The 121,896-nt window shown below is 43.1% G+C and overlaps 1 protein-coding gene across 7 annotated transcripts; it reads right to left on the bottom strand.

Annotated features, from left to right (window-relative positions):
* Window positions 1–958: 958 nt before the first annotated feature.
* On the bottom strand, window positions 959–89,974 carry SLC25A26 (solute carrier family 25 member 26). 7 transcript variants are annotated; one of them, XM_030043742.2, is made up of 10 exons: window positions 89,776–89,974; window positions 88,147–88,224; window positions 87,886–88,042; window positions 86,110–86,219; window positions 69,572–69,676; window positions 68,103–68,150; window positions 27,595–27,639; window positions 15,920–15,989; window positions 7,918–7,982; window positions 959–1,455 (listed from the first exon to the last, which is right to left on the bottom strand). In XM_030043742.2, the coding sequence occupies exons 2-10, from the start codon at window positions 88,147–88,149 to the stop codon at window positions 1,195–1,197; spliced, it is 864 nt and encodes a 287-aa protein (XP_029899602.1). In that variant the 5' UTR covers window positions 88,150–88,224; window positions 89,776–89,974; the 3' UTR covers window positions 959–1,194. The 7 variants fall into 7 exon arrangements, with proteins under 7 accessions (XP_029899602.1, XP_040974647.1, XP_029899606.1 ...); XM_030043743.2 differs by lacking the exon at window positions 88,147–88,224 and adding an exon at window positions 6,354–6,427 and having other exon boundaries at window positions 1,178–1,455; window positions 89,776–89,972; XM_041118713.1 differs by lacking the exon at window positions 88,147–88,224 and having other exon boundaries at window positions 89,776–89,973.
* Between the last annotated feature and the right edge of the window lie 31,922 nt (window positions 89,975–121,896).

The raw sequence follows: 121,896 nt of genomic DNA, 5'->3' as shown, positions 1-121,896 counted from the left end.
GGAGCGCGCGCAGGCGGTGCCGCCGGCTTGAAGCCGCCGGTCTCGCCGCCGCGACGGCTGCGCGGTCGAGCCTGACGGCGGGCGCTCGCGGTGCGTCGAGGCAGCCGGCACCCACCGCCTCACCCCCTGCGCGAGGAGCCCCTCGGCCTCCGAGCACCGCGGCGGCGAACGCCGCGCCAACCGGCACCGCCTGACCCGGCCCCGCTCGCCCCACCGCGGCCCAAGGAGGGTCTTTTCGGCGCGTGCTGAAGGCGCTCGCTGCACCAGCTTGGCTTTGTCTGCCCGGGCATCCCCACGCGAATACCCTCCGCATCTAAACGTTTTCAAGCACCGCTTCGGCAAGTTGCTGGTGTAAACTCCCCAGCCCAGACTCCGGTAATAATTTTGAATCATTTCAATAAGGCCTTTTCACCGAGCTCGCCCCTGCACCGTTTTGACCGCTATAGCTTCTAACGTGAAAGCAACAGCGGAGGTTTGCTCTGCCTGCCAGCAGCCCCCCGAGAGCCCTCGGGATCCATCCGTACACCGGCGGGAGAACTTGCACATCTCCCTGCCCTGCCCTCCCGGCCTCCCTCCCGGGCTTCAGCATTTCCAGCCTCCTGCTCCTTCAGCTGCTGAGGGAGGAAGACCAAAAGGCAGCAGAGCTGCATGTCTTTGCACAAGCGCAGCTGTAAAATAATACAAGCCCGTGCTTTTACTGGAGAAATGTGAGTCTAATTAATAAAGCTGCACTGGCTACCACACAGGAATGCTTGCTGAGCACCTGTAGGTATAAACAGGAATATAAACTTCCACAAATACAGCTCAAATCAGAAACAAATGGATTATTGTCTTTTACAAAGAGCTCTCCCAACCTGGAATACTTTCAGTGCTGTTGGAGGGCAGCAGGCTGTAACTCTATCGGCTCCTTGCCCGACCAGTAAAACCCTCCCCGCGTTATGAGGCAGGTGCCACTGAATTATGAAAACTTGCTTTATTTCAGCTCAGCCCACGATCTGGAGGTTTGCAAAACACTTCCCCTGCAGGAGTTCTAATAACGCCTTTCTCAGCAACCGTAATTAGCTGTTTACCCCCCCCCCCCCCCCCCCCCCCCCCCCCCCCAAACATTACTTTTTTGGCACAACTCTCACAATGACCTCACTCACTTTCCATGCAGGAAAATTTCATGTTTGGGAAATTGGATTATTGGAGGATTTACTTTTCTTTAGCAGCGAAGGCAGCTCTCAGCCTGCTGAACAGCTGCTGCGGCACGGCGAAGGGGCGACCGGAGGAAGGCTGCGTTCGCGGGCGGACTCCTCCTCCAACTCGGCGGCTTCTCCGGCTCTTCGGCGGCCACCGGCAGGACCGGCCGGGCTGGGTCAGAGCAGCAGCTGGCGAGTCTTCTCGTATGTCCCCAGGAAGATGAAGCCTCCCAGGCTGATGGCTGCCATCCGTGGGACAACACCTGCAAACAAGCTGAAGGCGAAGGAAAGGCGGTTTCAGAGGATGAGTGGTGAGCAGATGCCGCATGGCTGGCTGCAGGGGCTTTGGAAAACAAAGCCAAGAAAAATTCTCTCTTGCTGTTTTCTTAAATCCCACCTCACTGCTCACTGCCTGGACTTCCCTACCAGAGTACTCCCAAGCCTCGTGATTTTAACCCCTCTCCACACTCCTCGTGTGCAGAAGCAAAGGTGCAGGAAGCTATGGGCCACGTTGTGGAAAGAGGAGCTCAGACTCATCCCCACGAAGGGCTGCAGGCAGATGGGAAGCGTCCCATCCTCTGCCACCCCCATCCAGCCTCGGCAGAGGGACCCCCTCTCTCTGCCAGGAGCTCTCCCACCCCAGAGACAGCCCTGCTCACCGCAGCGGCTCATTCCCAGTAGCACAACAGGGGCCAGCAGGGAGGGAGCAGGAACGGCTGCGCGTTCAGCCGCCACAATTTTTAGGTGCCCGATCCTAACAGTTCTTGGAAGTTAACAGGAAACTCGTGCAAAGCCAGTTGCTCCACACGTCTAAGCTCATAGTTGGTTTAACAACTCCAGGATAGGCCAGCGTATCCTCCCGGAGGATTACAGGCTTCCTTCGTTGCAAGCAAGGATTAAACATTGGGCTCGAAACTGTTTGGCATCCCCCCACTGATCTATCACCCGCTCGGCGGGATCCCTTCGCAGCACAATCTGAGCTCCGTGGGGATGCTGTTGTCCTCGGCTTTTTCCAAACGCTGCATGGTCCCTGCTAGGAGCGTGTCCACAGCGGGACAAGGTGTAATTCCCGGTGAGACCTGGCTGCGCAGAAGATGCGTGCAACCCCAGGGCTGCTCAGGAGCTCTCTGCTCCCTGCCTGTGCCCGGCTACTCACGCTGCGCTGGGGAAACCTCTGGCTGCAATAACTCTGGTTTTCGTTGTAATGAGCTTTGCTAAGGAGCCTGGAGCACACAGGCAGATGGAAACATTTTATGGCTTTACTAGACAGCAATTGGGTCTATTACCATAATGACAGCTTTAAAACAGAGTAATTTGTACAAGGCATGTATGGACAGAGTGCTGATAGGGTAAATCCTATGGTGCAGCATCTCTCTCGAAACACGCACCATCCTTCTCCTGCCGAATTAGGCAGCCCTCATTACAGAAGCAGTGGCAGACATTCATTTATAGAACAGCCCACTCGAGACACAGCTATTACACAAACAGGGGCAGATAACTGAGTTACCCAGAAGCTGCATCCCTGGCAACCTCTATCACTAACCATCACTTCCAAGAATCCTGGCCCTGCTCCCCCCAGTTTCCCTTTCCCACCTGCCATCCGTGGCCTCTCCAATCCACGCTTCCTCCATGGACTCCTTTCTACGGGAGGAGCAGAGCTGAGCAGCTCCAGGGCTGCCCCAAATCCAGAGAGCTGAGCTCTGCTGCAGGCCTGATCCAAACTGCTCCCCCCACACCTGCCCTCATCAGCAGATGAGATAAATTGGTTTTTTTTCCACTGGTCCCATCAGAAACCCCTCTGGTGGGCACAGGTGTGCTGCCTATTAGTATCTGCTATCTGTTCGCACAGATTTCACTGGCACCCTGCCACTCCTCTCTCCTTGCCTGGGTTTTCCCTTTTGCTTAAGCAACTTTCCCAGTTACTGGTCGGATCCAGCACCGAGGGCTGGAGGGCTTCACCCTCACCTTCTCATCACCGACAGCTGCAATCGATGCACAGCATGTCAGTGACTGGCAAAAACCAAACGCAGGCTTTCTGGTACAGATACATCGTGCTCTCCCCAGCCGTGCGAGGAATGGCTCAGCAGGAGTCACAAATCCGGGAATCACGTTTAAATCCCAGGGCAAGGCCTGGCACCTGCAGGTGTTAAACCCGCACCGCGTGCCCTCCCCAGCCGTGGGCATGCCCTCTGGGGTGCAGGTCTTCGCTTCAGGGTTCCCAGCCCAGCAATACACCTAGTCCCGTGGTCCCAGCTGCAGAGGTGAAGTTTTTGGGCGGCTACTTGGCAACCCAAAGCAAATTCTTTCTCAACAGAGACTAACCGTCAAGAGACTGACGTTACCCTTTGGAAAAGGCACTTCAGGACCTGGACACAGCACAGAGGGGCCAGCGCTGAAAAAAGGCACCGTGTGCTCGGCCATAAAACCTCCGTATTACACTCTGGACCAAAGAGGTGGCCGCGCCGAGAAAAAACAACGCATTTTATCTGACTACAGCTTTGCACTGAGCTCACTCCTGCGGGCAGCTTGTGTTTCACAAAGCAGCAAGCCCTGGGCGCGGGGGCTGATTTTGCCACTCGCTCCAGAGAGTGGTGTGGTTAGTGCCTGCCATGCCATGTCCACCCCGATCGGGAAGATCATCCGAGGAACGGGATACCTGCTGCAAACCACCAGCCCTGTCCCCAGCTACGTATGAGCTGGGACAAGGTATCTCACCAGATTTATCAGTCAAATAACCCTTGTCTTTCTCACCAATGAGCTATGAAGCTTCATCCGGGCTTTCAACCACCACCACCTCCTTGCGTGAAAAGCAGTCAGACAAGATGTAAACCTGCTTTCATGCGAATGGCTCATCTACCCTGCTGGCAAGAGCAAAGAGGCGCACGGATCCGCTCACCCCATCCCTACCCTACCTCCCGCTGCAGGCCTGGCTCTCCCCGGACAGAAAAGGATGTGAAATTTCTTGGCGTGAAGCAAAGGGATTTACTAGGTGCAGACCAGGAAGCTCAGCCCTGCGCTCTGGTTTTAATAAGGTGGCAATAAGCAATGCGTCTTTCTGCCCTCAGAATTCCTCCTCTTCAAGTATGAGATTTATTAGAGGAGCCATAAATCATTTCATGTTGCAACTGGCCAAAAAAGCCTGACATTTTTATTGTTTTTGATTAATAGATTTATAATTGGCAGCAGGCATGGCAGCCTCTGCGTTTATTTTTCCCAAGACTTTCTTCCTTTTCCTTGCAGCTGACGCAGCTTGGCCTCCTTTACATGTTACTTTTTCTCCAGATTGCTTATTGTTTTGATTTCAACTGAATTGTGTTCCTTTTGGTCCTAGTCCATGGGTACTATCTTTAGGCAGAGTTTAATTCTGGGTTGTTTAGAAAAGGGCACTGCTGAAACACCCTGAAAAGAACACAAACATACATTTTTATTTTCTGCTGTTGGCTGGGGAAAGGGGGAGGTTTCCCCAGCCAAATCCATGCCTCTTCACACCCTTCAAAACTCAACTGCCATCAGCAGCAGACGTGGCCTCACTTCTCCCAGTCCCTTTCAAAACATGCCCTAGAGTCCACCACGCCATGCAGGACCCAAAATCATCAGCCACCGCCACATCACCTCGTCACCTCAAAGAGCAAACCTGAGACAACCCATCTCTGAGCACTGCCGGGGGGCACAGCTGGACGTCTTCCTGGAATCGGTGTTCAGGAACTTCCTGCAATTTGTTTTGAATTATTTCCCACATGTGTAGAAAGAGGATTGAACTTTTATTAGTTGAGCGAGCAGAGATCAGATGTTAAGAGAAAACCGTCTCCCGCAAAGCTACGATGTGCATGCTGCTTCGAGCAACAGTTTACAAATGTTAAAACAGCACCCTGAAAGTATCAGCCACATCAAGCGGATTAAAAACCTATGAGAAATTACAGTGAAAAGCCCAAAGTAAAGCTTTCAAAAAAGACCCCCCCCTTTCTCTTCCAGGCCAAGGGCAGGTGGTACACGAGCCCTACCGAAGGAAGCACAACCCAAACCTTACGGACTGGAGGAGTTAAGACACATATTCACTATGCGTGGCCAATAACTGGTATGAGTGAGTCATGCACTCAAACAGAGCAAGGTAGCATAAATAAAGCAGGTGTCTGTAAAAATCAGTAAGAATTTATAAGCTCGTGACACCTCAAAATGTTCTACAAACACTAGCAGAGGATTTTTTTGTCCACAACACCGCTCCAAGGCCAGAAGAGCAATACTCTGTCTCGGGACTGGGAAAAGTGAGGCAGTAAAGAGAATGGATCGACATCACCCCAGACTTCCGCAGCTGGTCAAAAGAAAAGCCCAGAATATTTCTATGCTCCAGCCACAGCAGGAAAGCCACCGGAGGGCTGCTCTGCAGCTGCTCAGACTTATTCTTTGCACTCAAGCCTGTCTCAGAAAACTTGCATTTTTGCAATGACTGCCTCACCGGAGAAATTCAAGCGGGCATGTGCTCAAGCCCAGACCTGACAGGGGGCTCAAAGCACAAGTCAGGGAACACACGGCTCCCTTCCTTGTGCTTCAGCTTGTCCCTGCTGCCAGCACCACACTGGCATCACCTGCTCCCATCACGCTTCACAGTAAGAACAGTGAATATAAAGGAATGGAGGAGACCTTGCTGGTGTTTTCAAATTGGTAGGAAATTACAAGGAGGAAAAGACATTCCATAAGGGACGCGTGGCTTCTATGTTGGCCTTCCCTGACATCTCAGGAGGGGTGATTCACACACCTCAAGATGAAACTGTGGTACTCACTGCCACAAGATGTGTATGCCTGAAATTTAAATGGATACAAAACACAAAAGCACACATTCATGCAGAAAAGTCCATCACAGGTTATTAAACACAAAGCCACCCTCGCCTCCGAAGCCTGGAACTAAGCTTAGAGATTCTACCACGGATATACTCCGAATAATGCCCCGTTTCTGTGCTCTTCCCTGGACATTGCTCCCAGCTAGTGCTAAGGCGAGGACACTAGATGCCCCTGGAGGGACTTGTTCTTAGCTACCTGACAGCTGCTCCCTGGCCATGTGTAGAGCAATTAAAAGCCTTTTCTGTATGACAGTATTTAAATATAAGCAGACCAGCCTGTCCTCTCCCGCCCCGACACACACAGAGATACAACATCTGAGACGTAGCATGTCCTTACCCCGACAGGCCTTGTGTCCTCCAGATGCCACCAAGGGCGGCCAGAACGTTTCCACTAGCGTTGCTGGAACCAGCCTGCAGCACAGAAAGAGAAAAACTGGAAACCATTGGCAGCGATGTTCAGTTATTTCCTGAGCTCCCTGTCCCTAGTTAGTGCTACATTACAGGAATTACAGACATCCTAATGACCTCCTTAATCCAAACACAGGCAAAAGCTCCTTGTCTCCAGGAATGAGGCAAAGGGCAGAAAGGGAAACCGAGGCACAGAAGAACACAACGATCACTCCAAGGTCACAGAGCTGGTTAGTTTAGAACTGGGTATCCAGTCCCTTCTGCACTACACTCAGTTCTGCATCCAGCAGCTGACACTGGAGTGAGACGTTAATAAAAACACATTCTGAATGCACCAACAAGTGACTTCGCTGCTCACTGCAAGAGGACAGCAGCCTTGAGATTTACTTAAAAAAAAAAACCAACATGAGTAGTGTACTGCATGTGAAAATTGCCTTGAGTGCAAAACAGAGGACAAACAGCAGGACTACAGACAATTACATTACGTGGGTGATCTAGTTAGTGTGAGATGACTAATATAAAGATGCTGTTTGAACGGTCTCAGAACACCTCAAAGCACCATCATTCCCTCACCAGTGCTGACCTCGTTGCTCAGGACAGCAGCAGATATAAATGAAACCCAGTTCTTACCATTTTATCACCCACACTATCCAAAGGCAAAGAGCTGCAGCAGGTACAACACCCAACAATGAGATACACACAACATAGCTAAATGGCGAGCACAGATGTGTGTGACTCGGCTGGGAAGGGGCATGTCATCAACAAGAAACACCCCCGTACTGAGGGACATGAGCAATACGGTAAAAACCACCCACAGAAACTCCAGGATGCCTGACCTTCACCAACACAACAGCTCTTTCCAGGGCAGGGAAAGGCTTTAGGAATATCCACCTGCTGAGGTCTTTTTAGCTATGTGGCTGCTTAGCTCTGCGTCAATGAGATGATGATGGGAACACTAGACTTACTGGCAATGTAACTACTTACTAAACTTACCAATCTGACAAGCAATCTTTCTTCTGCCCTGGCTGGCAGATGTAAGCCATCACAATCTCTATGGCTTAAAATTTTAGGACAGAAAATCCAGTGCCAAGCCCTCCTCAGAAAAGGCACACACACACACACACACACACACACTCAAGCTCATCAAAACAACAGAGGAATAAATCCCTCATGAGCAGTTTAACTTTGGGTGTCTGACTCTGCAAGGATATTCTCCTAAAGACACTGCATGAGACTCTGGAAGTCTAGCACAAGCACAAGCCCTTCTCAGACAGCTCCTTTGGGAAAGGACCAGAAGAGCAATGCAAGGAAAGGAACGCAACAATTTCATTAGTTCTGCATGCAGTACCTCTTCACATCTAATCCTGCCTTCGAGGACAGGAGCAGAAATCATTATTAATAGGTGCTCGATTTCATTCTGTAATGACCATACAGAAACTCTGGAACTACCCAAGCCATTCACCTGCGTGTCTGCTGGCCTCCTTCGCTCTTACCTTTGCCAACATAATTCTCGTCTTCGCTACATCGAGAGGTGTGGTGACTGCAGCTGCAAATCCACCTGAGCAAATTAAAATACCAAACACAAGTGAGACATTGTTGGGTGAGTATAAATGCCACACTGCCTATAATTCCCATGGCTGTGATCAACACTGCTCCATTATTAATGCCTACAGCATGTTTCCTCACGTCAGAGTCCAGGTACGTCTGTCCAAGGTCTGTACACAGAGTGTTTTATTCCTGTGTGTTGACTTAAGGAAACAGCTCTATACTAGTTAACTGTAAATCCAAACATCCCCATTGAGATCACTGTCCTTTTGTTTTGGATTCTGTGCATATATGAACATATGAAGGTCGTAAGGATAACGGATTCCACTTCCAACATCTACAGACAAGTCTGAAAGGAAGAACCTGCTTGCTCATTTGCAGAGATGGGAAAATAAGCCAGTCACACTGTGTTCTGCCTTGAGAATTAAAGTCTGACCATTCAGATGCTAGAAAGACAGAAAGAGAGGAAAGATGCCCTGCATCTGAAACACACATGCTTCAGGGGCAAAGCTATCCACAAGGTACAGACAGACTGCATCTGGACTTCAACTGCTAGACCTGAGACTGTTTGAAGGAAAAAAAGACAAACCAGTGTTTGGGACGGAGCTCATCTCCAACGAATGAAATCAGCTCCATTTTGGATAATAACAATGTGAAGCTGCCCAAGGGTCTTTGGAAATTGTCAGAAGTCTGCTGCTGCAAGTGCCATCTTCCCCTCACAGGCATTTTTATTTTCTCTAATCACTCTCAAACTTCACCCTTGGAGCTCATTACTTTCACTTGGAGCAGCCAGCTCAGCTGGGGCTTTCCTCCTGAAAGCCAGAAATCTTCAGCTTATCCATCTGCATGTCTCACCCAAACATGCGTGTATGTCTGTCTCCATATTCCAACCCCCTGGCTGCAGCCTGGCCTCTTGTGCTATCTAGGGACCAGCTTTGCTGCTTTTTCTCCCAGGATCTTATTCTCTTTGCCTTATTTCCCCCATCCTAAAATTAACTCCAATCTCTCTCTCCCTCCTCTGTTCACAATATTTCAAGCAAGTAATTCATGCTGAGGAAGAGCCAAAGTGAAGGAAACTTTTAAATAGGAGCAGCTCAGCAGTAAGTGAAGGAAGAAAGGGGGGAAGAAAAGAGAGAAGGACTTTTTCTGAAATCTCTCCTTCTTCTTCCTCCTGTTTTTTTCCCTGGAGCTTGCATAAATCCTGTATCTGCTACAGCAGGGAACAAAGTGACTCCAAAGACTGAAGCCTACACAGTACCCAGGGAATAAGCTAAAAATAATCTATTTTCTGTTCCAAGTTTTATGGAATGTAGAAAAATTGATCTCTCTTCTTGGGATGGGAGAGGGGAAAAGCATTTCTTCTAAAATCTGTAAAGTAATGAAAAAATCCGTCTTCCCCGCTGGCTTGTGTTTTTACCTGCACCTCTCTTTCTCAAACACCTTAGCTTTAACATGTTAAAACCCTGCTTTATGCTGGAAAGGAGGTTGGGCCAGCTGGCACCCTACATTGACTTCTTACAGTTAATTAAGGAATGTCCCATGACAGTTCAGGAGATGCAGTAAGGCACATGTGCAGTCCCCTGGATCTCAAACAAGAATAGCAGGCAAGCCGAGTTAGCAAACAGCCCAAAACACCTGGTTTAGGAGCAGCTTCTGCTCATGTAAGGTTGGCCCATCCAGTTCACTCTGCTGGAAGCTTTCTAGCAGTGATACCTCACTAAAAAGCAGAAAAATGGGTTGTATTCAAGAAGCCAAAGCAGAAACTATGAGCAAGTTAAACTAAATTCCAGCCCATTCTTGGACCTTCTTTAAGGTCAAAAATCTTTTAATTGTGAGCCAGTTTTTGAGTAAGTGACCCAAAGGCTTTGAGAGATTGGTCTGGATAGAAACTTTGGTACTCATGTCAGCGATGTATTTTTAGAACAGTAAAAATAATCTCCATGGAAAATAGTGGCTTTACAAGTCTGGATGTAGAAGCCCTTCCTTTGCCCACAGACAAAGATAAAATTAAATAGTGAATCACATGGCTGTCAGGCCTGTATCAAGCAAAAAATCTCAACGCATCACTCAGCTATAGAGCTGCTGGTAACACTTTAGTCAGACTAACTTATTTTCCTTATCAGATCCCGGTAATTTTTTTACACATTTGTTCCTAACGGTTTCGTATTGGCAGAAGCTTCAACCTTGGCTGATAGAGTGATTAGGACAAACACAATTTATCCTGATAGATGTTCCCAAATTCTTATCTGAAAGGTTTAATCGAAGCTGATTGGTTTTCATTTTTTTCCCCAGCTAACATCTGGATCTTTCAGACTCTTGTTATTAACATTTCAATGTTTCTTTTTCCATCACTGGGAAGTATTTGGTACAGATTTACCAATCAATTTAGAATGACAACAGCAACAATAAAATGATTCATAAGCACAACAAGCAGCAGGATAGTGGCTAAAATAAATGCAAGTTTGTATATGCTTGACAAAAACACAAGATGAAAGTTAGCATTTGTTGGGAACTACATTTTATTGAAGGCAGTGAGTCTGACAAAATGAATTTCCTCCAGCCTTAACCCTAAACATCCAAGGCAATTTTAGAGTGACCTCTTCAATATTAGGACACAGGCACACAAGAATAGACTACAGCGCTAGCAAGGTACTGCTCAGTTCTACCTACTACTCTAGCTGGGTAAAGGAACTTAACACATGACTGTTTCCAGATTAATACAACTGATAGAAACTAATACAGCCAGAGTCTACTCATTCAAAGTAGGAGGCTGTGCACCACATTGTTTAATACACAGTAAGGCCCAACAGATCTTTAAATCACTCCTTTAGTCTATTCCTGCTGTCACTGAATTCTCCAAGAGCTGCCACATAAGGCTGGAGTCTGCTCAAGTAGTCAGCAAGCAGGAAAAGCAGGTATCAAAGTATCAGGTGGGCAAGAAAGGCCCAGATACATCCAGACTTACACTCTTAACCATTACAGCTTCTCTGCAGAGGTGACAGTGAAAAAGGCACCTTTGCAGGCAGTCTGCACCCAAACAGACTCACCAACTCACCCCTGGAAAAGACTCCTTTCTCCCTTGCCCTAGAAGGATCTGGCGATGACTTGGGCTCAGCAAGTAGGCATCAAGATGGATTTTCACATGGGAGAAGGCTCTTGGCTTGTTAATACTTCTAGCAGAGTGACAAACTCCTCTATTGGGAAAATAAAACTTCACGCAGTAGCAGAAAATTCATCACCTGTCTCCCAAGAAGTTACAATGGACACTGTATATTCATAAGTCAGCTAAGCAGCTAAACTTTACCAAGCTCAGGGTGTTAAACAGAAAATCCCTCTGCTACCCACACTTTCCCAGTGACCTGTTCTTGATGGAAGCGCTAGTGACAGACACCTGCAGAGAATGATTTACCTTTTTTTGGCAATAAGAATAAAAAGTCTTGAAGACTTAAGATATTCCCCTAGGTTCCTGCTGGCATTTCCTACCCTTTTTAGCTGTCATATGCAAATAAAAACTGAGAAGCACCAGAACAGAGTGAAATACTTCACCTGAGAACAATACATAACCCTACGTCCTTGCAGTAAGGTAGCTGCCTGCAGAATTTTCTGCTGCTGCTGCTATGCGAAAACGTTTCATGGGTCCTTTGACACAGTCCTCAGATAAGATCCTATGAAGCTCATTTCAAGAGATAGGAACTTGTGCTTGACTAATGTCCTTGTTTGAATTAGCCCACCTTAGGAAAAGGGAAAAATCCAGGTTGAGCTGTATTATTGCCTGTCTTCATTACTATTTTCTGTACTGACATCTTAAGGTTACCCAGGACTGGTTCAGGATGGAATCCCAAATCCGGGTTGAAAAACTGAGTTGCACAGGTCCAACACTAAACCTCACGGCATCCTCTTACACTGACTGATTCCCAAGTTCACAAATGGGTCTTTTTCAGAACTCTTCCATCAGTCGGTTCTTATTGAACTTTTATTTTATTGATACTATGTTAAATTTGTTAAGAGAAATTTTATTCTTGTCCTTTATCACTGTGGGAACAACACCTGTCAATGGTAGAGCAAAGTGACCCAAGAACCTGTTCAGATTTCAGCAGAAATACCAAGAGGCAAAGCACTGCTCCTCCAGCAATTTAACCAATTCAGAGTTAGAAGCCTGGTCCAAGCAGACACTGCAGGGAAATCTTGAGAACTACTCAAAAATTTATTCAGAGCTATAGAGTTAAGGAGGCTTTTAGACACAGTGTGTAATCTTGTCAAAGCCAATTAGATCAAAACAAAAGTGATGGGAAGTCTTCCCTGTTAATGTGCAAAAAGCTCTTGTTAGCGCTTTATTATTCACTGGACTTGCACCTCCATTCTTGGTGACTTTGTCACCACAGAGCATTAATTATTAATATTAAGCCACACTTTTTTTACAGTAGGGAGAAAGAAGGCGTCTTTAACACAGGCAATTTTCAATCCCCTTAAATGGACATGCAGGTTCTTTGACAAGCTGAAGATCACCCCGCTGCTCCAGGGCAGTACTTTGCTTTCCCAACAGCTAATACCCGATGGCAGGATTTCCTTGCCACCAGCCCACTTCCATGGAGTACACACAAAGCTTTTCTGGGACAGTGGTCTGGGGTGCAGTGGTCCAGCCAGCCAGCCTGCCTAAGCCCAGAGAAGACTCAAGTATGGAGTACAACCACAATCATGCCTGGCCTGCCCGCAGCATGGGGACATGCATCGCTCCTCTGCCTCCAGCCTGCCAAAGCCCGTGCCCAAATCTGCGCTGGTGTCCAAACAGCTCAGACATGAGGCAAGGTTTGGTTCAAATGCATCCTCAGGCTTAAAATATCATGTAGGTCTACCCTTGGGTTCCTCCCCACCGACTGCTCAGGTATCACCTTCTCTCACTCCCCAATTGCTCCAAACATCTCCTCTAGTTAAGACACCACAGATGATGATAAGGCCGGACAAGGCCTCCAGGGATTAAATTATTAACAGATGAGACAGAGAGGATTCCAAATCTCTGATATTTATGCTCATGCCTACTACATTTCTATAAAAAGCCCACAGATCGCACACATACATCTTACATGTGCGCTCAACAAGGAAGAGTCGGGCCCCTTACAGCACTTTGGCTGAAATCGCTGCCATTTCACAGGCACTGGGGATGGAATTCAATATATTGTTGCTCTCTGTTCTGTCTTCGCCAAATAATCAATTACGATTTAGCTAGGAACTAACCAATGCACACAGACACATACACACATATATGTGTGTGTGCCATAAAGGGAAGCCAAACAGGACTTTACTTTCAGTTTGTTTAAGCTTATTACCCTGCCCCTCAGGACCTCTAACATGTCTTTAGAAAGTATTGAATTCAAGCAAAGAACACAGGAGAAAAGCATGTCTGTGTGATTTCGCCATCCCACTACTACCATGGTGGCATTTGACAGCATCTCTGTGTTTAAAGGTTGTTTTTGGATAATCTTCTCCTTTTAATGTTTATAACATGATGATTTTAAATCACTTGGATGCACACATCCATCTCATTTTATTCACAGGGTACTGGTGAGGTTTTGGTTTTTTTGTTTTGGGGTGGAAAGAAAGGGATAAAGAGTTTGGTCTGTTTTTTCTTCCTTCGTTTGAAGCTATATGTAGGTAGTTAATAATTTTTAACTGTGGAATCCATTCTTCAGAAAGCAGGAAATTATTTTTCCACTGCCTCCATTCAGCAAGAAGGCTAAATATTTTCAGTGAAATAGAATGGATGCAGTACAGATTAGATCAATACAGGGCCTGCCCGTTGCATGTCTGCAGAGGGAGGCAATGGAGACAGAGGGGAAGGTTCTGATCCAAAGAGAATTAAACCTCATGAGTTTTGAAGCAGGTCCTCAAAGGACACATGAGAAGGGAAGTTTAAAATACTGCTGGTGAAAAGGAAAGAATACAGAAACAAAGAACAGAGAAGGAAAACGAGGCTGGAGGAAGCGAAGCTGGAAGGGTAACACAGAGAATATATATCATCACCAATTGCAGCGCTATCTGGAAAATAGCACTCCAGCTCTGCAAAGACTCGCGCTTGGGGAATGGAGCCTATGAAGACAGCGAGGCTGAACTGTCTCATCTACCACCACCTCAAACCTGGAAGTCTCTGTGCTGCTCCCCAGAGGACACAGTGTCTGCTCCAGCACAAAGCGTTAGGTGTCCCCAGCCTCCGCCAAAGGGCAGGGAAGCGTTCCTGCACAACCGTGCCTCTGGAAGCTCCTTCTGCCATATTTCTGCTGGAAAGTGAGTGGACACTACTGAACATCCATCAAATAGCAGCAAGTCCAAGCACAACTGGTCAGAATCAAGACATACAGAGAAGGAAGTGGAGGCATTGGGCTACGTTTCCAATTGAGGCACCAAATTGGACTTCAGGAAATTACTCGGCAAGGCCTTGGGTAAATCAGATAACCTTTCCAGCTCTCTGAACGTGCCTGAACACAGTTTTTGTATCAATCTGACTGTAAAGAAATCAACAGAGCTAAATTAATGATCCCCTATCACACCTGCAGACGTACAGATTGCATTTTAAAGCATTTTTAGTCTGATAGCTTGTTTTGTTTCAGAACAAAAATGAACGATCTGCTTCAATCGCTCTGATTTCGTTCGCGCCGATTTGATGAAGTCAGTGTAAAATCCAACAGTAGACTGAATTTTAAGCAGAATAAAATTCCCTTCCCGTCACATAAACATAGAAAATACAGCTAGACAAAACCACAAGAGATCATCTAAAATATCCCCCCTGCCCCAAACTGGAATCAATTCTACTTAAACCATTCCCTCACAGCTCACGTGCCTGATCTACTAAACTGTGTGCAGCTACAGCCATGCTCCCTTCTCTCAGTCATGCAGTTACACCGCCCGTCAAAAAGAAGCCTCAGTCTCTGCTGGAATTCTGCTGCTATTAATACCTCAATTCCCCTAACACAGCTTATTTTGAAAAAATTACATACGATGTAATGGGTCTGATTTTGTAAGTCATCAAAGAACAAGCTTTGCTTTTGATAATCTCTATTTCAAGAAATGCTATAATTTCTCTTTAAACAGGATTTATTTTTTCCACATATTCTGTTACTGGTTTGGAATCTCTAAATGTATTTTAGCTCCTTGGGGAAAAGCTCTGGCTATCCATCTCTTAACTACTAATCTGTTTTTTCTATTAAGACAGTTGAGTCTCTCCCTCCCTCAAACTTGTCAGCTATACTGATGAGTCATTAATTGATTTTTTTCTCCCCTTTTTTTTTTTTTTTTGAAACAACTACAGTAGGCTAAAATCAAGCAAGAAGCCTACTGAAGAATTCAATTAACTTCTGGCTTGTTTGGTAATAAATACTGCAGTATTGTATTCTGCCACTCTTTATTCTTGTTGTAGTGTCTGGAGATTGCCCAGATGTTTCGTCCTGTTTTTTTTCTTTGCTGCGGAAGGCTTTTGCCTCCAGGCTGTGCAGTGCTAGCCTCTGCTCTCCTGACTCCAGTTAATCTACATGGCTGTCAGAGCTGTCACATGAATGGTGAATCATGGCCTCTCGCTGCAATCACTTCAGCCCCTGGGGAAGTGCTCAGAGCAGACAGCTGCACAAACCCCCACCCAAGCAAAAGTTTCTCCTGGATGAGGATTTTACAAATCAACTTTGAAATAATCGCAAAGCCTGACTGACAGGCCCCTGGTTTTTAAATAACAGAAATTTGTCAAAAACAAATTGGTTGTCTTTCAAACAGACACCCTGTTTGAGTCTTTTTTTTTTTTTCTTCTCTTCCTTTGCTGACTTCCCTATTTCCAAACAACAACTGGATCCGTTTTCTTCTAAACAAACTTGAATTACAAAGGAATGTTGTTCTGCTATACTTAATAGATTTGCACATTTTTCCCTTTCTTCTTTAGTCTTTCCCAGTATAACATATAATCCTTTGCACCTGCAAAAGCTCCACAGACTGCTGACTGCCAAGAATCCACCACGTGACCCTGCTTCCATGACCAGAGATCCTGTGTTTAAAGAGAAAGGAAAATAAAAAGTTATTAAATGTTTGAATCTATCTGATCCCCATGTGAGTTAACTCCGAGGATGGGAACTTAAGCGAAAAGCTATTTTTGTGGCATTTTTCAGTGATGTAATAAGTGATTTTTCCCAAGGAACTTGTGTACTTGAACGAGCAGATGGAGTGAGAAAGATGTCTGGAACTGAGGAGGGCTTGAAGCAAATTGCTTTCAGGGATTTCATATGTATGTATTTAAGCCTGTGGCCATGCAACTTTGCAAATATTTTGTGAATTTATTTTCTTTTTGGCAGATAAAACAGTGCAAAGCAAAACACTGAGCGGGGGGGCGGCATGCAAGAACCAATATCAGTTCAGCCCAGATGTAGCAAACACTCCCATTTAAAATGAACAGTCCCCAGCACAGCAAGATAGAAGTCCTGTTTGCTCCCCTAAATTTCTTTAAACCAACCCTTCCCCTCGCACTCCCCAAAAAACCCCATCGTTAAGAAATTACTCTTATCACTCCCATTATATCCCAAAGCAGGTGTGTCTCTGTTTTTCACTTGGCGTCATTAGGGACCACACACCCTTCTCCTCCCCACTGCTCCCACACACCATGCTCCAATCCATTAACTCACAGCACCATTTAAACATGCACATTTCAAAACACCAACAAGAATTATGCCTTCTAAAAAACACCTATCAAGAATCACGTCAAACAGTTTGATGAATCTGATCGGTATCAACAACAAAGGCCACTGTGTGCTGGGATGGTTTTTATTACGCCAGCTACGGTCACTTTGTTCTCTCCTCCTTCACTCCGCTCCATCACCCCTTTCCCAGCTCCTGAAATGCCTAACACTGGAAATTCTCCGGAGGAGAAGTTTCTGGTTTATGATGTGAGGATCAGTGCTGAGCAAAAAGGGATGGGATCCATGGCCCTTCTGAGGCCTACCGCAGAGAAATCAGTAATTTTATTTTATAGCTGTGACACTATCTCATTCTTTTCAAAGCCCTATTACTTCTATACTATAAAATTTTCCTAAAAGCAACTCGATAGCTGTGCTAGGCTGAGATACCGCTCTCGGGCTCCTGGTCTGCAATACAGCCACTTTCCACTGGGGCATGAGAACTCGTTTCCCTCATTTGCTGACTCTTCATTTAACATGCTGTCCTTGTGACTCGCTTCTTCCAACTTGGCTGGTGGTTATATTTCAGTTGAATGTTTTAAAAATCAAACTGTTCAAGCAACAATGGCCAGCCACAATGTTGTTTGGTATCCTGCCATAGCTAAATAGCAGCAGCTCTGCTGTACGAAAGCACTAAAGGGATTTCAGTCTCTTTAATGCTAGCCATTCTTTTCCTGGTGTTTTCAGTATGGGCCTCTATTCTGCTGTCACCCACAGCAGAAACTGATTTTCATCTCATAAATAAATAAATAGGGATTCATAATTCTTCAAACCCATAATATGCTTTTCTGGAATAACTTACACTCTTTGGACACACGGTTTTCTTGCAACTCAGTCCTGCTGGATGAAGGACACATGCCTCCTAAGACAAAAGGTGCTACGTTCCAAAGCATCTAGGTATTGTCAAAGCATAAATCCCATCTTCAAAACCCATTTTCAAAACACTTCAGGTGCTTAAGAAACCTCAAATTGCAAGTCAGCATTTAGAAAGCTAACTGCTGGCGCCACTTGATAAAAACAGAATTACTGTATGTTTTCATTAAACGTTCTCCAAATGTCTATACATCTACAACTAAACCTGAGAACTCAGAACAGTTACTTCTGTCATGCAAAAAGCAGTATGGAAGATCTGCTGGAGGACTAAGAGGAAAACTAGCACATTAATAGAGACATTCATGGCTTTGCCAGAAGCCCAGCCTATTCTCAGTCACGATGGGGTTTTATGTTAATGGCGTTGTCCAAAGAAGTACGAAAAGGTCATTCTTATTTCTTGGCATGTAGCTCTGAAATCTAGTTTCTGATAAAGCCTGGCTTCCCAGTACAGTTCTGCACAAACAGCCTTTGCCAAGCAAGGCAAACGGTGATGAATTCCCATCCGTTACGCCTGCAAATTGACAACAGGTATTTGCAACAGTCATGCAATACGGAAAATTGTTTAGAAGGGTGGAGCCAGAAACACTTCAATTAAATTAGGGAAAAGGAGAATTGAGGCTGAAGAACAGGAAGAGAATTCCCCAACAGTGAGGTCTACTTAACAGCAGAGCCAGCCTCCCCGGGGAGGAGAGGAAAGCCCTCTCCTTTGAGTCATTCAAAAATAGACTGGAGAAGGCACTCAAGACCGTACTGTGGGGAATAATCCTGCGTTGGCAAGGGCAGGATGAGATGACTTCATGCATTTCTTTCCATCTCTGACTTTGGTGATTCACCCAGAGCTCCAAACCTGAATATACAGAAGAGAGAGAGACGCAGAGCGCGAGGACATCATCCTGGAGGAAGCCGAGAGGAACAAGTGTCACAGGGCCAAGAGGACTGGCAGGACTCTGGTCCAAATTCTTTCTAACCACACTCACGCTGCGGGCCAAGCTGATGTGCTGAAGGTCACACATGTTTTCTCTCATAGCCCATGGACCCACTAATTGACAGGGCTTTGTGGGAAGCTGGGCTTGTAAGTTCTTCAAAAACACTCGCCTTTGCGCTGCACCAAGCGTGGTTTTAATACTACTAACACAAGGCAAAGCACAGAAGCTATTAGTGGCTTGTAGATCACTGTAAAACCAGGGTCTTGTTCCTGGAAAGAAACACAGGATTCATTTACATCTCCCAAAACACCGACTTTGGACGCAATTGCTGGTTATTTGCAGTGATACAGTGCCTAGATCATGCTCCGCCATCCTGGATGCTGCACAAATTCAGAAGAGCCTTCTGCCTGGGGGGATAACGGGCGAGAGCTCAGGTCACGCACAAGACGGGTGTCAGAGGCAGGCTCAGAGCCCACGGGTCACGGCTCCCTGCTCGGGGCCTCCAAACAGGGCAGAAGTGCCTGCGTAATGCCTGCAGAAGCCCTGCAACTACGCTGCTTTTTCTACACGTGCTCTTGCAATATGAAACAAACTGGGAATTACAAGCAACGCAACTGCAACAATTGGATCAGCCCGGTTTCCCCACCACCATCACCAAATGGCCCCTACCTGCTTACACTGCGCTCCTCCTGCAGAAGGCTGCAGGAGATAACGAGACTTTTCCAGGGCAATGCCCATTCCCACTAGTATTCACAGCCTAGGAAAGCAAAATGACAAGGAGCACATCACATGAAAGTGGGCCGCCATGCCAAGCCTGTGTCATGTGTATTCTATTAAGCTGAAGGCTGAATAGAAGACTTTGTTTTCCACTTCAAAGGACCCCATCCCAATCTCTCGCTCTTCCCTTATGAATAACAAATTGGAAATAAATCTTCTGGCTGAAGCGCATGGAAACTCGTACAGTTGGGGCCCTCTGCAGCTTCCCAGCTCAATCACATGCTAATTTTTTTTGTAAACACTTTCATGTGATATATATGTAAATTTCACTGTGCATTGCCGCACCATGTAAAGCAATACAGCGGGTGTGTCCTCAAGGGATGGGACACAGTGGGAAGCCTGAATGCAGATTTCCAATTATTCACAGGGATAATGTTCACAGAGAAGGGTCAAGTTTTATACGTGGGCAGGGCCTTACTTTTCTTCCTAACGATCCCATTTCATACAGTCCCATAGGCCAGTGTCCTCTACTTCTCACCACAAATGTTATTTAACTCTTTTGATACTGAGAATACAAGGACACCCCATTTTGCTGGGCAGAAGGCACATTGGGAAAGTCACTCTTAGGATATACCAAAGGTCTTTCAATCTAAAAAAACAAACGAACAAAAAGAAAAGATTACCACCGCCTTTAAATACAGGGGGGAAGTACATGGTGCCCTCAAATGTGGGCTGCTCACGTGTTGTGGACACCTGGCCTCCAGATGGCCAATAACCTTTGACTAGTTCACACAACTCCTTAGCTGTGCATGCCTGTCACCCTTGCCGTACGTTTGTGGTAAAAGTTTGCAGCAGAAATCATCTGTCAGCTTTGTGCTCCCAATGCAGTTGGGTCTTGGTCTATATTCAGGACACCTAAGCTATGGTGATCCTGGGAAAGTGCAACACTCACATCTCTCTCAAACCTGATGACCAGACCAACACCCCAAATGCTGCAGGAAGCATTGCAGAGAATGAGACATCTATCTCTCCCTTGGCCTTGTTATTCTTCAGGCACTAAGAAGCAAGCAGACCTCATGGCATACACTAAACTTGAGGCCTGCAGCTGAGTAAATATTACAATTCACTCCAATGATAAGCATCTGTAGTATTTCTACATACCCCTCTGTTCAAGGCAGTGTTCAACTTCATGATAACAGAGGGGAGAAAAATCTCTCCAAATTAATCATATGGATTTGTGTGCATGTACAGTCCTGCAGACTGAGGGAAGAAAAGCAATTTTCACGTTTGCCTTTCCTACTAGGTATTTTACTTGCAAGGTGGCATTTTGCACGGCTGGTCCTTACAGATGCATGGCACATTAGCTACAGAAGAAGCAAAAAAATTCATGAGCTGATTGCAGTTTCTATACATAAAGTCAAACACAGAGCATAGAGCCAAATGTCCTCCCCAGTGAATTTTTATGTGCATATGTGCAGCATATGCGCAAGTACATGTGTATATTATCTTGCAGGAAACATGCAAGCCCAAACATGGGAAAAATTCAATGATCTAAGTTCACTGTTGACATAAACGTTGAGACTCCATTTGCACTAATGGAGTTGTGCTCACTTATGCCAGTACTGAATTTGGCCCTAGAATTAAACCTACCCAAATCCTAGATAAATCGAGAGAAAGAGAACAAAAGTTGGCCTACATGCAACAGCATATTTTTCATGTTAAAAGCATTTCATTCCCTTTTTCTCCCCATATAATACTGCATTGATGTCTGTGACCCATTTGGATGTAAATCAAAATGGATGTGCTAAAAGCCTGGTTAAAGAAAATGTCTTCGAAACAGTGTTCCCATGGCAGGACAGAACATAATATGCCAGCTACACTCAGTTTCCATGGCACGAAGGGCTATGGATGTGTCTGGGGAGGAAAATGCACTGCTGAAAAATCGCTTCGAAGTTAGGACGGCTTTCCTTGCATATCTGCACTGCTACTACCTGCTAATAAATCTGTGCTTCATGCGGGCTTGTGTGAATAAATTACGTGGAAAAATTACATGAGTCTTTCAAGGTTCTTCAGTAAGAAGCAAGCGTCCGAATCAAATGGTGAGCCCTTCACACTGAGTACTTCTATGTTCTACCAAACATCCCCAGATGTCACTGGCAAGCTCAGCAACCTCTAGAGAACCGGTTGCGGTCTAGGCATTACCAAAAGCATCACAATCTGGCTCTGTAGCTACAGACTGCGTGAGTCTGTTTTACTTCTGCCGTTTTAAATGCTGCATTGATGATCCAAGACCAACTGACTTTCTCAAACATGTCTGCAGTGCTGTAAGTAAGGATTGCATTTGTTTCTTTCTCTTTGGTGCAGATGGCGTATAGCATTCCTTCGACTGTGCTTCAAGACTGTGTGAATGACACTTATTGTGACACTAATAAAGCGAGGGCTGTTTGCTGAACAGCTGTTGGGTACATTGTTCTTTTGTGAGAAAAATGCAGCCGTTATGCTAATGGCATGCACACGCCGCATTGGCCGCAAGTTACATCACGCCTCGAAACGCCGCCATGGAAATCTGTTTTCCTGATACAGCACCTAAGCAAATGGCAGACGCGTTAGCATTATTTAACGATTAGGACTTAATCCCTAAATCAGCCCGATCATTACTCAAAGAGGGAGTGAGGTATGGTAGAACACTTACTACTCTGCCTGCAAGGAAATGGGTTTAAAGCTGGGCCTGGGTTTCATTTACTCTTGACTTATATATGCAGCTGAGCACAGCAGAAAAGAAATACTGGACTGCTTCTCCAGGAAAAAAGGAAAGCTGTCACCTACCTACAGAGCAGGGAAAGAGCCATTTTAGGCCCAGTTTGGCTACATTTCTCTATTTTCTACTTACCCTGTTAAACAGCAACAGATTTGATTGTAAATTTTAGGAGGGAAATGGCATGTGGTTTATTGTTTCAATGGTGGAGTTATAAACACGTATTACTGCCGAGAACCCCAGCTGCCTGGGCAGAAGAATTCAGTAAACTTTTCATCTTATTAGCTTCAAAAATCAGGTGCAATGAGCTCCAACCAAGATTAGAGTCCTCACTCTCCACGGAAACCCACCAAGCAGTTTTTGCACAGTATGCTTCAAGGTATGTCTCAAAGGTATATCTGCACTGACAACTACAAGCGAGGCTGAGCCCACCCTCGAACCAGACTTGTTCACACCCTATACTGCTTATACCAGCCCCCAAAAGTTGAGCTCTCTGGAGGGGGAAACTAAGAGAAGCAAGCAAACGAGTACACGTGCCAATGCCTTCATGTAGATCTACAGTTCAGTCCACCAGCAGATTTCCCAAGCTCTGTTCCTCTCAACACAGGTGCCTTGTGCCTGCAGTGACAGCTGAACCTGGACAGAAAACAAGGGACCTAAGGAAGTGTAAGCCCAATCCAAAGCCTGCTCTCCATCGTGTGTGCAGAAACCAGTTTAGAAACAACATGGGGAACTTCTGTTCTGACCCAACCAACCTTGTGAAACTGCTCAGCCTCACAGGGGAACGGCTGGACTCTCCCCATTCTCTTTACTACAACGTCCTGCTTATTTCACAGGGTGAATATGTGCCTGTGTGTACGCTTTTCTCAAACCATTCTCTTTTCCTGAAGCCACCAAAGCATTCCTCTGCTTCTTCAGCATCTTACAGCACTATCACATGCCACCACAGTCATTACAAAATCCCACAAGAGAGATCTGCCCGTGTATCTCAGCTCCCTGTCTCTAGATATTGCCTCTGAAGGTCCAACCAAATATCTCTCTTTATAAAACACCTGTTAATTTGTGAGACTTACAGATTTGAGAAAATTACCTTATTACTAAAGCCAGTGACAAAAAACCACATGGGCTCACTACGGCTGCAGAAAGTCTAAGAGTTTTAGGTTTTGCCCAGCACTGAGACAAAGAGGGAATCCTGGCACTGAGTGCCAGAAGAGACAGAACATCACCTTGAGCATGGTCCGTCCAAGATTTTTATCCTTCCTTGCAGGTCCTGGGCCAGCGGAGCAGCCCGGTCTGTGCCAGCCCTCCCAGAGAGGCTGCGCGTGCAAGAGCAGGACTCGCTGGCACACACCGTCTGCAGGGTGAAGTCAGCCTGACCCTGACGTTATATAGTCTTAGCAACATCCAAGTGTCTCATCTCAGAATTGGACATGTCTAGTGAAAAAGACAAAAGGTTCCCAGGATAGTAGGTTTGTTCTCCTTAAAAAAACCAACCAAACAAAACCCCGTTGTTTTTCAAGCCTACTCATTTGAGACCTCTGTCCTCCTGTCCCGCCTGTTCCTTCCCTCCTCACTGGCTACCAGAGCCTTTTTTCCAGACATACAATACATTTGGTCTATAAAGAGAGCATTCTCCATGTACAGCTGCGTTGGAGTAATTCTCAGAGGCTCTGAAGCGCAGCCAACATGCAGAAATATAAAACCCAAGAGGACTGAGTCTCGTTTCACCTGAGACGGGTCTCCAAGGGAGCACTGTTCTCTGAGGGAGCTGACCATTTCCACTCAGCCATAAGAAGCAGGCATCTTTGACAAGATGTTTCTGGACTCAAACCTAAACAGAGGCTTTTGATTTGGGGGGGGGGGGGGGGGGGGGGGGGGGGAGGTGGTGATAAACAATTTTGTTGGGAAAAAAAAAAAAAAAAACCCAATGCCCTGTATTTCTGCAATATCCCCACAGCAGAAATAAAAGTTGTCTTTTTTCTCAGTTAGGTCTAAAAGATCAAAACTATGGATTAAAACACAACCTGAAACAAATGATAAATCACTTATATGCTGTTAGTAGGTACTCAGATACGATGATTACAAGTGCTGAATAAAATGCCTGAACAGAACAGAATAGAAGATAATACAGAAGGAATGAGCTCCACAGTGCTACAGACATCTGAGTGGAGACTACACTGGCAGCATGGTGAAAGCAAGAGAGCTGCGCTAGACCGCCGGTAACCCACAACAATTTCATGCCAAATACACAGCCCTGTAATTTGAAATTCCCACAATGAAGAACACACATATAGTATTTCCAAAGCAAGTTACAGAGGCACCCTGGAAATTCCAGGGCCGCATACAAGGGGACTGTATCTTACAACGTTATTCCAAAACTTGAACTAATACGGACAGCAGTGTACTTGGCTGGTTTTTCAGAAGCACACCACATTTATGTTCTGCTGCCTTTCTTCATGGCCAGCTGGCTTTGAGATGGGATCAGAAGCATTAGCCCCACCTAAAAGAACCTAAATCTGATCAAACTGCCACAGTGGTAATCAGCCATGGTGCTCCTCCGAGGCTTGGTGTAGCAGAGAGTGAATGAGATTTGAAATGCCCCTTCTTTTCCTGAGCTCTGAGAAGAATTCAAAATTGTTTTAGCTGTAAGGCTTGGGCTAAAGAGACAGAGAAGCGCTACACTAACTCACCCTAGTAGAGAATTACAATGTCTGTCTTGAAATCTGATACACCATAGCACAGTTTCTTTCTCCCCTTTGGTTTATATTGATAATCTGTGCCTAAAACAAAATATGGATAAATGAAGAATTGGGAAGAGAAAGGACATTAAGCATGCATTATAGCAGTGGATGCTACCTACATCCAAAAAATAGGAGTTGTTTTGTATTTTTATTAAAATCACCATAATTTCTTTACTGTTGTTTCTTGCGTCATTGTGAACTAAGAAAGGAGTCTATTAACTGTTTCTAAATTATGTGTTCACCTGAGTAACTGGCAGTAAGGCCTGTATTTGAAGCAGTATCTGTTTCTTGCTAATTACTGCAATACCCCCTTTGCCAACACCCATAGCATATGTAACCCGTTAGCTTAGTAATCTATACAATGCTCTCTCTTCTTCTTCTTAGTTTAGTGCATGATATGCAAGTTTACTTTCACATAGGGACAGCTGGTCTACATTCACAGACCAAAGAAAACTGTGCATGGGAACTATGTGGCTAAAGCCTGCTGGAAGCATAAAGAATAACCAGAGCAGCTTGGAGCAAAGCAGATAGAGAAAACGGGATACAGAAACACCTGATTTGCTACCTATGACAAGTCTTTATTAGGCTCCTTTAAGCTTAACACCCTGCTGCTGGCTGCAGCCAGCACATACGTGAAGGAAAAGGAAGCTCTCTTCTTCCATGTGCCTCGCTAACTGTCCTTTGCAGTGGAAAGATATTTTTCCTCATTTTTATGGTGATTATCTTGTTTGGGGAATGATAAGACTGAGTCTATCTTCCATCAGCTTATGTAACTTTGTACTAAGGGTTGTAAAAATGACACAGCCACAGCACTTGTTCTGTTCTCCTCTGTGAGATGATCCACGTACATCATACACATCTGTTCCCGCATTTACTTTCTCAAATAATCCCATTAATACAGCGCAGAACAGTCCCTCAGACATTATCTCAGTAACTCTTCTATGTTCAGGCTTCGTGACATTTTTCTCTTGTCCTCTGCACTCCTACTGTTTAATTGCTGCCTCTTCACACACCTGTGAGAAGGCCTAGCCTGAATCATACTCCTATTGATGCTACTGGCCACATCCAGGCTGTTGATGGGACCATAATGGTTTTTGTCCTTTGTTGTACTGTCAGGGCAATTTTTTTTTTAAGAACTTCATTCAGATAAACAAAACTTATTCTGCTTTCACTGTCTGGCTTTGATGTGACAAACCTTGAGCTTGAGCTCTCTCCATGTGCTGAGCCAAAGGACTGGAGCATGCAAGGCTGATTTTTGCAGTTTTCCGCTCTTGGTTCCACAGTCAGAAGAATATATTGCAACAGGTTCATGCAACAAACTGACCCGGTTTTGTTTCTCTTCAGATCTGCACTGACCTCTTTAGGATGAGACATCATGTTTAATCTAAGTGACTCATTCCTGTAGCTAGCTAAATTCAAACTCTCTTCTTTAAAGCCTGCAATCTAAACAATACATTTTATTGTCACAGCTACATGGACATTAGTTAAAACAACTTTACATTCTGAAAATAGTTACATGATGTTGCTGTTTTATGTGGTTTTGGCAAGGACACTGCACTTTTTCTCTTTAAGCACTGCCACCTCTTGCTCCCAAACACGGCTGCTGCACTAATGATTAGCAGGTCAGGCCAGTATGGCTGCAGACGAGTTTACAGAAAGCCATTCCTAGACACTGGCAGGGAAACAGATTCCTAATAAGGCAGCCAAAGCTACCCTGTGCAATGGGATGATACCCAGACACCACATCAGGCCCAGTTCATGAAGCACCTACAGAATCCTCTACGAAACACAGCTCAGTTCTGTGAAAGCTCTTGATGTATTTCATGCTCCTCCTGCCTATGGACTCCCCTTTATATTTGACTCCCTGAAGCCTCTAGATGCAGACATTCACACTGTGGGCTCGTCCCCCCAGAACAATCCAACCTACTGACACACTGTGAGAGGACAAGCTATTGTCCCAACCCAGCATACAAGGACCAAGGAGAATCTAAGTCCTCCTCCCTAAATAGAAGCAGCAAGGGGCAAGGAAGATCATCACCGGCTCCCACCCTTCCAGTTCCTCTGCCCAGTTTGGGTCTCGGTGCCAAGCTTGCTCAGAAGTCCGGCACCCTTAACAAGAAGGAAGTTACCTTCTCTCCAGCTCCTCTCTTATAAATATTATGTTTTGCTGCAGTGCTTTTAACGATCTGCAGCAATTTTCTGTGCTTCCCACCCACGATCTCAAAGCACCTGAAAAACTCTTTCCTTCATCTTTTGTGGCGAGTTAAAGGAAGAACAGAGGGATGGAGAAACTACATGTCTTCAAATCCAACCCTGTGCTCAAAAATCTAGACCCCGACTCTGTCCGTGATAAAAAAAGCAACCAGCCAGTGAGAGAACAGCACATCATTCTGAAAGACTGCACTATTCAAACATCATCCATTGACACCTTCTTTAAATGACCTTTAAATAAAGTATACACAGCCAATCAAAATAGCTTGTCACTGATGCACTGAGAGTCTCTCCCTGTCTACAAAACCAGGCTCAATCACTTTTCTCTGTACCGCTCACAATTTCCTGTTACCTTGAAGAGTGAAACGCTTGAAAAATTAAAAAAAAAAAAAAAAAAAAAAAAAAAATTGCACAACACAAGACAGTTCCCACTCTTTAATCAGTAAAAAAAGCTAGAGCAGAAGATAAGATTTCTGGCATGTTGGGGAGTGAAATTTAGACTGCATGCCACGTATCAGTGTTAGATATTCCCTGTTATTTTTCAGATATTCAGGCAAATGTTCTTCACATGCACAGGTAGGTTGGTACATACTTACTGATTCTTGGACATGCCCATAATTGTGATAATCAAGTTAGATAAGTTACCATGGAAAGCCTTTGCAAAATGCATAACATATTTCTATCATTAAAGAGGACTTACCTTTAAGGACTCCCAGAGGGGAAATTGTACCAGAGAGAAAGGAATCTGGAGAGGTGGGAAAAGAGAAAAAAAACCAACATAATGTTACAAAAGCAAATTAGGTTGGCATGTTCCTCAACTGGCTAAATTAGGAACAGTTATTGTTCACTCAGTGAACTGCAGCTTATTACATTTACAAATCTTTACGGACACTTTATGTACGCTGCCATTAAATGACTGGTTTCACTAAAGCAGTTTTACTTTGTTTATCACATTCCCTGCTGAGAGGTTAATGTATTGTTACCAGGGTGGCCTAGAAGAGCAGTAAGCAGTATGATCTAGTGCAGGGACATTCTTGGTTTGACGCTCAGCCAAGAAAGCCATAAGGATGGTTCAAGAAACACGTTCCCAAGGCCAGGAACACAGCTTGGCAAAACAACATCTTCAGCAATACACACTCACAAACGCTGAGCTGAAAACAGTTGTGCTCCAAAACCAGTTGGGCATCAGCTGCAAAAACTTTCCTGAACATCTCCCAGTGTTCCCACATTAACAAGCTCCCTTGAGAATTAAAAGCAGGTTGTGAAGAGCTACCACAGCCCAACTAAAACCCAAAGGAGAAGCTTGGTAGTTCTCTTCTCATCACCTATAACGAGAGGTTCTACTGTCCAGCAACAGCCTGTATCTCTGCCTAGGCTCGTTCCTGCTGCCATGTGTCCCCAGCAGTGCCTGTGCATTTTCAGCTCCTTTACACATTTTACCCTGATAAATGCATCGTGACCAACTCTCTTAACACACCGGGGGAAAAAAGCAAACTTGCATCTCCATCAGCTCTGTAGGCTGATGCAGGGCTAACGTGCAATAAGTCAGTTTTCACTGTGAACAGAGTGATTCTTTGCAACAAGAGACATCACTTTCCAAGATTACGTCTTCCCTTCTTCCTCCTCCAATCTCTCCACTAAGTTCTTCTGACTCTTCCTCCTCCTTCACCACTCTAACAAGCCCTGTCCAATATCCACCCCTGGTACCGACCCTGCCTTTGCTACCTCCAGCCCAAGTATCTATCTCAAGACATCTTGAAGAAAGGTGTCCCTATGAACATACTAGCCTGTGCTAGAAATGTCCTACAGCTGTATCTGCAGGTCTGCTTTGCCCCTTCCTAAATGTGTCTGCAGTTATCTCCTCCACTTTGACTGCCAGTCAGCCCCAGTTTCAAATCTTCTTCCAAGTATCTATTTTCTTCTCCTACTTTTATCTTTCTTCCCCAAACACAATGCATGTCAGGTTAGTTTTCCCCCTTATTTACGCTGCTTTTGCAGTTCGTGCATCATTTTATTAGTCTCAGACAGCACTTAGGCACCTTTTGCCATGAAAAGTAGTAGACACTTAAAATCGTTCACACTTAACTAATACATAAATCTTTGCTCTTTGTAAGGTGAGTAATGTCAGGTTAAACCCATTCACTACAGAGATATGAACAGCTTATTAAACCCAAATTCAAGCTACACAAAGGAATCCAAAATGGTACATCCATTCAACATCACAAGAGTTAAAGAGTATTGTCTGCTTCACCGTGTTGCAACTAATGATTAATAAATGAGTCTATTAAGTTAATCTGCCAGGCAAAACTAAGCTTGACAGACACCTGCCACAGAAAATTTGTTATCTATTCAGGCAGGAAATGGCAGTGAGAAGAAATCAATGTCACTGCTGTACATTGAGCTGACAAACTGAAATCTCAGAGGAAGTTTGTCATCTTGAACAATGAGCAATATCCCTGGTGGCACCTCAAAGCCCCACAATAAAGGTCAGACATGGCTCTTATTTATCAGGGCCTTGAAACTCTAGTGTAGCAATTAAATTTTGTTTTTAATACTGGCTGAAAAAGTCCAGCTATTTGACAGTAATATGTGGTAATATATTTATGAGAAGATATATATAACTCCACATGCTGCTGCATCATTGTTGAATTGGAGTTAAATGGCATGATTTCTTTGCAATGTAAAATGAAAAGCAACATAATCTTCTATTATCTAGGCCAAAAAATAGAAAGAAAAAAAAGAAACAATACCCACTACATTTGCTTCAAATTCGTTAGAAGACAGAAAAGGAAACACTCTGTATCCAGCTGTACACCAAACAAAACAAGCTTTCAAATACAGTCTCCAAGTTTTGCTTTTCTATACTCGTGAATGAGTGGTAAAATTATGCAGCTGTTAATAAGACAACAAGGGAAGCTTTTGACATAAACCCCTTTTTATCTCCTAGCTAGAAGCATTACAATCAAAGAGGAAATTTGTTCACAACTGCCGTTTGATTTTCGGCATTAGTGGTGTTTGCTTTCTGTGTTCTGCTCAGCGGGGACCAGAACTGGACGGGGATTATCGGTTTCACTTTTCCCCATGCACCCCACAAGATGCTGCGGAGAGCAGGCTTCCAAAGTGCCTGGGAAGGCTTTGGACGTATGTCAGGGGGATCTGCACAGCCGCTGGGCTCCCTCCTCTCTAAGACACCTGCAGGATAAGGGCCTAAACATTCATAAGTCATACTTGAATAGAATTTGAAAACTTGTAAAAACCAAACAAACTAGGAAGCACCACCAACAAAAACAAGCAGAGCAGCACCTTTGCCTGCACCAAGAAGATCCTAACAAGGTATGTCCTCCGTTTCTTACAGTTGTCCATCGGAGCCTGTTTGACAGCATCCCGATTTAAAAAACAAAACCCACACAAGCAATTTCATGGGTACTGGAACGAAAGGGAGTCTGGCTTCCTGTGGATTTGGTTTTTGTCATGAGATTCTTTGAAGCCAAATAATTTCCAAGCCGGGTTCAGCGATCTTCCCACGGCAGGGACCTCCGTCACATTTCCTCTCGACATCTCTTCTGCAGCGCCTGTTGAAAGTTCAGTTCCTATTGCAAGCCTTCCCTCAAACCCCTTAATCGCCTCTATTCTCCCCTCACACACTTATTTTCAAGAAACTTGTAGGAACTTCTATTTATCTTTGCAGGCTTTGCCTTTCTACCACATTTCCGTGGCCAACATGTCCAGGGGCTGCACAGGCTCCTGTGCATTCATGTGTGCATACACCCTGTTTGCATAAGCCTTGTTTCCCTAAGAGACCAGACTAAACAGCCCACGCCCCAAAGTAGGATTAATATATGCAAAAAGCAATCGCTCTGCAAGGGTAACTCATCCAACAGTGAAAAAGTCTTTAGATGGCTTATTGCCCTTTATTCCACTACCATGACAGACGTGACAAAATCTCACAGTCTGGGGATACTTCTTAATTTGAACTTTTACAGCATTTCATTCCTTTTAATATTTTGCTTTTTAAAATAAAAGGTATTCAGCAATGAACAGAATCACACCCTGCCAGGCAGCGATATTTAAGCCTGAAATAGGCTAAGGCAACAATAAAAATGTGGTCCACACATGCGGGTAACTTTCTGCCAGCAAATATGGAACCCTGGCGAGCTCCACCAACCTCTCATTCGACGTTAATATAAAATAGACAGAGAGTACCAGTTCTCATGTCTGGCCTAATGTTATGTAACTGTGCTGTTTGTTCAACAGAGTAAACTCTTACACACACACACAAAAAGTTTAAATCCCCCAGACAGCTGTAAATCATTATTCTAAAATGTTTTCTAGGTTAGTGAAATTATCATTTACTCTGGTCCCTGTAGTCCTTAGCACTTGATGCCTAACAATGTAATGAAAGTTGCAGATTCTTATTTCTACAGATATACTTAATTCCCCTGATACAGAAGGATCTTAAAAGATTATTTTTTAATAAGTTACTTCTAGAAATAGTTGCACTTCACAGCCAGAGCAACAGATACACACATCTCTCTCCTAAAAAAATACCAACCTGCAAAGTACTCAAGATTGATGACAAAGCAAAAGTCTTCCCACCAAATACTGTTTAATTAAATAAAAGAAATTTAAGGAGGAGCTTAATAATACTCTTTGTAACTACAACACAACATTTTAAAGTAACTCAAAGTTCACCCATTCAATATCTGATGCTAAATAGCAAGCTGACATTGTACTGAAGGAAGCACAGCTGCCAGGGAGCAAGGAGAGCATGCTGAAGGAGTGGCAAAGAAGGGGTGGGGGAAAAACCAAAAGGAAAAAAAAAAAAAAAAAAAACCAACAGAAAACCGAAAACTCATCAGCCCCTTCAGAACTGGGATTCCCTTCCAAATATGAGAATTCTTTCACACAAAGAGGAAACAGATGTCCATGGCTGGAATTTGCATGTGGCTTTATTCTCTTCTAGGATACAATAAAACTACTCTTCTTCTCATCCTCTGAGCTAGAAATTAAACAGTGGCATGTCATGCAGAGTCCAGCTGTGCTTTCTACCTCCAACCTTTATTAGCAATATATTTAAAAAGAAGAAGAAAAGAGAGAGACACAAAGAAAGGGAGAAACTAGAAAAGCATAAGAAATGAAAAACTTTGTGGTATGTGTTCTCAAAACAATATAAAACCTACAGATGTTCTTACTAATCTGTGGCACATGTTTGTTTATTCAGGTTTTCCCTGTCTCCAGTTCAGCGGGCTTTGCTCTCCAGAAGAGCTATCTGTTTTTACAAATGTTAGAGTAAATACTGAAGGAGAGATTGGCAGAAAACAGCCAGAGGAGGAACAGGCTCACCTTGTAAGAGCTTTCTCAATGTCCCTGAAACTGTACCTCCATCCCAGAAACTGCTCTCGCCCATACATCCACTGTTCCCTACATTAACAGCAACAGGAGAAAAGGCAACGGTTATGAAGAGGATTTTGACAGTACGATATCACAAGAAGCAAGAACATCACGTCAGGGAGGACGTACTCAGTCATGACAGAGTAGTTCTCAAACTTGCACCTAACCTGTCACTTACATGCACTTTGACAAGGCTCACAGAGACACTATCTCCATTGAAGCCTGTATTTATAAGGAGTATTCCACCAGTGGCTGAGCTGCAGGTGCCAAACTGTGCTTTCTCCATTGTAATTACAAAGAAAAGTCTAACAACCCACTTCTGAGTATCAAAAACCATACTGTTTTCCAAGGACACATAAACCACAAATTTCAGGAGAACAATCTTCCCTTTACCTACTTCCCTTTTACATTTTTTTTTTTATCAGCTTCTTTATAAAAGATGGTTCTTTTCAAATACGTTCAAGTTACAGTAGGATAAAACAACCGTGTCAACCCACTGGAGTTAACACCAAAACGTTTCCGATAATAACCACAGTAAATCTAGTTCAGTGTCTTGTCCTCCTAAAATTCTTCACACGCTTTCCCAATACATCTGGATTATGATAAACTGATGTTCCAGCTATAAATATACTTCCCCCATGCTGGGATTTGAAAAGACAGCATGAAACGAGGTAAGCCTCTCCCCTGGTCATGTCAGAGGTCACAGCAATAGACAGCAATATGAAGACCCGTAGCTTTCCACAGTACTGACTGAAGGAGAAGGTGTAGAGGAGCTCAGCACAGCCATCATCTATGGTATACTCCAAAGCTGACGAAGTAGACTTATTTTCTCGCAAAGCTCCAATTAATAGTGCCTCCCAGATCCTCCTTGATAAATTGCAGACTCCATAAGGAACCTAACGAAGGTAATTTGTAATCTTAACGTGAATGAAAGACTGTCAAAGCCATCAGCTGTGTTCCTGCATCTCCGAGAGATGAAAGATGTGAGCATGGTGAAAGAATGGACAAGTTTACATGTTAAATGAATGATGGAGGGCTTTGTCAGTAAACACTGATGCAATTAGAAACAAAACTCTTCAGGCAAGTGTGACAACACTGGTATAGCAATGTCCAGAGAAGATCTCTTGGCTCCACTCCTTAAAGGACACAGTGAAAGACCAAGTTCACATACAGCACCTTCCTGTAAGACTGCATGAAGCCAAAGAGAAGTGGAACCTCATGGGAAGCTGGGCCATCACAGGTAAAACTATCAAGCTGCATTTGCAACAAACAACTTTTCACAGCTCTTCGGTGTTGAACACGTGGCTCTGCAGCACTGCCAGAGGCAAAGGAACGGCATTTAGGGTGGTAGAAACACCGGTCTCAGGAGTGCCAAGAGTATCATTAAAACAAAGGTTTCAGATCATGCACCAGCAGCCACCTGAGGTAATCAGCAATTCCCTCATTTTCAAGCAAATACCATTAACCCTGTATGAGCTAGGAGACAACTGCAAGCTACAAATGGGAAGAAATAAAAAATTCATGAATTATACTCATTACTCTGATTCAAGCATCCACTAACCCTCAAATAAATATTTGCACTTTGCTTCCCGTTTCCTCAGCTCGAAACCCAAAGTGTTTCCCATTGTCACCTGTCATATGTGAATGTTGGGAAGTAAATTCCTTTCCAAGACAAAACATTATGTGCCCCACAGGGTTGCTTAATTCGGTTACAAGCCATTCTCACAGATCTTCTTTGCACCTGTGTGGCAGAACTTCACATACAGCAGGATTTTCTTTTAAACAGCACTGCACGCTCATTATAAAAGGAGCATATAGAGGACATTACAGAGAGACAGATAAATACAAGGAAAATTCTACCCAGTTTTCCTTCCACTAGAAAAAGGTTTTATGATTAAAGAAAAAAAAAAAAAAAAAAAAGAAAAAAGATTTTCTGGAGGGCAATGTTGACCAGCGAAGGGGAAAGACACAGTCAGAGATCCAGCATGACTGCGTGTTCCCAAAACATGGGGAAAAGAGAAGCACTGAGGCAGATGCACAAACTCAATGCAGGCTGGATTGATTTAAGAGGGCCTGATGATCACAGAGCACTAACTTTGCACACACGTGAGACAGACCATCATCGAGCTATTGAAGGCTCTTTCCTCAAAGAAATAATATTAACAGCCTTCAAAATTCCCCCCTTTTGCACCAGCCCCTTACTTTGCAGGAAGGACAGAATAACTATTTGAAACTGTATAATGTTAGCCACAGAAGTTGATCTTACTGTACTTCAAACAGCAGCTGGACTGACTGGCCCCTAATTAGAGAAATAATATCCATGTTGTCCCATTCTCCAACAAACAAGCACTAAAGGAGATGCCCGTTTTGCTATTTCTTCTTGAAACCAACATACCAAAAAAATCCTCATCAAGAAAACGAATATGCTGACCGATTTGTACATGCTGTTTTTAAGGTGCAGATAAAAATCTTGTAGGATAAAAGATGAGTTTAGCAGCTCTAGAAGAATGAAGGTATTGTTTAACAGGAAGCAGATGTATGTCAGATGGCAAACTCATTAAAGTGTCCCATCGTTAAAGGAAACGGGATAACAACGAGCCATCTGAAAAAACCTGAACTGATCAGGAAATACACAAGCCGCAGCTAATCTCCTATTTATTGGTAGGTAATGCCTTTAAGTCATGCACATGCATTGAGTTTAGGACCATGAAGGACTAATCTTTGTTCTCATGAAAAAAACATAGGAGCAGAACCCTAGAGCATGAGGCACAGCATTTCTGGAAAAAGTCTTCTGAGGAAAAACCCTAACATTTGGAGAAACTATTACATTAATACGTGGGTGCACACACACACGCATGGTTATGTGCTGCTGTCCGGGAAGCACGTCAGTTTGCTAACTTTGAAGGCATTTTAATGTACATTTACACACATGTGATCTTTTAAATGTAAGTATAATTACAAAAAATGCCTTATGAAAGGCACCTATCAAGGGAGAGCCTCTGAATACAAACTTTTAAATTCAAAGAAAAAAAAAATTACAGGCAGACACTGGACTGACAGATTTGCAGTATCACAGAGTTGAACAGTTCCTCAGATGAGAATTTTGCAGGAGATACAAGGACCTAAGCACAAGGAATTAAACAAGCAGCGTGTTTGATTAACAAGGCAGGTGGATCCATGCAGAGGAGTGAGAGTATTGCTTCATACAGCAAATATTTAATCAAAGAAACCTGACAACAGTGCAGCTGTAATTGTACTGACATCAGCATAGGAACTCTTGTCCTCAGAGTAACAGCCACAAAAAAATTTAACAAACTGGGAAGAAACATGTGTTCCTCCCTTCCTGGATATATGTCAACCTATAGCAGTTTTGTTACAAATGTCTTGGTACTACATTATGATTACAAATAGAACACAGCAGCTCTCACCATAAAAATTAAACACATCTCTCACCAGGAGATTTCTGAACATCACTAAAAAAATTTCCTTGGGGAAATCCAACTCTGCCTTTGCATATGGGCCTGACCCAAAGTTCACTGAAATTTCTGGAAATTTTGCACGTGTGGCTTCAATAGCTTCTGGATCAGGACCCATGGTCAAGATGGAGAAAAGAGGAGAGAGTGGATGCAAGGGTTCTAGCATACGCCACAAGGATGAACTAATTCGGACCCTACCGTGTTCTTCCCAGGATGCACAGACTCAGACTCATGGTCAGAGCAGGATCTAGGATGTACTCTTTTTAACTTCTTAAGCAGGAACTGCTGCAAATTCCCTGCTTTTACAGAAGCGTATCTTCTGTACCCTACTAGTAGCTGTATTTGAGCCCAAACCATGTACATTTAAGTACAACTTAAAAGTCCCAATAAAGTTAATGCAAGCTAAGCAAATTCTTTTGAATGTTTTACCAAATACGAACTTTGGTGTTTTGCTGCATCAATAGCCCTGATTATTTGGTAAGACTATTCCTGCATATTTGCCTTTTGTGGGGGGAAAAAACCCAACCAACCAACCAAACAGAACAAGACAAGTAACCAAATGTTGCTATAAACAAAACACCCCACAGATACTATGAGAAAATTACTCCATCAAGGCTAGTTCAAAACCAACATTAACAGAACAACTACTATAAACCACCAAGTTGAAACTTCTTTCTTTGAAGTGCATGACCCATGCAGCAGTGTTTATATATCTTACACCATTATCTCCATCATGTGGCAGAGAGAAAAAATGCAGATTAATGTCAAATTTAGGAAATGCTATTCATGTAAAGGTATTTTACTTACCTTACACACAGGCATACGCACTTATGTGTATACCCATTCAAACTTTTGTATCTCACAAAATGGGGCATTGCTAAGCTTCCTTCTGTGACTGCTTTTTTCAACTATTTAGAAAGAGCCATATCCACACTGCACACCACAGGTAAAATTAGAAATAGCCTTGTCCTGCAAGGTGCTTGCAGTCTCAGGGGCAGTGCCCCAATGGGTGCCAATGAAACAATGCTCAGGGGAAACCCGGGGAATCTTCAGCAGGCCAGGGTGAGCAGTCCATCATACAGCAGCCTAAATGGCAAGTCAGTACAGGTGGAGTTAAAGGACTGATCTTCACAGACTCCTTGAAAGAGTTCGCCACATGTGATCTCTGTTGGTGTTAGCTGAATAGGAGTTGGTTCTGCAAAGCACCAAAACACATGTCTAATTTCCCACCTCTTTAAGAGAAGCAGTTAAATACATCCTTAAGTCCTGTACTGAATAGTCCGACTGTCCCGTGTGCCTGAAATAAGACTGGACTATTTTCTCTCCCTCACCTACCTTTTTTATTTTTTAATAAACAGTTACATTGCTTTAGCCCCACCAGAAGACATGGTCTTGCAGAAGTCGCTTAGTGAAATGACTTGCCTATGTTACATAGAGGGACCTACCAGCTTATGACAATGATCTCTCCTAGCTTTTATGTATTAAAGCATTACCTTTCGTGAACTGCAGCTACAGTTCCACAAACTTTAATCTGATTCTACATTACAAAAGACCTAATCTAAAACTCATTAAAGTGAATTGAAAAATCACAACAAGCATTTGATCGAACCCAAACGAACAGCTAGACAATGCACGTACAGATACAGGCAGGATGGCTCCGTTATTTTTTTTTTTTTTCATCCTCTATAATTTTTTTTTGACGTTTTAACCAATTCTGCAGACTCTGTAACTATTTAAACAGGAAGCCCCCTGGACCCAGCAGACCTCCCTGCCTATGCAGCTGGAGAGCTACTCTGGTCCTAATGGAGCATTTCTTCCACCCCCACCCAAAGGTAGCAGCTGTACAATGTTGGGTCGGACGCTGCAGGGCCACCTGGGACTTGCTGCCCTCCCAGGTGTGGACAGACTCGCTACAGCAATCGAGCCCATGGGAAAGCTGTCTCGCTCCCTGCATCCCCCAACTTCCTGCCCGTCAGCAAGCTGGGAAAAAACTTTAGATGAGGCTGGCTGCATACGCAAATCCAGCGTGCAGAGAGCAGGGAGGGTTTGCTTTCAAGAACCTCTTGCAGGCTTCCTCAAAGGAGTCTAACCCTGCTTGCACAACAGCACCACCATTATAAGACCTGTGGAAATAAAAGCTATGACTCCCAATGATTTGTTTTAATTCATTTATGGAGAAAATGCTTTCACCATAAGCCTTTGAATTCATTTGCCTGTCTTTATACAGCCGCCTCATTTCCGTCTGCCTTGAGGATCTATCATAACCACAATGTTAAACCATAAAGCTAAACCAAAACAACTTCTCACACTCCGTTACCCAGCCTGGACACGAGGAAAGTGTGCCAAATTACAAGAGCAGGGGAACAGGATCCAGAAGAACAAAGGTGCTTTGGTGGGCAAGAACTAAACAACTGGAACATCCTAGACACGCACAAACCCTTATTTTCTTCATTTGCTCATCCTGCACAGCTGTTCACACATCCCAGCTATAGGTTTGGGCTGTCTCAGAGCCTATTGGGAACTGAACTACAGAGCACGACAGCAGCTACCTCTTGTTCTATGAAATCCTGGTTATAGCTGTGATCAGCAAAGTAGACACTATTAGGTTTCTACTTTACCAGTATAAATCATCCCCTCCATGCTTGGCAAAGCACTTAAGCACATGCTTAACTTTCACTATTGCTGAATAGGAACAAGGTTTTGCTTTAAAAACATTAAAGACCAGACCCAAACAAGTTCTTAGACTCCATACTCTCCTTTACGCTCCCAACTTCCCATTAATCTAAAAGCTCTTCCAGAGTTGGAGCTGGGCCAAAGTGTTTTGTTGAACTGACGCCTAAACAATGTTTTCTGCGAATTTGGGGCTGCAACCAACGTGGTGAATGAAGAGAAAAGCCAAAGAAAATAGTCTAAACTTTTCTGTGGGTTACTTTAGATATACATTAAAGAACTCAAAGTGACCTCAAACACCCAACAGAAGATAAGGCAAGGTAACAACACAACTGCAGCTCCACCAAGAGGTTTTAGCATCACAACTAGCAGCAGAAAAATCCAAGCAGTCAATGTAACCGCCAAGGCCCCACGATGGGATCAGATCCCACCATTTCCAGCACGCTCGTCTCTCACGCAGCAGGTCTGAGCACAGCATCTGTTGCACTGATGGTCCCTTTAAGAAACGTACTTCTGTGGAAAACATTGACACCAAAAGGAGAAAGCCAAACTGCACGCCCACTGCAGCGTGGCCTCTAGAGGGAAAGGGATGGGAAATGCTGCTCTCACAGCTTTAATTCATTTAAAGGCCATTTCACATCCAGAAGGTTCCACTGAGATGATTTCTTTTCCTCATTGGTTTTGCAGCCATGTCAAATGCCCATCACAGCCAAGTGGCAGATTTGCCAATTCTCTGCTGTCATAGGTAGATTAATAAAACTCACAGTGCAATGGCTTAAGTTGTGTTGCCTGGTATGGGCTTTTGTCTGTGATATACAGCAGTAGATGGGATTTACATATATATGATTTGAACCATACTCTTCCCAATTGTTTTCCAGCTGGGAAACAGAAAATCAGCAATGCAATAATTTTCATGCTAACAGGCATTACTTGAGGGGAAAGAAAATCAAACACAAAAATGTTGGTTGGGGAAATAGCCAGACGTTCCCTAACTGTGAGGAATTTCCAGAAATTTTACCTTTTCAGTGGGCAGTATTTTAGTATCTGCTTGAGAAACCTGCCCTTAGATAGGTCTCCAGAACTGCTTCTGTTCCTGCAGCATTTGGATGCCTTATTCTGGGTGCCACTCGCAGACCCCGTAATGCATGCATGATGCTCCTTTCCCCTGAGACTGACTGAGATGTATCTGTCTAAATTAGTTCAACAAAATTGCTAGGCAGCGCTTGAAGAAAAAAATACTGATCCTGGTCAAAGACATCGTGTCCCTGAGGTTGCACTGCACATAGCTGGACTCAAAGAACTGGGCAACAGGCAGTACAGTAAAGAAAAATTAGCAAGCAAGTTAAGGACCAAAGAGAAAAGGGAAGAAAGCAATGCTGTTGCCTAATACAAAGAATGAGCTGATCTCAAAGCAAATGCCTTTTCCAGTGTAATGTTCATAACCTTTTGGGCTGAAAAGGAACAGACTGGTGTTAGCAGCATATAATATATCCAGGTGACTTAAAACAGGGTTTTTTCTAACGAGATTAGCAAACTATACATTACAATTCCCATAATGTTTCAACCTCAAGGCATTTTAATTACATTTTTAATTTATCTTCCCTGGGATTTTCTAATTTGTGCCAGAATGCTTTCTTCACTTAAAACACAATTTTTATCTCAGCGCAAGTACTAATAGACCACTTCAGACAAAACAACCAAAATCTGCTGAACTCATACAAGAGCAAAAATCAACTGTGGCTTTCAATCAAAAGATATAATACCATTAACACCTTTCTTTAAATAGTACCACCAAATGCTGGTAGTGGTCTTTGGGATCATGAAAAGAGTTAAGAAACCTGCAGAACAGTGTGCTGATTCTGCATTCACACATACAATTTTAAAAGCTCAGCTGACATGATGCCAGTAAATGACCTGACTTCGTTTGGAAGTCCTGCAGTGAATATTATCAGCATCTTAGGCCTAGGACTAATCTGGGGTGGAAAGGAGGTTCCCAAATTCGTGCTGAAATGCTGATAGACATGGTGAAAACAGCCTGTTACGCTGGAGGGCCGTTTCCAGTAGACTAAGAAAGAGAATCTGAGACAGAGTGAGCTCTACCTCTACTGTCTGCTCGCGCTTCCCCTTCCAGCTGCAGCCATGGGGATAGAGGGGCTGGTTACCACTTTCATCCTGCTCCCAAGTGCTTATCACAGCCCCTGCCACACATCACTGTCCACGTCCCTCCTAAGCGCTAGTCTGGCTCCTCACGTAACTGCTCCGTCCCCACTTCGCACCAAATAAGCCAGGTTAAAGATGGCAACTAGCAACAGGGGACTGTAACCTCGTCGCAGCCAGAAGAGGATCTCTGAGCACGGCCTAAGGAACAGACAATATTGGCTGACTTCACTCTCAGGCTTAAATTAAGGATGAGGTATTTCCACCACCACCACCACCATGGTGTGCCCAGCAGCGGTCATCCCAGAAAAGAGCCTGCCACGATGCCCTGTGCCCACAGACCAGCTGGTAAGTACCCATTTGGAAAGCTTAGCTGAACACTAGGAAGATCCTACCCTGAGCAACAGCCTTTACAAGATGTGCTGATTAAAAAAAAACCAAAAAAGTAAAGAACTCGTGCCTTTGCTTTGCAACACGTAGCAACTCAGTAAGATAAATGACAAAAGCCTTTACTGTGGCGGAATAGTTAAATACAATCACAATAAAATTCCACCTGTCAGCTCCAAAAGCACCCCACATGTAGAATTTACACAAGCTGAACTGGAGCTGGTTCAGGGCATGTCATAACAGTTAGTCATTTCTGCACTCTGCACTGTTAAAATTGGCCTCAAGATGAATTGAGTGCCTGTAAAGGGCAACCATATTTCAAGCAAACCAGGACATGCTCAAGGTAGTTGGACTGCCCCTTCAGCTGCATTCCAGAGCGTTTAATTTTTGCCACTCAGTTTGCATGAAAAATATTTCCAGTACACTTCCAAAAAATTCTGCAATCCAGTAAAAATACTTTGTGGTAAAACTCTGGAGAAGAAGGGAGGAGAAAGGTATTAGTTTATATTGAAAGGATTTTGCATAGCATTATTCCAACCTACACTCCTAAGTGAAAAGTAAGAATCACAAGTTATTTTTTGCTCACATGAGTTGTTTGCAATCTGTCAGTTCCCATAACTATAATATAGCATTTTCAATCCAATAGCATCACATGGGGTTTTTTGAATGGCAGCCTATTTTGGTTTTGTTTGTGATGCTTTCCATCAAAAGCCACTTCTGGTGTAGGAGACGACATTACTAAAATGTAAATATAAAGGGCACTGTAAATGATTTCACTCTTACTCCAGTTTTTCTCAAGGGGCTTTAACGCAAGAAATCTTTTCACTGTGTGCAAAAGACTTCTGAATCAAGCCTGTGGTGCTGAGCACCCTCATCCCTTTTTCAAGTCAACTTAACTTGAGGCAAAACAAGTATGGAGGAAATAATCAGGCGCGGCCCTTTCCAGAAGCTGTGCATTAGAGAAGTCAGTCTGACACAAATGAACAGAAATCCTCCTGGGCTTTCTCAGAAATTAAGGCACCAATAATGTAAGATTAATATGTAATAATGAGACAATTTTCTTCCATGTCACACAAACTACGTATACTGTATCGGGACACCATGCGCGCTTTGAAGTCAGCAAATAACAGTGTCAGCAGCAAATACATTTCAGATGTAGCAACTAGAACAGTTGTTAGTGGCAATTTCACAGTGAAGGCTGCAGTGAAGCCTGTGTCCCCTTTATCCGCACAGCTGAAATAAGTCTTCAGATGCTCTGGTGCACAGGTCAGACACTTTGGTAACACATTTTTAGCAAGGTATTTGCTCGATTTTGAAGGTAAATATTTTTGTAAATTATTCACTTTTAAAATGTTGCTATTCTCACATTTCTCTGGATTAAAAAAAAAAAAATTCCCTCTCACAACCTTCAAAAATACATCTCGGGCATCTTTAAACCTGTATCATCAAAAAAGAAAAAAAAAAAAAAAGAGAATCAGGTATCTTGGATTTCCTCTTATTCCAAGTAACTTATACTATAAGCAGTCCAGCCAACGAGTTAAAACTTCCTCCCCTTTCTATTTGCTGATGCTACCAACACCCAGTTCACAAAATCCACCATTTGGAGAGGTAATGAGAAATCCAAATGGCCAACTGGGCTGCAGAAGGTCTGTGGTGTCCTCTGGGCAGGCCAGAGGCTCTTCTGGGGATAACGCATGGAATGATGGGGCAGCACAAAGTGATCACACATTGGAGAAAGAAAATGTGGAAAAGGCAGCTATAATTTTGTTGCAGGTCACTTTTGTACCAAACACTTCACAAACAACTGAAGATTTGCCCCAGGACCTGCAAATATGGGAAGGCAGGCAAATGTCATTGCTTAATTCACTTAAAAGAAATGCAGCACAGACGCTGCAAGCTTAAGTGCCACTTTGGTGACAGTCTATTCTTGATAAATAAATCATTTATACACCTGACAGAGCTCGTTTCTTCCTTTCATGATAATTATAGTTTTAGAAGCCTCATTTAAGGGGTGCAAATTAATTTCCAAATTCCACCTACTGTCAAAGAGTGTATTTTATTAGGTGATTAATTACCTGCAGGAGCACTTCAGGAGACACCTTGAAGGCAAACAAGGATTGCTGTGACAGCTCCTTTAAGATATGGCTCCGCTCCTAAAGCCCGATGAGCCCAGAGATAAAATAACTGCATACAGGTGTTATCTTCTATAGCACCTTGGGATGTTCGTGCTTCAGAGAAGAGCATTTCCCCTCTAGAACATGCAAATATTTGCCTCGATGCTATAGCCCTTGCTTTGTGAGAAGTCCCATAAACTGCCTGGGGTTGGGTCCACTTCCACAGCAAGGCAGAAAGCAAGAACAACCGTGGGGAACTACTCTTCCCTCAACCTCGGTGTACTTCTGAAATCTTCTGCACTCCCAAAACACAAACTACTTGGCCTTCTCCAGAGTATATGCCTGGATAACATACAACTGGTTTCAAATTTCTGGGCCAAAAATACTTTTTGTAAGTTTTATGTAAGTCAGTTACAGAGGTGGCAGGATTTATAGCAAATTTTACTGCAGTTTCCTTGCTGTCCTTTCAGACCTCTACACTGACCAGAACTTCCAGCAGACCTATGCTCTTCACAGTGCAGCAAAAAGATCTATACATGTGCCATGTCACTCCTCTTTGCAGTCAAGTTTGGTGCCCAAAGATCACAGTAAGAAACCAGCGCAGCCCAGCACTGCTTATATACACACCTATGTACCAAGTTCAGGTACCTTTACACACCCCAGTGACTTTGACACATCATTTAGATACTGAAAAAAATCTCCATAGAAAAACAACTTTTCCAGTAACACAAGTGGAGAAATGCAGAGTTTAACAAATTTTATAGGCTTTATCCACCTGCTTTACTTAAGTCTCTTATTCTACACAATACCCAAAGCACTGCTGTCACAAGAATAGCTCTGCTCCCTTGCATTTCTTGTTTGCCTTCTCTTACAACTACACCTGCCTTTCCTGGGAATTGCATTATTATGGAGAAAATGAGATCCAAAGGCTGTTGACCAAGGGCAGGGCCTGTTCCCAACATGTTTGTCTAACCTATTTTAATGGCCTCTCCTGATGGATGGACTGCACAGATGATCAGCTCAGGTGCTGCTTTGTTGGATAGTTCCCCAGAGCAATTTAAGTCATTACTTCTTCACCTTCTCATCACAGGCATAGGAACAGATTTTTCTTTTCTCCTTTGCAGAAAATTTTCAAGTAGTTATCTTCATGATTTTTCCTCCCTGTGGCTTTTCCAATGCTCTTCCTCCCTTTCATGCACAAGGACATCAGTCTCAAAGACTGCCAAAGGCAATTCTCACTGTGTATTTCATCAGCAAGCTTAAGCCAGATTGTTAGCAAAAGCTGGTTACCTCTAAGCCAACATTAACCCTTCAAGTTGGGAGCAAAAGAAAATACAGAGTCAGAATAGTCTGAGAGAGATTCTCTCATCTGATAGCAATAAATTTCTTTTTCTGATTTCGGGCTAGTGGGATGTCACAATCTCCCTTCAGTATGCGTCAAAGAAAGAACATCAGAGCTGAACATATCTGAGGTGGGAGAAAAGAACAGAAAATAGATTTTGAAAATCTGATAACTGACTGCTCTCTAACAAAACAGTAATGAAAGACACAAAGTCTTTTCAGAAGCATTTTGCAAAGCTGAGGATACATGGCAAAGGGAAGGATTGCTCTGGACTCTGAAAAGACCACCTGAAGCCAGAATCTATCTACAGCAGTTGTAGTTTTCAAGATGTGGATGCCCAGTGTGACTTTCTATTAAAGAAGTATAAGCCCTTGACATCACTCTCAGCTAAAACAAGATCAGAAAGCTACTTGCTGCACTTTCTCTCTCTCCCCACCCCCCTTCCCCCCAAAAAACCCCAACAACCAACAGCAGCAGCAGCAAAACAAAAAAACCCAAAACCAACAACACCACACAAATTTCCCAGAAAAATAATCAGTTCCCAGTGAAGATCAAACTGGAGCTTACTGCTCCAAATCTGCCCTTGATTAAGTATGGAGCCTTCCACCACTCAACAGTTGTTACGAGGTTATAGAGAGAAGTCTCATCTAAAATGTCATATAACCCAAAAGTAATTAACCAACTCTGACAAACACTGTACTACAAACCTACTTCAATTTTAACCCATATCGTATGCTGGAAACTTCCAGTTGAACATTCTGTATTTTCTCATTTGCCCACATACGCTTGTTATTAAAACCACATGCGGGCACTGAATCATTTCATGGTTCGTTTGGAGACAAACATGCAGAAAATTGTGGGAAACAAGTATAACCCTAAGAGGCTGGGCAAGCCTGTGTAGTCTGAGGCATGCTGTGGTGCAGAAGCTTGAGCTACAGGACTATGTTATTCTGGGGCTCAAAAGTGAACAGGAGAGAAGTCACCATATATGTACACTGAATTTCTGAGTAGATCATTAGCAAAGTCAGCCAGTGTGACAGTTTTAACCCTCAGCACCTCGCAAAATACCACGTGTGTGCTCAACTGTTAGTTTACAACAAAACCCCTTAAGTGAGGCAGTAGGATAGTCTTTCATTTCTGAAACTGGTCTGGCAATGAGGAGAATTCCCCAACTGCATAGGAAGTTAGGAGCATAACCTCAGGCAAAGCACTTAATCTTTCTGGATCTGACATCTGGAAAAAACGGTAGCCCTTCATCTTGTCCATTGGACTAGAAGGTCATCAGCTCAAAGATGACCTTTTGCTGAGAGGACAGTCAGTAAAACAGTAAGGCTTTGCTTTTGATCAGGTTTGTATGGATTATTCATATTACAGCAGTGGCTGAAGGACCCAGACATAATGTGCCACCTCAGATATGCAATGATAACACACATGAAGTCCACCTGAGAACACAACCTCCTTCCATTAATGATTACTGTCACGTTCAGAAGCATAAATTCCCTGAAGGGAAAAATTTCTGGATAAGTATTTTCCATAATACATCTTGCCTATGGATCTTATTCCCCAGCAACACAAGGAACATTCATATTATGTCCGCAGATCTCCAATTTTGCTTTGAAGCCTAAAGCAGCATGTACATGATCCAGGTTTCTTGTTGAGCCCTCTCTCCAGATTGTAAAAGGTCAGATCCTGTCATTGTAACATAAACATTTTTAGTAGCTGCAAGGTCTCAAACTTTCCTCTTACAGGGGTATATGTAGACACATACAAGAGATTTTTCCATGGAACCTGAATGCTTTGAGATAAAATTAAACCATTAAATGATGAGGTCTTCCGGGAAGTTCTAGGGGAGACCTCTCAAAGTGAACTCCGATCAAACGACTGTCTACTAGAAAGCTTCACAAAGAGGTCATTTGTGAAGAAAGACAAGGAAGATGATAAATGATAAATCTAAAGCTCTACAAACCATCTGGCCAGATATGGGGGACACATTTCTCTCAAGAACACTAGCTTACCTGTAGCTTTACAAGGACAATAACGACACTCAAAAGCACTAATGAAAATCTCAGACCTCAGCCTTCCACTAATGTTTCCACCTTGCTCCTATTAATGTAATGCTATAAAGTCAGACTTATAACTGGTATTAACAAGGCAGTAAACATCCCCTTTCAGAAAAGAGAGCTGTAATTTCAGACAGCTGCATATGTAAAACTCTGTCTCATACCAAATAGCTGATTCCTGAATAGGGAAAACAAAGAAAGCCCAGCCAGGTTCCTGTGACTGATACTTCTGATGAATGGTTGGAAAGGCGGAGGAGAGTGGGGAGGGAAGGTCACAAGATTAAAAAGCATGTAACAAACACAGAACAATATCCATCAAGAAGATGATTATTGCAATAATTTCAGAACTAGGGAAAGAGACAGCTTTAGTACCAAAAATCCTAAGTATATACTAAACTTGTTTTTTGACCAAGCTTTTAGGGTAATAAGAAACTGTATTTGCTGTTCTGTACTGCTCCAGGAAACTATGCATTCCCACCCCACTTGCAACACTGGTGAGCTGCAGACATAAGACAATCCTTTTCTCCTGTGTGTTTCTGAACAGAAACAAAGCTTTTTCCATGAGGAAAATCCATATCTTTGAAGGAAAGAACTTTATAGTGCAATCTAAATATTCATCAAAGCTCTACTTGTAACAGCAGGAACTTAGCGCAGGGAGGCAGGTGGGGTGAATAAGAATTTATGGGATGTCTGTAGACATATTAAATATCGTAAGTTCTTCAAAGCACAGGTAACACTGAAATGGAGTTTACAGACACAGTTGATTTACAATATGCACGGTCTCAATCTATACTCAATACCTTCTCATATTAAAACACATTCAGAAGATACCATCTGCTCTTTATAGGCACTGATAATCAAAAGGTTTTCTGTTAGTGTAAGCACATGCATTAAAGGATATACTGGGGTAAAGCTCATGCTAAAAAGGGAGCAATGCTCAACTCTGCATTTTTTCATCCAGAGGTACACCTGTATCCTTGATCAGAAAGTTTATTCAAGCTGTGGCATCTGCACTGTGCCCATATTCATGATACTTCAGTTTCCAAAACCTGCAAAATACTTTTGGTCAATAGGATTTTCTAATGTTGTTATTTCTTTACTGTCAAAGGACCATTTGATCATTTTTCTGTTAGGCAACAAACTTCTTTTATCTCCTGATTATTCTCATGGAAAAACACAAGAAGGAGAGAGACAAGGTACTAGTAATTTCCTGTTAATTCAACATGCTTCATCAAGTAAAGAAACCAGGATATCTTCCATCTAGATGCCTGGAAGCAGCCTGACCCTGCAAACATCTCATTCAAGCAGTTCACACTTAGGTTAACAGCAGCATGGAGAGCAGAACAGCTCTTAATACACAGAAATGCCAACAGTTCTATTTTATCATTATTTTTCTTTACTGTACTAAAATACTTCAAAACACGCTTGTACAAAAATCTTTTCCATTCCAGTAATGTGGAATGTTAAGATGTGATTGAACAGAAAAGCTTTAGGGCCACAAAATGCTACCCAATTTTACTGTCTCTGATCCAAACTGTAGCCTGGGTATCCATTTTCAAATAGAACTAAAACACATTGGGAGCTTTGTGCTCTCTGAACTGTTATTAAGCTGCACAATAAGTTTAATTATGGCAACACTTTTGACAGAATTAAATAGTAGTGCTTGTAGTCAGCAATAAGATCACCAATGGTAGAAATAACATTGATAGATTTACATAAAACCTCACTACGAGTGCTAAAGCTTAAAAGCAGCAAAGTACCACACATCTCAAAAGAAGAAGATTTCTAAGCCCATTCAAGTACCTTTAACAGTTATCTGGTATGGATACAATTAATTGAAAATAAACCAACAATGGCAAAATTCCACCTCTACAAACATACAGCATTTTTAAGTCTGATTCATGATGGGTAAGGGCCATTACAACCCAATGCACATACAACACCATGCAATTGTAATATCTTGGCTTTAAAATCCCTGATCCTCCTTTATAGGCGTGCTTTTTTTTTTTTGCTATTTCAGGAATTTCACTATAATAAACTATGGAATTCTGCTCATAGAAAGAAAATTCCATAACTAAATCTTCAATTAAACAGTCTCATATCCACCAGGAAAAGGAAAGTGGTACCTCAGACCTGCGTCATGGTTTGGTTACTCGCAGACTATCCATAACAACTACTGAAAGGACATCTGCGCTGATGAAGTTTGAGGATATTTTGTACCAAGAAGTATTCCTCATTTTTAATACCTGAGTGGTTTCAGGAGTGCCCTGAACTAAACCCTTCAACTTGGAAATCTCCACAGGTATTTGGACTGTAGCCCATGTATTTTTCAATGGGTACCCGAGACATGATAAATGACAATATTTGGTTAGTACAGTAAAACTTGGTGCCTTTGCCAATTATTAATACTACAACATGGTCCTGATCCAAATTTCACTGGCATTGTTGGGTTTTGCCTTCCGCCAGCTCCAACTACACAATGTCTGGATAGTAAAATTTTAGTTAATCATTTGAATATTAATACTTAATCAGTACTAAGGTTTCCATCTCCACTATGTGTTTATAATCTGGCTCAAAAAATTTAATTATTTCACTGCTGTACCAGTAAGTAATGGCCATTCAATAGGATATTTACTGACATCTTGTCTCTGACTGTAGAGAGGTACATTTTCAGACTGATTTGCTGTTGAAGCAGTGCATGGAATTGCCCTCTTTTTCCCTCTCCTTAGCTTTTGAACGCATCATCTGATTTTAGGCAAATAAGACAGAGGTAGGGACAAAGCTCCTAAAACTTCTGTGAATATCAAACAAACATCTCAAACACATCTGTAAGCATCTCAGTTGAGCCGAGAGATTCAATTTGGCAATGGCACTTTGCAGGAAAGGTTGCAGAAGGAGCTCAATAGTTATCTGTGTGGTTGCCGGCCAGGCAATCAGTGGGTAGGCACTGGCAGGCAACCAGCACACGGATACCTGGGGAAGCACCCCGGCATCTGTTATCACCTCCTCAACCAACAGCTCAGGGCTGTAGGAGGGAGTTTTGGGGCCATGAAAGCAGAGCTTGAGTCAGCACAATAGGGAAAGCAGAGGTGCTGTGGATTACAGGTCCATAGGAAAATGTGTTTCTGCTGTTTATAGAACTACTTCAGTAAAGAAAAGGTACTATGGCCTTGAGAACAGGACGCTGGTCATGTATTGCACCATGTGCAGAGATGACAAGGTGAATGTACAGGGAAGGCAGTATGCATGCAGCTAAACAGCCTTTCAGAATTTCCTACAGAAAACAGAAACATCCAAAACACAGCAGGGGGGAAAACCACAGATGAAACAACAAAGAAAACAAAAAGCCACTGCAGACCTGTGTAAATAAACGGAGAAGCTGCTTAAACCCCAAGGATTTCTGGTTTGTGGTGCTGGATTAAAGAGAAAAGGAAGAGCCTAAGAGATTCTGCCTGTATTCTGCTCTCAAAGGAAACATAATGCACAAAAGAAAGATTGGCAGCAGAAAGAAGATCCAGTGTTTGGGGATCAGTATACAACTATTAAAGCTGAAGTGTTCTTTAACAGGGTTCTCCAACACACGGCCTCTGCGGGGAAGCTCTGGAGACCATTTACAGAGCCCTTTCCCAAGCTCAGGGCACCACTTAGTCTTTCTTGGCCACAAAATGTTATCTCTGGCTGTTGAGGATGTGTTCAGAGTCCTTAGTCCTCCCAAGGAGATGGGGAAATCTGTGAGGCCAACAGGCCAGCAGACATCTGAGGAACAGCTGCTGAGAACTTTAGAAGTTCCAGGGACCTTAAAGTTGATTAAAAATAGAAATAATTTAATCAAGGTCACATTTCTCCTCAGAAAGAAGGAATTCTCTTTAAATACACAGTATTTTGTTACAGTAAAAGTACTCCCTGGGCTGGCAATTCACAGGCCTTGGGAAAATAAATACTTTAACTTGTTCTAGGCCATCCCATTTCAAGATCATAATTTCCAAGGGGACTGAGAGATCAAACATTAACCTTAGCGAGTGGTCCCATGTTTCAGTGTCTACCCCATAACCCAGGCAGGATCTTCCAGCTACCTACTTAGCACAAAATTCATACTGGATCCTTGAGTTGGCTTCTTCCTACCAACATTACCCAGCTCTGCTCCCTTTTTTAATTAAAAATGGGGTGAAATTCCAGAGAAAGGAAATTTAGCAATGGGAATAGTTCCCTTGCACACACAAGAGACATTTCCAACTCATATACTTAATAGTTAAAGAGCTAAACCAGATTTAAGCACTTAAGCAGCCTTATTTGTTTCTGGAAGTACTAAGCTCCTTCCCCACTGTTTGTGGGAGCTCTGCATATTTGGTAGGTTTTGGGAGAGCATGAAGGTAAAATGAAATCACAGGTGAGAAGACACATTCTTTTCAGGTCCCTTAGCAATACACAGGACTCCTGTGGCCTGAATTAGTTAATTCCTAAACTGCTGGGACTGTCAAGAGAAACCATGCTTTTGCATTCCCTTCTTTATATTCCCTTCTGTTGAAGTAAATTAACAAAAGAGGTTAGTTTGTCAAACCACGGATATTCATATGCTTAGCTGACAGTCATCACGCTTGGTGGTCTGGAAATTTTTAAAAGGACACAGAACTAAACATGAGCCGGAGAAAACGAGGAAAGGTACTTTTAGTCACTCTGAGCACAGAACACAAATGGACAGATTGAATTTTCCTAACATTAGCTGCAATAAATACATCCCAGGGCATGAGGGGTGATGGAGCAGTGGAACAAGGAGGTATTCTTGACTGATTTTGAAGGTTTTGTTTGTGCCCAATGGCTTAAGAAATTTGTTCATCCTTCCTTGAAGACTACATTTGTAATGCTGTACCATTGCCGGGGTGAGTCAGAGGTTAAATTACTGGCCGGATAAATTCCAACAGCACAATTTATGTTCACCTGACCCGTGGATCTGTGCAACATATTGACTCAGATATTAGAGTAAAACAAAGGACTAAAGATCTTTTGCATCTTGCCTTTCACCACTCTGAACAAGCCACGGCCCTGTAGGATCTCATGCAGAATTCTCTCCCCATGGTTTGCCAGCACCAAACATTTATTTTTAAGTATTGCTTCCTCACCCAAATTGTTGTTGTTTTCCCTCATTTATTTTCTCTCACAGGCATCTGGAATATCTAGGTAGGGTGAGTTTACTCTCAGTCACCATGCATGGAGGCCACAGCGGTTCACCAGCCTATTAAATCACACAATCACACTGCGTTCTTCAAGCGCCCTCCTAAAATTCTGAATCAAGCATCAACAATCATGAAATAGGCTCTAAAAAGTACAGGAATGAAAACAAACACATCAGGACTTTTTTTGTTAGCTGGTGTTTAAAACTTCACCATAGCATCTAGTTCACTTCTCTGACATTTTTTCCACGGTCGTTAGATGTATACACACTCCTGGTTTTTAAAAACAGCTCATATTTTACATATTCACATCAGTTTGAGAGATGTGGATCATAAAAGGCACAGTGAGAAGACACAGTAACATCCAAGTTTATCCAGAGAACATTTATCCACCAGGCACATTCACACTGTCTCTCAACAGAGCGTATGACATGTATCATAACATCAGGGAAGGGAATGCTTCAGTGATTTGTAGAGGCACTGGTGAGCTTTATTCTTCTTCCAGTCAATGACAGTTAAGGCCAGAAGTGCCTGACCTGCCACAGAAATTCCTGGGCTTAGTTTCTAATTGCATTCTTTCAGAAACTACATGTTCTGAAAATAACGGTTAGCACCGTTAAATATTTAGAATAAGCACCTCTCAACCACCTAAAATTCAAAATTAACAGATTAAACACACATCTAGACTTACAGTCAAAGTGAAAAAACAATAGAGAGCATTGGTGACAGAGCTGTGAATCCAAAACGAAATTCCGACTCATTACTTTAAGATGAAGTGTTAGCACTCATAGAAAACATACATATATTTCAGAGCACCAAAAAGGGTAAATAAATTGGGGAAAAAAAGAATAACTAAAGAATCCATAAAATATAATCTTGTGGGATGTGGTTTTGATACAAATACTAGAGACAACCGAAAGAGGAATAACATTCTTCAGAATCTAATTCTACCAAATCCCAGAAGCTTCAGATATTATTTTACAAAACAAATCTTGCTGATATTCAATCCCAAAGCCCTCACAGAGGCATCCCTTTTACCTTCTCTGAGCAGCCCTCATTATCCTTTTGCTCTTCATCATACCCTCTTAGCCAATTCCAAGCCGAGTGAGCACATCTCTTCCCAACTGGTCAAGCCAGAATCTTCATCTTGAGCAACCAACTGAGCAAAATAAAATTTAAGCAGCTCAGTGATACAAACTACTCAAGCTAAAGAGTAAAATTCCACTGAATCATTTCTCTTAGAAAATGCAGAGTATATCAAAACTTCTGAAAGAATTAAAAACACAAAGACAGACGGTCCCTGCAGTGGCATTCTCTCTTCGTTTTTAAAAGCCAGTAGAAAAACCAAGTCCTGTAGAACTGGCAAGAAAAAAAACATGACACTGAAAGCATCCACAAACATTTCTCACATTGAAAATTACACGCGCTACCCATTTTCTTTCTGCAGGGTGTTCCCTTTGCAAAACACAAGGCCTTACAGCCAGCCAGAACACGTGACAAGAACCCTCAAGCGTCCATGAGCAAGTGCATTGCTCCCAGAGGGAAATCAATGGAGATAAGAAAGCAGAAAATCAGTTGAAAATTCTTCCTCCCATTGTCAGGTTTTGACCAAGTCCGGAATTAAACACAAGACCTTACACAACACTGAGAGCACCAATTCCTTTCACGCACCTCAATGTTTTCACTGTTGCCACTTGCTCAGGTTTTCCCTGTCCTCTGCTGTTGTTTTCTTTTTAGTGACAGCTCCAGCTGAATCTTGGTATCAACTCTTTCTCTCATATCACACTAAATCTACATACCTCAGGGTTCTTTGGATGTGTACAGCTTCCCCCCCCGCAACACGGAAGTGAAATCCTCTGCCAAGCACAGCAGGTGCGGGATGAAGTTGTTCCAAAGTTGCCAAGAATTCTCGTGGTGAAAATTTCTCTTTCTGAAACATCTTCTCTGCCCATAGTTTTGTTAGCTGTTCTTCTGGTTATTACTTTTCAGACAACAAACAGCAATGTTCAAAAGACTTTGCAACAAAGGTGAGGGACCACCATGCAGTCACCCTGGAGAAGCCTCTGCCACACGGGTCTAGGAGACACATGGTCTTGGGTCGTGCCCCAACTTGCCACCCCACAATTCTGAGAGGGAAGTCAGCAGGAAAACACTGATGGGAGCATGATTTGGCCTACAAAAACTAAAAGTTTATCTGTACAAGATGATGTTTTGCAGGGCAGGATACAGAAATAAATAAGGGTGTTTTGCAGGAGGGTCTTGAAGGGAAAGATAAACAGGGAATAAGTAGGAAGGATCATTTGTTTTCCCAGGTAACAAATAAAAGATGCCCCCCCCCCCCAAATATCAGTCATTGGTATAAGAAATCTCTGAGCCAGCTGCATCCATTTAAAAGGTTAATGTAAAAGTTCAGGATTTGTAGTACCTACTGCTACAGTCATTTTTGTTGGGAGCACTGGTAGGAACAAGGACTCACTGAAAGGAGGTTGAATGCTTGCCTTTTAACAGCTGCCAGCTGTGAGCCTGAAACACTGCAGGGCACCTTTCCTACCTCCTGACTTCCCTGAGGATTTCACATCTGGCCCCAAGGAGAGACAAGATACTGGACCAGACAGAACATGGGTCTGATCCCGTCAGGCAAAGTCTAACAAACCTGCTTGGGTTTTCTCACAGAAAATAAATGGTCCAAGTGTGAGGCATCTAGCATCTTATCAAGGTACTATAAACACAAAAGGGACAGGGTTGCTTAGAAAAGCAGCTTGTCTTTCAGCTAAGTTTCAAGCTTATGGGGTTTCTTTGTGAGGTGGAAGGTTGCAGTGAATTTTCACCAAGTTGTATATTAGGGGTTGTACAGGACAAGAACTTTATTTCAGTAGACCCTAAAGCACTATGAAAACAACTCTTAAGTGTTTGTGTAGAACTCGGGTAACTATACTAACTATGCAGCAGAAAAAAAAACCCATTGCACTACCGCTGAATGCTGAACTTTTCTAAGCAAAACACTGGGAGTTAAATTAGAAGCAACGGAGTTGCCCAGCTGGAAAGCTTATGGTAAAAAACTGAGAAGCCATAATTCCCCACATTCCTTTGCTACCAAGAAATCATACAGCCCTTTTATAACTAACTGATAAGCCCAGAGGTAGTGCATTTAATGAACTATTGAAAGGCAATGATGCTTATTGAACTAGGTCAGCACCTGTGTATATCTTTAAAGAGTAACAAATAGAGCCTGTCTGGTTATCTCCAGCTACTGTCTGCTAGATGGCACATCATAGCTCAAACCACCACAAAGTTCAGAACTAGGAAAAAGGCTGCTATGTGCTAGCTACAGCAGGGAAAGGAGTTGCTGAAGTAAGTTACTACACAGTGCAGGGAAAATAAACCTTTGGTTCACTTGTTTCATAGGGCTGAAAGAGTAAGGGAAGACACCCATTGCCATCAGGTTGTAGAGGATCTGCGATACAGGAGACGGTCGCTTTTGACTTCAGAAAGCATCTGTTGATGTAGTCTGGGGTGCACATTAAGACAGAGAAATATTTGCTGCTTCTCTTAAAACATGAAGAAGGAAGAGAGCTATCTTTGGTAGCTTTCTCTATGAAATCCCAAAACATGAATAGCTTTATTAATCTGATTCAAAACTGTAACTAGAAGTGAGGTCTACATGTAAAAGCAAAAGTCATGAATGTGTTTGATGTATTTTAAGTAAGGCACTGAACTGCAGTTGTTATTTACAGATCAAAGAAGCTCCAGCAGTGTCCTGAAACAATCTAAGTGAGAAATGCCAAAATCTGATTTCATCCATGTCCATATGTTGCTTTGAACTCGTAATTCACAGAATTGGTCACTATATTGAACTAATTATGAAGCTTAACGCTTGCCAATTTTGATGGCTGTGCTCCCTTATAAAAAAGTCAGGTCTGAAGGGAAGCAGAATGATATATTGGAAGACATGCAGCCTTTATTGAAATCTGGGGAGGAAAAGCAATGAATATACAAAAAATACTCCTTCCCTCAAAAAGACAAACATAATTTAGTTTTCTAAATGGCTGCTGTGACACAGATTAGCAAAATAAATAGTTTGCATTAACTAACACATATAAAAATAAAGCGGTTATTTCCTCCTCCCTCATAGGAAAAGTCTCTTGTAACAGTTGAGTGGAAAAATATCTATGCTATCTAAAAATCTAATGAGGACATGTATTGCACATGGAAGTAAAACCAAAACAATTTCACAGCACAGCCTAATATATTTAAATTAAAATACTAATAACAGTGAAAAGAAACACAGATAAAGTATTTCTGCAGGCAGGAATATATAAGCAAAGTGTGCTCTGGTATCAGTAAAGACTTGGAAAATTACTTTTTTGCCAATTAGTTACAGTGGTTGGAAATGACCACAAACATTGGTTTGCCAAAGTAGTGATTTCAGGAATCACACTGCTTAGACTATAATTAAAAAGCAATCTATGGGAAATAGGTTATTACCAGTATTTAGCAGCTAATTTGTTAGTTAATGCCTTAACAAAGCTCTCCTTTGACTGCAGTGGAGGGGGGAATAACTTCAAGAGGATTATTTGCTATTAAGACTTGTACTCAATTATTGAGAATGCTGATGTGCTCCTGCAATTACAATTGCATAGCAGCCACCAGGAAAGCTAGATGGATTCAGCCTGTGCTGCAGCGAGCAATTCCCACATGCAGGGCAGAAGTCTGGCTTCTGAATTTTAATGACAATTTGCCGAGTACCCTCACAAATTTGAGTGTTTCCTAATTAATAAAGAGGTGCAAGCTGAATGTTCCTTGATGCAGGTCACACATTTTATTGTCACTCACATCAATGTGGAGATTTTTTTTCCCCTATATGCTTTAATTCCATTTCTGACGGAGCAGTCGCATAACTGCTGGAGCCTCTAGATAACATTTTTCATCAAGATAATATGATACTCATTCGGTTTTCCTTCTGACAAAAGTGACAACACAGAAGATATTTTCTATCAAGTTCTGTGAATACCATATTTAAGCCACATTACTGGAGATACACATAACAGTAACCTACAAATACATTCCATGTACTGACAAGTTATAATTGACTCAAAGCTACCATCACTTGCTACTACCTCCTATCGTAGTTACTATCTGGCTGATCAGGGCAAGGAATTAAACACCTCACTAACCCTAGACTTAACTTCAGTCACAGGAAACATAACCAACAAACTTCTAGGCAACAAGACAGAGGGGGAAAAAATCCAAACTCACCCATATTTATGAATTGCTTTTCCTGCCAATACTACCTCTTCAGACTCTTACTGTATTTCATTGCAAAGACTTTCCTATAGCAAAAGCTGTGAATAAAAGTATCTTCAACAATATAATTGAACCTGAGGCATACTTTCTATGTAAAGGTTGGTTTGGGGAGCTGCAGCCCAGCCAACACAGAACCTCAAGGAAGCTTTCAGCTGCAGAGCAAAGCAAGGAGGCCCATTAATCATATTTATCGAGATTGTCTACCCTGGCTTTCATGCAGTTAGGGGAAATGTGCTATTCTACTTCAGCAACAAGAAGCAAGGCTAAAACAAACTGACCTAACTGCATGGGTCACTTCCAGAAACAGAAAGTATACTAGCAGCACAGCTGTACAGACCAGAAGGCAAAATGCTAAGAGGGTTGGAGAAAAAGGGGAAAAAAACATCCACCCAAAACTTGTGAGGTATGTAGCCAGTGGCAAAGTTATACTGGGCCAAATTTTGCTTTAATTGGCATTCAGTACATTAAAGTCAGCAAGACAAGATTCAGTTAAGTGCCTGTATTTCATGAGACTCCTAAAATGTTTTATTGCACTTCAGGATTTCATATCAGCAAAAGCAAGAATGGAGCAGATAACCTCCCACTGAGGTACGAGCATATTATTTATTCTGATATGCATGGATACTTCTTTAGTTGCTCTTCTCTTTTACATTAAGAGACTGTACAATGTTAAATGCAAACACAGAATACAGTGTACTAGCTGTTCGTCCATGGGAAAGCAGGGGTAGGTAGTATCCTGGGCTACACTTCCCTCTTTTTTTGGGAGTCTGTCTAAAAGAGCATCAAGATGCCTCAGTTGACTCATGACAGAACTTCACCCATGTCACATATTGTGCACCACTAGCAGCCTTTAACTGGGCAAGATTCAAGCCTGGGACAGCCAGATCTGGCAGACTGACCTGAGCGTTGCTGTATCTGCAGCATGATGCCAAAACGTTCAGGCCAAGCTCTACTTTATTGTAGCTAGACCCACTGGCTTTGAAAAGCAAGAACACAATTTTCACATATTCAACCAGCATAAAAAGAAAATTTGCAGAGCTTACACTTTATTGACTTCTATAAAATTAACAGAAAAATAAAAAAGTGAGATAAGAGCCTGGTTTAATAACACTATTTCCATCTGCAGTATACACACCAGGCCTGCTTTGCCTACATTTCTATAAAAATAATGAAAATCACATTACCACCCGTCCCTCCTGTACCATCCCCCACATGCATTTCCAACTACAAAGTGACATGGGATTCTCAAAATAAGGTGCACACCACATGGGGATTATCCCAAAGATTATAAAGCTTATCATATTTTTCTTAAAAAGAGATAAGCTACAGAAATGCAGAATCTTGGCACAAATTGATGCCAAAATAAAATTTAAAATAGCTTACTATATAACCTATGAAGTCTCAGTATGGACACTGTAACATGTCATGATCATACAACTTCCTTTTTCTTCTTTATGAGCACATAAGCATCATTCCACTAGGCAAGAATACACAGGGAACGCTACAGACCTATACACCTTATACAATCAGTTCATATCAAATGAAAACCTAGTCAAAGTTAAAGAAATAGGAATCCATAAAATCATTCCCAAACTAAATCTCACTCCATTTACTCACACAAATTAGTCCCAGGAAATTCAATGGGACTAGTCCACGGAGTCAAATAAAATTAATAACATTTCAAATTTTATGTTTCCTTTACAACTGGGTTGAGAGGCAGGATTAAAGCAAAGATCCACGGGTCATCCTGAGATTAGATCCCTTGCGATAGGCATTTCCTTGGGCTGGTATTGCAGCAAGCACAGGCATTGTGTGCCCTCTAGTGTATGACAGCTTGTAGCACTGAAGTCAATATGACCATAGCAAGGAAGAAACAGAAGAAAGGTCACTGTGCTCCAATTTTACTTTTTTTTAAAAAAAAAAAAAAAAAAAAAAAAAGAGAGAGAGAAGTGAGAGTTCCCATGCCCCAAATTAACTTACTTTCCCTTAACTGGCCGAAATGGTTACTATAAGGATTAATTGCTAGTGCAATCCCAAGATTCCCCTTTAAACAAGTTAAGAAAGTTGTTTCATCTATTCCATCTGCTAAAACTAGCCAAGTCCGGCCCTTAAAATATTCTGAAGCTAGGTATGACTTTCAGTATTTTCTTTTTTTGGGGTCATTTCTCCTACACTCAAAACACTGGAATCAATTCCTATTTCCTGCAAGATAATAGTAAGATAGTCTTTCAAAAAAATTGAAGTATGATCTGTATTAAGTACTTGAAAGAACTGTTCTTGTAGCAGGCTCTCTCACAAGTGCCTCTCTAGCCATGCTTCCAAACTTTATCATAACTGTGATAAATTACATAAGCTCTCTGCCACAGATCTGGTTTCTTCTTCACACCTTCACCATAACTTTTGGGTTACAAATTCAACTTTTCAGTTTCATATTTCTCAGCAGATGCCTAATATTTATATATAAACATTAAATGTAATGTAAACAAGTAACAGACAAAGTATTATTATATACATAAAAAAATATATATAATGTGTCAAAATCTAGTGACTTGTCAGGGTTCGGTGGATTTATTTATGGTCAAAGGAAGGTATGGTTTCAGCAGCAGCAGTCTAGATTAAACACACTTTCCTCTCTCATACATGCTTTAGCTACATCCCTCCAAATCTGCTGCTGTACCTACAGATGAAACGTCAGTCACCACCATCTCCAAAAATCTGCACAAATGGTAATTCAAGCACTAAGGCTCCCACCAAAACCAGCACCACTGACAGGCACGTTATTACGGATACATGCAGACCTGTATTTTCATTTTGAGAGTACGGATGACAGATTCTTACAATCAATGCTGGGATGATTTAAGAGGAGATCTTCCCCAGCTGCCTGCCTCACCCCACTGCCAGAGGTTCCTCACCCTGTACCAGAACCAGAAGCAGCTAGTATACGTCAGGCCCTCCTTTGAACTCCAGCTTCAAAGCCCACTGTTTCCTTCTACTTTAAGCTACGGGGGTGCTAACCCCACAACAGAAAGGAGGGGACTCTCCCAAGCAAATCACTAGAGCTTGTGTATCAATGCCTTCAGACCTCCCTCTTGCTGAACTATTTCAACAAGCTACAGAACGTGAAAACATCGTCTTTCTGAAAGTATCATCTTTCTGATAAAAGAAGCAGCAAGATGACAGCCACCACTCAATTAGCAGCTGGAGACTCACAAGTGCTAAAGGCTCTCGGTCACTGCCAAGCTCAAGGGCAAGCAGAAAGCAGACACCCCGGGCTCGTAGTCCCACGCCAGCCCTGCTCCCCAGAACTCCCACTATGCCCTCAGGTCCTGAAGTGCATCTTCTCTTGACCAGAGCAGACACTCGGGTCTTTGTGTTAAAGCAGAACTGCTGGCTGAGATAACATCATACAAGGAATTTGGGAAAAAGCTTTTGATCTTGGATTGCTGATTCTTTTAACTGTGTTTCTGGTTTTTAGCAGATGTGGGGAAACTAGGTAACAGCAGTCCAAGTATGAAAACCAGATAATTGCTATTAATACTGACAGCAGCGTGATTCTGCCGGTGGAAGTCTTCCACTGTAAAAATCATGGTTTGGTCTACTTCAGGCAAGAATTTCATCCTTGAAAGACAGTCCTGTACTTTTAGAAAATTGCTAAATTGCTTGTTGTTCCAGACCGATCACACACATTTATAGGACTAGTTGCTTCAGAGAGTCAAGACCCTTGACAAGGTATTGTTAAAAACAATACCATCTTTTTTACATGTACATGCATCCATATGTCTCTTTGTACAGGTTTTATATAAACAGATACACCACACACACATATCTTTTCGGGGTTAGGGAATTACCCACTTCAGCAGAGACATACAGAAATTGCTTCACCCACGAACGAAATGCAGTCTTCACCAGATACAGCCTGGCAACCCTTCAGCCATCGGCAGGATTACTCTACAACTTAGTAAAACAGGAAATCTTGTCTCCCACTGAGAACTACAAAAAGAATTTAGACAGACAAAATACAGTTGCCCATAGTGGAATGTAGCTGTGGAATTAAAACTAAAAGCCACCACTCAGCCAAAAATTCCACAAATTTTTGTTTGACTCTTTCTTTTTTGCTTTTAAACAGTCACAAGTGTTAAAGCCAGCCAAATTTTACAGAAGTAGGCACAACTGTCTAATCCCATTAGACATGTAGTGGCTTCCCCTGACTTCAGTGTCATGCTATCAGGCTACAATGACTGAAGATTCAAAGTTACTCCATTAACTCTAATATCCTTAGTTTGCCCTGGAAAGCTTTAAAGATGTTACTCCCCCAATGACACTATCAGATAGCTTTTTTTTTTTTTTTTTTTAAATACTCCTTGTAATCACTTTTATTTGTTACTTACCACTTCTGCTATTCTAAGCCTTTTCTCCTCCTTTTACAATGAGGACTATCTCTTGGTGCCTGTCCTCCTCCTTGTTACAGTCCTACCTTCTCATCAGGGAAAGGGATACTTTTTGTGTGTTCTCCTTCAGGAGGGATTTGCAACCACTTCCTGATACTTTGTCACAGATAATTTTATTTAAGTGGGGAAACAGAATGGGGAAATTCATGTTCTCTACTGGAGATAGCATGTGGAGTGTGCTCTTCAAACCATTGTGAAACATGTAAAAAAAAATCAAAAGCAACCAATGTAAAGAATAAAGTTCTTGGGTTATTTAAAATTAAAAAAAAAAAAAAAAACCAAAACCAAAAAAACAAAAACACAAAGAAACAAAAATATCACAGCATGAAGAAAACCAGAACAAAGTTAGGCATTTTCTTCTTCCCAGCTTGTTCTTGCCCACAGTGTTGCTACTGACCCACAAAACACATTCCTACACCATGAATGCTGCAGAAAATCACTTGCAAAAATGCTGTAGTAAGCTGCTTGGGAAATGTATGGAAATAGTATCTCAATTTCAAGCATGCGGTAGAATACGCTTCCTGCAAGACTCTGCTTGCATACACATTCATTTGGAAAGAATCTGCATTATCAAATCACACAGGCCATTTTTAGTGCACATAGTTTTCAAGGTGTTTTTTCTGTTCAAAGACCCTAGATGCAAGGCTGTAGTTTTCAAAACACAGAAACACTCTGCATATATGAAATTCTTTTCATCTGAAGCTATCCACTGATGTCAGACAAATGCAATAATTGTATGCTCCATTGGTAAACTGCAAATTGATGGGAGCAAGGATGGCTGCATTCTGCTTCTAAGCAGTATATATGGATATTGCACCTAGCCTGAGAAAGAGAGCGCATTCAACTGGAAAATCTGAGATCATTGCACATGTCTGACCAAAAGACACCCCCAACTTCAAGAAGGAATTTGCTTTAGGTCTCTGTCCACCCTGGCCAGTTTATTTGCCATTCAGGCATGTCACAAAACCTGTTTCCCACAACTAGTAAATTAGAAAAACCAGGGTTATTTTGTGGTCTGTAAAAGTAATTTATAAGTGCTTTCCGAGATCTCCATTTTCATTTCCAAGTACTATTCCAGTGTTTGCAGGGAGAAGGTAATGATCATAACCTGCAACAGCAAAGGACAGTTACTCCTTTTGTCCATTTATCAGTGTCCCAGGTCACCAGCTAAGATGTGCCTGAGCCCTTATCCCAGAGCATGGACTTGTCTCCTGTTCTTACCCCACAAGAATTACCTTTAACCCTTATACACCTTTCAAAATGAAAATCCCTTGAATATAGGTATCTAGAAGGATACAAGTGTACAAGTGATACAAGAGCTGATACAACTCCAGTGATAGGCTTTCCAAGACAGAATAGTGTTAAGGGGAGTGGGAGAAGCAGGGACTTATTTTTCAACTTTCCTCCCATTAATCATGTCACACAACTTCTGCACAATTTTCCACATGGCAGGACTAGCTATTTAATCCATTTTACAGTTCCTATCCCTTTCATGAGACTGTTGTTGTTCTAAATGGAAACACCTCAGCCGAAGAAATGCTGGTTGCTCGGTAGAAGCCTAAACCCCAGTGTTAGAGATGCTGCCTGGCAAATTCCTGGTTAAACCTAACCTATCTAGAAGAATCGCAAAATAAAATAAAGCCAGCTCAGTTTTGTTACCAGAAGGTAACAAAAGACAGATACTGCACACATTTCATCAAGGAGGATGTTTATTTTTCCAAATATTAAGATAGCGTCCTGTTTGTCTATTCTATCGACATCTGCTCTGTAATACGTGATGATAGAAGATCAAAGTTTTAATTGTGCAAGTAAAAGAATGTATTAATAACATTCTTTCTGTCCTGCAGCAACAGAGATAAACTTAAAAAAAACCTCGAACAGCTAAGAGAACAGGATATTTATATAAAGATGTCCTAACAAAAGAAAAGCATGCAAAACTACCTCTAGCAGATAAACAAACTAGGCTCCCTGTTTGCAGACTGTTCCCGATCAAGCTCAGCCCTCAGAGATGCCCTCCCTCCCTCAGTCAACAGGGACAACATCTCTCAGCTGGGTTTCACATTTTTATACAAACCCTTCTCAGCATACTTTGTTCACTGACCCTTTAAATTCAGGAAAATGCAGCAGGCATGCCTTTAGATTCCCTCTCCTAGGCAGTAAGTCATTTAAGAAGGGATTTTTTTGTTGGTCTTTTTTTCTGCTAACTCCTTCGTCTGCATAGGCTGCACTGAGTATCCTCCATACCCCTTTTGATATACACGTTGTAACAGGATACTATAGTTCTGCAGCATACATACAACAAACAATACCTCCTCCTGAAGAGACATTATTACTTCTTGGGTTTCTGAGATTGGGAAGAGCCTGAATTTGTTGCCTGTTTGTCACACTGCTGCCACTCATTAATGCAACAGCATACTTTGAACTAGCTGTTTTTCTCCTCCCCAAAATGAATATAGCATGGAGTGCTCTCTCCCTCCCAAGACAGCAGTAGCTGCCTTTATCCACTTAGGGCTCCAACTTCCATACACTGAAGAGAAAAAAAACAAAGAAAACCCCAAACCAACCCACAACTGTACTAACTTAAACTTGAACTCCCAAAAGTGACGACTAGGCTACCTCACTGAGAGTAAGATCAATAGCATGCTGTACAAGAGTGGGTTCAGATTTATCAGTAGTTTTCTTTCAATTTCAGAGCTCTGAGACAAGTTCTTTTGTCAAGTAAAGCATCATTACCACCTCTACCTGAATGGAGGCCACCACAGGCAGAGAGCCCAAATTGTCTCAGAAAAGTCTATGAGGCAACACAGAAGACAAGCTTATTCAGGGCTACCTGCACAGCAAACACTGATGTTTGAAAGCGATTCTTGGTCTCCTTTAGAGACATCTGTGAATTACAAAGAGCCAGTCATCCTCCATCCTCTTTGTCTTTAAGGAAGCATTTAATATTAATTTTAGCTCCTTTTGAATCTACTTCTGGCTGCAATATTTTTAAAAGTGACAAATTAGATTAAAAAACACAGAACACCCACTCAGGACTCACTCAGTTCTTCCAAATTATGGTAACTCACGACAGAAGGGACACTACAGTTAACTGTGGCACTGCTTGTGCGAAGCTGCAACCTGCACACAGACACGCAGAGGGTGAAGTAAGTCATTGTACAGCGAGTTATTGTACACAGGGAAACTGGACAAGGCACTTCCTTTTCTTTTGTGTTGTCTTAAAGGATGTTATTATGAATGAGAAGACATCTGCTAGAGTCCTGTAACATTAATGGTAATGGAAAAGCTCCAACGGGAACTCAGGGGTTTCTCTCTTTTTCCCATGAACTGAACATTATGGAATTTTAACAGATGTTCTACTTGGTCATAGTTAATAAAATGAATTATGCAGGAATTAAAAATCTGTCTCCATTTGCTTATATAAGATCTCAGCAGCAGAACTACATTCCTATTAAGAAATTCTAGAGGATTTACAGTGGATTTCTAGTCTGCTCCTGTCTTGTTATAAGATAGCTGGAGATTTTACAAATGAACTTGTCTCTGCTGTAGAAAACATGAATAAATTTACCTGTTTATTGACTGTTCTTAGTAGCATGATCCAGTTTCCACACCGATGCACACCGGTACACTACCACCATAGGAAAGGACAATTCTCACTTAGATTTGCTTTGGAAGTGACATCATGGGAATTCCACATCATTTCACAGCCTCCAATTTCTGCCATTTATTCAAAATCGCATTCAGCAACCTAATAACCATATTCCCACTTTATGCTTTATGACAAAAGCTTTCCTCTTGGAGCATGGATGTCTCTTTTGGGCTACTACTGCCAACAGAATGATGCACTGTACCTCGCTTCCCTTTCGATTTTAGGATTAGTTCAGTGTAACTACATCAAAGGAAGATTTAAAGACCAAAATGTAATGGAGATGTGAGAGAAGAGGCACCAAAAAGGAGGTAGGTAGAAGTCATAGCCAAAACTTCCAAGCATTGAGGTTCACTCAAAGTTATTTCCAAAAGCATTACATATTTAGCCATCGTCTTTCTCTTCTAATATTCATCTGTACAGAAAGTATTCTGATGAGAAGATAAAGGGGATAAGTGAAAAACTGAGAATCAAAAATGAAGGATGAAACAACTACCTTGCACCAGAACAGAAGCAGCAGCAGCAGATTACATAGAGCAGAATAAGGCTGTCTTGAAAAGATCTACTATGCTATAGTAAAAAGATGAGGTTTTAACATTGTACTCCCTTTATAAATAGACTCCTTGTCACTTAAGTCCAAGCAATTGGCAAGCAGATCTCTGTCCAGGCACTGAAATCTGCTTTTTGTAATACGCAAAAATTTATCCCGATGCAACAACTAAAATTAACCTTCCTTAAATTCTGGCTCAGTAATTTTGCCAGCACAAGAATATCATCATCAGAAAGGCATCAATATTCCTGCCTCCTCCAATTATTATGTTTTAAATGAAAAATCATGCACTGAAGCCCCTCTATCCAAAAATCCCACTCCATGGTAACTAAACAAAGGGTTTTGTGTAAGTAAAGAACCAAAGCATGTAAAGAAACCTTTATACTTACAAAAGTCAGCTGGAATTAAACATCAGTCTATATATGCTATGCAGCTACCTGGATGTGTCCAATAATGAATTAATATAGATTTTTATCTGAAAATAAAGACTTTCCCTAAAGGAAGAAGTGTACTTAAAGAGAAGGAAAAATACCAAGATTAAATGTCAGGCTTACAACAGTTCCAGCTGAAGGTTCAATATGCTGTTCTTATTTGAGTGGACATTGCTTTACAATATTGAGTGTCAGAAAAATGCAACAGTCTTAACAGTGTTAAATTCCAAGAATCTTTTTTTTTTTTTTTTTTTTTAAACATCACCTATGATTTGTTTCATTTTGAAAAGAAAGCACATTTCGTTTGGTAATCATTTATTTCTCATTCTATTGGACAGATTCTCCCAAAAAGCAATACTTCAACTGAAATCAGTTCTGAAGGATCTTTTATGAGTATACATAATGGAGAGGACCCCCATTAAATTTCCAACAAAGTGCTGCCATTTTGAGTAAACAAAGTTATCTCAGCGGGGTCACACACTATGCCATGAATATGGTCTGCAAATTAATTACCACTCTGACATATGTCAAAACAAATTTTAAGGAGAATAGCACCCAGTAATAACCATGTGTTTTATCTACCTGTTAGTATGCAAAATCTGTATTCAATGCGATCTAAATTTATTCATTTATTCAGAACCCCTCAGAGAAATCAAAATGATTCGTTGGCCTTTTTTGCCTGTCTCCAAATGAAATCTGAGTGAATAACATGTGTTTAGTGAGCCAGAAAATAAGTACAGGATGAAGCTATGGTGGGGGTTACATTTCAGAAAAGCAGGTGTCATCTCTGCACAAATAACTAATTTTTTAAACACTCAAAACTGCTAAAATAGACTGCAGTGCATTACCATTTGTCAGCACTTTAGGGTACACTAAATTTGGTATTTCTTATTTTAGGCAATATCTATCTTTACTCTGTAATTGTAACAAGAGCTGGCTAACATAACTGTTCTAAAAACAGTTTTCAGCATGAAGAAAGGCTTTTAAAAGCAGAGCTATTGAATGAGGGGTAAAAAAGCCTCTGCAACTGGCTTCACTATCAATGGCAACACAACCAACAGATCTGATCCTGTGTTTAAAAAACAAAAGCAGCAAAGATCCAAATCTAGTATACTCAGTTGAGTTATATAAGGAGAGGACAAACCCACACATATCACATTGAACACAGTAAGTAAAGAACCCTTCCTGGACAACAGCTGTTACATTTTCATAGGAATAGAACCTCGTCTCTTATTTGAGAGACTCATGGTGCAACTTATGCTTTGTCAAAAGATGACCTCCTGGGATCTGGTTCTAAAACAGTTTTAGACTGGGAGTTCATCAGTATGTTTTTCTACTTCTTTTATAATCTGCCTTCAGTTCATACAGCATATCAAACACTTCCATGACACTAATCCTGTAATTCACAGTACGTTTATGAAGAGATTTTAGTTTAGGAACTATTTTCTGCCAAGCCGGCCAAAATATTTTTAGCTACAGTTTTTTTCCCCCGACAGTGAAGTACTTCTGATTTAGAGTTAAGTAATGCCATATCATGTCTAAAGACTGGATAACTAAATGCATTTCTTTCACACATAAAAAGAGAGCAAGCACAATCGTCCCTATATACTGATGACAGATAATCTCTTGGCATCTGCTGACAAATATATTTAAAGAAAGCCTAAATCTGTCTGTGCCAAACTTGGCCTGATGCCACCAGTTCACTATTGTTGGCATACATACTTCACATGATGCAATCACAAGACCTGAGGAAGTTTCCAGTACTTTATTTTATGGTTTTCATCACGTTAACATATACATTTCCATCTTTTTACAATTTAGCAGCAACAGAACTGAAAGACAGGATGGTAGATGACTTTCTGCATGTATCACAGTTTTCTCAGTGCACATTATCAGTATTCTATTTAAATTACAGACTAGTAACTTAGGTAGAATGAAAGATGCTAGGATTTAGAGCTTATGGTTAGAGCAATTGATCTCAATTGTACTACTATCTCTTATTAGAAAACAAAGTGAGGCAAAGGAATCAATTTAAAAAAAAAAAAAAAAAGACAAGTGTTTTACCTCTCTTAATACTGTGCTTTTATAACCCCGATAAAGTCCTTGAATACCCTGTAAACCAATAAAAGAAAGCATCAGCTATAGGGAATTAGTTTGCCAAAGACCACAATTTATCGGTGATTACGAGGCAAGCATTACAGCCTTACTGAGTGTCAGACCTGAACTTCTTGCAAATTGACTACATTGATTATAACATTGTATACTATATTCCATGATTTACAATGCCGGAGGGTTTTATTTCAAAGATCATTTAACCACTGTTCAGATTAATCAGTTATAGAGAAGAAAATATACCTTATAGTTAAAATTAAAAGGGCAAGAAGGCACAGAAACACATTACTTCAAATTCTACTTGCCCAATATTTTGGTCTAGAAGTATCCACTATCCCATAAATATTTTGAAACTACTACTCTTCTGTTTAAATAGCCCAAGCAAAATGAACCCATAAGATGACAGCTTCCTATGTCCACCTTTTTAGCCTTGATTCAGAGCTTTTATCAAGACAAATATTTTGTAGTTTTAACCAGCTGATAACATTCAAAACAATTAAAATTTGATTTTATAAGAGTATATAAAATTATGTTTAATATCTTATAGGACAATATATTCCAGAGTTTGTCGAGTCTTACGGTTCTCTGGCCAGCTACAAAGAAGGGGAAAAACACACGGTTTTGAGAACACCAGCTTTTAGAGCAGAATGACTAAGTCACAGAAAGAAGTTCCAACAACCGTCTTATGCAGGGTTATCACAATAGTTTTAATTTACAAGCAAATAAAAAACAAGTGGATCATTTAGAGGTCATATTTACGTCTTCTTTTTCCTGGCTTTTACACACGGAAATGTGTATGTTTTTCCCCACAGTGTTTTCAGGAGACACTTTTCTCTTATAAAATACAACTTGAAAAACACCCCTTGTGAGACTCAGTGAAAACAGTGGTGAACAGGTTTTTACAGGAAGGAACATCATAACCACGAAAAAGATTACAAAAGACCTTATTTTTCAAAAGCTACCGATACTGGATGAGCACTCATTTCCAGAGCTCCTACAGAGCCTCCCTGAAATGGTGCCTTTTAGACATCCCCTCCAAAGCCTGCTTCAAAAGCTGGAAACCATTCAACAAACTCTAGATACAGAGACTCAATGTTTTGTTGTCCCAGAGAAGGACTGTTTGCATAAATACAAGCAGAGCTTTGGAAACTGGAAAGCTAAATTCTTTTTTTCTTTTTTTTAAATGTAGGTATAAAAGGTGGAGAAAAAAGTTTAGAGTGTGCATGTAAGCGCATGCACATGGGGAAGGTGGGGGTTTGGTTTCCTTAAGTATAACATGCCAATCGCTTTTAACAACAGAATAATAGATGGGAAAGTGCTGGGAGAGCACAGAACTGGAATAAAGTTGTGGAATGCTTCTGGACATGTATGGCACCAAGTGGGAAGAATGAAGCAACTTTGAAATTTTGTTCTGAACTCACCTCATGATACAAGGTGTGGGAGAGAATCCGGAGGGTACTTGAGGAAGGAGAAACCTGGGCCCTTTGCTTGACAACCTCAGATGGAACCCGTATGAGGCATGCAACCTGCAAAAGAACCGTATATTCAGAGAGCAATTCCTTTTGCTGCCTTACTTTTCATAGAACAGACACGTTTGGAGATTGTTCCAAGTACAGAAACCTGAGAAATGAGGAAATAATTTTTGTAATTATAGGAGTTGAACTTAAAAGCTGTTTATGAGCAGCTTATGTATTTGCTCTTAGAGCTACGTACTCCCTGAACACAAAATTATAATAACAGAAAAATGGAAGTACCCTTGAAATTTTACCTTCCAAACCAGAAGTAGATTTGGGTGGGGAAAATCACCGATGAAACAAAATTTTGAAGCCATCCTGTGTTTTTGCAGCCACGGGGTTTTTCCCCCCACTTTCACAGATCGAAACTGGAGATTCAGGACTTGAACAAAATTCTTTCCTAGGTAGTTCCTTTGTGCCCTCTAGTGACTGACAGCAAGAGACACTCTGGTTAGCTTTAGATGCACACAATATATTCAAGGTTTACCTTAAAACACACACTGGATTTCATTCAAGGTGAAGCATCAGATTGATTCTTTCCTACACAATTCATTTATTTAGGCAAGAAAGTCCCCTGCAGCTGGCTGTAATAATGTGGCTGCCGCCACAAAGTTCCAGCTTTTCTGAAAAAGCCAGACCTGGCTTTAAAACATTCACCTGCCACTTCAGCTTCAGGTAGGAGTTAAGCTTGTGTGCACATAATTTTGAAGAATGAGGATCCTGAAGCGTCAGAGAGTTACAAGCCTCTCATCCCTCTAGAAAGTGCCAATTTATCAGCACTTAAACTTTTAAGAAGAGTTTGTCTTCTGTTGACCGCAGAGATACTTAAAGTGGTGCTGGGACTGGTGGCAAAACACTGGAGACACCGTGGGCTTTTGCCAGATTTTTAGCCTTCCTTGATCCCATCCTGTGCTGGGCTCAGGAACACACTGTGGTTCCTAGACGTAAAGGTGATCCCCGAGTACTTCAAGGCAAGGGCAACCTAGGTGAAAGCTGTCCATCTGAAGTGGCAAACCAAGCTGCTAACTCAGAAACCCACATGGGCCAAAGAAAGTTCCGGAATTCACTGCCAGATTGCACAGAAACAGTAACTTGGAGTGGTTATTTGTGGGTAACGCAGTACAAGGTTTAAGTTCCATTTTCACAAAGAGACCAAGAAAAAGTCTGCTACCCTGTTACATTCCTACAAGTTTACCAGACAACAATATCCAAAAGTCATTACAAACAGATCTAACTCCATGTGCTCTTCAATTCTCAGGGTCAAAAATAACAAGTGACCCCAATCTGTCAAGAAAATAAGAACTGTCAAGTTTTTTGATAGTTCAGCATAAATATTTATAGAACTTCATGCTTCATAACACTCCATGTCCTTATATTAGCTTTTTATTCCTTAAAAATATGGAGGCAGGGGGAAAGCCTTAAAAAGGCTCGGATGAAAACAATCTAGTCAATCAAGACCAGACAAAGAGCACGGCGTGGCTTCCTGACATCTGGGGTGCTGCAGTTTTGGCAGGAGAAGGGTGGCTACAAAGTAATGTCTCCATTTCCCCCAGACTACTTGGGGTGCATTTCATTTCAAATTAACTTTGATGTTTCTCCCATTTGAATTTGCGCTTACAAGGGAGTCTGTGGCTGCACAAGAACAAAAACAGTGATTACGTTGTGCTGTTATGAAAGGAAATAAAGGTTCGTGTCACCCGGGCTGCGCTGTCAGATTGGCTCCATGGGGCACTTCTGGAACTAAAAAAAGCCACGAGCTGCCACTGCCAACATCAGACTGAACGGTGACATTTTCGCTGTGCACCTGAACTTACAGCGTGTTACCTTATTTGTTCCTACATGTGTACCTTACTATCAATAACAATCCAAGCAGTCTTTTGATGTCAAACACAGGTCTCTAAAGGGAAGCATGCAAGATTAAGTTCACATGTATCTTATTATCCCACAAGATTAAAAAAAAAAAGTAACAACCTAGGACAGACAGGTGCAGAAAAATTTCAATTCTATTACACTCAGACCTCAATCACTGCAGCACCTTCCAGGTAATGCTGCCAAAGTTAAAAGAACACAACACATCTACACAGTTTGCTTTCTTAGCTAAATATGTTCTAGCAGCACCAGTGTGATAACACTGCACCAAGCGAATTCATACTTAAATTTTCAGACAACTGAAAGCTATAAGCAAATCGCATGAACAATGGTAAAAGATATAACTGTGCAGCTGCTCCGCAGTAACTGTCCACGTATCTGCTTTTACCTGCATCCACTACTAGATAAATAGACATGGAAGAGAGTCAATAATGTGACCTCACACAGTGGAAGCCCATTCACCTCCCTAATTGCCAAGATCCCAGGAAGAAACTGCTTTTTAATCTCTTGGCTGTTCACACAGATGTAGCCTGTTGCTTGCCATAGAAGAGCACAATACAGCCTGCCAAACTCAGGCCACTCCTCATGCATCCTACCCATCTGGGGATGACCCTGTGGCAAATTAGCTCTCTGTCAAACATTTGCATAGCCAGCCATGGAGAGCGTAGAGCAGAGGGCCCTCAGCTACCTCAGCTGACATTAAGGCATCGGACAACAGCACCATGTTGACTGAGGCCATGCTCATTTTTCCAAGCAAGCTCTGGAGCCAGGAGTTATTCCCATCTTTTGATGGAAGGAGAAAGACAAAATCAAGATCCTACAGGCCAAGTTCAGGGGAAAAATGGGTGCTGCCCTATAAGCTCCTTCTGTATTTACCAGGTCAGGTAATACAATTCTCCAGTTTTCAGACTTTCTCCCCCATGTCAATGCTCATATATACAAACCATAAGGGCAGGAATACACTAACATTGAAACAAAAGGCTCAAGGATTTTTAGTTTTAAGCTTTAACAAAACCCAATTTTATAGCTACAACCAAAGCTATTATCAGTTTACAGAGCAGGTATGCAGAAATGACAATATTAGCATCTATTATCTTTCCAGCCTTTTAATACTATAACTGCTTCTGAAAAAAAAAAAAAAAAAAAAAAAAAAAAAAAAGAGTACCAAATCTCAAAATCCTTGTCTTAAATCATTACTGGAGTCACCCTTTGACCTGGTAGACACAAACCTAAGTGCATTTTTAATTTACTGACTTGCATTAGCCAGTTAGGGACAAAAGCTAAAAATAGGTAAATGTTAACAAAATAGTCCTATGTATTGCTAAGACAGTGTATCTTCCAATTAACTGAAGGGAATTTTTTTTCCTCTACCAGTTCAGGGAAAGGTGTTTTAACTTCTAGATACTCTTTGCATGCATCAATGCTGCCATCTCCTGGTCAGATTCATGCTGGAACCAGACTTCCCTAATTGTTCTGACCAATGTCTTGACTGGTCGTGAAGAATGACCAGTGCAATTAAAGTCTCAAAAGTGCCTTGAAGTCAACACAAAGCGTCTTTATATATACCAATTTAAACAGTTTGTTTCAGCATATCTGAAATCTGTTCCTACGTGGCCGTAGCTAACAGAAATTAAGGTCTGCTCCAAATAGCACCAGGAGCCTGCAGAAAGCCTTTTGCATGGGCTCACCTAAGTTTATTGCAAACACGTTATCTTAAAGCGCTAACTTCTGCACAGGGACCAATCCTACTTAAAGCTGGAGCAGCTGTTCAGAATTAGGCAGTACTCATCCAATTCACCAGCACAAGGCTACTGAGCATTTTTCTCTAGACAATAACACAAGACACATAATAAAAAAGAACAAAGAGAGGATAGTCCTATTTATAAGGGGGTTCGGTAGAAGTAGATCATCCAGGCCTTGATGATTCAATAGCCAGGGAACTGCGAAAGCTGCAAGATATACACAGCTCACTGCTCATTCAGGGGAACCAGCAGCAAACACTGCCTACTGTGAAGATGGCTGAAGAAAACTCCTAACCAAAAGGAGATTTTTTTAATTTTTTTTTTCTCCCCTCCATGATTTTGTGGTTAACATGACAAAGAATCTGAAGTAGCTGTTTGGACTAGAAAGAACCCATTGCATTGCCACTGCAAATTCTGGAGTAAGCACTTATCTGCAAACCACTATGACATCACTTCTAGTTCACTAGCAGGTCCTTTGCTCCTCTGTCCAGTGTGTTCTGCTCTTTAGGCAAAGCCAAACATAAGACAGTGAGAACATCTTCAGAAAAGAGCACAACTCCTCCTGGTCTTCAGAGCTATATTATTGTCCAAATATTAACATATCCCATTTAGATTAACAGCCTTTTGCTTCCATCCTTTGTGCTCCAGGCTAACCATTTCTACATGACTGGTTTTATAGGATTTAGTAGAGAATCAAAGATAACGTGCATTTGTTTTTAGGCACCTGTATTACAGTTTGACCACAAACACTGCAGGCAGATCTGTGCATCATATGTACCCAGAAACATTTGAAAGAGAACAGAGCACGTATTACAGTTGCTATTAAGGGCTTATGCTGGGTATTTAAATTGGGTTGATGAATGGCAGGTTTTTCTCAGAACCAGGGACACAGCTGGTACAACACTATTACCAGCTTTGTACCTCTAAGGAGAACAGCTTGAGAAAGCATTTCCTTATGCAGCTGGGCATGCACCTTGCACAGCTAATGATCTGACTCACAGTCTTAAAAGCTCCCACAACCATACAGTCTGAACACTTCTTATCTTTAGTAAGAGACAGATATTAGCCATGCTTTTAGGACAGGCTACTGAAGAGCAAAGACTAAGAGCCCATTCTGTTAAGATGCTGGCACCTGATGTGCTCCTGGCTAACAAGCTGATTTATTCGGTGCACTAACCTGGGCTTGGGTGAGGATCAAAACCAAATTTTTTCCAGTTAGTAATTAGCCAGCCGTTCTGCTACAAGGCAGGAGAAGAGTAATCTGAGGACAGAGAACCATTCTGGAATACGTTAGTGGCTTGTGATTTAGGAACCTGCTCTCAGTGACTCTGAGCAAACCTCTGGCTTGCATAGCTAAGCCTGCTTTGAAAATTGGGTACAGAAACATGTGGTAAGCTCCAGAAAAGTTTTCTGTGTTGCAGCTTTAAACCCTTTAGAACACTTTCTAAAGGATTTTAATTTTAAATTTCCCAAGCAGGAGGTTAGTTTTAATGACTTTATCTGTCTGAGTAGGCTGGGAAGCTTTAATTGATGTTCACCATATAAATATAATTTAATACTTAACACAGAACTTAAGAAACATACCTGGGGAGAGTTACTCTTAAATGTCATTTGCATAAGTTTATTCTTAATCAAATAAGAATCTAATTTATGACACTATACAACTTTGTATCCAGAGAGCAGAGACTTTAAACTAAACCTCACAATACCTGTGCAAGATAATCACTAACCAATTCCAGAGAAAAAGCTGCTGCACAAAAAAGACAACAAAGAGGCTATGACTTATCAAAGGACATATGTGTAGGCTGCAGTCAATCTGGTAACAAAATCCTAATCTCTCACCCTGTTCTTGAAGGTCAGAAAGTCACTGCATGCTCCAACATAATGTAGAAAAAGCAAGAAAAAAGGAGCAACCCTAAAACCCTGTTCAAAGAGAAGAAGCAATAACAACGGTTTTGGTGTTTGTTTGTTTGTTTTTATTTGAAGCGTACTCTTCATTAGCCCTGGCTGTCCTCCTGCAGACAAAAGCTACCTTATAGCTCAGGTTTGGTTTGTTGTTGGTTTTTTTAAATATAAAAAAATGCTTCTTCCCAAAATAGGTTAATAAATATGACATAATCTGAGCATCTCAATTTCTATGTCAGATGCTCCCTTCTAAGTAGGAAGTTACTATTTTTAATCTGAAACATGAAAAATGTCCTTTTCCATTCCTCAGATAACGGAATGATTAAAATAATACGCAAGTCTAAAATTAAGAGATCTTAAATTGCACTGATTTCCTTTGGATCCTGAAAAAGAAGAGGAAATTTCCCTCTTGGTTCAAGTCAGAGGCTCTCAACAAACCTTGAATTCAACACTGCAGCTTTTCACACCTCTCCAAACTCTGTAAGTTTATGTTTGGTTCTTCAGATCTCACTGGGATTCCCCTCTCCAAGAGAAGAAAGAAAAATGAACTTTTTCAATGCAATATTGTGAGATTAGCACAGTATTTCATCCTCCAAATAGTTGCTTCTAAACTCTGGTCACAACTGTTGGATTGGGAATGTTAGATAGCAGGGGAAGTGGGGAACATGAGATGTATCTGTAGATGGAAGATGAACTGCCTCACCCTTTCCACCACCAGGAAAATTAACAGAAAAAAGAAGAAACATGAAATACACATTTGTCATTTGGTTTCATATTTTCTTTGAACAGAGAAGCCTGAACTGCTGCAATCATAGACCCATAACAGTTCAAACTCCAATAAACCTTCATCTAAATAATTGCTGCCCTTTTGACCAAGACAGAACAAAAATACAAGTTTCTATGGTCTGTAATTTGCTGTAGGTCACAACTCAAGTTGTGAACAAGTCTTTCCACACATGCTTGTCAGCAGGCTGTGCTACCTGCTAAAGCACAATAAAGTGGAGAATTAAAGCGTTAATACCTATTTTACTGAGGAAATTGTCTCCAGGGATGACAGAAACCACTCAATATATGTACAATCCACTGTAAGTTTCTGCTTTAAGTGCTAGCCCCAGAGAAAAAGTGTTCATCTTCAAAATAAAACCTCAGAATATGCTAATCTTATTTTTCCCTCCCACACAGCATGGATGTGCCCTTCCAGCATAGTTAAATTCAGTCCTGTGCAAAGCTGCTGGGGTCATGAACAGGTGACTTCACTCCTAATTTAAACCCCATGGAGAGAACAAGTTTTGACTAATGGGCTCTGGATGGGAAAGTTTAGACAATGCCAAGCTCTTTGTCCTAACTTTTCCTCTGACCGACACAATAGGGCCTTCATTAATTTAACTGCAGCTCCCCTGTATGCTGGCAGGAAACATTTCTTCAAAGAGCAATCTCACCCAGCAAGATCCCTCAGATCTCAGCACTTCCCAGAGCTTAAACACATACTATTTCAGAGATGAGACCATTCACAGGGACCAAATGTCACAAGCATGTGGAAAAACAGAGCTTCTGCACAAATGTTTTCAACTTCCTCCAAGTTTCCACCTTAGATGACTTCACCTGGAATCTGCAGAGCTGTTTTGCAGGGTGTTATTTCATCCTGTCATTGTCAAACCTAAGTCAGCTCCTAATTACTGCTTTCCAGAACTCCCTCCCTGCACCAGAGCATCATCTGCACCACCACACACTTATTCCTTCACAATGGCCATCTTGGCTGAGCCTTTTCACCCCAGCTGCCTGAAGTCCTCAGCTGGCTCCTTGTCCATCACTTCAGTAGCCCTCTCAACATGGGCTTCTGCCCCTCTCAGATTTCCTTCCCCATGTGTGGCTCTTCAAATGCCCAGCTACACACTCTACAACACTTGCTGTGGGTTCCCTGCCTACCTCTCCATCAGCCATATCAGATACACCTTGGAAAACTTTTGTCCTTGAACAGTGGAAATCCACGCTGAGTCCTCTTCACAGCACGGAGAAACTGTTACCTCAATTATATCAGTTAATGGGCAAAGAACAGGGAAAGTCTGTGAAGCCGACAAGGCTGACACTAAACACTTTACAGAATTACTTCTCACCACAGATGTTTTGAAAGTTTGTGTGCTTTGCATAATTAAATTGGTCTTTCAAAGTTTAATCAATGTAGTTTTCTTTCCTTTTTAAAACTAAACCTAAAATTTACTGAAAGTGGCCTGCTGTTATGCACATCTCTTTTGTACTCTAGCACAAACTAAGTGTCCCACAGATTTTGAAGTTCCTCAGTACAGTCACAAGCAGTTAGTTTAAACTTGAGCGGCAAAAAAATCAGACAGCTGAATAGCTTTTGAAAAAAAAATCTTCCTTAACCTGGTTGATGCTTGAATCATAAATTACTACCACATTGAAACACAGAAAGTCTTAAAGCCAAAGAAGAGCAGACCCTTAATTCAACCTACAGAATTGTCTGCATGATCCAATCTATCCCAGCAACTCTTCCACCACTGAGAGTCTGTTAGACTTATTTTAAAAGGCTTAAGAAACTAATCATATCCACCAGCCAAACTGTTCTTTCAGCAAAAGTAGCATGGTGCATCCCATCCAGCATAAAACTGTTTCCAAGGAGCCAAGAGGGGTCAGGCTGTGTTACAGGAGGACAAATGTTAATGAGATTCCAGGCAAGAGAACACAGGCAATATTTTCTGAAAACACATTAAGTCTCCTGTTGAAAGATGACTAGTATTTTACAATTTGCTTGGTCTCTTGGGGTTACATTGGCCCAGAACACGGAAATTTCAACTACATTGTATTTTATCAAGTATTTTCCTTTAATTGATCCCTTACTCTTTCCTACAGCCTTTTCACTTAAAGAATTACAGGCTTGTCCACATATGGAGTTATTCAGAAATAGTTATTCCTGACAAACCCTGTACAGAGCCTTACTTTGGAATAAACTTACCTTAAACCATCTCAGACAGTTCCAAAGCTGACTCTGGCAGAATACATTGCAAGCCAGGAAATCCATCAGGAAATACTTTTAAATTATTTATTTCTCACTTATACTGTTTAACCCAAATTAGCTTTCCTCTATAGACACTCTGAGCTACAAATATTTCTACATCAGCTGAGTATCAGTCCTAGGATTGAAAGAAAAGAGATGACAGCCATCAAGCTTCTACTCTTCACTGCAAAGTAACATGTCCTCCAAGCCCTGAATTGAGTAGATAACGCAATCTAGGAAGGGCAGCTGATGAAGAAGAGGCAATACATGCAGTTAACATGGAGCATACAAGAGAAGATCAGTGTGGGTGGCTGGTTAGGGGTTCAACAGTTCTTAATTTGCTGTTTCAGCCTTTAATTGTATGATGAATTTGTTGGCAGCGTTTGTGGATTCATGCCTCCATTCATCTTTATTTACAACCAATTTTCAGCTGCAGCTCTAATTTCAGTTTCCATCCACTCTAACTATGCTCCTTCCCCACTAGTTCTTAATGGCAGCAGTCTCACCTTCACAACCATCTTCCAACCACTGCTCAGCTATGCTTCTGCATAAGGATTTGGCAAAAATCCTGCAGCATCTGTATTGCAGACCTGACCTCACCTAGATTAATTTATGAATATTTCAAAATCCACCATGATTAATTCAAAAGACCACCTACATTGCTGCACTCCCCACCATTGCTCATCTTGCCAGGGTCAGCACATTCCCCTTCTCAATGCCTATATGCATCCAGATATGAACAGCACAAAAGACACCTAAAATGACAGGCACTGATCAATGAAAATAACAAAAAAAGCTTAAGTACTGTGGCAGAGGTCCCATCAAACTTTGACTGCTGTCAGACTTTGGACACCACTTTGAATACTATGGTCTGCCAGCCCATACTACACTGGTTAAGACAAGACAGGATGCAAAGCAGAAAATGCAGGTTTTCATTTTTGAACAGTTTTGTCCATTTATTAGTTTTCTTAGAAAAGGGACAGTTAAAAATTCAAGGCCATTAGCCCAAAGTCTAGACACAGTAAGTACTAAATCACTTCTTTGTGGCAGCAGACAATTGTTGATTTAGAAGCAACTCTCTCTAGAGCATCCAACTTGCCTGTTGAACTGAAAAGCTGCATCTTCCAACATGCAAGTTTTGGAGTTTCAAACAGCTGAAATCTTAACTCCATGTCTGATGTGAGCGGCTGTTTCATCTCTGTTAGACTGGGCTCCTGCAAGCTGATCTTCTAGGGTTTACAACACCGTAAAGCCCTCACCAATTATCCTGCTGCAGATTCTTTCATGATACTACTCTGTGGATTTGTCTGACTCATGCTTCTGCCTTTTCCTCAGAACAGGCATTAATAGCAACTTTCTTCTCTGACCTAGCCAGTTACTCTCATGGAATTCATACCAACGCACTTTTGGAGATTCCTGTTGTTCTATTAAACTGAAGCTAGCTAACTGTTTCGAAAGATACTGCCAGGGCAGAGGGAAAAAGGGGCTGATTTGTGGACAGAGAGAGATAGACAACATGATGTTGTCCGTCATGTCTAAAATGCCTTTTTTTTTCCCCCAGAAAAAAAACCCAAAGCCTAAAATAATATAAAGCATGCACTTTCCTTCTTTATTTTAATTAAAAGCACACTCAAAATATCATTCTATAGAATCGTGATTTGTAAATTGTAAACTTACTTGCATTTGGGCTTGCTTCTTCTAAGAAACAAGTTAGGACTAGTAGCGAAAGCTAGCTGAATTCCCCAAAAGATAATTCCTGCATTAAGAAGCTTTCCTATTTGACACATCTCCACAGCAGATAAAAAAAATTCCCAAGTTATTAATATTGAGGGTCAGATGCTAATCACAGATGAACCACACACTTTGCTCTTATCACAAAAGTATCTAAAGTGGCAACACACTGGAATACACAAGTGAGCTTGGAATTTCACCTTGAAATACCTGTCCTCACCTTGCCCTGTGGAACCATATGATCCCTTCTCCCCAGTGAAGGGACAAACTTTTGGATGTTTCAATTCAAATTGGTTCAACATCCCTCCTTTCTCAAATTTTGGAAAAAAGAGTGAGGCTATGCCAAAATCCTTCTTGCTAAGGACAACCAAGCCTATCATCTTCGAAGGGAGCAGTCCCTAACTAACCATTCAGACCTCAGAACACAGCCAGGGTTTCCATCTTTTCCTAGGAGGTCCGTGCTCCACCAAAGCCTAGTAGGTAGCCCGAGTTTTAGCATTCTTGCAGCCAGACCAGAAACACCTTTCTAGACCCATGAGCTTGTCCAGCTTTTATACAACTCAAAGGACCACAGCACAGAGACACTGAAGCAGAATGAAAACAAGCCAGATGAGGAACCTAAAGTATCATGGCTACATCAGCTTAAAAATTTAACAGGACAAACAAATGCAGGCACAGTGTCACTAATATGACTAGGCAGCTTTTAGGATCTCAGTTACTCTCTCTGTCTGGTGCTACGGCATACTCTGTAGACACACCACTTCACTGCAAGTAACCTGGAATCTGGCAGCCTTGGAGATGCACTGCACAGTGTCAACACATCTCCAGCGCTGTCATCCTAAAGTACTCTGGAAACTTACACAAGGACAAAAGCAGCTCAATAACTTCAGCTGGTAATCTACTTCCAGAGCATGGTGATTACCGCTAGCTGCCAAAAGAACAGGACATCTACCTCCCATCATGGTCCTCAGTCTTCCCTCACACTTTCTCTTACAAGTGAGCTGAAAGTCAAGGTAGCTTGCTTTCCTACAGAGTAGAAAAAAAAAAAAAAAAAAAAAAAAAAAGACAACATTACCAAAAATAGCCAATCAAAAATAAAAGGTCAGAAAGATAAGAATGAACATGATATTTACAAGCAACAGCCCAAAACTTTCACTAAATATTTTGCAATGCTCAGATCGTAACCATAACAATATCTAAATATTAGTTGGAAAAGGTTGGTGTCAGCTAGCTTCTCTAGAATGTGATCCAAACAACTTTATTCTCACCTCCACGGAAAAGCCAGCAGGATGTAAAACTAACTGTCCTGAATCCAGCCACTTTGGCACTCACGAAGGAAACCTCATCGGTCAAACTGGGACAATCTTAAACTTGTCCCATAAAACCACGTTTGCAGGAGGCTGGTGGGGGAGGCCCAGAGGGGGACTTCTCTTTATCAAAGTTTCTTGTAATTAATAGTATACACGGTCATATTAAACTGACATAAAAAATTCTGTACAAATCAATCTGGAGCTGTACAATTAACTCTGGATCTGCAAGACACACCTGGTTACTATTTATAATGGGCACTAGGAGGTTAAAAATACTGCTCCTTCTCAGAGTTACTTACACAGCCTTAGAATATTAAAAGTAAAATTTTAGAACATCTGGTTTTCCTTTCCACTCCCTATGATATCATGTTTTCCAAGCACATTTGGCAGCTCACTGTAAAGATACAGGCAGACTAAACATACAAGGCAATGTAGAGTCAAGATGAAAAATTCCAAAGCCCTGGATGCAGTAAGTGTATTTCCTATCTCCAAATTTCAGTTACACAAGTGGTATAATAAGGGTTTTCCCCCCCAGTAACTCATGTATTCTTCAACCTTCTTCTTCCTTGAAGAGATGAGATACCATATATCTGCCCTCTAGAGTTTTGGCTGTGTCTTTAAGTAATTTTTCATGTATTATGGGATATTCAGAGTCCCTATACAGCAAGATTCAGTTATAGGAAAAAATAATTATGTTTAACAGGGTCAGATTTTGTATGTACTTTATCTCACTCCAGGAGATGAGATTAGCCTTCTATATTTCTCCTGCCAGAAAAAAAAAAAAAAAAAAAAAAAAAAAAAACAAACACAAAAAACCAATCACGCTACAGCCACTGCCTTTTTACTGCTTGGTTTTGTGCCTCCTAGCCTGGAACTGGGAAATTGGACCAAACCAGTTCCAGGGGACTGTGTTTCCCATGAATTTACACAGATTGTAAACAATACAGAAGAGTGGCTGTTTTAAAAACTAAGACCTCACATTTGACTGATTTCTCCCATTTATTTTAACGTATCTTCATGCAACTTTTGCAATTTTTTCCCTTTACCTATTTTATTATTTTTACTGGGTCATATTCAAAACACAGATTAGTCAGCATTAACATACCTTTAAGCTTAGCACACACTCACATTTTACTGATGCATGAGAAGGTAGCTGACTCTTTTATGCTCACCAGTGAGGGAGCACCAAACCTAGAAATCCAACATCAGTTTCTTGCTCTAAATCTTAATCTCTCCATTTTGTAAAAAGACAGTTTGGAAATGCAAAGAGATACCTTGGGAATCCTAACATGACAGACTCTTTGGCTTATTATTTCACATTTAAAAGCAATTTATAGCATAGTAATTATTAAAGCGTACAAAGGAGGAAAAGTATGTATTAAAAAAAACTACTGACAAAATAATAGTCCCAGTGGTTATGCCCTGATTAAAACTTAATGACTAATCAATAAAACTATAATTATAACTTTCACCCTGATGCAATTTGGAATAGTTTATGTATTTCTATTGATCGGCTAAGACTTTATATAAAACAAATGTGAGAAGATCTTGCTTTGTGCTATTTTTATTACAGGTTTGTTGTAGCAAATCTCTAAATCCCCATCTCAATTATTTTACAGCTTAGCTTTCCCATCACACCAAGATGAGAAGAAAAGCTAGCAAAAAGCAGACTCTTATTAGCTGAAAACTAGCTGTTACAACATCACAGTTTCTACACCATAAAGTCAGATTGCCATTTCAATGGCTATCACTATATATTTCTCTGGTCTTAGAGTAGCAAGAGCCAAGCACACGAGACAGCCCTGAGCAACTCATGTAACTACACTGCATCTCCATTTGTCAGCCTGAAAATGAAAGCGGTAAGGGTCACATGTTTACAGACCACCTTGGAAAAACAGGCAACAGGTTCTGTAATCATGCAAGGAGTCATCTGTAGCCAACTGTTCTTTGGCTGATGATGATTAAATTGCCCAGTTATAGTTTTCTCACAGAATCCTCACAGGCAGAGGAAGTATACTATAAATAACCCACTCGTGAGAGAAGACATCTTTTTTTTTTTTTTCCAGTGGATTTTATCGCAGAGCACTGGCACCTCTTCATGAGCCAAATTGTCATTTTGCTTGATTCTGAAACAGCACTTGAGAAGCTTGAAACACCTCTTGGATCTGCTATTCCATGAGATATCAGGCAAACAAGGAATTTAAGGGTTAAGCATTGCCATAGTGGTAAGAACCTCTTGCTGATTTCTTCCAGCCTTTAGAGAATTTCCATGGAAATAACTTCTGTGCATTGCCTTAAGTTAGAAGTCATAACCTGACAGCACAGGTTCTAATCAAGATCAAAAAGAACCCACCTGAGGCAGCAACACAAACATATCCCACCCAGCCCTAAATCTATCACCTTCTATCTCCTCCTGCCTATAACCACTACCAGAGCGGTTAGTAGGTGCTGCATTCACCTATCTTCATGTGCTTGGTACGTTAAATGAAGTTACCTGGCTAAGTCCCATTCAATCTAATCAGTATCATTTCCACAGAAGAATAAAAATTACTTGGGAATCAAAGCTGAACCCACAGAGAGCAGGGAGAGCTGAACTCCTTCCCATGGGAAGGAGCTAGGCTATGCTGCTATAATAGCGAGGCACCTGGTGCTACGCTAAAATGGCATAGATCCCTCTGTACTCCTGGTAGCTTGGGACCAACCTACCAGCAAGCTAAGCCACCACACAGAGTATAAATACACAGCTACCTGTAATGGAGAGAAAGAATCCAGTGTCACAAGAGATTAAAAAACTCAGTTAATACAAGCAGAATATGGAACCACAGACACAATAAATTTTTCTGCCCCACATCATGGGCTAAGTTTAAGTTGCAAAAGTGCCAGAAAAGCTAGTTTCATACAGGCCGTTTCCCTCCCCCAAACTTGTGGAGACACAGCAATTCACACCCCATTTCATCCCTGCAGTGCCAAGAAACTCCCAGTGTGACAAAAGCAGGAGAAAGGAGGTGGACAGCGCTGGCAGGAACAGCAACGGACTGTTCACAGCTGAACACCCAGCCCCGAACACTGCCAAGGCACTGTGCCAACTCTGCAGTTAAAAACAAGAGGAGTATCTGGGGAAAGAAGGATTTTGCTGAACCTGGAATATATTTGATTCAGCTAACCCAAAGCAACCGTGCTCTTTTTGTTTGCAAATAACTTCAGAAATAGTTTTTAAAAATACAATATTGAAGCTTCTAGGATAAAGCGTCTTCAGTATTTACCTATAGACAAGTTTGTGTCTGGATCAGACAGCAATGGTCATCATTTGATCACATTGAGTAGTGTTCTCTTTCAACACTTGCTACAGTCTATTTGGACAGAATGTTCCAGTTAGGGGGTGTCACATACTAACTCTTGCCAGAGCTAAACTTTCAACTCTGTGGATCTACAGGTTGTCCAGTCATCCTGGCATTGCATGTTGGCAATTAAATTAATTTTATGATCTTAAACTGGAATATAAAGTCACTTTCAAATACAGCCTTGACATTTCCTTAGGACTGAAAACTTCTCCTCCTCTCAAAGAAAAAAAAAAAAATTTCTAAGGAGAGGTCAATATAAGCTGGAAAACAGCCTTAATATACCAGACTGGAAAGTCAGGAGGGCAAGAGGTATTCTGTTACTTAAATTCAATAGGTTAATGTTATTTCATTTGTAACTTACAATATAAAACAAACAAACAAAAAAACCCACCAACACCCAGCCACGAACACAATTGATTTCTGCAAAGTCCATGCTATTAACAAGGCAAGGGCAACCTAGGCATCCAAACAAGAGAGGCTTCTCTTGTGACCTTCCTTCATGATCATCTAAAGTGTTCAACAGAATTTGGTCCCAATTATTCTGGTTATTGTATAAACCTAGGCAAAACAAGCCATTACTTGCAGCTCCAGAACCTGCTATAAACAAGGTAATGGATTTAAATTATAAGAAACACAGCAACTTTTTGGAAAAGTGTGAGGAAAGAGTTTTCAAAAAGCTTGTATATAGAAACTATTTTCATTACTCACATGTATCTTTATCCTGCAATAACCCAACCAATACACTAAACTAAGGGCTACAGCTATCAGAGAGACCATGTGAAAAGCTGTCACTAAAATATAGAGATGTCCATCCCAAGGGAAGAAGCTCCATTAGATTACTCATGACACTTTCCACTGAGACAGGCTTCATCAGGAAAGCATTACACATCGTTTGGTAAGTGAAGTCACACAGCCACCAGTTGCCCTATCAGGTCACATCACTTTGTACATCCACTAGGCGAGTCTGTTTACAAATACAATAAAATATTTTGGTAAATGGTGCTGGCTGAATGTGAATGCATGGAAGGAAGGAAAGGGAGATAATTATTAATTAGTTAATACTAGTTCTTACACATCAAGGTGCATGGGTTTCAGATGATGGCACCTACCTACTTTATATATAACTTCACTGTCTTATGGCTATTTTTAAAATAAAAATCCTTTCCATGAGTACCCCACATGAAGCTGAAAGGCTGTAAAAGCCTTTCTTGAATGTTAACACTGAGGCACAACCACTACAATGTGAAGGTGTATTCATGTTTTGGAACAATCCATACTTCCACTATCTACTGAATTAGCAAGATCAGCCAATAGGCCTACTAAGAATTATTACTAACTCATTTATTCACTCGGAAACAATCCTTACAAGTGCCAACACTTCATTAAAAAATATGTAATATTTTTGTAGGAACTGTCACAAGTACAAAGATGGTAAACACTCAAAAAAGTAAGATATGACACCAAATCTGAGTTTTCATAATTGAATGGTTTCCTGTCCTCCCACAGACACACAATATATGAACTTCTTTCTTACCACTTCCCCAAGGGAGGCAGCCACCATATGTGTTGCTGGAGTCAAGTAAGATGTAGAGCCATGGTGCAGCATGGATTTCACATTCTCATAGGTGATAAAAAATGCAGCAGCTGAAATTCAAGAATACATGAAGTCATTTAAATGTTCCTCCATCACAGAACTAGCACAAAAATACTTAAAGGTGGATTTTGTCACCTATTATTCTGCACCTGTAGTTGAAAACAGGCTAAGTTTGCACCAAAACACTACAAACAGTATCAACACAATCTGTGGGATAATTCCTTCAGAAGTTCATGCTCCTCGCTATCACCGGCAAGCCTCCCATTAATATCAAAGGTGTCAGGACTTAAGGCCATATTTAGTATTGAGATAAGGAAAGTTGTGTTAATTAGTCATGAATGTCCAGTAGGTTTTGAAAAAATGGTGTCTTCCATATTCATAGATAGGAAGGGTAGAGAGGAGGTCATTTGGCTGAATTGGACGCATGGCCTTTATTTTTTGGGAAAAAAAAATAAAAAACAAAACAAAACAAAAAAATCAGTTGATTAATTGAAGAGAAGAAAGGAGAAAAAATAAACCACAATCCAAAAATCATGAAGGTACTTGATATGAGTCTGCTACCCTGCAGTGTGCAAAACTGTTTCAGGAGCAGTTATTAATAACTTCTTCCTAGCTATCGTCAGTTTAATATTTTGCACTTTAGCTCCATAAAAAAATTCTTCCAAGCTTCTGAAGGACTCATAAAAGTCCTGTCCAGTGAACAAGAAACATACAAAACTACACTGAGCATAGCAACATGAGCTTTCATGAGTTTACTCACTGCAACACTTAGCTACAAAGGCACTTGCACCTTAAGGGTTACTCCTTCTCCTAAAGATAATTTCAGTTCTCAGTCATACGTTGGAAAGATAAAACCACAGTTCAGATTTTGAAGATGTAAATCCTGAAAAAACTGACATGTCTTGCGGGGGAACAGATTTTAATTGTAAAGAAGGGCTATGTGAATTGCCTTCTGCTAATCAAAAGATGTTTATCACCTCAAGAGGAGATAACAGAGCAGACAAGATAAAGAACTGAATTTTTTTATATCATCTTATGAAGGACATCAAACACCTGAAGGTGTCAGTGGATTTGTCAGCAAAGTTCTCCTAACATTTACTACTGACAGCGCAGCTTGCTGCTTTTTTATCCCTCCCTACAAAGACAAAATGGACAAAGGCATTAGGAATTTTAGATGCCTTTTCCCTGCAGGGACTAGAAGCATTTACTTTTTTAACACTTCAGTTTCAAAAGTATTCCTGATGTCTTCTCATTTTAAATGTTGTAGTTGTTTCCAGGGAGAAAAAGACAGTCATAACATCCCCAGGGCAATTAGCTCAAAGACCTCCAGTGCTCCAAGCACTCTGAATTTTGATTAATTTCCAGTGCCGTGAAAGAGTGGGTCATGACAAAAGTGTCCAGGGCAAGCAAGGCTCAAGCACCTGGAAATGCTTTAGGGTGCCCCTATAAGTAAGGGCAGGTTTATAAGACATATCCAGGAATGCTTCCAGGGAGTAAGGGTTGCTTTTCAGAGTAAACATGCAGCAGCCTTTATTCCAGGCTTGCTCAAAGAGTTTGTTCAATACCATACAATTCTAGAAACTGCTCTTCACAGCTGGACATGGACTCACAGAATCCAAACAATCACCTGCAGGAGAGGAAGCCATGGACACAAATGTCCTATACTACGTAAGTTTCCACTTAAAGATGGCAAAGCATAATCCAAAGAAAATTTACCATTTGGAAAGGATCCTATAGCAGTGGAAGGAACACCAGCATAGATGCCACGAAAACCACCAGCCTTCCTAAATCCTTGAGGACTCTGCAGTCTTGTTTTTACAGTATCCAGGGGAAAAAGGATCAAGTCAACACAGACACCAGCAACTCCACCAGCCTTCAAGACAAAACCATGGAGTAAAGTGCATTAATATTCATGGGGGTGAAGCTGTGGTGCTTATGTGAGTAACTGAGGCATGCCTAAACCAAAGCACTACTGACCATATCCTTTCTGAAGTCAAATCATAAACTGATAGCCTTACACAGACCTCAATAGCTTCTATAGCTATAACAAGGCATCTTCAACAAAAGAGAGAAAGTAACAGATATTACAACTGTTAAACCATTTTTAAGGTATTTTCAAAACAATCTTCAGTATTTTGAACAGTACAAGCAAAGCAATGCAACGTTTATCCACTACACGTAAAAGCAAGACAGCGGATGCCACTTATCAAGATGACACAGTACAGAACAACCAACACCTCTAGGAAGTTGTGTGATAAGATCAGGGAAAGACAGAAGCAATTTCCCTTCCCCAGTAGGCATCTCTAGAAAGCACATTCACATTTTTCTAGCAAATTTCTTCATTTAAAGTGTCACACCCCCCATTTCCTTTGTTGAACAAAGCCTGAAATAAAACTGCTTTATTTTCCTCTGCTCACAAAAGCCTATAGGAAAAAAAAAAATCATATAAATAAAGATGTTTTCAAAGTCATAAGGAAAAGGGGAAGGTTTTTATCCAAAGCAATTCTTAAAACCAAACCCTAATAGTTTCAACTATAGCTCAATCTTTTTCCATTGTCTGTGTTTCTAGATAACTTTTTTTTAAGTTTTCATATCAATAGTTCGCATTCATCCATTGTGAGACATTATTTAGATGCACTATTATTCAGAACAGAAAACATAGTTTGAAGTCCACCTCATATAGAACAGCGCACAAGAAAGAGCAGCACAGATTCTTAACTCTGAAAATAAATTACATGTGTATTACTCTGACTTATTTTTTTCAGGGCCAACAGAGGATTCAAAGAGGTGTTCGCTATCTACTACTAAAGCTTTAATCAATAAGTTAATTACTCTTTTAATCTAGTCGGCTATTTTGCATGCATTGATTTTTCTTCACTCTTTTTCATCAAAATCCTTATCTGCTCAAAATAACATTGATCAGATTTAATCTAGCCATCTGTTAAAACATGAATTAAAAGTTACTAATTGCTTCTTTAGTTTTCAAAGTTCTATACCTTAAATAGCATTTAAATTCATGAAGCAGCTAATAGAGCCCCTAGCAGAGGGTGACAATACCTGCGCGCTTACGCCACCTGCAGAAAACAGTACTGATTTTTGGATAATAAGACAACTAAAACGCACCTTCTCCCCAACCTTGCAGTAACAGTAGCACTCCAGAAGCGGAACAGCTGAAAAACCTTTACGGGGAGTGGGACGTACCCGTTAAACTTCGCTCCATCAAACAAAACCAGGACCTAATTCGCATGCATTGAACCATGATGTGGCTGCCCCTGCAGTGTTTGAGGCAGGGAGAGAAACTCTCCCCGCAGCCGGCACAGGCCCGCAGCCCTCCTCACGCCAGCCCAGGGGCACCACGGCCGTGATTTTTCCACACAGAACCGAGAGCGAGTGCTGGATGTTTCCAAGGAGGCTCCTAGCTATGGAGACGTGGGGCTTCACCCCCTTGTCTGCGACCCTGCTGAGCGCACACGCCGACAAGCAGCTCTCCGGGCGGGCAAAGCAGCGGGAAGCACACGCTCCGCGGTGCGCAGCCCCTCCACGGCCCCGCAGCCGAGGCCGTCGCGTCGCCTTGGCAACGGGCAGGCCCGGGGCCCGCTCACTCACCGCCAAGGCCGCCCAGGACTCCCGCGGCTCCATGCAGGGGTGGCCAGACGGGGTGGCGAGACGGCGCAGCACACACCGGCTCCCGCCACCGCGGGACGGGACGGGACTAGACCCCCCGCTCTAGCCGTGCCCCGGGCGCGCACACGGGCGCAGCCATGTTGCTGCCCCTGACCCGCGGTCAGGCGGGAGCGCGTCGCCACTGCGCCTGTGCGAGGGCGCCGCGCATGCGCACGGCCGGCAGCGACGCCGCTGCCCTCAGCCTCGCCCTTCCCTCAGCCCGCAGGGCGGGAAAAGGCCGGAGCCTCGCACTAGAGCGTCAGCGCTGTAAGGGCGAAAGCACCCGTCAGCTATGACGAGGCGTTAATTAGTTATTACGTGATGGTGATTTGCTGTGCGCTAGCAGCCGTGCTGCTCCAGAAAGGGAGGGGAAGAGGCGCCTCCTGCTGCCCCTGCCTCTGAGGTGCAGCTGGGCCCAGTCGGCCCTGAGGTGCTGGTGGGTGCTCCCGTGCACAGCGGGGTTCCTTCCACCTGCGGCTGGGGTCTGCTTGGAGAGCAATCATACGTCCACTGGGAAAAAAAAAAAGAGGCATTTTGAGGGGAAAACATTTCTGAAGTCTCTAAGGGTTTTTCCTCTATTCCTGCTTGCAGCGCAAACACCCGATGTGTGGTCTTGCTGTCGCCATCCTGCGCTTTCTGTGGGCCGTTCCTGCAAACAGATTGGAGCAATGCGGAGGGAAATGAATAAAGCCTCCTGGCCAGGGTCTTCTCTCCTGCCTGTTCCCAGGAGGTGTGTTGGCTCTCCCTGGAAGGGGAAATGCCATTTTTCACTCCCACCCCGTCAGAAACACTGTTGTATTTTGCATTTGTGTCTCACTGAGGCCTCTCCCCCTCTCCACAAAGGGCATTCAAATCAGCAGCAGTTTCAAAAGTTGCAAAGAGGATTTTGGCACAGAGTCGTCACATAATCTTCACCCAGCAGGAAACCACACTTGAAATAATGGGAAATAGGTTTCTAGGGGAGGGAGAAGGGGTAGATGTTGGAGAGCAGTATAGTACGTGCAGAACCAGAAAATCAGCAGGCTTCAACTCAAAGATTTCCTTGGCTGCAAGCACATCAATTGGGGTGACGTTTGGATGTAGCAGCCGAGGATGTGACACTGCCTCACGTTCTCAGCATCAGTAACTGCCTTCAGGCAGCTCGGCTCCTCTTCATCAAACTGCTAAGGGTGTTTGCAGGTGGGAAGCACCGTGCTGTCCTGTCCTGTCACATCTGCCCGCAGCAGCATAGTGATTGACATCAAAGTGTGGTTGCCACCTCCAGCGAATTTATTACAACGCTGCAACACTGTGAATTTTTTCTGAACTGCCTCAGTCCCCAGAGACAGGCGATGTTAGAGTAGTCTTCATTTCATTTAGTCTTCATTTTCATTTGAGTGAAAAGCTCAAAGCTCTGCAGGCAAAAATAGAAAGAACCTGAATGTATTATATCTCTCAACCTCCTTTGATTTTTAAGGCAGCTCCTTGGTTTTCTGGTCCTAACTTATGATTTTTATAGTAATCTGGTGGGTTATCAGTACTTTGTTATAGTTCAGGCTTTGTTGTGTTTCTCAAGGATCGCTTCTTGGTTTCATATCAGGATACGATCAAACAAGTGGACTTCTTTGACATTACTAGCACACCTGTCCCCAGGATGGCTGTCTGACCACCTTTCCTCCAAAGCCTGGGATGTGCCTGACGTCTAAGGCAGGCCAATTTGCTGTCCTAGGAATTAATTCCTGATTCACTTTTGATTCTGATTCCTGGAAGAAGCAGGAGCCACAGTTACATATTTCAGCTGTAATATAGCAAAGACTGGACTGTGAGCAGTTATTATAGTAACACCCAGCAGAGTACCTGGCATTCTGAAGGAACCCTGCTATTTAGACAGAAATAAAAATGATCTGAAATCTACCATTTCCAGCTGGTGTTCTGGTAAGTGGCTAAATAAACACAAAAGCTGAAAGTTCCTCAGTTTCCAAGTCCACGTCTGTCATTAAATTAGGTACTTTGGAGCGATATTGAGGGAAAAGTCAGACATCTGCAGTAAATGAAGCATGCTTTTAGAGTTACTGCTATCCCCATACAACCCACTGATGGCAGCACTTAAAATGAGACCTTATTCCCCACGTGTGCCCAGGAGGTCTCTTGATGTAAAGGTTCTTGAGGTCATAGCAAGCATTTTTCACATTGTTCAGCGCAAAGCTTTCAGACACACTCTGTGGCAGTGACTCTTTTATTTATCACCTTCTGTCAGAAGAACTGCTGCTGCATCAGAGAGGTCACAACCTCCTATTCTTCCAAGCCACTGTCCTGTCTTAAATGAACAAGTTCTGCTTAATGCCGCAGGCCAAACATTAATCTTTGTGCTAAGTCCTTCAATGGACTCCCCCTGAGCTTGCAGAATAAGTTGAGTGAAGAAAGAGATCCATTTTCTCTCGTCCTTTCTTCCTTGCAGGAAAACACCGCGGGTGCTCCCCAGCATCTCTACTGCAAGTGAAGAAGATGGGCTGAGCAGAAAAACCTAACACAGGCAAAAAAAGTGTCTGACTGCACCTAAACGATGGATGTTTGTGGTCCCATACCTTCGCTCAACCTTGGTTTTAGCTCATTCATGGTCCTGTACCTTCTCCCAAGCCTGCTTTCAGCTGTGGCTGAAGCTCAGGGGCTAGAGGGCAAGCTGGGGAGGCTGAGGAACAGCCACATGGTGCTTTTCCCAGGCACTACGGGCGCAATACCCTGTAGCAGAGGAGAGAATAGACAGCTGTGTCCATGCTGCTGCCAGTGCTGACTCTGCCAGCACTGAAGCAGCTTGGTGGCCGCTGGGTTTTTGCTCAGCCCCTCCTTTCATCTCCTTTTTCCTTCCCTGCTCCTCTCTTTGGCCTTCCCTGCCCGTGGCTGCAGGCTGGTAAGAGTGCTTTTAAAAATGACCATTATGCCTACAGCACCTCACCTGCTTCCTTCAGCCTTTGCAGCACATAAAAGCCTTGGCAAGAGATGAAAAGCTTTTTAATTACAGTCTGATAAAGAACATATTGCATCTATGGATGCACCGAGTGGGATATGAGCTGCCAACAGCATAGTAATCCTCTAGCTAATACTCTGCAAAAAAGAGAGATCATAGGGAACGAATATCGGCCACTGATGGGTCCTCTTTGTCAGGGCTACTTAAGCACCATTTTGAATCGATTTCACATTATTAGTCCTTCCACTGGTACAACAATGCACATGTACAAAAATGCCTGTATGTGTATATTTGTGCATATGTATGCATGTCTCTATGGGTTTTTGTGTGTATTTCCTCACCCAGTCTCTAGCTGCCGTAGGACGTCTGACACCAGCAGCAGAAGATATATTGATCTGGTCATAACATATTAAGGCTGCTGAAGAGCAGATGTTAAAAGCAGACTTCTTGGCATATATCAGCCCCTGGCGGTATCAGTCGCACACATGTTCCAGTTTATTTATTAAAGCAATTGCTCTCCTCGTTCTGTTTATTATCTTTCTCCTCGGCAATTCAGGCACGTCAGAGCCAACCCCTTCCAGTCAGTCAGCCCTTTTTGGATTGTCATTTTTGGTTCAGCTCGGACAACACCCTGCAACTCTTCCTTCCTGAGAAACTGGGCTTGTCCCACAGTTCCTAAAAGCAGATGGAAATTTATCAGCTGCAAAAATTTATCCTGGCAAAAATATAGTGAAAATAAAGACTCAGGAATCCCTTTAATTTGATACGAAGCAGGTACATAATGGGGCCAGGGAGGCCATCTGAAGGGGCAATTTCAATGATATGGCCACATATGGCACCCAAGAGGCTGTGATGCACCACAGGAACACATCGTAGCAGAGAGAGCCTGTTAATTGAATGACTAGGAACAAAACATAACCCTTTGGCCATGAAAATCTTGTTTGTCCCATTTGATTACAAACAGCCACAGAACTGTGAAACTAGCGTGGAGCACAGGGCCTTCCCTGAGATCTCGTCAATATGTAGGAGAGCGGCATCGCTCTGGAAAGGTGTGACACTGGTCCTTCTCCAGGAGACAGCGTTGTTACCAGCCTCCTTAAACACCTGACATGCACACACACCAAGGCGAGTGTTCCTGCCATACTCTTGCAGAAGCACAGGCTTATATTCTGCAGTTTTTTTCTGCCAGGGATAGGGCAGCAATGCTCTTGGCCACAGCTTCAGCATAGTAAAATCCGAGAGGCCCCCTGACACCAAATGGGCAGGGACTCTTGCGCAAGGAAGCAGAGTCCCGTGCCCAGTACTTACCCCCAGGACTGGTACTTACCCCCAGGAGCCACCCCATTGCCTGGTGCCCCATAGCCCCTCTGCATGCTCAGTAGCTGTGCTGTAGACCTATACCCACTTCTCTGGCTGTTGCATGTGCTTCTGGAGCTGCCTCCTTCAGAAAAATGAAAATTAATTAAATATTATCCTTATATTTAGCCAGCAGTGGACAGCTGGACCTGGACAGGCAGCAGTTTTTCCAGCCTCTCCTCATTTTGTCAGTCTCCCTTTTGCTGCCTTAACCCTCCTGCAAACTACAGGGAAAGCTGGTTTAATGTGGATTTTAGATCATTTTTTTGCCACTCAGACACCATAAGCCCCCCCTCACGCTTACAGTAGCATTCCCTGTTCTTAAGAAATCTGGCAGTTTTTAGAAATTTTGCTGAAATACTAATTGCAGTAAATTTTTATGGAAACAGATGGAGGAACCAGACAGCCAGAAATTTAATAACTCCTTTGAGTACTTAGCAGCAGAAACACTAGTCCCCAAATTCATTAAGAAAAAAAGTGATTAATGAAGATATAGATTTTGCATAATGATAGAAAGCCTTAAACTGTACAACTTTCTGATGATCCTCATTTATTCTGCCTTATTGGCTGCCTGGACAATTGAAGATGAATGGTCTGGGAAAGACAGAAAACATGCATTTTAACTACCGGGTAAAGTAAGTGAAATAACGATCCAGTGGCAACGTAGTGACCTTTTCCATGTGAACACGTCTTCCAGAGACTCTCTGCAGTTAGTCTTACAGCACAGCTGAGTTAATCTAATATTTCCATTTAGCACATAAGAGAAATGGAGGAAAATCTTAATTATGCCTGCATTTGTGGTTATAGTCCAAACCCCTGACACTGGAATCACTCACATCTGTTCTCAGCTCATTTTGTGGGCTGATGCAATGACTTAGTTGACTCACGAAGCAGTTAAGAAAAAGTTTGCAACAGAATGGCCCTAAGCTGCCCAGACAGTTGTGCATTTCCAAGTGGTCCCAGAGGAGCACCCCTGACATTCCCGCAGAGCGGCTGGAACCAGGACACTGGGTTCCTTCAGCCACCAAATTGCTTGAGTCATTCTGGTGATTTAGTGCCTTCCTCTGTTTAAAAAAGAGGATTAACAGACCTGGTCTCCTCCAAAGGCTGTAGCCAGTGTTAATGGAACACGGGGTGGGTTGTCCCCTCCTAGGAGAAGGAGTGGGTGCAGCATTAGTCCTGGACCCACTGTCCCTCCCCTTCCAACCAGTATGGACCAGCAGGAGACCAAGGCCATCCTGGTGGAGGCCCAGCATGACCCCTCAGGCTATTTTGCTGGACCTTTGTAAGGAAAGACTCAATTAAAATTGGATTTCCTTGAATTTCATGTTTTTGGAGACCTGGACATTGACGCCTCCCTGTTCCATGGGGATGGATGGATCCTCCATCCCGATGCCGTGGCCCAGCAGTGCCCTGTGGCGATGGTGGCCGTGGCTCCTGGGAGAGGCGTGTGGCTCCGGCTCAAGGATGACTCTCACCTCCGCTGCTCAGCTCCATCAGCCTCCTGGCAGAAATAAATTGCAATTGTTTCTGTACAGACAAGGAGCAATATTTTAGAAAATTAGTTCATTGCCAGCTGTTTGCTTAGCTCAGAGTTTTTATCAGCTAAATTCCTTCTCCGACTCCCAGGGATCACGGCTGATTGGAAGTGCTTGCAGTGACATATATAGAGCAGCCACTGTGGCCGAAACAATCCACCTACTGGGAGATGCCACTGAAGAAAGGAGCTTAAGGGTTTATTTGAACAGCTGAACTTCGGCATGTAAACTACAGCTATTTTTTAAATGTAAACTGTAAAAATAATACTGTTTGCTTTAAAAAAAAAGTACTGTGTGTTTGGCACTGTGTACTTGATATAATTCATTTTTAGTATCCTGTAATTCAAAGAAACTCAAACTGTTCTGGCGACTCAGAGAAAGACAAAGAAACCAAAGTACATGGATGACAGCACAGGGACAGGGAGCAGAGGGCTGAAGGGAGTACAGACCCATAAGGACTAGCTGCTGCGGCACATGTTGCCTGCCCCAAAACTCCTGCACACCCCTTTTTGCCACCACTCCACCCTGCTGCCTATGTCCTGTAAGACCACGTGAAGTCCTGCTTCATTTTCCCCCTCTGCAGGGCCAGGGACAGCAGTGGAGTGGATGGAGGTGACTGCTCCACGGAGAGTTCCATTCCTAAATCTAAAACAGAGACAGGGTGTGTGTGCTGCCCTGTCCCTAAGGAGGAGGTCAGCAGTGAGGGAGGAAGGCTGCCTAACTTCTGTCTTCCTTTTCCATTTTCCAGTAACTGAGTCACCGATTACAAGTCAAACCCACAGCGATGCCCCAGAAGGAAGTGAAACAGCAGCTCCAGAAGAGCAGGGAATGGGGCTTTGTCCACACCCAGCTCCATTCGGCAGGTTGTCCATACACCACAGGGGTCTGCTCACAAAACCCAAACCATGCAGCGTTATTTGTATGGGTGAGTGGCTTTGACAGCTTGGAAGCTCCTCTACCTCTTTCCAGAGTACTCACCGTGTCTCCAGCAAGCTGGGGTCTCTGAGGGGACACATGTAGCACTGGCTGAGGACCCATGGGCTGGCGTTGCCCAGCTGAGCTATCAGCGCCCTGCAGATCCAGCTCTCCTCCTTGCTGCTGTGCTGTGGCTCATCACTTTAGCTGTCAAAATGCTGCCGTTGCTGACGAAGAGAGAAAAGTAGCTGTGTTAGTCAGGGACTGGGTATTTCGCAGGGCTGCAGTTGCGTGAGGTTTTCAGCCAGAAGCAGCAGTGTCTGAGTGGTCTGTCAGAAGAAACTAAGGCAAACGGGGTTGTAGATAGCAGGTTTAAAAGCACAAGACCTGGAAAAGCTGCAGAGGTCCATGCACTGAAATGGGTTGGAAAGCTCTGCATAAATGTGTTGAGGGACTCGGTGCCCTGTACTGCTGTTGGATGCTCAGCTGAACTCTTACGTTACAGCAGCATCAGTCCGGCACAGATTATACCTCAACCTGGACAAAGTGCAAACCCCATCTGTATGCAATGCTTGATTTTTGGATTATAATCAAGCACAAGAGGCGACTAAAACAATTGTGGGCCTAAATGTTGGGCTAAGGTCAAATGAGGCTGGGATTACAGTGATACGAAAGTGAGATAAAACAGGATCCTGGGAGTCTCAATAGTGCCTAAACATTATCAGGTTCATAAATCCTGTTGACTGCAGAGACTTAACCTTCTTGGGCATTTTAGACTATCCCTAGAGGCATCTATGTGCATCTGTAGACACCCAAAGCCCTGGACCATTGCTGTAATAGCCACTGAATCCAGCAGCCAAGCCCAAGCCTGACAGGAGGTGATTTGCCATTGTGAAAAGTTGTTTTATCCCAATAGCACATGGCACCCCTGGGCAGCCACGCTGCTGCTCTTCTGCATGAGGCTCCCACTGCCTTTTCCCTCCATGCACCTCTAAATCTTTACTGAGATACTTCAGTCTCGTCTTGGTCCTGGCTGCGAGACATCTTCTGTGTTTTCTTTGACATTGTGGAGCACAACCCTTTGGTGAGAGGCAGCCATGAGGTCCTTCCCAGGAACAGCGGAAGGAGGCTGATGACAAGAAATTCTTGTTCACCCTCCTGTGACTTTCCAGGGCCCTCTTCCTTTTCCTTGTGTTTTGCAGTGAGAGAGACTTTCCAGCTCTTCTCCTCTCAATAGGGTTATCAGAGGTGGCTTCCAACATGAAGTTTCCCAACAGTGAAAGCTTCTGATCATTTCTTCATATCATGCCATCGTGAAACGCATTGCCATTCCCAGCCGATAACCTATCATTTGTATTCTGTTGCAGAAAAGCCATTATCTAAGGGAAACACAAAAGCATGGGAACACAGGCTGTTTGTACATGAGGAAGGAGAAGCATATGACATGTGAATTTGCCAGATGTTACCACTCTGAATCTTATTAAAATATGCCTTGCACTGACCACGGCTTCTTTATCTGTACATGGAAGGAGTTGGAAGATAAGAGGCATTTTTACTGACAGCGCTATAATGGCCTGACCAGGCAGCCTGGGAGCAATTCCCTGACACAGCATCACAATTTCTTGAAAATGTACAGGCTGTTGACCTGGTTTTTGTGCAGTCCTGACCACTGCTTCATTTGACAGTATCCTTCCTTCGCATCTATTTGGACTGAGGCTGTTTTCCAGAAAATTACACCAGCTCCCAATTTGTATGTTTGGTTTATAAAGGGACCTGACTTTTGTCCAGCTCAAATGATGCCTCAAGGCATGTTTTAATGCTCTTCTGACAGTGTCTTGTGTTTGTCTAGTTGGAAATATTCCAGGTGATTAAAAAATTGCACAGTGCTGCTTAAAAATCTATTTTGTATATATTTATTTCACATATTTTGGCTTTAGAGGAGGCCGTTTCAATTCTCCATGCCCCCCCTTTCCTCAGTCCCTCCCATCTCACACCTAAAAGTGCTTTGGGGCACACTGTGGGGGTGGAGAGGTGTAGAAGGGCTTGATCTCAGCCTGCCTACGCTTTGAGCTGAGTTGGTCCACGCTAGGTCAGATGCAGAAGACTAAGAACCACGTCAGCTCCTCCACGGCCACTCTTAAGGCTGCACTTTTTTGTGCGCAGCACCCAGCCAACGGGTAGGGACAATTAATGTCTGTCCACCCTCCTCCATTTGCCGTCCCAGGGCTAGCAATGCTCTCCAAAAATGGTTTACGTCTATCACCAGCCCAGGCTCTGGGTCAGATCTACAAATCTTTTTTAATGCAGCTGCAAGTTCAGCTCCCTCTGCTAGACAAGCCAACTCCTCCGCAGAGCATCCACCTTCTGGTGCAGGCAGGGCCCATGCAGCTGCCTGCAGGCAAGATGGGCTGGCTCCTGCTTGGGAAATGCCAACAGAGCTCTGCATTCACCTCCTGACTCAAGCGCCTCCAGGGCAGATATTGCAGCTGCCAGACCTCCAGCATCCAAGTCTCTTTTCTTTTTGCAGGGGAAAATCTGAATCTCCCATGCCAAGACTTGAGCCCAAGCTCTTCTGAAGTCTGCAAAGCCAGAGGGTGCCCTTAAGTGGTGCCTGTTTATTCCTTATTGCCTTTTATTCTTTACAGGAAACAATATGGGGAGGCTGTGCCAGAAATACAGATAATGTAATTATTATTTTTATTATTACAGAGTATGCACAGAAGCTTATTATTTTTAAGTCAGGTCAACTCTGTACCCTGCAGTCCCTCAATTTGGAAGTTCACACTTGAAAGGAGAGAGAATTCCATCCATACTCATTGTCCGTCCTTGTCAGCAGGTGCAGGGCTGCACTGATGAGCTCTAATCACACACGTGAGCCCAAAATAGGGAGAGGCGGCATTTCTCTGTGCACAGAATAATCAACTCTGAGTTAAATGCAGTGCTTTAAAGTGATTTGTATCCATTCTCACCCCCACCTTCTCAGTCTAATTAACTCCTCTAATAGAATTAATCAGCACACTAAATACAAGACTCACTAACGACTAAAAAAAACATACCACTATCTATTCCAAAATACAATTACACTGACAAACTCAATTACATGCCTCAGTCGCTTCTGAAATTACTCGCTGATATTGGACTGCACACAGTTTAAGTTTCATTGTTGAAAGAAATCATAAACACTTTCTAAATTGTACAATGTTTACAGAAATACACAGAAGCACAGCTTTTATTACCCATGTGGCAAAATTAATTTGACACATTGAAAGCAAATGAATAGAGCTGGAGGACTCTATTCAGGCGGTATTCTTTCCACTGATACAATTTACACTGGGGGAACATCTAACACATTAACCTTATTAGACTCTGATGTCGGTAAATAGCATTTCAAAGGGAGGAGGGATCCAAATCAAAATCCTTTCTGCATTTGAATGAGAAACATCAATTTCTGCATTTCTAACTGTTCATTTAGTACAAACCCACTTTTTACTAAGTAGGTTTTCACTCTGAAATCAGGAAAACTTTTGCAGCAGGGGCAGTCCACAATATGCAATTATGATCTTGGCTTTAGTCTTTTAAGTCTGTGGTGAACTCTTCAGCTGAAAATAAACTCCAGTGAGATTTGATTATGTGAGTTTAGCTTAATTTGCAAGTCAAAAGAGGGAGAAAAATGTTGCACTTTTTTTTTTTAATAACCAAGTTTATCAAAGTTCATCTTGATCTGAAGATACAGAGAGAGGCTTCCTGAACTTTTTCTTTTTCTGGTCATACGCAACACCTGCTTCTCAGTTTAATTTCTTTTCAAACTGTGATACCAGTCAAACAGTAATATTTCTAACCTAAGGGATGGAGCTGCTCTTGCTTGCAATTGGCCACAAGTAGATAAAGATTCGAGCTCCAGGCTGGCAAAGCGTGTGTTGAACTTGAAACACCCATATGCTACTGCAAGCAACAACCTCCCATACTTAGCAAGAGCTCACATCCTTACAGAACCAATACAACAAACTGGTTTATACCTATTGAGCCTAAAAATTACAGTGGCACTTGCCTAGTAGGGATTTCTCATCTCAGTAGGTTACTGAAGGAGCTAAGGATTGCTCTAAATTCCCTTGAGAAAAGAGAGTCCAGCATTTTGAGAAGTGTTCCAGGCAGGCAAGGAACATCCTGCTGGGACTGACTTTCTGCTGAACCTGAGGGAGACCTGGGACCTGTCGAAGAGGGTAGGGACCAGGAGTCCCAGTTTAAACCAGAACATTAGAGGTGTTAAACATTGGGCAGATACATTCAGAGACCTAATACCTGCTCCGCAGGCTCTTTTCTTCTGGCACTGGGATGATAGTGGGAAGTTGTGTTTGTACCTGCATGTTTGAACGGACTGATCCCACACGCTGTGCTCTGCTGATGTCCATCCCTCTGGGCTCACCTATCCACCCACACCATCCCCTGCTCTAAAACAGAGGAGAAATCAAAACATAGGAAAGGAAGATTGTTAAATGCAAAATGATGATTGGCCTGTGTTAGTGAGAAAGACTTTTCTCCTTCTGTTTCCCTTAAAAACTATCAATGCATGTCGTATGCTGGGACAGTAACATTTCAGGGGCAGTACTACAGAACGTGCAGGGATCTCCAGAGGAACCAATCCCACATCTTCTGGGGAACCTTTGCCATATTTTGGCTTTTTGACATGCCCATTTATTTCACAGCAACCCAGTCACCCATGTCCATGCTCTACTCCCCTTCCTGCTAGAGTTCCCTTCATGTGCAGCCTGCCAATTCACATCCAGCTACTATCCATTACTCACTTCTGCTTCAGGTATTTAAAGGTAGCAAAGTATTAAACCAGATTTGATTCTAATCCACGTGTTTGCAACCCCATAGCCTCTCCTGTTAGAAGTGCTATAGCATGACCACACAGTTTCATGGCTGAAGATGCATATTGGGATAAAGACAAATCGATGGTATGAAACTGGGGCCTCAAGCAAAGGGCTTATTTTGCTGGAACTCAAGAGTAAGACTCACTTCGTGAACTAATAGATTTTATACTTTCATCAGAGGAATATCGTACATCAAACTGAAACCTTTCAGGAAAATTGGAGGTGCGTAGCTATTCCATATCCAGGCACCTTCTTTATTAATTCTGCACATTTCTGCAGTCACCGGTGATGCATTAGATGACACTTGCAAAGGATTACAGACCTGATACAATATTAGATAAAAATTACAAGTGAGAAGCTATTTTACTGCTATTTATTTTCATCAGCTAAGCATCGCTCTCCTAAATGCCATTCTAGTTTGGTCGATATTGGCCATTCGGGCTGCTGAGAAGTTTTGTAATTCTTTTTTGTTCGTAGCTTATGTATAGAAATCAATACTAGTCTGCAATTTGTTGAAACCAAAATGGTCACGTTAGGAGTAACATATGCCTGATTTCTCCTTGCATTCTATTCCCAGTCCCTCAGCAGAGTGAGAATTGGATTCATTACTCAGTCAATCTATGATATCTAATAATTAAAACAGGTTATTTCCACATCCCACACGCATTTTTTATTAACCTCACACTGAAACATAACTGAACAAAGCAAGCAGGAACATGGCTGTGAGTCTTCCTTAACACCACTGGTGTCAAAGGGAATCCTTTCTTTGATTCAGGGAAAGCTGGAAGAAGCTCCATCTCCAGCCAGTACATCTAAAGTAGGCTGAATATTGGTCAGTAGGGAATGAAGCTGACTAAGTCTATTCTGCCTCATTGCTGCTATTGAATTCTTCTGTATTCTTCTGTTCTTGAAAGTTTAATGGCCTATGTGGATTTTATTTTTTATAAATATGCCTGCAGTAACTGTAAAATAAGCCTTAAAATTTCTGACTTTTCAGGGGAAGAGAAGCAGGTGAAAGGGATTGTCTTACGGAGTGTTGGGGCTTGGCTATGGAAGATATGAATTAAAGTTTCTAGCCCATCTCCTTCAAAGAACAGGCTTGAACTCAAAGCATATTGGAGCCCTAACAAAGAATGAAAGTCAGTGAGTACTTCATGATTTACACAAAGTAGAATATAACAACGTAATCACACATGATAAAATTACCATGGCTTCATGGGTCACAGTTTGTCCATTCCAAATGTGAAACAGGACAACTTCACATAATAGCCTACAAGCTGGGACACTTCCATGGTCTCAGGTAACACTTGCTCATACATCTGCTCCAAACTAAAAAAAAAAAAAAAAAAAAAAAAAAAAAAAAAAAAAAAAAAAGAGAGAGAGACTAACATGTTTTCCACATCCCATTGACTCCAGTCATTGAGATACCTAGGGACTGGATTTCCCTTTTGATCAGAATTTGTGCTCACACCATCAGAAATAGAGATTTCACTGGCTTTCAGGTAGATCAATAAAGGTTAACTGCAAAATTATCAGGCTCAAGATCTCCTTTTCTGGAAATCAGCTGGGAATTGGTTACCAGCTTCTGAGCCTAATTGCTAAGAGTTCAGCTTTGAGTAACGCTTCCACATCACAACTGATTCACCTCAAATCTTGTGCTGCAAGGAGCAAACCCACTGAAACAGCGACGATTTTCTGTCACTGCACTGTCAAACACCCATTGAAATGTTTCTGTACTAAGACTACCATCTAGTGTCTTGATGACAGACTGCAGCTTCTTTGTGGGGGGGAAATGTACAATGCACTTGTTTCTTCACTTTTACAATTACATTATCATAAATAATTCATCTCCTGAGACATATGTACAAATAGAAGAGAGACTGAAGGCCACACAATGCCATCTTAGCTTCCCATTTGAATTCGAATAGAAAAGTCAACTAGGCTTATGATCTTGGGAAAAAAAGCACTGAGATGGTATAATAATAGCTCTCGCAGGAAGCTTAAGTGATGTGTTTGGTTTCCATATTTTTCTTCCAAAGGCCCAGTAAAATTGGTAACACGTTAATACTCTTATTAGCACACCTGGGATATTCAACAGAACTGGCACAGATCAAGCATGGAATCTCAGTGCCTCACAGGGCATCTCTTGCTGCCTGGGGGCTTGGGAGCATCTTCAACTCTCCTTGGAGAAGCTCATGACACAGCTCTGCCAGACCAGCCACGCTTCAAGACACTTCACACTTCCTGGCGTGGGGGTGATGGGCATGTTTAGAACCTCTCCAGGTGCCAGAAGATTTGTTTTTTCTCTAAAATGGGTCTCCCAAATCAAGAGCCTTCTTGGAGCATCAGCCCTGCCGCTCAGCTGCCCTGGGTGATTCAGTGAGGAGCAGGTGACTTCAGCAATATTAACCTAATTAAGTGACAGTCTTTGCCTGCTGTGTCCACTCTGCAAAATCAGGTCCAAAGAGATATCAGGTGGTCCACAAGCCCTACAAGGCTTCCTGAAGGGGAAGAGGACTCTGTGTTCTGGCCATATTGCTGCAGCGGAGACTGGAAAACGCAGTGGAAGCCACTGAAACACTGAATTCTTTAAAAAAATTAAATGCCTTTTCCAGCTTTTGACTTTTATTGCATTAGCATTCACTTTCTATTATCCTTTCCGAAATAATTTCAAAACAAAAAACACAATGAGAAGTTCCCCTTTGATCTACGAAAGCTCTTGTGCCTTTCCAGGAGAAGATGCCTTAAAATCTTCCTATTCCCCCACTTACGCTTTCAATGTGCTGTAACAGCATTTTCAACTAGAAAAATATTGTATTTGAGGCAGCTCTGCTTTATTGCAGGTATTGAATGAGCTGTGACAGACTGTACCATGCCAGGCTCATTATATACATCTTCCATTGCAAATACTAGTTCAGAGAAAGCCTTTAACCTGCTGACAGCAAAGAAAAGCCATTACATTGCTTTTGATGCTGGAGCCATAATAGCATCTTATTTCTTCAAATTCTTAACACAATTTCACAATGTTGTAAAGGGTCTGGACATCCTCAGGCTGAAGGTATCAATGCTCTTGAACCCTTTTTAAAGCCTTTCATTTTCAGCATACTTAAAATATACTCTCCAGTGGACTGTGAACAAATCTCAAATTTCTCTTGCAGCTCAGACATCCGAGCTGTAATCCTCAGCACACCTAATCATCCCTCTCAGACTGATAAAGCCATTTGAAAATTAAAACTACTCAGTAACATGGGCCAAAGTGAATTTTGCTACCCCAGGACAAGAGCTGAACCGTTCCTGCTGTGAAGATGTAGGGGTAGAGCAAGGGGACAGGTCACTGGATTGCAGAGCTCTCTGCTCCTTTGCAGTGAGAGAGAAAATGGAGATCATTCCCAGTAGAAATCCCCCGCCTGCTCCCTATGCTGGAGCCAGGACAGGCATATAGGCAGGATACTGGGGCAGATCTCCAGATCTCACCACGGGCCTGAGGAAGCCAATTACCACCTAAGAACGCAGTATCAGAAAGCAGCAAAACTCTCTGGTCAGCCAATGTTTGAAGAGACTTTTCAAAGCAAAGAGGGGCAGAAGCAATGGACCCTCTCACTTCTGGTCTGGCCAGAAGCGTGACAACAGGGAGAAATGGCTCAGGACTGACATATAGGCAAGTTCTTCCCTCTAACATTAAGCTGACACTGTTCACATCTAAACCTGATGACTTTTTTCTCTCTCGATTCTAGTTGTATGGCAGTGGCCAAGAAATCCCTTTTAGAGAAAAGTAGTTTTATTGATTTGAGAGAAAACCTTATGTGACAGATTTGCCACCAACATTTTTGCTTGCCACAGGTATCCAGCTATCAGAGGAACCCGAGAGGCCATTCACAGACTATTTCTACCAGCCTGGGGTTGATACCAGCAGACTTTTTCCTGTTCTTTCTTTCTCCTTCATTCCACCTGTTAGTGCCCTTGTCACACAGACCCAAACAAAACCCTGCTCCTGCAGTCCCCAGGGCCCCCAGAAGCCACACAGCTGCTTGGGTTAGGCATGCCAGGAGATTACTTTCGGAGCTTAAAACCAACAGGAGATCTCAGGCTGCTAAATTGAGAAAATTGATACAAGGGAGAGAGAAAGCACACACTAATCCACCTGTGACAGCAGAACCCCTCTGTGAAACAACGGAGGCAAATGTGCATTTGCTATACAAAGTGGAAACTACTTCCCTGGACATAGGACTATGTGCTAGAGTTTTTTTTCAGAGCTTTGAAGACCCTGCAGGAAGTCTGGGATGACCAATGTTCATGTTTTGGGGCGACTCCAAAGTCACCAGGCCCAGTATTTGTGTTCATCTTTGTGTTTAGGCATCTGTGAAAATTAGGAAACAAAGTTGTTTTACATGAGCAACCAAGCACAACCCAGAACTTAAATTGCAGGCCTGGTTGTTAGCAGCCTATTAGGAACATGAACAGCCTTTCAAGTAAAAAAATACTCAGGAAAGGCTTAAGATCAACTTACAGTGCAAGAAGAAAAATCAATGCTGTGAGTAAAGCAGCACCCAGCTCCTTTATCCTGAAAGCTAATCACTACAAGAAACAGAGCTTTGCTATACCTTGATCTTAGAGAGCAAAAATAAAGTGAATGTTCACTTACTTATTTCCAGCCTATTCCATTGCTGTGCTCCAAGAGCAGCATACTACAGCACTAGCACATCAACTCAGAAAGCTTTTAGCCTAAAGCAAAAATTGCTGTACCCTCCCTGGGTAACTGGGCTCCGCTCTATCTGTGGTGGATCACTGATCCTTCCCTTCCTCAGCTGATCCCAATCATCCAGGAATCAAAGTCAATTACTGACTTGGCTGGGAGCGACAATCCCTTAAAAAGGCAGGTAGGTAGTCTTCTGGCTTTTTGGAAGGAGAACAGGGTGGGAGAGAAGAAGGAGGCTCTGAAGTCAGCTGGTTACTGGGAAATGGATGCTGAATTAGAAGAGCAATATGGTCTAGGCAGAAGGGAAGTAAAAGCTGGGGAGGATGAAGGGATAGAGCAGACAGGTGGGAGATTTTTTTTGCTTTGTGGTCAAATTTGTCATGAATTAGTTAAGAAATTTGTTAAGAAATGCTATAGGATATTGCTGGACTGGAATCATCTGAAGTGAAGGTGGACTGGCTGTAGGGATTCTTATCACACCTAATCTTTGTGAGTTAGCACCCAGTCTAGGTGAGTCCTGAAATCCATCTGTTTGGGCTTTAACAGAGCACTTACTTGATGTGCAGCCAGTTGGACAACCATTCACAGAGCTAATAATACAGAGATGAGAGAAGGAACTGTAATATGGTTTGCATGTTCTCCAAAAAGAGGTTATTGGTGGTGTGGAGAGTTCAGAGACACAGGTCTCTAGCAGAACACCAGGAGCTATTTCAGCATGAGAGAACTCCAGAGGATGAAGGGTGGAGCAGGGCAGGTAGCTCTGGGCTGGGGTCAGGACAGCCCAGAGTCCCTGGCCTCAGTGTTCGTGTGCTGCATGAGCAGGTAAACCCAAGGCACTGGGAAGGGCAGATACAGAAAAGCAAAAAACAGGTAAGCTAAGCACAAAACCAGAGAAGAGAAGGGGAAAAAAAGCCCTGGACGAATAGCTATAGCAAACCATGTTAATTAGGACTGAGAGAGGATCTGCCATGCACCAATGCCAGGTTCCTAAAAGCTGCTGTAGGAGAACACTGGACTCTGCTTGAGTCCCCATCCTCTGGCTCTTAAGTGGATCCCTGCTGAATAACATGGCTTAGGCAGGCAGCTCGTGGCCCTGCTCAGAAAGTTCTTGCCATGAGCGTAGCAGGCTGGGAAAATCAAGTAGCGGCACAGGCTGTCTTGATCATGGTGGGGAGGAACCAGGCACAAGCCACAGGAGGAGACGTAGAGGCTTTAGTGGTGCTGGGCAGGATGGGACCAGAGTGGGAAGGGGCTTCAGGGATGGAGCAGGAGTGGTACGGGGAGGACACCTTTCTATCAGGGATGAGGGCTGACAGCGAGCCAGGCAGTAGTGAACGGTGTTAGGTGGCCCTGGAGAGAGGGGGACCCTAAAGCTAGCACTGATATGGGGTGTGGGGATGGAAGTTGTCCACGGGGTGGGATTTTTCTGCATTTGCTCCATCTGTGCTGTAACAGGGATATAGTTGTTATAGTGGGCCTATAGAGAGAGATATATGGCTCTTGATGGCTTTCTATGCTGCTGTGAATTTCTCTTTTGCTCTTCAGTTTCAGCTCCCCCAGTCTTCTTTCTCGTTACGATGATGCACACCTTTCGGATGGACTAGTTTTGATTGGATGGAGGTGCCAGAAGTGTAACATTTATGACCACGGATATTGCTCTCGCACTCTGGCAACACGCTGTGGCAAATCCGCCCAGGCTGTGCCACCCAAAACTAACCCTGCTGTCAGTCAAGGGCAATTTACTGAAAGTTTTGCAGCAGGTAGTGCCCAGGTCTTGATCTTTGAGTTCACTATTACTGAGTACTCTTGAGAAAGCCTTTCAGTGACATTATTCAGAGTTTCAAGTACTTTGCCACACTCTAAATGCTTAAATGGGAGCTGGATTGGGTCCTCAATGTGTTTAAAATTGTATCTGAGCTGGAGGGATTACTTGAACTTTTATAGTGAAGACTTGGGATAGATAAGAAGAGCAATTATACGTTCCAAGAGTCAGAACTAGGTGTTTTGACATTATGTTTCTTCTGTCATTTTATTTAATAATCCATTGCCCCTCAGTTAACAGCTTTCTCCTTGATTAGCCTGTATAAATCAAGACTTCATGGCTTTATCCCTGACATGCCATATATTCTGAGTTGAGGGTAATGAATCGTGCCATGGCTTGATGTAGTCTGCCTCCCGTTTGGAAAAAGTCCTGCATCAAGGAAACACCTTGGCTTTCAAATTGAATTGTCAGTATACTGTCAAGATTTAGAGGAGGAAATGCTGAGGATGCTAATAATGTGCAGCCAGGGATTATGTAGCCCTGAGCAGAATACGAAGCTGCAGAGGCTCGCTTAGTCCGTGCTGTGGGCTTTCCGGGCATCTTGGCTAATTCATGCAACAGCCTTGCTCTGCTCTGCATTTGCTGTCTTTCTGCCCCAAATCCTCTGCCCATGCCACCTTATTTGCAAGTGGTGCAGGCAGCGGCTGCCTTTTTTTATTACAAATGACCCCAAAGAGGTGGCCGCAGTAGCCTGCGGGCTATGAGGGCTGCCGCAAACCTGCGTCAGGAGGGCACCTATGGCACCTCCCAAACTAGTACTGTTTGAAATGCTGAGACTTGTGATTTCTTTTGTTGGAGCTGCTGTTTTTCCTAAGGCAGGACGATTGCAGTTTGGGCTTCCAACTAGAACATCAAGGAAAGAAGCGCTAGTTCCACTCCTGGACTTGGTCATTACTTTTCCTACCAAGCAGAACTGCTCAACCAAAGAAAAGCACTACTTTCCTTAGCCACTAGATGCAGCTCACGGTGCGCTGCAATCTGGTTTGTTTCTTTGCTGGGCCTTGCTGTTAACAATTATTTCCCTTGTGTTTCTGGGTGTGTGTGTTTGGGGGAGTTGAATCTTTATCTTATAACCTTCCTGATTCACTGCCAAGTCTCTCTCCCCCAAATTTCTTCCCTGCTGCATAAACTGTATCCATTTTGAATGCCAAATCATCACTCCCCCTGTCTCCATACAGAAATATATTCAGCTGCAATGCTTTGATGGCCTTCTCGGAGCTAATGGGGAGGGAAGAAATCAGGTGAGTGAATGGGGCACACTGATTTTTCAGCCTCAAGCTGAGTACAAAATTTTACACTGAGCTTTCCACCCCCTGCAATTTCATATTCCCCAATAGTTTTTATGCTGCAGGTGTTGCATGTCAATGCTGCCTCTCAGCTGACAGATGTCCAGGGGAAGGAGCCTCTGGCTCCCACCTCCAATGGGAGGGGAAACCTCAGCGTAGGGCTGGGGAGCACATGATGGGGATGTGGAAGGACTAAGAGCAATGTTCTGGTTTTAAATCCCACCCTGCCTAATATAGCAGGGTGAGAGTGAGTGTCCTTGGAGAAACAGGGAGTCTGCAGCCAGCAGCTGCAGCAGTCAGAGCCATGATTAAAGGCTGTTTGAAGTTGTCTGAGAAGAGCTGGAGGAAAGCAGAAATCAGGCTGCCATTGCAAAAATCAGAATCTCTGAAAGCTGGGGCTGGATGTCAGAAAGGCAAAAGGGCTGAGGGACCGAAGGAGCAAAGCTGCAGTGGTGCCTTCCTTTCCAGTAGATTCTAAGCTCAGGATTCATGTGCGGTGCAGGGGTACTAGTGCTGGTGAAAGGCTGGCTGAGGCTGTGAAACACCACCTTTGCCCTGGCCAATTTCTGTGGGAACATGGGGGCTGTGGTAAGGGAGGAGGGTCATTTCACCCTCACCTGTCCTAGCACTACCTCCGAGCAGCTTTTCCAGAATTACATAAAATATTCCCTATTATCCTCTGCTTAAACATGTTTTTCTTCTCGAGGATGTTCTTTGCTTCTCCCCTGTGCCCTCTCAGTGTGGACGCTCATTCCTTCCACTTGGCCCAAGGGTGCAGGAGGAGAAACAACAGCCCAAGGATCTCTGTGCTCTTTCCCCTTGCATGTTTGAGCCCAGCTGATTTTGCTTGCTGGGTTTTTAGCTGAATGGTACCTGCACAGAAAGAACCCCATCACCCCCAGGTGACGGATGGGTGCCAGCCCTGGCCACCGTTGAGGCTGGATCAGCTCTGACTGTCCTGGCATGCGGAACATGCTACCCTGGCTGTCACTGTGGGATCAGTTCCAGCTTAGTAAATACTATTTTCTTACGCAATGAGGCTGTTCGCAATGATGATATTTTTGTAGCTGTCACGTATAAGCAGCCAGGGTGGTAGAAATTACTGGCAGTGGCTGTGGGCACTTGCAGAGAACAGTGGGGGAGGAAAACCAACAGGCCTGGTGATTTTATTTTTCTTTGAAGGCAGTGAGATGTTCCTATTAAGCAATTACCTCCTGGGAGAAGCAGCAAGGTAGCTGCACTATTACTCCTGGGGTTTGGGTTTTTTTAGGAAATCTAAAATAATTTCTTCATAATGCACCAGATGAGATGGCTCAGACCTGCTGTGAAAGAAGCAGAAAGTAATGCTTACAGATTGTAATATTTCTTTGAGCTTCTGCTTTTGCACTGAAAAATGGGCTTCCTCCCATTAAAATGCTTTTAAATGAGAAATCCACAGATGTTGTCTCCAGCTTGCTTGAACATGGTAAAATCAAATTGATGGCTGTGATGGCTGCGGGCTGGCTAGCATCTTCCTCCCTTGCATGGGGATAGCACAGGCAGCTCCTTGGGACCTCTCAGAGGCCAGCGTTGCCTTCCATTGAGCTCTCCTTTCCATCACAGATGGGGCTGAACCAAGGGAAAAGCTTCCTGAGATTGAGCTTTGGGAAGGAGAGGGCAAACGTGTCCTTCGGCGTTACCTGTCTGGAGAGACTTCCCCATCTAGACCTGCAGGAAAGGAGGGTGAGCAGCAAACACCGCTGGCTTTTCAGGAGCTGAGCTTTAGGGCTTGGGACAGCAAATAACTGGAGAAGCAGCTGCAGCCGTGTTGGTCATCCTGAGTGCGCTGGATCAAACCCCATCCATTGCAGCAGGGGAAGCGGAGCCTGGCTTTTGGAAATCCAGCGGTGCTGGTTTGTGCAGGTGCCACCGGTCCCTCGTGGCAGAGCTGGGTCCCAGCCCGGCACCCAGGCTGTCGGCACAGGGCTGTCCTGCCTCTCTTCCTTAACAAGAGTTTGATTGGTTTCATTTCCCATCGAGGAAAAATACAGCAGAAAAATAGAAGCAGATGTTTTTAGACAATGTCTAGAGCTCCTGGAGCTTCAAAGAGCTTTTTGATTGCATAGGCTTTAAAAAACATATAAAAGAGAGCCTTTCACTGTATTTTCACTAGGGCAAAACCCTCTTTGAAATTTGTATGAGGAGAGATTGTCAGACTGAGCCAACATGGGGAAAGCCTTATTGCTCACAAACCACATTTAAAATCCCTTTCACTATATTTTTTTTTCATGTGCTGCCTTGGAGGCATGTTCAGTTCCCGCCTGCGCTAGTCATTACGAGCAAAGCAAGGAGGGCTGGCAGCTGGCAGAGGGTTTGCTCCCCTCCAAGGGCCGTGGGTCGGGCAGTGCTGAGCTCTGCCCGGTGCCTGCCAGGAACCACACTGCTTCCCCTTGGCTGAATCCGGCAGAGCAATTGCAGCTCTACCAGATACAACATCTTGGTGTTTCCATCTGCACTCTTTAACCATCTCCTTCAGACCCACAGGAAATAACGGTGAGCAGGGAAAGTCCATGTTCCTCTTGATGCGAGTGTAGTTTGCATCCTAAATGTAATTGCTGGTACAGCTGCATTTTGGAAGGGTTGTTTTCTCTCTGTAAGAGGTGGAGGACTGTTGTTACTTCAGGGAGGACGTGAAGACATGCATTTCTCTGCATGCTGAAGAAGTCTAGGAAATCTTTCAGGTTTGTGTTTGAAAAATCCCTTTTTCTGACCATTTGGAGAACTCTTCTCCTACCCGTATGGGGATCTGAAACAGCTTTGAATGACAGAGAGACGGCATAGGGCTGCCGAGTAAAAGCCACATCACCGTGTACCGGCAGAGATGCACAATGGTTGAGAAATCCCTTCATCACCTTCAGATCACTCCTCTGTCCCTTCTGCACAAATCCCACCTGCAGCTCCACACATCCTGCACTTTGCAGGGGCCTTCACAGAAGTTGCTTTTAAATGCCTGGTTTTCTCTTCCCATGCCTGATAAGGAGGAAACATTTCTGCTTTGATTGCCTTAAGCTTCCACTTCTTGCAAAGAATTCTCTAGAAAATGGTATTTTTTTGCAAAGTTACCTTCTGAGTGACTTTATTCTTTAATAACAGAAGTTCTATCAAAACTGAGCATTTTTCTTTTCTAGAGGCTTTGGACCATGCTCTCTGCTTTCTCGGAAGGCTCCTGGGAAGGATGTTGCTGAAACAGGTAATGTGGATGAGCTGTGAACCTGGCCTAGTGCCTGGTAGATGCCACCACTGTGCCTCTGTTTGCCATCTCTAAACTGGGAATAATGTTAACCTGCCTGCTTCCTTCCCCAGACTTGGGGCCCTGTAATGATCCCTAGCCCACAGACATATCAGCAGAGGAAAACACAAGTGACTCTCTAAATTACTGTCTCCTGGCTACCCTCCTTTCTCATCATTTCTCACTGCACTTCATCTTCCAGCACCTGGTGCGAGGAGAAGCCTTTCCTGGGGAGCAGATCATGACCCTGGGCAGCCCCCCGTGCAGCTGGGTCTCACCAGGCAGCTGCTGCTCTGGAGAGCTGTGTAGGCTGAGGAAGGCGAAGCTGCTCTGCTCAGGCTGTGCTCCTTTTGAAGAACACTCAGGATAACCCATCCCCAGAGTGGTACTTCTCTGTTTGGGGAGCTGACTGCCATTTTCCTCTCTCATCCAGGGAGGCTGATAAGTACCCTGATGGTATATGAAATTAGGGCTTTTGTTCAAGCTCTTTGTCGATGAGCTAATGAGTAAATGAGCTAATAATGAGTAAAGCACTGTAAGCCCTGCTGAAAGTCCTGTGTCCCTAATAAGCCAGCTGGAGCATTGGGGTTGAAAAGTTCAGGTGCAGGATGGCCTTTCTCTCCATGGCTACCCCAGCAGCATGTGACACCAGCGATCTGGCTCCCAAAAGCTGCTTTTCCACCTGCTCCGGCTCTCCCGGGTCTTTCCTGCTCCCTGGGAAAGGGGCTGTTTGGCCCAGGGCCCCCCCAGATGGTTTGCACACCACGGGGCTGGCGCGTGGTGGGGTGTGCTCATCCATACACCCTTCTCAGCATCACTATTTTGTGTTCTGTACGTGCATCCCATGCAGAAGACATGGGAGCTGGCCAGTCAGGCGGGCTGGCTTTTACCCTGGGGTGAAGTCCTGAGTTTGCCTCAGCCCATGGCAGCCTGTTCCTTGGGTCCTGGGGAGCTTCACATGCACATTGGGTTCAGGGAGTTATTCTTGGGTCTCCCTGAGCTCATAGCCAAGAAAGTGGACAGAGATCTGCCCTGCAGAAAGTCTGGGGCTCCCAAAAGCACCCGTGTTTATAAAAGCCATGCATTTCTGCAGCCAGCAAAAGGCAGATATTGTGTAAGTGCTCCCATATGTCTCACAGGGCTTTCCCTACCCCTTTGCAGAGCCACCTGACACAACTCTCCCACGGCACCGGAGGTCCAGCGAGACCACAAGCCTTCAACAGCAGATTGCAGCAAAAATGATAGTTTGGAGGTTTTTCACTCTCAGCACAATTTCTCACAAGCATAGTTTTTAATTTGATTTCTTCTTGGCTTGTTTCCTCCTGTGGCGCACACACATCTTGCAAGCAATGAGGAATTTGGATGTCACTTCTCATTTCCCCTCTGCTTACCCAATCCAAGTCCTGGTTATCCTTTTTCCCTCAACGCAGAGAAACAGAACAGCATGTTTGGGACCAGCTGTGAATCTCTCAGCCAAAAGCTGAGTAGGAAATATCTTGGGATGAACACTGGGTAGGATGTGCCACCTATTACCCCATTGCCAGTGCATGCACCAGCAGATGACTTTGGGTGCTTGGGAAGAAGTCGGCCGTGTTAGCTGCCCTTTCCCTTTTTGTTGCGCTCCTGGGAAGAGTCACCAGGCAGCAAACTTGTCCCTCCCTTTCTGCAAGGAAGAGGCAGCGGCATGTGTGGCTTCCCGAAGAGGAAGGCTTGCTGGTCCCCACGTTGTGGATACGTCCCTGTCTTCACCTGTGGGCTAGCACTGTGTTCCTTTAGTGCCGTGGATTACTGTGCTTTGTAGCTGGCTGGTCTGAAACCATGGCTTGATTATTTAGTGCTTCACTCCCTAAAGTGCATTCTCCCTCACCCTTCCTTCTGCCCCGTCTCCTTTCCCTCCTGGCAGCTGCCTGCATGCTACATATTTTGCAGCTGGAAGAAGCTGGTAGGAAGTCACTTGTACCTGTGCAAAACCAGCCCTGGCTGCAGGGGTTGTTTTGCCGAGGGCAGAGGAGGACCCAAGGCAAACCATTGCTAAAGACTGCAGATGAGCTCTACGGTGCCAGTCTAGCTCGACCGAGCTTACTCTGCTGAGCATGGGGATTATTCCTATTCCTGCATGAAACATTGCAAAGAAAGCTGAATCTGCGTCAGACATGAAGTCAGAACTCCCAGAAACCTATTAACAGCTCTTAGGACGTGACCGCAGTCCTCTCCTGTTATCCCCCCTTGCAGATCTCCCCTGCTGGGACCAGCTTGCTGGCTCCTGGGCTCTGCTCTTGCTGCAGCTCCTTCTGGGATGCCTGAGTGAGCTGGGCCGGTATTTCTCAGCCACGTGATTTTATATTTGGGGGTTATAGCCAGTTACGTAGCCTTGGCTCCCAGGAATGTCCTTCCAGTCCCGTGTTTGTCCTGGCTGTGTTTTGGCAGGTCCAGGGGGGCTCCGCAGGCAGGACGGGAAGCGCTGAGCAGCCGGGCTGAGCACCATGTGCCATGCACTCGCCTGGCTTTGCCAGCCACCAGGAGCAAGTAATGCCCAGAAAAACGTTCTCCGTAAGAGCTCTCCACTGCAATCTTGAAAACACGAGGGGTGTTCAAGGAGATGTATTTATAGTGACTGAGTGCTGGTACAGGGAGTGCACAAGGTGATTAAAAAAATTCTCCTCTCTACCTTGCTTAATAATCTGGAAAAAACCTGGCATATTCTCAGGGACTGCAGAGAGTTTAATATCTGGCTGATGATGCTAATTTAATTACATGCCAGCAGGTGGTGCCCAAGCAGAAAAAGGAACCAATTTAATACAGTATTCTCACCCGATGTGCAGTTGCGAGCGGTGTTTCATTCCCGGCTCGAGTCATGCTCCAGCCGTTCAGACAACATTTAACAACTCAATATTGGCGTTTTCTTTTTTTCTGCCTCATCCCATCTCCCCAGGCAGCCCCCAAATCCTCGTGGCTTGTGAGAGGGCTGGGAAATACCAGTCAATACCAAGGAAAACAGTTTTACCTACACACCCAGTCCAAAGGGGCCGCTCGGTCCCACCTCAGTTGAAACTGCAGGAGAGGACAGGTCAGTCCAAATGAGTGTCTCGTGGTTGGTAGGCTGCAGTTTTTCCCAGCTGCGATCATTGCTTCTAGAGCTTTATACCAAGACTGTGGAAAATAATGAGCTTGGGCCCTGTTGAATGTTTTATGCAGGAGAGAGAAGTGGCTTCTCTTGGCCTCCTTTTAAAAATACAAGGAAAGGGATTTTGTGTCATCAGCTTTCTCCTGCAAAAAAGACATGAACCTATTCAGCTGGTTTCCACTAACAGCACATACTAAGCAGATGCAAAAATACCAGGTTTATGTATTCTGTAGCTCTGGCAGGTTGCTGATCTGAGTGGTTTTTGCAGGTGCTAAAACACAGAACACAGGCACTGCCTCTGCAGGGCTTGCAAGCTCTTTAAAGGAATGTACAAACCCCTGCAATTCCTTAACTTCAGTGAACAATGAGAGCGATTTCTCTCTGGATTAGGCCAGGAAACCTGTAAAGCGCACTTTCATGTTCCTGTTTCCCTGCACTGAAAATAAGAGCGAAGCCCTGCCGCTTTGCTGTGGTTGTACTGGCTTGTGCGGTACGAAGATGGTCGTGCTCAGCCCTGCCTGGGCAATGGGAAAAGCAGGACGATATCCAGGCGGCACCAACCACCTCCCAGCTGAAAATCAGCCTTGTTAAAATGTAAGCCGGACACTCAGTGGGAGGCAGTTGTGGTCTTGTTACTCCTGAAAATGAAGGCCAAGGTAACTAGGTAATGCCTAGGAGCAACTTTTTCCTCTGATCAATGAGGGTAAAGGGCCTGAGCCCCCCGGGAGCAATCTCTGCTGCAGGAGATTTTCTGCCGATTGGAAAGCAGAGTATCTCCTCTCCCTCCTCTTGTTGAAATTCCCGACACGAGCAGACAAGCCTGATTAGAGTCGGTATATACTGGTCCTTTAGGAGCAGAGCAGACAGGGAAGACTGTCAGGGAAGAGATTGCTTCCACTGGTAATTTATGCAGTTATTCTCCTTTTTTTCCCCCATGGAGAACATAAAACACTTCTGCTAGAGAGGAGATGAGCCACTTCAACCATCTGCAGAGATCACCAAACACAGATCGCTCGGAGGCCTTAGAGCAGGTTGGGCCCTTTGCTGGCAGTGGCACTACCTGTGTATTAGCCACGTTTGTCTTGTTGGAGTGGGGATCTCAGTCGTTTCATCCTCTAGAGAGCTGAATAAAATAAAAGCCAGAACATCACAGGGTCCAGATTCATATCCTGGGGAGGAGGCAAAAAGACAAGGGTATGAAATGATGAGCTTTTTTGTTTTACTCCTTGGTAAGCTGGTTTTCTGATCCTTGCTGAAAATACACAGTGCTCTCATGGATCAAGCCTGGTTCCTGTCAGTGCTGCAGATGGTTATGCTGCTTCTCCTGCTATATTAATGCTGACAGTCATGTGTCCCTGAGACGCTTGCAGAAAAGATCCCACGTGTTGTGTGTTTGCACTGGAGAACCAGTGCAGGAACAGCAGAGAAAGCACATGAACGGCTCGTAGGCAATGGTTTGTGCTGCTTTACTGGCACCCATATACATACAGATATCAAGAACATAGTTTCAAAGCTGGGTGGTGAGCCTCAGCTTACCCCATGATGTGCTCTGGACCTCACCGAAACGCCGGGTGCTCCCACTGCTTGGATACAGGACAAACCCAAATGTAGTCCTGGGCATCCTCCCAAACGCAAAGTGGGCAGTGGCTAAGTGTTGCAGAAAGGCAGAGTGGTTGGGTGGCTCCAGAGAGTACCAAATTCCCCCAAGTCACAAGAATATAAAGTATGTCTCTGGCATGGGGAGATCCTTTGTTTTCATGCCAGTCTCTTACAACCCACTGCAGCATCACTCTCCCCAGCTGGTCCTTGCCTTTCCCAGTCTCACGCAGCACACCTGGTTATTAAATCAGGTCTCGTGCTGTCCCTGCCATTGCTCAGCTGTCAGTCCAGGACACTGCACGTGTGCTCCTGTGTCAGACAGCCACGTGCGATGCTGCCGGGCAGCGAAGGGGACGCCCGCCAGGTGTTCGTCTTTAGATCCCCTCTCAGACACCACTGCTTGCAGTGGTAATACACAGGCAATACCTCCAAGGAGATAACTTAATTGTGGCTCAGAAGGTACCCTTTCCACTCTGTTACTTCCCATAGAAACAGAGGCCAAGTGTTACTGCACAAGTCAAGAAAACCGCAGAGTGTGTTCGGCTTATCTGGGAGATAACATTTTATCAACATGCCAAGAGCTACAACTAATGAGGCACAGAACAGAGGAAGCCAAGTGTCGTAACTGGTACATACCATCTTTCCAAACACTGATAGCAGTACCTTGCAGGGAAGAGCACACAAAGAACTAATGAGTAAATACACAGGAACCAGGCAGAGCCAGCAGCATCCCTAGACGCTTGGTCTGTTCTTAACAGACCCAACAAATTGCTGTTGTACAGTCAGTAAGAGCTTACATGGCATCTCAGTCACCTGTTTTAATTTTTACATAAAATTTAAGGTTTTCTGAACAATCAAAGACTGGATCTTGAGGGTCCCCAGTCCCAATGAGAGCTGCTGGTGGGGCCATGAGCAGGTTTCTGCTGTCAGCCTGGGTCCTTTTCTTCTCGACTTTTCCTTGGCCCTGCCAAGGGCTGCCAGCAGGTCCTTTTTGTTTGTAGACAGCGCAAATGGCCAAAGCATTTGCAGGGAGCCAAATCAGTCATCGATACAGGGGGATTAACACATCCCAGGACACCGCACTTGCTTTTGAGAGCAGAGATATAGCAAAAGCCTTGAAATACTCTGGGAAACTTCTGCTCACTTCAGCCCCTTCTCCCAGGGCTGCTCAGGAGGGGCAGGGGTTTCCCGAGGGAAAGAAGGGAGCTCTGGCAGGGAGCAGGGGTTACCTATGGGCCTTGAAAATATCGGCAAGCGGAAAACCTCAGCCCAAGAACGGTGTGTCCTTGATAGGCAAGAGGGAAACATCTGTTTCTGTAGGAGATTCCACTCTTGCCAAGAGCAGGAGGCTCAAGCAAGAGGGAAGAAAGTGTTATGTGGGCAGAGAACTAAAATCTCTTTTATAATGCATGCCTGATAGAGGATAGGCTTAAGGTTTAAACATAAGATGGCAGAGCCAAGTCAGGGAAGAACCTGCTCTGTCACACCAATAAACTTCTGGGTGGGCATTTGACTCCTTAAAGCTCCTGGGTTTTTTGTTGGTGATGTTATATAAGAAGAAAAGAAGAGCCTGATCACCCAGCTATGGCTCCTTTTTTTTCTGTTTTTCCGGTTAAGAAATAAATTATTTTTATTTATTACCATTGACTAAATGCTCTACTTCATTACTGGCTGCCATTTCTCACAAAGAAATAAAGGTGAACATTAGCCATAATTTAGCAAACTGCTGCAGATTGCAGTGCTGAGGGCAATTAAGCCATACAAAGCAGTCAATCCCTTCACCACTGCCTCCTGCAGCAAGGCTAGGCCTGGTGTTAGATGCTGAATCTCTTCCCAGCCTCGTAGGGCCAGGAATCAATGCGATCCACGCTCCCCGTATCTGCTCTGCGGAGACGTTTAGCTCCAACTTTAAAGCAAATGCGGCTGTGAAAGGAGAGCTGTATATCTTTTCGAGGCACATTTTACCTTGTCGGTGACTATAGCATTAACATTGGCAGCTTCCCAAGCCCTCTCGCCTTTCCAATTTAAATAAAACCAGAACAACAGCGATGCTGGAACGAAAGGCTGCTGCTGTCAGTCTCCCTGGATCGCACTCTTCTGTCAAGGGTCAGGTAACCATGCCGGTCAAATCACAACACTCCTCCATCCCAAGGCCTCGGGTCACATTTTTGGAAAAATCCAAGTAAGCCTTTGCACAATCCATCACACCTGGACTCAGACTTTTTATAAAGAATATATTTTGTATTAATATAACACATTTTCAGGGACTTCTTGCCCCCAGGAATTCTCACTGAGGCCAAGAATTTATTACTGAGTTTAAAGAAAGAGACATTTATACCCATAGGAAGGATATCTAGGAGAATAGTCAGCATAGACAAGACTGCAGACTTCCAGAAAGGATATAAACTCAGTCAAACATTAATAAACAATAAGCTGGTTTCAGCCTTTGCTGTTTCTTTCCTACCATGCCTGCTGATAGGAGGCAAAAGGTTTCATTCAGGGAATCAGGACAGATGGTTATTACTCCTAAAAAGAAAGAAGAAACACCAGTTTCTGGTAGAAAGTCAGATAATGTCAGAAACATTTGCAGACAAAATCTACCCTGCTGAAAGTAATAGAAGTTTTGCCTTAGAGATGGCAAAAATCACAGAATCGGAGAGTGGCTGAGGCTGGGAGGCAGCTCTGGAGATCGCCTAGTCCCTGCTCGAAGCAGGGTCACCTATAGCAGATTGCCCAGGACCATGTCCTGTTGGGCTTGAACATCTGCAAGGATGGAGACACCACAACCTCTCTGGGCAACCTGTTTCAGTGTTCAACCACCCTCCCAGTAAGAAAGTTGTTTCTAACGCTTAAGTGGAATTTCTTGTATTTCAGTTTGTGCCCATTGCCTCTCGTTCTTTCACTGGGCTCCACTGAGAAGAGTCGGTTGTGTTGTCTTTACCTCCTCCATCAGGTATTTATACACACTAGGGATAGGATCTCCCTGAACCTCCTCTTCTCCAGGCTGAGTAGACCCAGCTCTCTCAGCCTCTCCCCATATATCAGATGCTCCAGTCCCTTCGTCATCTTTGTGGACCTTCACTGGACTCACTCCAGCGTGCCCATGTCTCTCTTGTACTGGGGAGCCCAGCACTGGACCCAGCCCTCTGGATGTGTCTCACCAGTGTGAACAGAGAGGCAGGATCACCTCCCTTGTCCTGCTGGCAATGCTGTGCCTAAAGCAGTCCAGGAGACCGGTGGCCTTCTTTGCCCCAAGGGGCACACTGCTGGCTCACGTTCCACCTGGTGCCCACCAGGACCTTCTCTGCAGAGCTGCTTTCCAGCACCCAGCCTGTCCCGGTGCCTGGGGTTATTCCTCCCCGGGCACGGGACTTTGCATTTGTTGGCCCATTTCTCCAGCCTGCCAAGGTCTCTCTGAAGGGCAGCGCAACCGTATGGCTTACTTCCACTGCCTCTCAGTTTTGTTTTGCCCGTGAAATGTCCGTCCCCTCTCTTCCCTTAAGCTCCCAGCATCGCAAGCACCCTCATTTTTTATCAAGGGGGGACATTCTTAATGTGGCTGCAATTGGAAGAGGCTGTCAGCAAATGATTTCTCAGGTGCTGCAGCCCTTGTTCCTCCCACGGACTCATCAGTGTTCCCACATTTCATCGCTCCGGGTCCTCTGAGCTCTGACGTACCTGTCTGACAGAAAGAGAAAGCAAGGAAAAGAAAAAGTGCGAGAGCTGTGTAAGCAGAGAGGGAATTTGAAGAGTACCTCTAATTAAGTTATTGGCAAACAAAGCCAAACACCTTTACAAAATGAAAAGATCATCTGTGAATCTGGCACTGGATCCAGCTTCTAAAATTAGTCCAGAGAGGAAAGACTGATAGATAAAACACCAGCCAAGGAAAAGCCGCTAATTGCCAGGACAGGCGGCTGCTTTCCCTGCACTGCAAGCATCAGCTGTGGTTAGAGACAGGAAGAGTTGGATTAACGGTACCAGAGATGATGTGAACCACCATCCTTGAACTGAGATCCCAGGAGAACCGAAAGACCTGGAGATGAATTAATAGCAACAAAAGGTCTTTCAACCTCCTGGGCCACCTACTGCGCTGATGAGGCTTAGGAAAACCAAGGACACACAATTAAGATTAAAGATGCAGCCATGGAAGATGAGATCTTTTGCACAGCATTCAGCCAAGTACCTTCTTGGACCATGATTCCCAAAACCCGGCCATGAGATAAGCTCATGCTTCCCTTCTAGGATTTGGCAATGCAGCTTCTTCCAGTACAAGCAACATGGGTAAGGAGCACAAGATTAGTGACTTGCGTGTCAAACCTAATGCTCACAAGGGAAATGGATGGACTGCTGTTATCTTCTACTAATTTATTATTATTTTGCCCAGCCTGGAAACAGGGAGAAGAGCTGATTATTCACTGCTCTGACCCTGCATGGACCCACTTGCCACCTGGGTCAGCATTAATTCCAGTTCTAAAAGCAGCAGTAGACTTCTATCTAACCATTAATTAGGGGTAGGACGTGTTTGTCCCGTGTTTTCCACAGATACCACTGAAGTTTTGGGCTATACGAATGAACCTGAGATAAACCTTGTTGCTGGCCTGCTCTTCACAATTAAACCGTGCTGAAGGGGCCAACGCCA

The sequence above is a fragment of the Aquila chrysaetos genome, chromosome 20 (genome assembly GCF_900496995.4).
Source record: "Aquila chrysaetos chrysaetos chromosome 20, bAquChr1.4, whole genome shotgun sequence".
In the NCBI taxonomy this organism is placed as follows: Eukaryota; Metazoa; Chordata; class Aves; order Accipitriformes; family Accipitridae; genus Aquila; species Aquila chrysaetos.
Note: the sequence above shows the minus strand (reverse complement) of the source record. Positions and strands in the feature narration are given on the sequence as shown.

Excerpts from the sequence above, each read along its gene's own strand:
- SLC25A26 (XM_041118713.1), bottom strand. The coding sequence starts at position 89,808 with ATGGAGCCGCGGGAGTCCTGGGCGGCCTTGGCG. Across the intron at positions 88,043-89,775 it reads AGTCCTGGGCGGCCTTGGCG|GCTGGTGGAGTTGCTGGTGT; the intron begins GTGAGTGAGCGG and ends TTTGTCTTGAAG. Across the intron at positions 69,677-86,109 it reads CTGCCTCCCTTGGGGAAGTG|GTTGCATGCCTCATACGGGT; the intron begins GTAAGAAAGAAG and ends GTTCTTTTGCAG.